Source organism: Panthera onca, chromosome F2, assembly GCF_046562875.1.
Source record: "Panthera onca isolate mPanOnc1 chromosome F2, mPanOnc1 haplotype 2, whole genome shotgun sequence".
Classification (NCBI taxonomy): Eukaryota; Metazoa; Chordata; class Mammalia; order Carnivora; family Felidae; genus Panthera; species Panthera onca.
In genome coordinates, this window is record NC_138356.1 from 11,895,291 (window position 1) to 12,033,266 (window position 137,976).

The 137,976-nt window shown below is 42.2% G+C and overlaps 1 protein-coding gene, 1 long non-coding RNA gene and 1 pseudogene across 2 annotated transcripts; 1 reads left to right on the top strand and 2 right to left on the bottom strand.

The window, feature by feature from the left end:
* Window positions 1–26,209: 26,209 nt before the first annotated feature.
* CA8 (carbonic anhydrase 8 (inactive)) lies at window positions 26,210–115,484 on the bottom strand. Its single transcript, XM_060610592.3, has 9 exons — window positions 115,077–115,484; window positions 113,805–113,996; window positions 102,096–102,220; window positions 70,654–70,749; window positions 64,979–65,041; window positions 61,824–61,872; window positions 60,345–60,457; window positions 47,670–47,839; window positions 26,210–27,373 (listed from the first exon to the last, which is right to left on the bottom strand). Exons 1-8 carry the CDS (start codon window positions 115,174–115,176, stop codon window positions 47,705–47,707), a joined length of 873 nt encoding a protein of 290 aa, XP_060466575.1. The 5' UTR covers window positions 115,177–115,484; the 3' UTR covers window positions 26,210–27,373; window positions 47,670–47,704.
* Window positions 96,209–98,954, top strand: LOC132664857 (ubiquitin-conjugating enzyme E2 variant 2 pseudogene; annotated as a pseudogene).
* Window positions 115,485–115,939: 455 nt separating the features above from the next.
* On the bottom strand, window positions 115,940–121,553 carry LOC144615130 (uncharacterized). Its single transcript, XR_013553592.2, has 4 exons — window positions 121,160–121,553; window positions 120,043–120,144; window positions 118,141–118,316; window positions 115,940–116,586 (listed from the first exon to the last, which is right to left on the bottom strand). It is a non-coding gene; the product is annotated as an uncharacterized LOC144615130 (long non-coding RNA).
* Between the last annotated feature and the right edge of the window lie 16,423 nt (window positions 121,554–137,976).

Consider the following 137,976-nt stretch of genomic DNA (forward strand, 5'->3'; position numbering starts at 1 on the left):
CTAAGTTATTTCAAAGTAACTTGTAATATTTCTTGTATCTACAGCAGTCTGTAATATCAGGCAAGTAGCTACTGGATAGAGACTTTTGGGGACCATATCACTATGATCAAACCTCTCAGATTCTGTAAGGCACATCACTACAATCAGGACAAATTACAGTGTAATATTTGTGTGGCTGTTCTTGTGAAAAAGCACCGTTACTAGTCTGTTCCTTTTACTCCCAACTATCTTCCACAGTAGTAGAAATAAACAGAGATCACATACAGAACTTTCTTTAAAAAAAAAAAAAGATTTTTTTTCACTCAGGCAATATAAATATATTTATTAATCATTTACGACTCTAAAAGTCATGTGATTCACAGTACTATATCTAGAATAATCTTATTTAATGTTTGAAATATACAAGAAGGAGGAGTGCCTGGGTGGCTCAGTCGGTTAAGCTTCTGACTTCAGCTCAGGTTATGATCTCACAGTTCATGAATCTGAGCCCCGCATTGGGCTCTGTGCTGACAGCTCAGAGCCTGGAGCCTGCTTCAGATTCTGTGTCTCTCTCTCTCTGCTCTCTCCCCACTCATACTCTGTCTCTCTCTCAAAAATAAATAAATGTTAAAAAAATTCTTTAAAAAGAAATATACAAGAAGGGTTTAAAAAACTAGAACCTAGATCATTAATCAAATAAGTCTTAATCAAATATGCAAAACAAACAAACAAACCAAAAACCAAAAAAAAAAAAAAAAAAAAAAAACCAGGAATATAAATGCCTGGTCCAAATGCCTGGTCCAAAGTTAGCTATTAGATCAAGTTAGCTTCCCCAAATTAATGGATTTAATAATATAAAGAGATAAAGGCAGATGTATACATATATTTCTCAACAACACAATGGAATCTGAATCTGTAGTACACTAAGTAATTCAGATAGATACCACAGAATTTTGTAATTTATAAAGACCTTAAAAATATTCAAGAGAAGATTTTATCATCTGAGGCCCCAAGTTATTCCCATAATTATAGTGTCCAACAGACTCAAAGATAACCAAGCCTAGAAAAAAACAAGACCCCATGAACAAGAATCAGCAAAAAGAAAACTGAGCAAGGTCCACAAGAATTCTAGATAGTGGAATTATCAGACTACAGACTGTGAAATTACTAATATTATTATAAAGCCAAGGTTAAAGTTATCAGCACCAAAATGAAAACTATTAAACAGTGCAATAGATGATCTGGAGAAAAACCAAGTAGAAAAACTGAAAAACTAACAACTCGATGGAGGGGTCTCTCAGAATACATCCAACTGAAGTAAGAGTTAGTGAACCAGAAGACAGAAGAACTTAACTGAAAAATGAAGAAACAAAAAGATAGAAAATATTTTTTAAGTGTAGGATATACAAAAGCATACAGCATATATAGTAAGAAGAAGGTCTATTATGTGCTTAGTTGGAGACTCAGGAGAGAACAGTAAAAATGAAGCAGAAGCAATATTCAAAAAAACAATGGCTAACCATTTTCCGGAACCGATGACAGATATCATCTCATATATTTATGAAGCCTAATGAATACTAAGCAAAAAAATATGAAAGAAATACACATGTATACTTATAGTGAAACTGAAAAAAAAAAACAAAACAAATATACAATTTTAAAAGAATCTAGTTGAATAAAGGATAGATTTATTTAAATGACACGTACAAAAAAACAAATAAACAAAGAAGGACTCTCAGTTTTGTTGGTCTGAAAAAGTCTTTATTTTGCCTTTATTTTTGAAGACTATTTTGCTGGGTATAGAATTCTGGCAATGGTTCTCAAGGGCAAAATGCTTCCCTCAGGAATAAATACAACAGTGATGTCACTAAAACTTCTACCTGGCCATCTGGGGCTACTTATACCACTGAGCCAATAGATAAAACAGACAGATGTTGGTCTACTCATTGAAGTGATTGCTCCCAACCAAAGGAAAACTGAATTGCTGCCATACGGTGAAGGCAAGGAAAATTATGTCAATAACCTAGGGGATCCTCAAGGATGCCTCTTGGTACTTCTATGCCCAATAGTAAAAGTTATTTAAAAACTACAACAACAAGCAGAATGGTTGAGGAGTGGAGCCATTCAGGAAAGAATGTTTGGGTCACTCCACCAGATAAAGAACCCAGGGCAGCTGAGATACTGGTTGAGAGCAAGGGAGATACAGGATAGTAGTTGAAGAAGGAAGACACAGCTAACAACCACCATCGTGGGACCAATTACAGACGTGATGACTAAAGGAGCTTTACACATTTTCTCTTCATTATGTGCATATATTTGTATTCTCTGGCCACCTACTTCTTTCTTACTATTCTTATTTTCTATATAAATTATTAGAAATTGCATTTACATTTCAGTTTTTAAGCAATAGAACAGTCTGGCAGCTAAATTTGAGGAGGAATTAATACAGCAATGGATACAATGATTATTGGGACTGGGAGGTTTTTCCTTTTGGGGAAAGGATAGAAACTTTTACTTGTCAGATGGATGGATGTATCTTATTAGGTGCAAAGATAGAGTTGTTCTGATGATGTACGGAGGCTCAAATGTGTGTAGAAGAGCACATATGGAAGCTCAGTAGTCAGTAGGTAGACTGTGCCAGTTATCAATTTATTGTCTCTCAGCTCCAATTTTATATTTCACTGCCTACTCTGTGAAAAATGGATCTGGACCCTTTATCTAGCTTTTCCTCTGCCAATGGTTGTAAGTTTTGTCAATAAAGGATGCTGGGAAAGACACTGCAGAAGGAAGGCTTTCCATCAGGTTGTGCTGTGCTCGTTTGGCAGGACTGTGCAGTGCACGCAGCCAGCAGCAGACCGTTGCCAGCAACTTCCCCTGGCACCCTACTCAGGTGGTTTTGTAGCAGAGTGCCTTCAGTGAAACACCTCCCCATGAACAGCTTTCCCCAGTGCCCTAGAGTATGGAATTTTAGCAAGTTCCAGAGGGCACATTTCCAGCGAGTTCCACAGCATGGCACCACGGCGATTTCTCTGCCGTCAGTGAACCACAGCTGTGCCTCTGCAATGAGGTCTGGATCTCAGCCCTTGGAGAGTATCTTCCTTAAGTGCTCTACCTCAGCCTTAGGTGTGGCGGCTGCTGCTTATACCGTTGCTCCTGTATTCCTTAGTATCTTAATTTATTACTAGTGAATCACTCATTATGCCAATCCCCTATTGCAATTAATAATTCTTTGTATGAAACCTTCCCTTTCAAACTCCTTTTGCTCCAAATTACCATGTGGTTTCCCTCTTCTAATGGGACACTGATTGACACATCTTTGTTTTCTCTATTTTTTGTTTTCCTGAGGTTGGCTGATTGTCCTGCACCCTAACAAATTATTCTGTATCACTCTCTCTTTTGTACTCTTACTCTGAGACTCTAACTAAATGTATGTTAGACTGCATGGTATTGTATCACATGAGGTCACAGAGAATTCGTTCATTTTCTTCAGTCCTGTTCTCTCTCTCACTTTACTCTGGATCCTTTCTGTTGTTTTGTCTTCAAGTTCATTGATCTTCTGCAGGGTCTAATCTAATGTTAGCCTCATTCAGTCTGTTTTTCTTTGTGGATATTGGATTTTTCACCTCTCGGTTTCATTTCGTTCTTTATCATATCTACCATTTCTTTATTCATCTTTTTCATATTTTCTCTTACATCCTCGAGCATATTTAAGATTTAGAAATGCTGTCTTAAGATCCTTATCCCCTAATTCCTTTAACTCTGTTGGTTTTTTTCTTTTATACTGATGGATCTTTTTCCTGGGTATCAGGCATATTTTTCTTACATATTTGCAAGAAGAGTGATCTTTTTAAATCATTTCCTGGTCAGGGGAACCTGGGTGGCTCAGTAGTTTGAGCGTCTGACTTCAGCCCAGGTCATGATCTTGTGGTTCATGAGTTCAAGCCCCAGGTCAGGCTCTGTGTTGGCAACTCAGAGCCTGGAGCCTGCTTCGTTTTCTGTGTCTCCCTCTCTCTGTGTGCCTTCCATGTTCATTCTCAATCTCTCTCTCTCTCTCTCTCTCTCTCTCTCTCTCTCTCTCTCTCAAAAATAAACATTTAAATCAATCAATCATTTCTTGGCCATTGTGAATTTTGTCATTGGTGTTGGATTTTGTCGTTTTCCTTTAGTATTTGGCTTTGTTATGGAATTTTACTTGCAAATCATTTTGACCCTTTCAAGGCTTGCTTAAGCTTTGCTAGGGTGGGCTCAGAGCCCCTACTTTAGAGCTAATTTGCCTGGAAATAATGTCACAGCCTGTCTGAGGATTCTGCCCCAAACCCCATGTCATACCAGATTTCTTCACTCAGGCTGGTAAGAATGCAAATTCCTCTCAAACCATGTGAGCTCTGGGAATCATTTTGCCCACTGGACTATGGCAGCTCTTCTGGCTCACGACAATTCATTCCTGCCCCCTGTATGTGGGGACTCAAAGAGAACCTTATGCTGATCTCCAGAGCTCTCTGTCTGTGTAGCCCTCTCTCTGGTACTCTGACTACTTGCTGCCTCTTTAAAATATAGTCTCTGTCTCCTCCAGTCAGCAAACCATTGGGCCCACTTGTGTTCTCTGTCCTGTGCTTATGGCCTGGAAACTGACCCACAGCAGGAACCTGGGGTGATTTTAGGGCTCACTCCATTGTTTTCCTTCTCTTGGGGTCACAGTCCAGTCTAGGTTTCATGGAAGGAGAGCAATTTCCAAAGCCTTTGACTCTTCATGGGCCAAAGTTTTGCATTAGCTATTATTTTATGGTTTCTTGGGAATTAATAGTGCAAATGCAACCCACACTTAAATCTATTTAAACAGCCTACACCAACAGATATTTATTTCCAGGATTATAATGACAATCACAAATCATATTTTCATTCTAGCAAAGCATCTCTAAAAGAGATATTGGAAGTACTCTGTTATTTGTGTAAATGTATTGTGTGCAATTAACACATCTGAACTTTTAAAAATTATCCTATAAAGCTTTCTTTCACTCACCCAACCACAATTTTTCTAAATCATACTAATTTTTATGTCTAAAACTTCAATGAATACATTTGCTACTTATTGGAGTTCTAAAGGGACAAAAGCCAGAAGAAAGGAAACTGATGTTTGACAACGGTGAAATCTGAGAATTTCCTGTGTGTGTAAGACTCGCTCACTTTATTGATAAGGACAGAGGGGTACTTGCCCAGGGCCACACGACTGATGAGAGGCCATTATGATTGCGACTGCGAGTTCAAACTCTTTCCAAACCATTACATTGTCCACGCCAAGTGCTCCTGTTCATTGCAATGACATTTAGCACTTACAACATGTGTAGAAAAGTGAAGTATTATCTTTGGAGACAGATGCCACAACCCGCATAGTCATGCAATGGCAAGAGCACCTGAACTCCGAGAAGTTCACGTGCATTCAAATGCCACCTTGCCTCTGGTAAGATCTGTGTGGCCTCCACTCAGGCCTCAGTTTCCTCCTCATGAGCCATGCATAAACAGAGAAGTGAAATATAAAAGCTCATCTGTAAAAATACAATTCTTTGTCTATTTATGACTAAGAGTTTTAAACCAATTAAGTTCTAGAACATGAACTATTAGCATCTAAGACTTTCTCCCTCCTCCTCACCCTGTCACTTGACCCCTTTGCTCCCTCAAATATTTCTTTAATTACCTGGCTACCGTCATAAAATAGTCACTGATGAGATGTCATATATGGAGGAATGAATATGCATTGTACAGAGTAGGCTTCCTGCTGCCCTCATCTACGGACTAACAAGGAATCTTATCTGTGATGATCTGGCTGGTCAAGGGTTAAAGATTGGTAATTTCTGTTTCAAAAATGACAATACATTCCTTGTCACTTCCTGAATCTGAGTCATTCATATCAGCCTGATAGCTGACATTTTAAAGAATAGATCTTTCTATGTGATTTTTTCCCATCAGATTTATTTTTGCTATTTCTAAGAAAAGTGTCACAGGAAAGCAATATGTATGTACATCTCTGAGCAACCACACCGGTAAAGCATTAATGGGATGGGATGTTGGCGTATGAGCAAATCTATGAGGAGGGGCAGGAGACAGGTGGAAGGACACAGATAACCGAAGGGGAAGATGGAGAATGAAATTTTGAAAACACAGCAAAACAAGGCAATGCTATCGATGCTGAAAAAGTAAGAATTTTGGCATCAGTATAACTCTACCACAAGAGGAATTCTAAGGTTTTAACACTGTGCCACAATCTCTCCCATAGTACAAAATTTACAAATGGTGTATGTTAGAAAATGTCTCATACAGATACAAAGATGGATGTTGCTGACATCTTGAGAGAGACGCAATCTAAATGGCCACCAAGTCGGGAACAAATGTACATACAGAGTACGGGCATAAAATACAACACTGTAGAACATGCAGAGACAGCAAAAACATAATCGCAGGTAAAAAAAAAAAAAAAAGAGGCAAGATAAAAGGACACTAACATAATAAATACATTAATAAAAACGTACCAAAGTAATATTATGTAGTCACATAGTTATGCATTTAGATGAACGAGAAAGCTACATACTAATTGTAGTGATTGCCTTGGAAAAATGGGTCACGTGATGGGATGGGTAATGGTGGTCAAAGGAGATGTCAGCTTCATGATATGTTTCACATCTTTAACCAACAGGAAAAGCAGAGATGACAGATTTTTTTTTATACTTAACTCTTGGTGATAAGAAAATCGTTTTTTGGTTTTTTTGTTTGTTTTTTTAGAGAGAGATTGAGAGAGAGAACACATGTGCCAGCAGGGGAGGGCAGAGGGAGAGAGAGCGAATCCCAAGCAGGCTCCACGCTCAGTGTGGAGCTCCAAGCACGGCTTGATCTCACAACCCTCAGATCACGACCTGAGCCAAAAGCAAGAGTTGGTGGGTTGCTCAACCAACTGAGCCACTCAGGTGCCCCCCAAAATCAGTATACTTAATTTTCTCATTGTTTTTAACTTTTCTGTAAATTTTAAATTGACGAATTTGTTGTCCAAAATAAAAGTAAAATAATAAGAGACTCAAAGTCTGAGAATTTAGCAGCGATTTTCAGTGGTTTGTGTGGAGTGGTGGAATCCTGAGTGGATCAGAGCTGAGTAAATGCGACTTTATACAGTCCCCTTCTTAAGCTGTGGCAGGAAGGATTTCAGTATACCCTGAAATCTCCGAAGGTGAATATATGCACACATTTATTATTTATTATATTTCTATTTACTATATATATATTATATTTTAAATATATATTGTATATATAACATATATAACAAAACTGGTATGCTGAGATGTGCACTGTGAACCCCCACAGTGCTGAGGGGGATAAAAAGCCACTTAAAAACAAACATTTCAGGGGCACCTGGGTGGCTCAGTGGGTTGAGCTTCTGACTTCGGCTCAAGTCATGATCTCACAGTTCATGAGTTTGAGCCCCAAGCTGGGCTCTGTGCTGACAGCTTAGAGCCTGAAGCCTGCTTCAGATTCTATGTCTCCCTCTCTCTCTGCCCCTCCCCTGCTCGTGCTCTGTCTCTCTTGCTCTCAGAAATAAATAAAATATATATATATAATAAAATATATAAAAATGTATATAAAATATACATAAAATAAAATATAAAAATATATAATATATATAAATAAATATGTATATATTAAATAAAATAATATATATAAAATAAAATTAAAAAATTAAATAGAATATAATAAATAAAATAAAATGAAATAAAAAATTAAATTAAAAATATATACTAAAGTAAAAATATATAATATATATATTTTTTTAATATATGTTATATATATTAAATTAAATATACACACACACACACACACACACACATACACACACACACACACACACACACACACACACACATTATATATATATTAAAAACAAACAGGGCTGCCTGAGCGGCTAAGTCAGTTGAGCATCTGACTCCTGATTTCAGCTCAGGTCATGATCTTACGATCATGAGATCAAGCCCCAAGTTGAGCCCCATTTCGGGCTCTGTACTGAGTGTGGAGCCTGCTTAAGATTCTCTCCCTCCTCTCTTTCTGCCCCTCCCCTGCTCACGCACACGTGCACTCTCTCTCACTCTCTCAAAATAAATAAACGTTAAAAAATTTTTCAGTACCGTGAGATGGATAATTTATATAATTTATGATTTATATAATTTATGTAATTGTATCATTTATATACTTCCTCAGGGCTCTTTGAAAGAAACTCCAAGGGAAGAGGCAATGGCCACCATTTGTCTGCAGGGGGACTATTTTTATAGTGTGAGCCAGTAGTGGTCTAGGAAAAATTAGAGAACCTCAGTTGGAGAGAAAAAAGGTAAAAGGAGGCAAGGAGGACAAGCTACAGGACTGGAAGCAAGCCAAAACAACCAGAACAAGATAAATAGGGAGAAACATCTTTTAAAATATTCCTAGCTTTTTAGAGATCTCCTTTTGAAATTTCAAGACTCTGATCAGTCATCCATGATATTATTTATGCACTTAAAATCCACTGACTGGAAAAAAAAATTGCAGAAACTGTTTTGAATTAGGCAGTATTTCTAAAGAAGATTGATTTAATTACTAATTCAAGATGATCTTTTAGACACTTGAATACTGATAGGCAATATCTGAAGTATCTCCGATTCTACAGACCCCTTCCAACAATTTTGTAGACCCTGACTTCTTTCCATCGGATCGTGGCAACATCAATCTCGCCATAACCTCTGGCTCTAGCTGCAAGATGATTAGAATAAATGGAAAAACAACTCGACAGAAATTTGTAGCATGAGTTCAGTGGAGTCTTCAGTAGACTTCGAAATGGATTAAGAGTTTGCCACATGCTAAGTGACAGATCCAGGTCTCAGATGAATCTGATTGATTTCGAAGCTTGTGCTCTTCTACCCAACACATAACACTACGTTTTGAACATTGCATTTCGTGCCCAACACTAGACTGAGTAAAGCACGTTGAAGCCAACCTCGACACAAGCCCTAAAGGGAAGATTTAAGCTTTAGATAAATCAGTTGATGTAATATCCTAGTAGAGGGTTACTTTCCATTATTCCAACTAAGATCCTTCCTGGTAGTGTGAGGCTTGGCAAACAGACCTGATACAGTAACGAGGCAATCTGGCGGTGTGGGCGGGATTTAGCACTGCTAAATGGGCCATATTCGTGGTCTTCCTGCCTCTGTATCTGTGGATGCTTCATTCATGGATCCTGAGACCCTCTGTAAAATTATCTTCCCATTTTTCCAATTTTAGCGCAAAGAGAATCAGGCCAGACCTGGATCAGATGTACAAATATTTAACCGAAGAAAGGAATCAGACAGCCTGGTGTTAACCTCCTGGTTGGCGTTCCTGACCAGGAACATGAGCAATGAAACTGAAATCTGTAGTCATCTTTCCAGGACCCAAATGCTGACTCCCATTTGGAGTATGTTTCTGGGTTCAGTCCTGCATCTATATTGAAATTCACACATCCCTGCTGCTCTATCACCAGCATCAGCAAGTACAACAGTGCCTGATACAAGAGGCACTCAAACATTTGTTAAATAAATGGATGCTGGTGGCTCTGGGATTTTTACTCCTTTACTGTTAGTATAAATTATAAAAATAATACACTTGGAATAATGGTGATACCTCAGAGCAGAAGGCCAAGATTCATCTTAAGAACCGATCATCTTGGGGCACCTGAGTGGTCCAGTAGGTTAAGCGTCCCACTTGGGTTCAGTTCATGATCTTGCGGTTTGGGAGTTTGAGCCCCGCCTCCGGCTCAGTACTGACAGCTCAGATCCTGGAGCCTGCTTCGCCTCCTGTATTTTATTCACTCTCTACATTTTATTTTGTTATTTTTTTAGCCTCCTGTGTTTTAGCAAAATGCAGAACTACCCCCAAATTCCCAAAGTGAATAGGGTTCGCCACGTGGATGGACATAGAAAACTGAACCATAAAAACGGTAATTCTTAGAAGAACAATGCTACATAATACCGCCCTATTGTCGAACGCTTTCTGTTAACTCTTGGTTGTAAGGATTTGCTAATTGATCTGATACTTTGAAAAGGCCTCGTTTTCTGTGCACTTAGCCAGCCAACATCACGGGTGGTTCAGCTCAATAGGAACGACAGACCGTGGTCCCTTAAGAGATGAGGAACAGACCCATCGCGTTGCCACTATTTCCATCTGTCTTTCATCTATTGTGTCTCGTCTCCTTTCCTTTGCTGATGCTACTGATAAAACGCGTGATTTGAATTAGCGAGAAAATGAGTGGCTGGTGTCTGTAAAATGTTCTTAAAACTCCCTTGTATCTTGCAAAAATCAAAACGGTTTTCCTTTTCACTTCAAGGTGGAAAAGAGGCAAATCTATAACGTATCGGGCACAGGTGGAGACACAGCATTTCTGTGCTGACACCGTGTTTGTCTAGCGTCAACAAATGGGGAGCTTTATTTTAAACGTTGCCAGATTCTGCCTAAGCTCCATTATGCCCTTCCGCTCCACGACAAAAAGGGACAGAGACTCTTTCTTTATCATCTAGGATTCCTGGGGAAAGATTGAGGCATCTCTTCCGGCTTTGAGGTAAAATGTGTGACTTCTCATTAACATTAGCAGGAGTGCTTTGGCACTGAAAGAACGGACTCCGTGTTTTTAAATGCTTGAGTGGTGATTCACGCGAAGCTGGGAAAAAGCCTTTTTGTCTTACGCAGCTCTGCCCACTGTCGCAGCACCGGGATTACGAGTCACAGCAGGCTGTCCTTTTAAGACAGTGCATCCATCCAGTCATTTCAGAATGCTCGGGCAGAGAAAGATGTCATGGCAAAGCAACGCGGCGTGCCAGGCATGGCCCCTCACCGCCACATTTAAGGGACGAGGCTTTCAGGCAACACTCTTGTTAGACCGCTGCAAAAAGACAGTCTCCGCCAGGTGAAAAACTGCTTCGTGCTCTAGCTCTACTCTGGTCGGTTTAAAGTAAAAGAAAAATAATAGTATTGCTCCTGAATTTGCAAAGGCTGAAGAAAATCCTCTGAAACAGGTGCACCCAACGAGCTAATCCGGGTCAGTGGTCTCATCCCGTATTTACCACCTAAACAGAATGCCGCTGCTTCTTTTTATGTTCGCTTCTAAATAAGAAGAAAGTATAATTTTGCCACCTTTTAAGTGAAACAATTATGGAATAGGAAGAGATATTAATGGTTTTTTAAAGATCCCATAAATCATATAAACCAGTCTTTCCAAGTAATGTTTGCAAGTTGCTAAAGATATGAAGAGAAGAAGAAATGACTGAAATTAATTCTGAAGACAAATCCCCATCAAAATGAGAAATAGTGCACTAGCCTACATTAAATGAAAAATCACTCGTGTGGCATAAGGCAGCATAGGATAAATCAGTTTTTAAAGGAATACAGATACGCAAAGGAGCGCTGCTTTAAAACAAGCCAAAAAGACACCTTCCTGGACACCGACCAGGTAAGGGATGGCCCCACGGGAGCACCACGGTGGGTTCGCTTGCCCTCTGGGCTGGCTCTCAGGCTCCCTCTCCATTACCCCTCAGCCTGGGGACCGCTCTGTTCAAGGAGCTCTCCGCGGGCCAGCAGGGGAACACCCAGCTCCCACCTCCTCTACTTTGCCTTGTAGATGCCCACCTCCAAAGTCCTTTTAGGTTCGTCTTATATGGCACGGAGAAGTCTCCTGGGTCTGGAGAAAATGGAGACCTACATACAGGGTTACAGGACGCTGAGGGGGAGCTGAGGGGGCCGGGCTTCTGCATCCTCTTAGGAAACGCTTTTAGAAAACAGAAACAAGGTCAGAAGCGGATAGAACCACCACATGTCCATTAGTTTTTATCAAGAAGACACGCCCATCCTGAGTCCATGACCCTGAACAACTGTGTCGTCAGCAAATAGAAAAGAAAAAGGGCGACGTGATATGGCTTTAGGATAACGTGTTTTCCAGATTGCAAATATTTTTACTATGAAATCATGGATTCAGCAAGGATTGCTGAGAAAGGATGGGCCACAGGGGGTGGAATATATACATGTGGGTGCGCACACACACACACACACACACACACACACACACGTTATAACGTACATTTCCAAAACGGTAAGTCAATTTGTGATTTAGTTGTTACTGATGTTTGTCTGTGCACCACAGTGAGTTCAGGATGTTTTACCTCGTTGGGAAATCTGTCAGGCCTCAAAGGCATATGGGGGGAACTTACGGAACTGTGGGAACTTATCAAAGGGATGGAAAATAGTCCTTCCTTTTTTTGAGGTGCTTAAATGCTACCTGAGAAGGGCAGACGTGGGCACAATACGAATTTTTGAGAGCCATGTACAAACAAGGCATTTAAAGCCTGTGAGGGACTTATTTTACATTTCTTGGAGCCTGAGGAGTGAGGTAACGTTTCTGCAAATGACTCGCACCACAAAGTAGGCCGAGGGGCAGCACGTCACTTACGTCTAGACACCTCTGTTTGTCTGACGGGGGGCTCGTGAGGAGAGGGGCCTGGGCAGCCTCAGACCCCGGCTCTCAAGCCAGGAGGGGCCCAGGCACCTGTCCCACCTCAGCCGCTTCTCCATCCTGCTTCTTGGCCCTGACCTGTCTGCCTGCCCACACCTCTGGGCCACAGGCCTGCCAGCCCCCGCTGCCCCCCATTCCAGGCCACCGTGAACGACGCGGAGCGCCAATCTCTAGAAAACACCAAGCCCACGTTCAAAACTCCTCTGGGCCTTGTTGCTGCCTCTGTTTGGGGAAGTGGCTGTGGATCTTTTACCCTCCGGTCTCTCCAGCGTCTAATATCGTGCGCGCTACTTATGTGCTCATAATTAACTTGCGTAATGAATTCATTACCGCCCGTAGATAGATAAAGGTCAAATTTCACAATTTGGCTCTCAAAGTACTCAGCGTGACTCCCTCACCTGCCTTTTATCGGAACATCTCTTCACTTTATATTTAGGTTCCGCTAACATGGACAATCACCCACTCTGTGCCAGGCCACCTTGTCCCGCACCCCCACACCTCTTCTCTCACTGGTCTCCATCCCTGGACGCCTTCTCCTCACCTGCCTCTCTAACCTCCTTCCGCAACTTTCAGGTCCTAGGCCCCCTTCCCAACGCAACGGTGCCTGCTCACCTCAGAATGTTCTTTTTTTCTTTTTTGAGCAGATCCTTTGCACCATCCATACGGCTCCAGAAGACGCTCTGAATCATATGTAGGTGTGTTTCGGGCAAGAGTTGAACTTCCCTTAGCACAGCACACCAATGGACACAGGATAAGAACTCAGCAGATATTCACTGAATACGTAAACGATACCTTCGTCCTCCCTGCCAAGGGGGAAACGTCGGATGATACCAGTCATGTTTCATTTACAACAGAAGAGGAGAAACCGACAGAAGGAGGAGCCTAATGACGGCCCTTGACTTTGCCACGTGTCCATGCCACCCACAGCCATCTTCCATACAGCCTTCCCACTGTGCAACTGCCCTCGCATTTGTAGATAGGGATGCCTGCTCACCAAAACGTAAAATCTGCAGAGGGCCACGCATTACACTAAAGACAACTAGAGACTATTTGACAAGCATTAGGCCAAATCACCATGATGGACTTAGCTGACCCCATCTACGTGTAAACCTTATTTTATTCTATTTTCGGCTTCAAAGTGAGTCTAGCCATCATCGCAAGAGGCATCTCGGTGAGCAGTGGCACTTACCCCAAACATTTCGGCACCCCTGTCAGTGGGACTGCACTCTAGAAATCTCTACATCTCTAAAAAATAATAATAATAAGCAATGCATCAACTAAATGCATCCACAAAAATAATTTCCTTTAGGAATAGTTTCACAGTATTACATAGGGTATCTGTTAAATATTTCTGATGGGCGGAAGCTGAGTGGCATATAATAATATATTGTTACATAAATTTCACTGGTCCGGACTAGAGAGTGGCATGAAAAATAAATGGAATGTGTGCACCGAGAAAACTTATCGATGCTGACACCATAAAATTGGGGGCTTGTGATATAAATTTATAAAGGAGCACGAGAAGATAGTGTTTCCATAGGGTGGGGTTAATTAGAAATATGGAAGAATGGAATTAAAAAGACTACTGTTAACTCACACTTAGATTCTGGCTCACCTCCCACAAACCAACATCCTGTCCAAGAAGCGACTTGTCCATTGTGTACGTGAAGGAGACTTTTAGTCCCAGGGTGACCCTCAAGTCTCCTTGTCGCTTAATTCTGTACTCAGCGTGCCACCGCAAAGAGTGCTGTCCACTTCCTATCCCTGCGAGTCAATAATTCGGGGATTGCTGATTTGTTTAGAACCTTGCCTAAAACCCAGTTAAAGCAAAGCTATTAAAATCTGAATATACTAGGGGCGCCTGGGTGGCGCAGTCGGTTAAGCGTCCGACTTCAGCCAGGTCATGATCTCGCGGTCCGTGAGTTCGAGCCCCGCGACGATCTCGCGGTCCGTGAGTTCGAGCCCCGCGTCAGGCTCTGGGCTGATGGCTCGGAGCCTGGAGCCTGTTTCCGATTCTGTGTCTCCCTCTCTCTCTGACCCTCCCCCGTTCATGCTCTGTCTCTCTCTGTCCCAAAAATAAATAAAAAACGTTGAAAAAAAAAATTAAAAAAAAAAAAAATCTGAATATACTAGAACTAGGTCAAATTCAGTCACTTACGGTTCACATGAACCACATGGCCATCTATCTGATCTGCTTCAGATTCTCTTGCTAGAGTGTTTTCAGGCAGAAATTCAGGAAAGTTCTGTTAGTGTTGTATATTTGCTTGGCGGCGGAAGGGTAACTGAAAATCTACCTCTGTGCCAAGTTACTCATTTTTCTGCCCACGCCAAGATGAAGCAAATGATCCACGAACTCCAGTGGTCTGCCTTGGGCGTGCTCTATCATTATGAAGAAGTCTGACTTATCAACGTAGGTGGGCAATTGAGGAAGTTACTTTCATTCGCCCATATGGCCCGAAGAGAGAGGCCTCACTGATGTGGGCAATGAAACAGACCACAGACGAAACAAACGCTCTCTCTCCACTGGAAGCAAAAGAAATGAATGTTGATATTCAGTGAAGACAGGAAGCTCTCCAGATAACAACTGCACTTACCTTCCACCGAGTTTTCAACTCTTTCTCATCTAAGTGGCCCTTGGAAATTAAATATTCTATTGCCATTTGAGAAAAGAAAGGCTAGAAATTCTTAACCTAATCATTACCTCACATTCACAGACCTGGGAATTCACTGGTTAAAAAATGCTGCCCCATGCTACCCAGATTTCATGTTACAGCATTGGAAGTCTGGGGTGTTGTGAGGGAATGTGGGAGATGATTCCAGTAAGATTCCAACCAAGAAAGTGACTTTTTCCAACGAGACTGATGCTCAGTATAACATCTATCGTGACATAGTGGAGAATGATACCACCAGAGAGAAAGAAGCAGCCATCTAGGACACCAAGCACCTGCATACAGGACAGGAGGGGCAGAGACCAGCGGCCTTGTGTGGCCATTTTCTTTAACAAGTCCACGTGGCAGCCATCATCTCACACAACGTAATGGTGGAAAGAGAGCCTTCAAAAGAATCTGCTGAAAAAACACTCCGGACTTAAAGGCTGCACTTTGAACAAGGACACAAGCAAAACTCTAAGAATTTTTGGCACTGAGGAAAAACTTACAATGAGAAAAAAAGGGAGTTGGCTTGGAAGAGAACAATCTGCAACAGAAGGAAAGGATCCAGAGAGGTCCGCATTTGTGCCCTTTGCCACATGAGGAGGGACTGTAGACTTGTATCTCAATCCCCTGTGTCTTCTTCCTAGTTTGTTGTGTGTCAACAAGGAGTAAGACTTCCTTCACCAGCTTGGGCATCAAAACTGATCACATAACTTCTTTTTTTCCTGTGGCACGTGTAGCTCCACATATCCTCATGCCTAGAAAGTCTAAGCACCCCCTTGGGAAAGGCTGTCCAAGCAGTCAGCGTTTTCATGCCAGTCTGGGCACTTCAGCCTGTTCCTCCCATAACCCACATGGTCACTTGTATTCTGCGTTGTTACCCAAGGCTGTGATGGGTGGGGAGATCTTGAGAAGATTCTGGCCTCAGCGCCCAAAATACTGCAACCAGCCCTAGTCCACAATCCTAAGGTTTTAGCATCCTTTAGGTGACACCGAATAGCCTGCCCTTCTCCGTGTGGCGCACTGCTTTGCTGGGCCTTGGGGTGCCCTTCCCAAGCAGTGAATTCCCACAGGTTTCCCTTTCTTTTGAGAGAGAGAGAGAGAGACAGAGAGAGAGAGAGAGAGAGAGAGAGAGAGAGAGACAGAGAGAGAGAGAGCACAAGCTGGGGAAAGGGGCAGATGGAGAGAGAGGGAGAATCCCAAGCAGGATCCACACTCAGCACAGAGCCCGACGCAAGGGATCATGACCTGAGTGGAGCTTCAGAGTCAGATGCTCAACCGACTGAGCCACCCACCCAGGCGCCCCATGGTTTCCCTACTTTTCAAACTCATTTGAGACTTTGGCCTCTTTTCTCCCAGAAGACCCTAGCTCTTTATGGAAATAGTGTCAGCTCTACCCCCAGAGCTCTCCTTGCCAAGCAGAGATCTTTCTCACACTCCTCTGCTCCAAATGGTGTGTGCCTAGTTGCCTACATTTGCATCTCTAAGGGTCCCCCCGCCACTCTGAAACACAAGAAGTTGTACCCTCGGGAGACTGTCTACTATACAAGAAGCAGGCATAGTCAACTTTTTAAATCATGTGTCTACATCAACAAACAATAACATATAAAATTACACTTGGTAAACAGATTTACTCCTCACTTCAGAGTCTGGCTTCACTCACCCTTCACAAATTATTGCTCATCATCTCCCCTCAAGTATTTTGATATTCAAACATCTATCTGAGATGGATCCTTCCTAAGGAATACAGCTACTTTTAGTGTCCCATATGTGAGAAGAAGAGAAATGATGAGAAACATCTCAGGAGGTTTTTGCCTTGGGGAGTGATACTCCTCTCTCAGTATGGGAGTTACTAATTCAGGCGTGTGCTCCACAGGCAAGTTCATCACTCTCGAAGGCCCTGGGAGAGCCAGTGGGCACAAAAAGCATGCGCAACCTTTTGCAAGAAGGCAAAAGAGGAGAGAGAAGGGGACTGTGCTGGGCAGGCCTGCTCCAACAGGCCAGGGCTCTTGGCCACTAGTGGTATGAGGTGCCCCCTTCATCCGTGGGCATGTGAATCTGCCAACCATCACTAGGAAAGCACAGAACTCTGAGGATGGTCCATTCCAACCTCAGGACAGAGTTGATGCGTGCCATAACAAGGGGTGGAAATGAAACCACTGGACAATCCTTCAGTCTTTATATTGTACTCAATGTCACAAAAGTTTTTGTTTGCTCTTTTGTCATATGGCTATTACTCAGTGTTCCGATTGAGGAATGAAAAACCAGAACTGGATGGCATCACTATCGATCATCTTGGCTAGGTAGCCTTGGTATGCTTAGAGGCGGAACACAGAGGTGTGTGCATTGCAAAGTCTCCAGAAAGAGTGCAGAATGGGTTGGCAAGCTGAGGTCACCAGGCAGCCTACCTACGTAATGCCTGTCACTCCACAAAAGCAGGGACTGCTCTGACCCAATCATCACTCTATCACTATCACTTAGCACAATGCCTGGAACTTGTAAAATTGCACCATAAACAGTTGTTGAACAAGCGAACACATCTTTCATATACTATTAAAACAACTAAATTGTAAAAGGGCTTCTCTATGGTCTTAGACGTTCCTATAAGTGATGGAACAGTAATAGCAAACACTTATTCAGATATTCCCATGAGTGCTAAAATATTAAAAAATGAACTTCAGATTTAAATCCTGAGACCCAAAGATGAAGAACGGATACCCAATGAGATTAAGTACATTGCCCAAGGTCACATATCATTGGCAGGACTCAGACTCAGAATTCAAATCAAGGCCCTGGCTTTGGTCTAGGCCTTGAACCTCGTTAAGACCTTCCCATCTGACCGCACGACATGACGGGAGCACGTAACTTGGAGTCAGCCACAAACTTTGCCCAGAGAATGGTGTGATGAATACTACTTTGAATCATCCAAGGTATTGACCTGCCATTACTTTACTGTGCGTCTGGCTGCACTGATCTTCTTTGTTCCTTTTGTGAAGTCCTCATGGGTTCTTTCACTTATATTCCTACCCCAGGTACATTCTTTTATTATATATCACTTTCTATTTGAAGGTCCTGCTTTTCCTCCATTTGGCTGTGTTGGGTCTTTCTTTGCACCTGTCAGTTGGTAGAGATGTGCCATAGCTTCCTATTCCTGAGTTTTCCACCTCCCAGGGTGGAATTGATGCTGGTGAGGCAGGTCTGTTTTGTTAAGGGTGTTGTGCAACACATCGGAAATATTCTAAAGGAAGCTGAAAGTACAAATAATTCTTCATCAAACTCATAGGTTTGACCATATGTACTTGACACATTTTTTTCCTTCTGGTCAAAAAAAAAAGAAAGTTTCCCTTGGCGAAATCAGAGGACAGACTTAAGAAATCCCAGAAATCAGTAATATCATCCTATCTGGACAATTTTTAAAAGGTGATGTGGAAACAAAGAAAGTTTCTTCTGGCTTAAACATGGTCTGCCTCCTTTGAGCTAATTTCCTATATTATAGTGAGTACAACGATAAAAAATGTATTTAGTACAAATTCATGAGAATGTAAAAATACAGACCAACTTCCAGCAACCCAGAAGAAAGGAAAGGCCTCCCGGGATACCACTGAAAATATGTATCATCTTGCCAACGATGTGTGAGTTAGCAGCAATGTATCCTACAGTCTGAGGAAGATACTGAGAGCAGAGATGCAAGGCTGGAACCCAAGGGTCCCAACTGCAGTGGGAAGTTAACGGGTAATCAAAGTCTATCCAATGTTTTCCAACATGTGGTTCCGTGAAAGGACTAGCAGTAATAATGGCCCTAACCTGTGCGCGATGCACCATTCCTTAGAGCTAAGTGCTCACCTGCCAATCGTCTTGCACGACAGAGTACCACTTAGGACGTTTTCTCACACTTCTATGAACAGAAAATCCCCTCCTTGGGGCTCAAAAATATTAATTTCTCTTCTTGGGAAGACCAGTCTACCCACAAGAACAATATTCACATCTCCTTTGTGTGGACTTAGGAAATATAAACCTGTGGACTTATAGGCTTCTCTTCTCTGGTCTCTGTTTTTCCCAGGCTGCTTCACATTTCTGGCTATGGGTGAAGGCTGAACTGGGCCACCTTGACTATTGACCCTAAGAGCAGAGGCAGTTCCTTTCTGCAAAGCCACCATGAGAGACTTCACGAGACTTGCATGTGAACTTTTTTACATGCCTCAAATGTGTTTACTGAATATTTGGAACTACTTCATATGAAAATAATTTCTGAGTAGGAGTAGAAAAAAGGGTAAAGAAATCACATACACTACAGGAGATTTTTTGTATTAAGATCATTTCATTCAAATGAGATTTGTCCCACAAAGTATTCATACGGAAATTTATTTAATATGACTGAAATTTCCAGGGATCAATTTTCATCTCAGTCTTGTGCTACAAGAATACTGCAGATCTCCTTTATGCCATAAAGAAGCATCTTTATGTTACAAAAGATAAAGTGTTTTTCATGCAACGTATGGACTTTAATCTGCATTTTTTAAAAATCCCTTTGGGCCAGATTCTAATACAATTTCACAGGAAAATTCCTATTGAGGCTGACTGAATTCCAATATAATTTGAAAGCAATTAAAGTTTATCAAAGGAACTAGGCGGCAGAGTTATTCCAGAACTGGATCAAGCCCAAAGGCGGTAAAACAAGCATATTAGGTCTTTGGAGTGGCTCTAAGACATTTCTTAAGTTCTGCGGACTCTCGAAAGCTGTACTGTTTCCGTGGAGGCAGGAAAGATAAAAGCCTCAGGAGGCAGTTTGTACAGATTCACTGGAGTTTCAGAAACTGAAAAGTTTCTTCAAACTCAACAATGTCACTTCCCAGTGGGCATTCCCGTACAACCTGAAGTACGAAACTTCTAGGACGCTTTCATGAAACATAAGCGAAGCCCGAGACAACACAGACGTTCCAATTTAAAATATCTTCTTTCCGTTTTGTCTTTATCTTTCTTGAAAACGTCTGAAGGGTCGTATTTCACCACCTCCCTCGCTCAGTGAGTCCCCCTTAAGAGTTTCACACAGAAGTGGGGCAGGAAACGACTCTAAACAAAGGAAGGGAACTTAGCAAAGAAGGAAAGAATGTTTCCGGGTGCATATCCTTACTGCTTGCATTACATCATCGCTGTACAATGCCTGCCTCATCTTTTGCACAACGTTCTGTTCTATGACCCAAGATGATATTCTGTACTAAATTGATATAGGTTGTTGTTTCTCATAGGGATTTTTGCTATAGTGATATGTTCTAAAAGAGGTGAACAGAGCCTAAGGAAAATGAGGCTTTGGGGGAGTTCCATTTATGCATTTATGCCACCTCGGGATTAAGTCTGTAGAACTAAGACTTGAAAACCATCAGCGCGTGCTGGTTAACTGACTTTAGTTACAGGGATAAGATCTCAGAGTAGTTAATGCGGCAAGTTAATGATATTGTTATGTCAAGTTCATTTTCATTTTGAGGAACTTTACCAAAAGCCACGAGTCTACCCTCAATCACAATTATGACATTTGACACAAAAACTTGAAATATATGCTCAGTCAAGTGAAAATTCCAAAAAGGAACTGATAGCCAGGCATTTTGATGAATACACTATCTTAAATGAGGGAAAATTACATCCAGAATGGCAATGTGAGAAGCTCCACAGACCTGTTCCCTGGCAAAACAACCAAAAGTGATAGAATTGAAAAAAAAAAAAAGAAAGAAAGAAAAAGAAAAGAAAAAGGAGCAGGAACAGGAGCAGGAGGAGGAGAAGGAGAAGAAGAGGGAGGGGGAGGGGGAGGAGAAGAAACTTAACAGTCTAGAAATTTTTCTAAGGACATACAGCAAAAGCAGCAGCATTTATTCAAGAAAATCTCCTAAATCTAAGTAAAAGCAGAAAGAGTATTTGGAAACTGAGCCATGAACCCACTCCCTTGTTTCTCTTACTCCAGCTTAGCATGATTAAATCTCCATTCTCGGGGTGCCTGGGTGCCTCACTCCATTGAGCGTCTGACTTCGCCTCAGGTCATGATCTCCTGGTTCGTGAGTTCCAGCCCCGCATCGGGATTGCTGCTGTCAGTGTAGAGCCCACTTGAGATCCTCTGTTGCTCCCTCCCCGCCCCTAACCCCACTCACCCTCTGTGCCTCTCACAAATAAACAAACATTAAAAAAATAATAATAAATCTCCACTTTTGGGTGGGGACGGCCAGGAAGATGGGGCTCCCCTTCCCTCAATTCCCAATCAAGGGACGATAAAAAGGTTGCAGAGGCTAAGCCCCTGAGGGCTTACAGCCAAGAGTTCACAGGCCCCCTTCTTCCATCAGCCCCCACTCACAGAGCAGAGGTTCTATACGAGGTGTAGCAAGCTCACTCACAAGCACCAAGTGCCCCAGCTCACTCGTACAGTGGTAGAGTTGCATCCTGGGAGAGGCAAGCCACAAAGATCAGAAGCTACTGCCCCTACCGAGAGCCCTGTTTCAAAGCAGGAGTGTCACTCCATAAGAAATAATCTACTGACCCCATCCACAGCTCAAGAGCTAGGACTTAAAGATCTTGCCTAGGGCAAGGGACAGTTGATGAGCGCAAAAAGCACCAAAGCTTTCTCTAAAAAAAAAAACTAACTTCATTAGTAACAAAGTGTGGGGAAGTTCAAGCCTAAGGGTACTCTGGAAACTAATGGAGATTTTGGTGGCAAGTAATTAGGAGGAGACTGTTAGCTGTATGAGGGTAGCAAGTTAAGTCACTAGCTAGTTTACCAGATAGAACCATGGAAAGAGACAGCTAAGAACCCTCCTATGATCAGAACAAATCTCACAGCTGGCCTCAAAACCACTCCTGCAAAGGGGTCTAAATTTAACTGAACCAGATATGGAGCAATTTATGCCCCAGGACATTGTCAAAAACAAGGAAGCAATCACCTAGGAGTGGACCTAACAGCTGGGTGTGTTTGCCAGGCAAACTGCTTAGCAGAGAGATCAGGAAAGAGACAGCCGAAGAGAGCCCTGTTACCATCACCGTAGTCCCATGATGACTGTGCACATGCCCAGAGTTACAGTTTTCTGAGGAACCACATCCTGGGGCTCCACAGTGCATGAAGTAACAGATGTGATACAAATAGTCCTGCCAAATCACTAAATAAATAAAGCAAGCAACAACAAAAACAAGTAAGAGATGGAGGGAGTGGAAAGGGGAGAAAATGAGTACAGGCTCAGAGAAATATGGGACACTATCAAGTGCACTAACATATGCATAATGGGCGTACCAGAAGGAGAGAAGAGAGAGAAACGGAAAAAAATACTTAAAGAAACAATGACCAAAAACAACCCAAACTGATGAAACATTAATCTACACATCTACAAAGCACAACCAACTCTACGTAGGATAAACACAAAAGATCTATACCTAGACACATCATAGTAAGAATAATGGGTGGGAAAGGGCAGGTAACAGGAGGGGCAGGGGAAAAAAAGACAATAATTTGATAGCAGCAACATAAAAATGACCTTGTCAGAAGGAAACTCCATTAAGCTTGATGGCTGACATCTCATGAGAATAACAATGAAAACAATGGAGGCCAAAGAGCCTGTCAATCAAGAATCTTATATACATCAAACTATCTTTCAAAAATAAAGGTAAAATAAAGACATTCCCACATAAACAAAAGAATTTGTTGCTAGTAGACTTGCCTTACCTGAAATTCTTCAGCCTGAAACCAAGTGACCCTAGACAGTAATTTGAATTCACACCAGAAACCAAACAGCACTGATAAAAGTAATTATGTAATCGTAAAAGGCAGTATATGTGTATATTTCTTCCTTCTCTTACTTAAAAAGCAATTGTATAAAACAGTATTATATAATTATACTATTAGGCTTAGAACGTATAGAAATGTAACACATTTGACAATAACAACATAAAGGAGGTAGGTGAGAACACAATACGAAAATGGACTAAGAAAATGATACAGATGGTAATGTGAATCCACAGGGCCAAATTCAAAGAACCAAAGAACCAGAAATGGTAAATAAGAAGGCTAATAAAAGAAATTGCATAAATAAGAAAATCTACTTGTCCTTTGTTTGCTTAGCTTCTAATAGGCAATTATATAAAATAATGAGTATAACAATATATTGTTGGGTTTGTCATTATATGTGTGTGTGTGTGTATACACATAATAGCACATAATAATAATATTAACAATAATAGCACAAAAAGAAGAGAGAATAGAGAAATATAAAGGTTGTGTTTCTGGTCTCACTGTAATCAAGTTAATATAAATCTGAAGTACATTCTAATGAATTAACATGAATATGGTAAGCTCTAGAGCAGCCATTAAGAAAATAAAGTGCAAAGAAAGTGAAAGGAAAAAATTAAAGCAATTGAAATAGTACAGTGGAAAACATTCACCTAATGCAAAAGAAAGCAATAAAGGAGGGATAGAGAACAACAACCAAAAAGACATGAGACATGTAGAAAACAAAAAGCAAAATGGCAGGCATAAATCCAACTATATCAACAATAACACTAAATGTGAATGGGTTAAACAACGCAATCAAAAGTCAGAGACGTTGTCAGGCTGGATGAAAAAATCAAATCCAACTTTAAGCTGTCTACAGGAGACACACTCTAGATTCAAAACTACAAATAGACTGAGAGTGAATGGAAAATACAAATCATGAAAACAGCAACTATAAGAAAGCTGCAATAGCTATACTAATATCTTAAAAGGTACTTTTGTAAAGCAAAAGTGTTCCTAGAGATAAAGAAGGGCATTTTATGATAATAAAAGGAGGGGCACCTGGGTGGCTCAGTCAGTTGAGCATCCAACTCTTGATTTTGGCTCAGGTCATGATCTCACGATTCATGAGATCAAGCCCCACATCTGTGCTGTCAGGACAGAGCCTGCTTGGGATTCTCTCCCTCCCTCTCTCTCTCTCTGCCCGCCCCCACTCATGCTCTATCTCTCTCTAAAATAAACTTTAAAAGTAATAATGATAATAATAAAAGGATAACTCCTCAAGAAAGACATGAAGATTGTAAGCATATATATGCACCTAACAATAGAGCCCAAAATACCTAAAGAAAAAGCTGACAGAAATGAAAAGAGAAATAGATAAGTCAATAATAAAAGAGCCATCAATTTCCTATTTTCAATAACAGAAATAGAAAGATCAACAAAATAGAATACTTAAACAACACTATAAGCCAACTAGACCTAACAGACATCTATAGAACACATCAACAAGAGCAGACTACACATTCTTCTCAAGTGCACATAGAACATGCGGGGATAAACATATGCTAGGGTATAAAACAACCCTCAACAGATTTAAAAAGACTGAAAACATGCAGAGTAAGTTCTCTGACCACAATAGAGGGGAATTAAAAATCAGTAACAGAAGTCTGGAAATTCATCAATATGTGAGAATTAACCAACACACACCTAAATCATCATTAAATCAAAGAAGAAATCACAAGGCAAATTAGAACATACTTAGAAATAGAAGAAAGCAAAAATACAGCAAAAAAAAAACCAACTTGTAAGATTCAGCAAAAAGCAATGCTTAGAAAAATTTTATAAATGTAAATGGCTTTATTTTAAAAATAACCTCTCAAACCAATAACTAATCTTCCACCATAAGATACTAGAAAAATCACAAACCAAACCCAAAGCAGGCAGAAGGAAGGAAATAATATGGAGAACTTCACAAAATATGTTATAGAAACATAGAGAAAACCAACAAAATCAAATGTTCTCTGAGAAGAGCAACAATATTGGCAAGCCTCTAGCTTGAATGACCAACAAACATAGACTCAAATTATCTTAATTGACAAACCTTCTGAGAATATTACTATACACACCATCAGGTACATTAATTACCATGAATCAGAGGCGCTTTTGAATGTGTGAGATAGGTGAACAAAAGCACCTGTTTGTTGCCTTTTTTTCCTGTTAGATAAACAAACGCACCCTAAATTACATTTCAAGATCCATGAAATGTGTCATTTATCCTGTTAACCACTCCTCCACACACACAGTTTTGCCTTGGGAAGTTCCTTCCTCAATTTCAGGGTCCACCACGTATCTTTTACTTTTCATTCCCCGGACACCATCAAACAGGATGGACTGCAGGTCAGTTGTTTGTACTTTGGTTGATGTACAAATGGCCCTTTGAAATTCAGTCCTACGTAAGCATCCCTATCACCAGCATTCATATTCTGAGTCTGAGGTACCTAAATGTGGAAAGAAGAAGGGGTTTTCCAGATCAAAGATTAGAAAGCCCCCACACAACCACACCAATGGACCCCACAAGCTGAATCAAGTAGTTCATTTCAGTCTTTTGACTCAAAAAATGTATGGTAAGTAAATGTGGTTGCTTCCATTAAAAAAAAAAAATTGCAGGGGGAAATATAATCAACTAGTTATGACCCTAAAGGACATGTGAACTATTTTTTTGTTATGTCTATTTTGTTTTTTTTTCAGGGAGAGATGGTTAGAGATTGCAAGGAGCACTGGACGTTAAGTCCAAGAACATACCCTGGATGTTCACTCACCAACTGTGTCAGGAGCAAAGAGGCTGGGTGCCTGCACCCAGTTTTGTTCCAGGGCCTGAACACAGGCTCTACCCAAAGAACACCAAGGTGCCTTCCGAATCCACAAGAAAATGAGATCTTCAGATGCCATCTCTGGATGTCAAGTACAACGAGGCTATACCTACAACCAATGTTCGGCGTGTGTGGCCTGTTTGCGTCTAGGAGACATTAAGTCTTTAAATACGGGACAGTTTTGTAACCATTTCTTCATTATTTTTGCATACAAGAAACAACAGAAAGCAAGACTCCCAGGGCTTGTCTCCACTTCTCAGAGGCTCTGCCTGCTGCTGCCCTGCTGCGGTTTCTGGTCTAAGGACAGACCCTGACCCTTTGCAAGCCCAGGCTTTTCCTCACTCTGTTGCCACACCAGTCCCTCCTCTCCCTGCCCAAGGGTCCACCACAGTCCTTCTTTGCTGCCATTTTCAGGGATACTCAGCATATTTTTATTTGTATTTAATGTTTTCACTACTACAGCCTCTATCCAACACACCTAAAATCTCACAACACACACTTATTGCACCTGTAGGATTTCCAACTTTTGGCATCACAAAATCCCTCCGAATTGGGATTATGAAGTCTTCGGTTTTACAACAGTAATTATAACAACAGATAACATTTATTAAGTACTTGCTTTGTGCCAGGCACTCTACTGCTTTACAAAATTATCTCATTCTGTCACATCTAACTGCATCTAAGCATATGCTTACATTTACCAGTAGTGCTTAAAATTAATTAAAATAAAGATATTACTGATCATCTTGGAAAGCAATGGCTCAATATACTAAAGTCCATAGAATAAAATACCTTAAGGTCTTACGAAACGTACAACACTAAATTACTATAGAATGCTATTAAATTTACGCTTCTATCGTGGAAAATAAAGCTATTCCTGGTATGTTGTACCCACTTGCGTTTTACCCTATTTTTATGCCTTTCTCAAACTCCTAGAAACGAGAGCTTCTAATATGTCAAATAAATACAATTAGATTCATACATTCAATTCGATCCTTTGAGAAATATATAAAGCAATTTTGTTCTTGCATTAACTCCCAAATTGTTTTGCATAATAACCAGCCTGACATTAATTGTGCTATGAGGGCTGAAAACAACATGAGATAGGACTTTTACTAATCCTTCACATTCCATTTTCAAGCCGTGTGCTGTTCCTGATCAAACCTCTTATTTATTATCAAGAATTGCATTATTCTCCGAATGACGGAATTTTCTCTCGGAGACAGGAAATGAAGGATTGCTAACACCGGGAATGTATTTTTCCTGTCTCGGTATTAATACATGATATATATTCATATTAATAACAACTCTGAAAACTAGTTTCATTTCTTCTACACATAAGCAATCAACAGTATGTGCAAAAATATGAATACTAGCAGCAGTGACGTGGGGATACAACACTGGGTTTCTTCGGAATGTACAGCCATTTCTAATATTTCATTAGAGCACGTGTATAGGCAACTGTCACAGATGTCCATCAAAGCTGGATTAGATGAAGACAAACAACGCAGGCTTTGAGGATAAACTGAAGGTGCGGCTCAAAAGTTTCCGTTTCTCATCCAAGGGCACTATAGGATCGTTGTCTTCCTCCCTGAGGCAAAAAGAACGAATCAGTTATGTTACTGACATCCCTCCACGGCAGACTGAGACGTCTGTTTCACAGTCCAACAAGAGACAGTGCACGCTAAGATTTCATAAGAAAACGTGGAAATGTCAATGATCTCTTCCTGCTCAAGTCTGTCGTGTCTGCGGTTTTCCCATAAAGCCTACCATCCTTTTATTTCTGTGAAAAGAACCGATGAATGCAAAATTGCACAGAAATAAAGTTTTTTGTTTTTTTTTTAATGTTTGTTACTGAGAGACAGAGAGAGACAGAGCATGAGCAGCGGAGGGGCAGAGAGAGAGGGAGACACAGAATCAGAGGCAGGTTCCAGGCTCTGAGCTGCGCACAGAGCCCGACGCGGGGCTCGAACTCACAAACCGCGAAATCACGACCTGAGCCGAAGTCGGTCACTTAACCGACGGAGACACTCAGGCGCCCCAGAGATAAATCTTTTGAATCGAAATAAATGCTTGACCTGCTAAACAACAAATTTATGTATCATAAATTAATAAGCTTAATAAGCTTATTAGCTTATTAATAAATTAATAAGCTTAATAAGAAAATTAAGCTTTAAGGTATTGTCATTAATTTCTTATATAACAATCACAGACGGTAACTGCTTGAGCATGAAGACTACTTCTTCCCAGTCTCCAAGTAACTTTGTGACTCAATTCTATTAAATGGATAAATAATAAATATAAAATAATACATGAAACAATAGTCCTTTTTGGGATAATGAATTTCCCATTTAGGAAAACATTCAGCTAAGATTTTCTTTTCAGTGACATCTGCACACATTCCCAGTGATGGGAGTGGCCAACTGTCATACACTTCCTGTGGGTTAACAGGTCCAACATTTTGGACAATAAATGCCTATTTAAAATTCAGATGCATATAGTTTTTTTTAAGTTTATTTATTATTTTTTAAAATATACTTTATTGTCAAGTTGGCTAACATACAGTATACACAGTGTGCTCACGGGTAGATTCCCATGACTCATTGCTTCCATACAACACCCAGTGCTCATCCCAGCAAGTGCCCTCCTCAATGCCCATCACCCATTTTCCCCTTTCCCCTGCCCTGCCCCCATCCACCCTCAGTTTGTTCTCCATATTTAAGAGTCTTTTATGGTTTGCCTCCCTCCGTTTGTAACTACTTTTTTCCTCTTCCCTCCCCCCATGGTCTTCTGTTAAGTTTCTCAAGTTCCACATATGAGTGAAAACATGATATCTGTCTTTCTCTGCCTGACTTATTTCACTTAGCATAATACTCTCCAGCTTCATCCACGTTGCTGCAAATGGCCGGATTTCATTCTTCCTCATTGCCAAGGAGGATTCCCTTGTACACATAAACCACATCTTCTTCATCCATTCATCAGTTGATGGACATTTAGGCTCTTCCATGATTTGGCTATTGTTGAAAGCGCTGCTATAAACATTGGGGTACATGTGCCCCTATGAATCAGCATAAGTTTATTTCTTTTTGAGAGAGAGAGCAGGGGGCGGGGCAGAGAGAGAAGGAGACAGAATCCTAGGAAGGCTCCATGCTATCAGTGCAGAGCCGGACCTGGGGCTCAAATTCATGAACCATGAGATCATGACCTGAGCTGAAACCGAGAGTCAGATGCTTAACCAACTGAGCCACCCACGTGCCCCCAGATGTATATACTTTTTGAGCTGAAATTATATTCCTAGGAGCTTATTGTACAGATACAACCACTCAATCAAAGATTTTATGTGTAAGGATATTCACTGCAGCAAAATAATGGAAACAAGTGACTTCCTTCCTTAATAAAGAATGACACAATAGAGCACTTTAAACAGGTCCACATATGAGATGTGTGCATGGATGTGTTGTACATACATACATACATAGTGTCTGTCCATGTATGCATGTAGACATATAAATACTATTTCTGGAACAATTTATTAGGAAATATTTGTAATGCTGGGGTATATTTTTCCAAACTACATTTCAAAGAAGATAGTCTAATCAAATCTTTAAGATCCCAGATAGAACTTCAAAGGTAAAATAGGACTTTGTGTATATATGTGATAATTATAACTCAGTAAATTGTAAGTCAAAGTAACACACGAAACTGATGACTGCAATTCTGAAGCCACAGCATTTCGGAGCGAAAAGGAGCCTAAAGGTCATGATGTATACATTTTCTGCCAAAGTAAAATAACCTAGAGTCTCCCATTTCCTAAAATGTGTTCCACATAACTAAAAATTACTTGGAAAAATGAATCCATGTTCCAAAAAACTGTAGAAACTCTGGTTAAATACAGTAATACATGGTTCTTCTATACAAAACCACCTCAAAGTCTCTAACACACTGATGTGCACTGTAAATCTCCAAAAGGAGGTAATTATGTCCAGGGGTCTCTAAATTTGTAGACAATCAGCTTGTGACTTAAACACCTTAGTGGGTATCTTAATGGCTGCATAGAACACGTTTGGAAAAGGCTAGTCCACAAGACAAACATATTCCAAGTTTATGAAAATAATGAAATTTCATTTTAAGAATATATGAAACAATTCTTAAAATTAAACTACCATGGTCCAAAACATCAATTAAAAAAGATAGTTAAAGTAAATATGCAGTCTCCCCAATCATACAAATTTACATCTTAACCCAAAGCATTTGAACACTTGAACATATATCCAAAGGGCAACGGAAGCACATGCTCATTGGTGTCTTATTCATTTTGAAGCTCTAAGGGTCTGACGTAAATGGTTCTCAATAGATGCCAAGTGAATTCTAGTCTACCAGAGTGTGGACCCTCCTGGTGAATTTAGGCACTCACTCTGCTAAAATCTCCCTCAAGGAGCAACTAAGGATACCCCATGTTTACGGAGCTTTCTCTCCTCTACAAGGCACATTGAGAACGATCTTTGTATTAGCTCCCCTCCGCCCCTGCCCCCCCCCCCAACCTCCAAAGATAGATGCTTGATCTTGTTCACTGCAGATACCAGGTTATCTGGGAAAATATTTCAATTGATCACAATCTGGGGTATGGATTTGGAATCAGGGAGACTGATTCAGATCCCAGCTCTGCCATCAACTTGCTGTGAGATTTCAGGCAACCCACTTGCCCTTTCTGGGCTTCAGATAACAATAGCTACCTTCATAGCGTTGTGTGAGAATCCAGCAGGACAACTGATAAAATGTGACAACAGGGAGTCCTGGGTACATAACTGAGCTACCAGTGAGGATTTCAGTTGATTTAACAGACGTCTGTCTCACTAACCGAAAATTGAACCACACTATGGCCTACTATTTTCCATCGCATGTGTTCACAGTTTACTTTTCAGAATTTCAGAGAAGTTTTCATGGAATGAAATTATACTTGATCTCATCGGCGCTGTGTTCCCAAGGTCCAGAGCAGTATCTGGCCCACAGCAAATTCTCCAAGGAAAGTGCAAGCGTGTGTGTGTACACATACACAAAAAGTGTAACAAAATGACAGTGGCAACTTTAATTTTTGAAAATTTGTATCAAAATTACACATTCACAAAAAGAGTTAAATAGTTCTAAAAGGTTTCTTATGAAAACTATCAGTCCTGTCTCTTATGACACCAACTTCCTCAACTCTTTTAGCCGATCATTATACTAACACCACACGGCTATAGTGTGATGGCATTACTCCTTTTCGATTTTTAGTATTGTCTGTTTGACTCTCCCCACCAAGAAAGAAAATGCGACCCTCCTTCCTCCTGTGAGACATCCAACCCCCACGCCCCCCCCCACCACATCACCCACGTGCATACACACCCTTCCCTCACTCCGTCCTTCTAATACGGTTATACAGTCATTTTGGCTGGATCAGTTTCTATTCTATTATTTCTATTACTGTGAGAATGTAAATCTTATTCAGAGCTGAATTATGTGCATTAGTGTATCAATTTTTTTTCCTGCACAATTTTTTTTTCCTGTGGAGTGAATAATTACATTGGTTTTTTTCCCACCTTAGTTTTCTATGTACTCAATCGAAAACCACCTCCCAACTGTCTGACTCCCCAGAAGTTAAAAGACATATCCTGCAGTCTATCCATTTCATCTTTCTGGGAAAATCTCTAGAACGTTCTCATCTGCTCACATCTGGACTCTTAACCTCTACCCTTACACCCTCACTTCACAATCATTCTGGGCATCTCCTTTGCCATAATCTGTTTTCTTGGCTTAGTCCATTTTGGTGAAGCACATCGTCTAGTGGCTTCCTAGGAAATAATTTTCAATACCTGTGATATTTAAAAATGACTACTTGAAGTTTGGGGAAAAAAATTCTAGCTGTAATTTTCTCTCAGAATTCATGCTTCACTTTTAGCTTCCTGTGTTGCTATTTAGAAGTCTGACATTCAAGAGGCTCCTGGGTGGCTCAGTCACTTAAGTATCTGACTCTTGATTTCAGCTCAGGTCATGATCTCGCAGTTCGTAGGTTCAAGCCCCACATCAGGCTCTGCACTGACAGCAATGAACCCGCTTGGGATTCTCTCTCTCTGTCTCTCTTCCCCTTCCTTGGTTTAGCTCTCTAAATAAATAAATTTTAAAAATTAATAAAAAAGAAATCTGATGTTCAAATTCCAGGTTCTTTGATTTTGAATTTTTTTCTCTCCCTCTCTCTCTCAAAATAAATAAATAAACTTAAAATAAATAAATAAACTTAAAATAAATTTTAAAAAAGAAGTCTGATGTTCAAATTCCAGGTTCTTGGATTTCAAATTTTTTTCTTCCTGTAATTCCTCCCTCAGTGTCCAGAAATGATAGTGCCTTGCTAGTGGGTGTATTTTGATCAAGTGTGCTGGAAATTCAATGGGTCCTTTCAAACTGCAAATTTATACCCAGGAGTCCGGAGAAAATGCTTAAATGGTTTTGTTACTGCTTCCTCTCCTCCATTTTCTCTGTTCTCTAACTTTGCCGATTATTTGAATGCTGGACCTCCTAGACTGGTTCTCCAATTTTCTTATTTTTAGATCTCCTTTTTTTGCTCTACTTTCTAAGAAATTTCAGTTCTGCCTTCTGACTCTACTACAAAAGTTTTCATTTCTGCTATTATGTTTTCAATTTCCAAAAGCTTTGTAGAATATTCCTTTTCTTCCTAGCATCCAATTCCAGCTCATGGTGGCAATTTCCTCCCTTACCTCTCTGAAGACATGAATGATCACTTTTTTGAACTTTTTCTTTTCCTAAGTATTTATTTCTTATACCTTACCTTCTTCGGTTTCTTCTGGGCCCTTCCGTATTACAGACTTTCTTCAAATATCCTTAGCGGCCCTATCTAAGAATGGGAACAACCATTGTAAGAAAACCTGGGTGAGGGCTCTGTGCGCACAGCAGGCACTTACTTCTCTGTCCTGCCTTCACCACAGAATGAACCGGCTGGGCCATTTAATTTAAAAAGTCCCTAGGGTTGCTCAGACTCTCCAGAAAGACCCTGCCAGCCAGCCCCCTGCCTAGAGAGCAGAGGCCTTTCTGCCAGTGTTCTGGAGGCCAAGTGGGGGAGGAGGGAAGATAAATGGGATGGTGGGATTTAACAATCCTATTTTTCAGTGAGGTGTCCTGACACCCAGTGCACCCATGTCCCCTAACAGGCTCTCTCGTCAGCTGCTAACCACTGCAGATGACTTTAGCTCCCTCTCACTCCACCTTCTAGAGATTATCTGTTGCCTCCAATTCCTGAGACTTTGAGAGATTCTGTCACGTAAACAGGCTTGTTCCTCACATCTGCTAAATCTGTTACCTCACAACCATCTGCTTCCAGCTTCTAAAATATTTTTGCTGCTGTCTCTTTTGTTTTCTCTATCCTTGCAGGTTTGGGCACTTCAAATAAAATCTTTCCTGTTATGCTAATGCAATTTGTGGTGGAACCAAAATTAATTGTCTGTGTTCCATGGATTATCGTTATTTGACACAAAAGTTCTTTTTCACACATTTGTGTATTTTCTAAAGTTTCTACCGTTAACTATACTACTTGGTAATCAGAATATAAATTTACTCAGTAAGACCATCTACAGAAATGATACTGTCAATGTATAAAGGTGGTCAGCTGGGCTTGCCCCCCTTTGGGCCCTCCTCCAAATACCCACTTATGGATATATAAATAATGAGAAAGCTTAACTCTAAAAATAGAATGTTCTATTATACGATGATCACTATTCATAGTGAGACCCTCAAGTATGGCCACAGCCTAACAAGTCTTCTAAATCACCTGCTATTTCAGTATAATTGTAACAGATGCTATCTTTCCTGTGACTATTTCTGAACTTCAAATGACCTATGAAGAGACCCTAGGGAATGAGTGCATATCGAATCACTCCTGCGAGAATTTCCTGAAAAGACCTCAAAAGTAAAAAATTAAAAAATGCAAAAAATGCAAAAATGCAAAAATGCAAAATTAAAAAATAACAACAAATAATAAAGTAATAAAAGGCACGCGCGCATACGTGTCCTGCTTTTGAGGCCACTGCAGGCCCCAGGGCTGACCTGAGTTCTAGTGAGTCTGGCTCAGCTCATTGGTAACCCATTAACGTTTCCCTCTATAAGAGAATTCGGTGTAAAATCTCCAAAATAAGAGTCTTTTAAGAAATAGGGATATGACAGACATGAGAATTCTCTCTTTCCGAGTGGTCGCTTTGGCCTGTTCACTAGAAGCACACTTTCTCAGGGCATTTTTCACATACTGCTTTAATTTGGAGTTAGCCGTGCTCCTGATTTACTCCCAACACTAGGCTGTAAGCCCTCTTGGGCAAAGTCTATGTCTGATTATGTTTACATTTTCACACAGCCCCTAGAATACCACCACACACAAAACAGAAGGCTAACATTAAATGTTCTCCCGTTACAAGCAAGGGCACATGACCAGCTTTCCACCCCGCCCCCCCCCCCCAACATACCCACTGACAACAACATCAGGTTAAGGAAGGAAAATAAAGAAAGGAGGAAGAGAAAGGAAGAGGTCAGGCATGCCCAATGCATTCGAAGATTCAAAGAAAAAACAGTGAGGAAAATGCCACTGTATGTGGAAAAAGAAATCAAAACATATCAGAAGTCAGAAAGGGGTACCAGATTATTTCATATTATTCTGAACGTACTACACGGTGCCATAAGTATTGAAATTAGAAAGGAGAAGATTATTAAATTGTCATTATTTACATATGTGATCATGGTCTATTTAGAAAATTCAAAATAATCAGCTAAAATGTTACTGGAAACTATGCAAAAGGTTAGTTAAGAAAGCCAAGGACAATTATTTGTTCAATGAAGAAATATTAACCAATAGAAAAATATAATGCCAAATGACACTGATCAAAATCGATAATGACAGCAGTAACAATAACAACAGCAATAGCTCACATGTGTGGAATGTTAATCCTCTGCAAAGCACCATGCTTGCATTTTACTTTATTTCACTTCACACTCACATCTCTATGAGGTATTACTCTTAGTACCTTTACTTCATAGAGGGGGAAACCGAGGCTGAAAGAATTTCAATAATCTGCCCAAGCTGTAGAACCAACTGGAGGTGCGGTGCTCCCCATCGAGCCACACCCAAGGTTGACTTCAGAGCCCAAACGCACATCCTGTAGTAAATCCATGAAGGACGTAAAAACTTTAAGAAGCACCGACCCATGCATCATTCCTTGATCCAGATTTGATACTGGAAAGATACCAATTCTCCTCAATGTACTCCATACATTCAACGCAACCCAAATGTAATACTCTAGCAAGATTCTTTCTTCCTTTTCTCAAACTCTCTTTTTCCTACTCTCTTTTCTTTTACTCTCTATTTCAATCCTCCCGATAAAATGATCCTATAGTTTATCTGGGAAAAACCAAGCATGCGAAAATCGCCAGGAGAATTCTGCAGAAGGGACTAGTGAGGGATCTTGTCCTACCAAACACTGAAACATACACGAGCATGTGGGAGACGCTCAGGAATAGGCAGATTGGTGCAACAGGTGAGGGCCTTCAGGAAGAGAACCAAGTAGCCACGGACTGAAAATGTTGTATCATAGTGTTGCCCTGTTCACTCAGATGGGCAAGGATGAAAAACCTGAAAACAGTTAATGTTGGTCAAGGTGAGGAGAACTGTGGTTACTGGTTAATGGAAGCATAAATGGAAGAGTAATTTGTATATACGTGTACTTAATTCCAACTCTCTGACCCTGTCATCTCATCGCCAAGAATGTTTTAAGGAAATAGATGCATAAATCAACCATTGTGATTACAGCAAAATACTACAAGTAACCTAAATGTATAATAATAGAGGATGTATAATAACGTACAATGCATAATAATAATGTCCTCAAAATCCGGGGATATACTTGCAGGTAACTTATTTAGAAGTAATCATGTAAGGGGTGCCTGGGTGGCTCAGTTGGTGAAGCGTCCGACTTAGGCTCAGGTCATGATCTCGAGGTGAGTTCAAGCCCCACATCAGGCTCTGTGCAGACAGACTGGAGCCTGAAGCCTGCTTCAGATTCTGTGTCTCCCTCTCTGCCCCTCCCCCCACTCGTGCTCTGTCTCTCTCTCTCTCAAAAATAAATTTAAAAAAGTTTTTAAAAATTTAAAAATAAAGTAATCAGTTAGGGGGCACCTGGGTAGTTAAGTCATTGAAGCGTCTGACTCTTGGTTTTGGCTCAGGTCATGATCTCACAGTTTTTGAGTTCGAGCCACGCATCGGGCTCCACGCTGACAGTGTGGAGCCTGCTTAGGATTCTCTCTCTCCCTTTCTCTCTACCCCTCCCCTGCTCGCTCACTCTCTCTCTCAAGATAAATAAATTTAAAAATATTAAAATAAAAAAATCATTTTAAAGTATGGAATGTATCTAAAGTATGGAATGTATCTATTTAAGGACATAAAAATATATATATTATCAAAAAGATAGAAAAATAGTCTGGGGCACCTGGCTGGCTCAAATGGTACAGCATGAGACTCTTGATCTCAGGGTTGTGAGTTCAAGCCCCACATTGTATGTAAAGCTCCACCGTATGTAAAAACAAAACAAAACAAAACAATAGTAAAAAAAAAAAAAAAGAAAGAAAGAAACACAGATCCTATGGGGTGTCCGGTTGGCTCAGTCAGCAGAGCATGTGACTCTGGATCACAGGGTTGTAAGTTCCCACCCCATGTTGGGTGCAGACATGACTTAAAAATAAGAAAAAATGTCGAAAATCTTTAAAGAAATAAGAAAAATAAAAATAGCCTGACTATAATCCCATAAAGAACATTATATATCTACATATCCCACTGAAGATAAATGCATAGTGAGAGATCAAATGGACACAAATAAAAATAAAGCTAAGTATTCACTGGATACTTACATCATGGACCAAAAACACGTTAAGCACTTTGTATTCAATGTCCTTGTACCTTCACCATTACACTTAAGGACATCTTTTAAGTGACGAAGAAAATAACTTAGAGAAATTAGCAACTTTTTTCAAGATCACACAAATGATTAGTGGTGAAGTCAAAATGGAACCCAAGACATCCCCACTGTGCTACGGGGCCTCCACGTTCAGCCCAGTGCTGGTGATGGCTGTCACTGACAGGAGGGTTTAGGACGTCATCGCTTCTTCATTTCCCTCTATGTTGTTTCAATTTTCTGTCATGAACATGTATCATACTTAGAGACATGGCAACAAAGAACAAACAAACAAACAAAAGAAATCAAAGGTGACTCCATAGGCAGATGGAGATGAACACATTTCAAGGAATTAAGGAGAAAAAAGATGAGGGAGAGATGGAAAGTATACTGAGTGATTTAAAAAAATGGCAGAAACACCTATAAAATAGTCAATCAATGATGCAAGCACACGTTGGTGAGACGGGGAAACTGAAGGGACCCCATGAAAAACTGCTTTTTTTGGCTCTTTTTCCTGTTTTTATTCTTGCTGGGACCTACACCCTTGCCTTCCACATGCCTCACAGAACAGATAAATGTATGTCCTCGTTGCAGAGAAGTCAATAATCTCTTTGGATTCTTCCAGCACGGTGGGTAACACCTAAGGAGTGACCAGGCAGGGTCGTCATGAATGTTTTCCAAGACCACTGAGTCACCGAGCCCCCTGGCCCCAGGGCATACCTGACTTACAGAGGACACCTAAATACTTGTCTCTGTTCCCAGATGCCTGCCAAGCCACGTGCTCTGGACCACCATCCTCGATAAAAAGCCCAGGTCCCAAGCAAGGATGAGGCTCACTCTCCCTCTCTTTTCCTTTTCGAGTCTCCCAGACACTCTATCTGCACTCTACGTCCTCAGTAAACTCGGCTCTCACTTCCTCTTGGCCGGAGTTTGATTTCCACTCTGCACGAAGCCAAGGACTATGTTGGCTGGTCCTGCAGGATCCACTCTAGGTCCGAGACCCCAGTGAGCCTGCATCATTAGCACATCCCTTAGGGAGGGTGTTTTAGCAATATGCTACCAAAAACGAAAACACGTGTGTCCCTTGCTCCCAGAAATCTCAGCCCCAGGAAATTATCCGAAAGACAGAAGGAGGCAAATATATACAAGGACTTCATAACTTTCTGCCCTTTGTTATTTGAAATGTGGCGCGGTGACGAGAGCTCGGGAGTTTCCAGTTAAGCCTACCTGGGTCTGAACTCTTGTGCTGCACTTTACTGGCTGTGACCTTGAGCAAGTTAGTCAACCCCTCTTAGCCTCAGTTTATCTCTAAAATGACAATCAGAACACATGCCTCCCAGGACTGCTGTGGGAATTAAATGAGATACAATAGAGCACCGTGTCTGAACTGTTAACAAAGCACTCCTTCTTCTTCTTCTCAGCATTCACTAGTATGTAGAACTTAGAATGAATACATAAACTTTAATAAGAACTCTAAAATAAATCATACAGCTTGGTAATTTCTACATTATTCTGCATCAGAGAATCATGAAACATTAAACTTAGCTTTTAAGACTGTTCAGCAGTAAACCTATGTTATGATACTTTGACACTTTCTCAATCTCAATTAGCAGTAAACCAATTAACAAAACTTTCCTACACTACAGTCAGTCACATTTTTCTTCCTTCTTCCCTAATCCCTGGTGTGTTGTAAGGGTGATTGAGTATCTAATTACTTCTTAATTGAATGCACATATTATACATTTTTCACTAGTTCAAGCTTAATGCCTTCAGTCCAGAAATCAGAGTCAATGAAATTAAGTTGAATTGGGATTTGGGCAACTATTATAATGAGAGAAGGTTTGTATTACGTCTAATTATAAGTAAATGTGGATTTTAGCATTATTTGGAATGGAAATATTTCAGGTACAGGAATGTGCCATAAATGACTAATTTAGATGATTAATAACATTGTTATTCTTATTTACAATCTTTTATTCCTCATTACAGTGATTTTATTGCTGGGACCCACTAAATATAATCATTCGTTAAAGAAAAGATACCATTAGAGAATCATTAGTTGTACCAAAATCAGAACGAACATTCACATCTGTGAAAAACTAGATGAGTTTCTCTGCAGCATAAAAGCTACAGGAATTCTCACATGCTGCAAACAGAAGAAAAACATAAATCTTGGAATCTAATCAGTTACGTTAATAAAAAATATTTATGGTAAACCGTAAAAATATTACTATCAAAATGGCACTCCAAATTCCGTTAATACTTTACAGAGAGACTATTTCATGAGGTTTTTTTTTTTTCATTTTTGCATTACAGAAGAGTAAAACAAAGTCTGAAATGGGTATTCTCCAACAACAAAGGTTGGTTTGCTTGTTTCTAGATACAGGGAGCAACCATCTGAAATAATTGAGTTGAAGACCTCTTCAGGTAGACGACTAGATTAAGTAACTTTTTAAGGTCCAATTCAACACCATGCTTCCAAGATGTCCTAAAAAGATTTACTGTAGACAAGCCCTAAAGACCTTTATGAGTTTCTAACCACTGAAAGTACAACGAGAATTCAAAAATTTTGAAGGGAACTAAAAAAGCACTGTAATGGAAAAGAGAAGCCATCCAAAACCAATGTGGTTTTCTTTCTTTAACAATAAATTTGAGAATGTGTTAGCTACCTAGTGGCAAATTTCTTGATTGGAGAAACCCCCACATTATCTAACAAACATATATGTATTTCTTCCCAAGATATTGGGTATTGTCTAGATCATTTTAGCTGTGTATATTATGAAAACAAGTTTTATTTGGAATGTTTACTTAATTAAAACTGAAGTATCTCCCCAAATAAGGCAAACCTATATTCATATACACACACCCCTAAGGTCTATGCCGTTAAAAAAAACAACTTTTTATGGCACATTTTTATTAAAAATATTTTAAAATATATTGTCTCTCAATATGCTCCCTTTTGAGCATCACGTCAATATCTATCTTTCTCTTACGTGGTTTCTTCTCTAACTTATCCTTTTCCCTTCTTTGGGAGATGGCTTCTGTCCCTAATATAGAGGTCTGGGGTAGGTTTCTCCATGCTATCATGCCATAATTCTTTCCTCATCCTCCTGCCATTTCATTGTCATGCTGAGATTTCAGATTCCCTAGGTTTTGCTATATGTAAGCAATTTGCTATATACAACCTTCAGGACCGTGACTATTACATAACGAAATGAAACTATTAAAAAGAGGACTTCAGTCATTCTGTCCTGTTTCCATATCCCCTTGATAACTGTCAACACCTAGCAACGTATCACTAGATCTAATTCAGATAAGTTTCCCAAGGCACATTTTCAAAAGACTCTGCACCTTAATAATAGATGCCAATAATAGAACCTTTCATTATGGATGGCGAGAACAAACTACAATACCACCCGACTCCAATGGCAGATGATGCCAATTTGTCACAGCATTCCCTCCCACTAGGCTCACAAGTGGATTCAGTCTCCTTTTCAGCCAATCACAGCGGACACAGAAGTCTGAGGGCTCCACATTACCCAGGTCTTTGATCTTTACACATCTTCCTTTAATAATCCTATGCAGAAGAGAGCGGAACGCTCTTGTGATGGTCTAGGTAAGGGATGAGGCTAACTTCACGGGGTGTGATGTTGGGAAAGGGGACACAGAGATAGATTTGGGAGCGATCAGAAGGCAAATCGGCACAACTGGATGATAAATTGGAAATGTGAGATGAGGTGAGGAAGAGAGGTGTCAGGTATAACAGGTTTCTGAGAAAACTGGAAGAGAGCCAGGTCTTCGGAGAAAGATCATAAATTCACTCTTGTGTATGGTGAGGCCAAGAGGTCTTTGACATATCCGAAAGAAAAGTCATACAGACAGCTGGGCGGTCAATTCTGGATTCAGTTCAATTCTAGAACTTAGTAGAGAGACCTGGTCTTGGACTACCAATGCATGGGTCATCCGCACCGGGTGGCCACAGAAACCGCAGGTCTAGGTAAGAGCACGCGTCACAGGCTGGACTGTGAACGCTCCCAACAGTAAGCGGCCTCCCTGAAGGTCCATTCGAGGGCTGAGCTTTCATGCTTCCCTCGTTCTGGGATGACTGCTTTCCTAAGTCTCTGTAAACTTCACCACGAAAAAGAAAAACTCAAGAGAATGGACAGCAGATAAAGGAGGAGAAAACTGAAGTGAGAGCCTCCTTAAAAATACCGTTTTCTTAAGAAGTCTCAAAGTGGGAAAATGGAGTCAAAAAATTGATTTGGGGAAATTACCAAAAACGAGCACCCATGATGTAAAAGGCATAATAGAACGTGTTTATTTTTTTTTTTTTTTTTTTTTTTTTTTTTTATTTTTGGGACCGAGAGAGACAGAGCATGAACAGGGGAGGGGCAGAGAGAGAGGGAGACACAGAGTCGGAAACAGGCTCCAGGCTCCGAGCCATCGGCCCAGAGCCCGACGCGGGGCTCGAACTCACGGACCGCGAGATCGTGACCTGGCTGAAGTCGGACGCTTTAACCGACTGCGCCACCCAGGCGCCCCAGAACGTGTCTAGATAAGGTAACCTGGTCTCAGTAATTTTTCACTGGAAAATATATTCTCTAGATGTAAAATCACGAACCCCACCATCCTTAAGGTATCAGAATATAAGAACGTTCAACATACAAGTTGGCCCACGACTGCCAAATATTCTCTTATCTTTCTCCCAAACCCAATCTTGTTTTAAGTCATGGGGGGGGGGGGGGGAGATAAAAACTAAATCATTCCCCAATTGTTATCCACAATAAATAAATAAATAAATAAATAAATAAATAAAACATCTCTAAAACGTAAAAAGAAGGAAAGGATAAATACGGAAGCAGGGATTATTTTCCTTGTTGAGTAATCTCGAAGAAATGCTGATATAGCTTTGATGTTTTTCATTGTCGGGTTAATAACAATTTTTATATCACGTGACCAAAACACAATAGATAGGTTGAGCACCCTTGATATTTTGGCCTTTGCCTGAAATTATTTTGAAATCCTTTAGGAAATCCATGGCACTTTCAGGAAATTCTATAGGATACAGTAAACAGGAAACAGCTATAACCATCGAGTGTTTCATTTCTCACCCGAATGCTGTGCATCGAGTTACATTATTAGAGTGAGGAAAAGTCCAAGTTCTACTGACTGAAAATATGGCTTTGAGCTTTCCATTTGTCCTAGAAGCATAATAGCTTTTACCTACTTGGTCATTCAGAGTTGACACTCTCCCTTCCCCACACAGCCCCTCCTTTCCTATAATGCCTTATCCTTTTCCAACCTGGAACTCCTCTTGGGTTATAAAAGAGAACTGATATGAAACTGATGCTTGTGATAGCATTATTAAAGCTAAAAAGACAACATTATTAGTTGAAAAAGCATATGTGGGGAAGAGCTCAACACAGTTCAGGATAGCTTCAAAGACCCAGAAAGAAAAATGAGGGCAAGTCTGACAAAGGGATCGTTCAAAGTCATTTGCTGAATAGCCCCTCTTTTTTCTTCTTTTTTGTTCTACTTTTTTCCCTAACTTAATTGGAAGCATACTTATATTTTTCCCCATTTCAAGGGTGGGGGGTAGGAAACTACTTAAAGAGACTTGTGGCACTGCTTTTACAGAAAATAAACATTATAATTAAGTACAGCTCCTGTAAACGTGTGCAGCTTAACAATATTTGAGTCGCTGGGAAATAGGCAAGTCTTTGAACGGCCAGAAAAGCTTTAAACAATGGGCTGATGCTTTGTGACACGAACAGGCAAATAATCATCTCATCAGAACATAAGTACCAGTATAGAGATACCGAGAACAAAAGTATACTGTCTTTTTCCTGTCTTTGCACAGCTTTTACGAACTGTGTACTATTTTGCACACGTGTGTTGTATGGACATTTTATACCAATGTTATTGTGAATGACTATAAAGCAGTGACGATTTTCTTCTCTCTTTTTTTGCAATGGCTTTTAAACTTTGTAGCTATCCAACTGCATAACTCATAAAGAAACACTTATTTTGTATTTTTACCTTGTATAGATTTTTATATATGTATCAAATGAACAAATGCCAAATAAAAAGAGAATGGAAAAAAGAAAAGAGTAAACTGGACCTAAACTTTGGTCTTGTCTTTTGTTTGTTATTACACAGATATGGTTCTCATACAGAGAATTCAATGAGTAATGGATCATTTCATGTCCACTGGCTCCCAGAAACCTGAACTAGCACTGCCAAACTAAAGAATTTCCAGCACCTGGATGAGTTAGAACCTAGTTCTTTAAACAAGTAGAAAACCATAGCTCATACTTCTTAAATGGTAATATAAAAAGTCACAGATTATTCATGGAATAATAAGTCTTGGTTATCAAAGCCCTCCAGATGTCTAGCCATGTCATGCAACAAAAAAAAAAAAAAAAAAAGTCATTCTAAGTCCAAAAACTAAAGTTATTTTAGTAAGACATAGCTAAAATAAATCTGAATTATTTTAAACATTTTTTAGAGAACTACCAGAATTTTTTTTTTCCTTTTCAGTTCCAAGAGCTTAAATGAAACATTCATGCATTAAATTCAAAGTCTGACTGTCAAATCATTCCACTTTAATAAAAATTTGAATTACCGCCCTTAGGGCATTATTAAATATCAAATAAAAAGCACACATCCATAAGTCTGATTTCCCAATATAATTTTATGTAGAACTATGACTAGATTTGTATTACACATTTCAAGATAAAAGGGTCAAAAATATATTCATAGAAGGATGAAGTCAGAACTGGAGTTGCCTTTGAAAGAATTTCTACACCAGTCTAAGGAATCTGGGGGAAAGTGACACCCTTTAAGTAATCTTGGCCACAAAGATGAGGACACAAACCCACCCTCCTTTTAAAATGCCTAGGTCATAATTGATTTAAAGCCTTGAAAACTTATTCTTTACCTTCCTATCATATAAGGAATACGAAGTATCTGAAACACACATCATCTCGTCAACAACATTGTGGTCTGCGTGCCATGTGTGGGGGAGACAGAAAAGAGCGACGGTTATTTAGATCTTTACAGAAAGGCAACCCTGGCCTAGGACTAGATATGGATCAAAAATTCAAGGTAATAATCTGATTTCATTTATAGGTACTGATATTCACAGAGTACACTAAAACCTAGACTGGAGAAATCAATAAATTCACATTCACCCAGCCTCACTGCACCTCCTGCCCACCCCTCCTACTGTGTTGCTCCTGTGAACCCACCGTCCCTCCCTTCTCTCTGCTCCAATCTCCCACCTTCCCTCCTGCTCTCACGCCTCCTGGCTGCAGCCCCATTCTTCCTTAAATAACAAAGGCAAGTCAGGGAAACTCGAAAGCTACAACCCGCCACCTCCTTCTCCCTTCCTATTAGAGCCCAGAGAGTGTCCACTCTCGTAACAAAGCAGTATCCACATTTGCCTAGGATTTCATCCCTCTCCGTTTTCAGTAGTCTCTGCACCCAACGTGGCGCTTGCGCTCAAGGCCCCCAGATCAAGAGTCGCGTGCTCTTCCAACTGAGCCAGCCAGGCACCCCAGATTTCTTCCCCTTTCAACTCCTCAGGGACCTCACAGCTAGGATCAGCCCCTCTGAGACATGCCATTTTCATCGCCTCCCATCTCCTGGCTCATCACCCCAACATACAGACAGCTGCTAGTATTGTGTGTGTGTGTGTGTGTGTGTGTGTGTGTGTGTGTGTGTGTGTTTAAGAAGGAAGTGTCCCTCAATCCCTTCCCCTACTGCTGCGGGGGGGGGGGGGGGCGGGGGGGGGGGGTTCCGCTCTACTCCCAGCCCAGCTCAACAAGAATCACAAGACACCTCCCCCTCCTCCCTTCCCACTCAACTCGGGCCTGCCTGCGCAACACACATCCCTCCCTCAGCACGCCACCCCCCACCGCCAGTGTGGGGATGCTCTCTGACCTCTGCCGTGCAAGGGGTAAGAAGAAGGGCTCTGCCGGTCAGGCTGCCCAGGTCCAATTTCCAGCTCTGCCACTCAGGACTGCATTATTTTAGCCAGTGATCTAATTTCTCTGTGCTTCAGGAACCTATTTATAAGGCCACCTGTTAAATTTTAGGAGCATTTAATGAGATGATCCCATGTAGCATCAGAATATTATACACATACACATACATATACATATACGTAATCTCCATGCCAGTGACGACCATACTCAGTTCAGACCTCCTTTCTGATCTCCACTCTCGAAACTCTAGTACCGGCATGAGGGGTCCACTACTGTGACTGACAGACCATCTCTCACTCAACGAGCTCCAACTCCACTGTCTTTCCAGCCCAGAGTCTGCTCTGGCTTTCCTGCCATCATTCGATGGCACTTCATCCACACAAGTTTCTAAAGCCCCCAATTCCCAGAAGCTATCTTTGGCTATTTCCATCTCCTTCCACCATCATCCAATTGATCAACTAAGTCTCACTTGCAATGTTTATTTAACACACTTTAACTTTTCCGCATCTCCACTGCTCCTATTCTAGTAGCCAAGACTCTGTGTCTTTCACCTCGGCTACCCGGCAGACTTCTAAAATATCTCCCTCCCCCTCCCCCTTACCCCACTATGATCTGATCTGTTCATTCCCCAGCTACTGTGATCTATTGAAAACACACATGAGGTCCAGCTACTCCCCTGAGTAAAAGTCTTCATGGGTTCTCAGCACATCAACAGCAAAATAAAGATGCCTTCATGCGGCAGCCAGAGGGTTCGGGGCCTCCGAGATAAGAGCTCTGCCCCTTTGATTCCTACACACCAGATGTACAGGGTCTCCCTTTGTACCTCAACACATCAAATTCTCACCTCCTCCACAGGGAGCAGCCCCTCAGGGCCTTTGCAAGAGATATTCCCTCTATCTGAAATCTCCTTCGCTGCATTTTCTTCTTCTTCTCATTCGTGGATTCATTATAAGCTGTAACTGTATGTTTTTGAAGTATTTGTTTTTCCTCTGTCAGGCTCCCCACATGAGATTCTAAGTTTCATGAGAACAGAGACAGGTTCTTCTGACCTTTGGATACCCAGAACCCTCACACAGTAGGTGCTCGATAATGATTTTTGAGCAAATGTATTTTAATTCTTTAGTTCCTCCATTGTAAGACTTAGCTTAAAGCACTCTTGGGTTTTTCTCCCTTGTTTCCGTATATGGATTACTCTAAGTCCCCACTCGTTCCTACGAAAGCAACTTTGCCTGGTTGGCCCTCACCATCTCCAAAATCAGAAGGGGACGAACTGTACTGGCTAAGCAATGGAGAGTCAGTGAATGACTGGAATGTGGCTGGCCGATACACGCTATGCGTAGTTCTAAAGAATTTCCAGGGGTACCTGGGTGGCCCTGTTGATTAAACATCCTATTCTTGATTTTGGCCCAGGTCATGATCTCACAGTTCAGGTCGTGAGTTCAAGCCCCGTATCGGGCTCTGTGCTAACAGCACGGGGCCTGCTTGAGATTCTCTCTCTCCCTCTTTCTCTGCCCCTACCCTACTCACGAGCGCGTGCACTCTCTCTCTCTCAAAATAAACATTTTTAGAAAATAAAGAAAGAATTTCTAATTTGCCTATAGATATTCAAGACACAAAGTATTATATGTCATGATGGATTCAAGGTACAATGGAGATGCTTCAACTCTTAAAAACCTTGAATCTAACAGACAAAAACTAAGAAATACACACATAGCTAACTGGAAGAAAGAATGTGAACTGAGAGGCACAATTTAAGGGAGAAGCAGAGAATTTGTGCTGAGAACAGTATTTGAGTTGGGCCTGCAGGGGTGGGAAAGAATGTATGAGCAAAGCACATTCACATAAGAAAAAAGACAGTCTGGACAGAACACTAGGAATATGTGGTATACAGAGAGAGGCAAGAAAAACGGATGGGGAAACACGTGGACAAAATGATCACCTTTTAAAATTCCAACGTCCACTGTCTAGCTGGTGAGACCGTGAGCTTCTCGAGGCTAGAGATTTCTACTGACCTGGGACTCCCACACACCGTTCCAGCCACACAGTATGTGAGCTCACACTCTCCACGGTCCATTGAACAAAGTCCAAGCTCTGACCCGTTTGCCTACGTTAATTCCGACAGATGCTTTCCTCTTGTGGGAAGCAGTGGTTGGCCAGCTCAGGGAACTGACCTCTGTATGCACTCTTAGGCAATTCACAAGGTAAAGAAATAATCCAGCATATATACAGCCATTTATGTATATTTGAGCTTTCCCGTGTCTGTGACGTTTTATCCTGTCAGCTCTATGGGGATTAGGTATACACATATTGAATTCGGTATGTTAAAATGCATAGATTATGTTTTAGACAATAAAGAAACGTACCATATTCACGTAACTGACAAGTGTTTCTTGATCTATCAAATGAAAGCACTTGCACAGGTCAAGGGTTTCAATGCGTGCCAGATCTGCCCTCGCCTACCCCGACAAATAAGATCGAATCTGCATTAGACAAGGGTCAACTCTGAGGCTCACACACGCCTCCAGTGGCCTCTTTTGTGTTCCTCAGTCATCAGGAGGCGACTGCTGCCGTTTCAAGGCTAAGGCATGGCGAGCGCTTAAAAAGGACTTAACCTCTACCTGGAGTAAAGAGGGGCTGCCTCTCTGCCTCGAGGCTCCTTATCCCATCAAGGTCAATATTGAAGCAAAACGAGAATTAAAGGCTGCTCTGGTGGGAAAATAGAAGGACAGCAGATTGTGTCTCAACGCTGCGTGAAATTTTTAAAGCCACCTGATTTGTAATTAACAGCGCTTGCGAACGTGTCATCCGTTTCATCAAAATGAAGTGCACTCACACTGCTAAATTATCAGCAGCACCATGAGAATAACTCTGGCATGGCAGCTTCACGTAACTGTGTGCCCTCTTTTCCTTAATCTGCACATACCCAGATGAAGGCAGTCTCGTTCCTGTTCTCGTTGGCTACTGAAATGCAGCTCTAATGACTCTGTCGCTAAGTGGCTGAGTGGGTCTAAAATTGTCTCCCAAAATCCCGTCACAGCCTTCCACAAGTTCAGCTCCCTTGACGTGTGTCCTCAGCCTTCGAAATTCTTCGATCTGAAAATAAAAACAGAGCAACACAAGCTGATTATCTGCTAGACATTTCATAAATGACTTCAAAGATGCATACATTGTAAGAGTTTTAAAAAATAAAATTAAAGTTGATCTTCAGGAAGAGCAAAACCGTCTTAAGTCTTCCAGACCTGAGGAAGGCATCAGACACAAGTGGCACCCAAGCAACGAAGGCCGGAGAAGAGGAGACACCGAAGTCTCCAGACAACCCCAACAGACACAGAAACCTGCTGGACTCATTCATGCGAGAATGATACACACCTCCCCAAGAGCTTGCATGATAAGACAAGGCGAACAAATGAATGAGTGCTCTTAAATGCTTCCCAAGTACAGCTTTCATTAATGGATTCTGGTCCTGCTGTATCCTGATTAGATAGATCCTGATTAGATGCTGGATTTATCAGATGGAGGTTTCCTTTATCACAAGACTCCCTCTGCCGCTCTTCCAGCCTTCTGGAGCACACAGGCCCAGTGAATACCTCCGGCTGTCCAAAACCGTAAGCCCAACTTCCCCCCCTTAGCAATATCGATTTTCAAGTGCATCTCCCTTTCTCAGGTGGCTTCCCCAGATCCCATGGATTCTCATTCCACAGGAAGGAAGAGATCCCCAGTGTCTCAAGGATCAGTGTATCCAACTTGCCAGGTCCCCATCTCCCAAGAACCCACTCGCTGCCGGGACCCACCAAACACTAGTGAAGCCAGAAGCAAACGTGATGAACATTCACCAGGCTCATTCGCATTCGTCGATTTAGCTACAGGACTCATCACCTGATGTTCTTCTGCTTAAATGTCGCACAGTCACAGGACACGTTCTTTGCCCCTTCCACAAAAGGAGAAACTGAACAATTAAGAAAGTTTCCACGTTAGCCAGGTCTGACAAGTCCCAGTCAGCCTGCTCTTCTCCTGGCTTCACTGCCACCTCTTCAGGATTCTCATCACTCAGGGGCGCTTGGGTGGCTCTGCTGGGTAAGCATCTGACTCCCGATTTCAGCTCAGTTCATGATCTCACAGTTTGTGAGTTTGAGCCCCGCAGCAGGCTCTGCACTGACAGTGTGGAAGCTGCTTAGGATTCTCTCTCCCTCTCTCTGCCTCTTCCCTACTCATTCTCATTGTCTCATTCTCTCTCTCTCTCTCAAAATAAATACATAAAACTTAAAAAAAAAGTTTTTAAAAAGAAATTCTAATCAACTCAGTATAACCTGTATCTCCATATTCCCGGATGTGGAACAAATGTGCTTTAAAGAGCATCGATTCACCAAAAGTTCACCAGGAAAACAGGGCTTTGTCTACAAATGTTCTTCATACAGCAGAGCCACGGGATTCTGCCATTTGTGAGCTACAATGAAATGCAGGAGATCAACTGATTCAGGGGTTCTAATAAAAGTCTAGAAACCCCAAGAGATTTTGGAGGGCCCATGAAACCCCTGGATGACATGCAAATGTTTACATGTGCCTTTCCTAAGAAGAGGTTCCTGGACTCCAAAAGAGTTAAGTCTCACAGGATTCTAATATTCCCACCACTCCTATACACGTCGGGAAATGGAGCACAGGGAAGAGTAAGTAGCTTGTTAGATTCGAACCCAAGTTAGAAATCTAAGGGCTTATTTTCTCAGCATTCCAAATGATTTCCCTAAATGGGAGAAGGCTGACCCACCTGCTATTGTCCTGTTGTCTGCTTTTTTACAACACCTGTGTGCTGTACTTGCACAGCAGTGCCAGTGAGATGAGCAAGTGGCTGTTTAGTCTACACAGTGGTTTTTCACTAGACTTCCTTGGGATCTCAGGCTGAGAATACGGGCGGCACCTATTGCTTACTGCATCTGGAAAACTTCTAGAAGCAAGGCTGCGTGCGAATCCCCTGTCATCATCCGTGGAGTGTGCTTTGACTTCGAGTTTGTCACGGAGCAGAAAGGAACCCAGTCGAGCTTCTTCAAGAAGGCGACTATGGAGGTGAAGGCAGTTGGGTTCTGCATCCAAAACCCCGTTCACCCCCGGCTCTGACCCCTAAGACCCCAATGACCCGATCAGGTCACCTCTTTAGGCTTCAGTTTCCACGTGTGTATAAGCGATGACGATGGCAGTACTTGCGAGGACGGTCCAAGGAGTGAGATAATTCACGACAATCACTCAGCACACGTCTAGCACGCAGACGTGCTCGGCAGCTACTAGCACAACTTCTTGTGAAGTCAAACCTTTAGCATCCTGAGATAAATATTTAGCTACAACTTGATAGGTAAAAAGCAGACTGGAGGTCAGAAGCCAACTGACTGAGAAAACAGAAAGGGCTCCCTTCTTGCATTCACTTTGATGTGTCAACCCCACGTAAGGGCCGCGTCTAGAATCTTCATACCATGCACCGGGTCACTGAGGAGCGACAGAGACTAGAAACCGTACTGCGTACATATATTTTAGGAAATGCTTCTTTTCGGATTGACCTTGAGGCTTATGTTAAAACTAGGTTAATTTTATATTTACATATTCGGAGCTGACAATAAATCTTTCAAGCCCCAGACCTCAGCCTGAAGCAAATTCAGTGAAAACAGCTTCTTCTCGAACAGATGAGCTGAATCCACAGCGAGCCAGCCTCAAATCACTGCATTCTTGGAGAGAACTATTTCACAAGAAACGTGTTTCTCTGATCATAGGCAACACTTTGAAGACTTCAAACGTCAACAGAGATGGAGGGAAAAACATGTCCTTCTGAAATGCCAATTTTTCTGAAGTAATCGCCCCCCCAAAACCTTTAGTCACTTCAAATGGTTTCAAGACCATACCGGGTTATCTCCCACTGAAAAGACAGACACTGAGAAATGAGCAGAATAATATTTTCAGGATAAAAGTCTGCAATGAAATTCAAATGTCAGGGCAGTACAGAGACTTTCACTGCCACATGTATCAGTAGGGATGATTTCGTTGATTTTTAATACTACTCTACTTAAACATGGTTGTTTTTAACCAATTTAAGAGAGACAGAGACAGAGACAGAGAGAGAGAGAGAGGGACAACAGAGACCCAAGCTTCAGGGAGAAATCCTCATCTCCTGAAGGTAGCAGAGTTGAACAGTGACTGGTCTCTGAACTCTACTTAGCCTAAAGCGTTTACTCCAACCTTCAGTGACTCATGAACCAGATTATTCACTCAAAGTTCAGCTTTAAAACTGCATTCTTTAGGAGTGCATTTAAAGTGCTAATTTACATGGCTTCAGGTTTGGCACTAATTGTTTTTAAAAGTTCCCAAGTTTCTATAAATATCCTCTACCAGACTTCTTTTGACTTACATCTCTGTTATCATGTTAAAAGAGAAAAATAACACATAAAAGTCAATGTTCTCATATTATTTTATCATCAGGTAATGGCAATAAACGAATTCGAGTAATGTAACTCCTTATGGCAGCCATCAAAAGCAAGTCAAAAGCAGGCTGTACTTAAATACTCCATATACACGTCTATATCCTGGGATTATACGTTATATGTCATTTATAGGATTCTCCAGCTTTCATGTACTCAGACTTGTTTTCGTTTATTTCATTTTCTTCAACCCACTATCTCACTTTTTTCTAAAGCCATTGCTCCCTCTTTTTTACTAACTTCTCATCCATAAACCAACTCATCTGTCTTTGACTCCTTAATCTGATCTAATTTTCCTAAGAGCTTAGAGAAGAGAATATCCTCTCCCCAGTAACAATGATGTCAACTTTCCCTTATTCCAATCCTCAGTCCTGGTCTCTGTCACTGTCTTCCCATCTTTGCTTGAAGACGGTTACTGATGAGCTACGCATACACAAACATCATCAAAATTACAGTCCAGACATGTACAGACATTGCTCTGAAGAAGATATACCAATGGCTAACAGACACATGAAAAAATGCCCAACATCACTCATTATCAGGGAAATACAAATCAAAACCACAGTGAGATACCACCTGTCAGATGGCTAAAAATAACAACTCCGGAAACAACAGATGTTGGCGACAATGCAGAGAAAGGGGAACCCTACAGAAAACAGTATGGAGGTTCCTCAAAAAGTTAAGAACAGAACTACCCAATGACCCAGCAATTGCACTACTAGGTATTTATCCAAAGGATACAAAAATGCTGATTCGAAGGGGCACACGCACCCCAATGTTCCAATGTTTACAGTAGCACTATCGACAATAGCCAAATCATGGAAAGAGCCCAAATGTCCATCAACTAATAAATAGATGAATGGATAAAGATGTGATATATATATATATGCAATGGAATATTACTCAGCCATCAAAAGGAATGAAATTTTGCCACCTGCAACAACATGGATGGAACTAGAGTGTATTATGCTAAGCAAAATAAGTAAGTCAGAGGAAGACGAATATCATATGATTTCACTCATATGTGGAATTTTAAGAAACAAAAGAGATGAACACAGGGAAAGGGAAGAAAATAAAATAAGATAAAAACAGAGAGGGAGGCAAACCATAAGAGACTGTTACGTATAAAGAAGAAACTGAGGGCTGCTGGAGGGTGACAGATGGGCTAAATGGGTGATGGGCATTGAGGAGGGCACTTGTTGGGATGAGCACTGGGTGTTATATGGAAGCGACCAATCACTAAATTCTACTCCTGAAACCAATACTACCCTATATGCTATATGGTAACTAACTTGAATATAAATAAACTCTTGGAAGATAATTAATTAATTAAGAAAATGCCAAGCCGATCATGTTATGCAAGGAGTTATAACTGTTTACCTCCTTGACTCTGTTCTAGGTAAGAAACCTCCAAAAGGAAGTATTGTGTTGTTCATTATTCTGTTCTCACTCTTTCTTTTGTAATGAATCTTCAAAAAATATTAGTTGGATGAATAAATGGCTGGTGACTTTAAAAAAAAAAAAGAACTATAGTCTAGAGTTCAGGACCACCACTATACTATCTGAATTAATTTCATCTATTGAGATTTTTTTTTTATTGTGACTACCAGAAGTTTTAATCTTACATATGCGGCTCATACTGTGTTTCCACTGGATACTCAATACTTACCTTCGAAACTCCGCATTCCCGTGTTAGAGTGCTGTTCTAAGTTATACACGGAGGTAAATACAAGTAGACAAGAAATAGGGGTTCTCAAAGTGTGCTTCCTGGAAGAAGTTCCTACCCCAGTCATACTGAATCAGAAACTCTGTGGGGCCCAGCAATCTGTGTTCTTTTGTTTGTTTGTTTGTTTGTTTACTCATTTGAGGGGGGGAGGGAGGGACTGAGAGAGGGGGGCAAAGGATTTGAAGTGGGCTCTGTGCTGACAGCAACAAGCCCAGTGTGGGGCTCAAACTCATGAATCGCAAGATCATGACCTGAGCTGAAGTCCAACGCTCAACTGACTGAGCCACCCAGGAGCCCCCCAGCAATCTGTGTTCTAACCAGCCCACAAGTTTGAGAATCATGGATACAGAAGAAAATTTACAACAAATATTCCAAATGATTTGGAAAAAAAAATTTTTGGGAGAGAGAGAGAGAGAGCGCACACATGCAAGCACATGAGCAGGGGAGGGGCAGAAGGAGGGAGAAAGAGGATCTTAAGTAGCCTCCACGACTACATGGGGCTCTATCTCACAACCGTGAAATCATAACCTGAGCCAAAGTCAAGAGTCAGATGTTTAACTGGCTGAGCCACTCCGGTGCCCCTGAAATGATTTTCAAACATGACCAGGCCATGGTCCCACAGCAACTTGGTTTTTAGGGTTAACGGCACCTCAAAACCCATGTGGAGCAAGCACACGGAAACAGGGGCCCTGCTCCTGCCGCTGAGCCCTGGATATAGTAACACCCCCTTGGCCACCCAGGACCAGGTGGGCTCCCAGGTCCCACTGGCTAAGCACACATCATGACCTGACCCGGGCTGCTGGGGCTAGCAAGAGTCCCGCTTTCCAACCTCTAAGAAACATGGAATGGGGAAGGATGAAGAGGAAGGAAAATGGAGAAGGAAAGAAAATTAAAAGTGGTTTTCCAAGTTCTAACAAGACAAATATCCACATAGTGAAGAACAATAAGCACATTTATATTCCTGTGCTTCACTGGGATCACGTAACGTTGAAAGAGATAAAAACAAAGACAGGCACATCTAACTGGAGAAAGCAGATAAATTAACAAATAGGAACAGATGAGTAAGAGGAAACAGAAGAGAGAAAAAAGGCAAAGGAGAGTAAAACTTTATCAGTCATCTGCGTGTGTGTGCGTGCACATACTTGTACACATGCCATTATATCAAAATAACCACATTTTATCAACCCTGAGTGTTGTTCACATTTTATTGTCTCTGGAAATCAGGATGTGTCTGAAAATTCTGTTGACAGACTTGATGAAATCTGGTTATTTTTTATTCCATTCTTGGAATCTCATCTCCAAACATAATAATTCAGCTGGAAAAAAATTTTCCTGTAGCATCCTAATGCTTAGACCACTGTTTATTGAAAAGTAATTTAACAGTTATGGATCATAGCAAAATAAAAGAAAATTACACTCATTCAAATCCATCCAATAGCATGCTTTTTCCCCCTAGCATATGCTATGCTAACCAAGAATAATATGAACAAATTCAACCAAGCAGAGGCTCCCAGATCCATACTCTAGAATTCTGAGTACTTAGAAGGGCGAAAATGCTCCAGGATAGGCTTAACTGTCAACTCTCCATCGGCAAACAGAAGATGACTCCTCCTTAAATCCAGCTGCTGTGCATTTCATTAAAAGGTAGGATGATTTAGAGCTTTTTCTTTAATGTGGCTAGTGCAGACATTATTGTCCTATGGCAGATGGTTTATTTCAAGATACCCATTATTTCTGTAATAATACCCAGCAGCTTAATTTACATGTTAACCTTGGCATCTAAAAGTAAACATTTCTTCCTCAATACAGTTTTATATTTCTCAATATAGTCAGCTATGCAAAGACTCTATCTACTATTTGCTGTTCCTTTTGTTATTTTATATACAATCCCTCCCCTTTTCTCTGTTCCTCTTTAAGGGCAATAATGATACGAGAGGTCTCAATTTTCTTGGTCTAAATTTTAGAACTACATCTCTCCCGCTAGTTCCTCTCATTTTTATTGCCCTCTCTAGACCTTTTCCATTTTTGCTCTGCTTTCTCTGAAATTCTAAGAGCAGCAACAGTGAAACATTCAAGTCAACCGACAGACTAATTTATATCTTCCCAAAATTATGATTTTTTCCAAAATCACTCTAAAATGCATTCTAATATGTGTATGTGTGCATTTTAAATATAATTTTTGTCAAATTGGTTTCCATAGAACACCCAGTACTCATCCCAACAGGTGCCCTCCACCCTGCCCATCACCCACTTTCCCCTCGCCCCCACCCCCACCCCCCCCCCCCCCCCCGTCAACCCTCTGTCTGTTCTCAGTATCCAAGAGTCTCTTACAGTTTGCCTCCCTCCCTCTCTGTAACTTTGTTTTTCCCCTTCCCCTCCCCCACGGTCTCCTGTTAAGTTTCTCAAGATCCACATATGAGTGAAAACATATGGCATCTGTCTTTCTCTGCCTGACTCATTTCACTTAGCATAATACCCTCCAGTTTCATCCATGTTGCTGCAAATGGCCAGATTTCATTCCTTCTCATTGCCAAGTAGTATTCCGTTGTATATATAAACCACATTAAAATGCATTCTAATATGTGTATGTGTGCATTTTAACACTGCTGCCCTCTGAACAGATGCTAGCATGGAGCTTTGTGCAAATAGTACCTAAATCTTTTCTTAAAAAGCTACAGCTACCTGGGAAGTCATCTGTTTTCAAGAGGAGTTGGGATCATTCCTTCCAATACACATGCCTTTGGTTTTGGCTCCCAGAGAGGAAGATACGGCTTTTCCCAACAATCGAGGAACAGGTGGGTTAGGGTTAGAGTATGTCACTGACCCTACTCAGAGGGACAACAGAAAGCAAGGTCCCCTTTGAAGCCAGCCAGACACAAAGGCCCAGTGCTCTGTCTCTGAATCTTAGCATCGCACGCTAGTCAACAGGGGAGTAAAACACTATTGCTCAGATTTACAGAACATCGGTTGACATTCACAATGTAGTTCAACATTCACATCCCCGTGCGTTAACATGCTAGCAAGGGAATCCTTAATGGAGTTCTGAGAGGGATGGAGAATGTTCTCTTTTCTGGCTCACCAAGGTTAATCCTAACTTCCAATAAATAGAAATGTACTGTGGTGTTAAAGTTTTATTTTTCACTGTAAGGTTTGATCTATCGTTAGAAAAGTACCCTAAACAAAGCGATGCTGAACAAATAGGACCGCAGACTCAGATTCTTCCACGTCATATTCACGTCTGAGACCTCTCCTCGTGGCTAAATACAACTAATACTTTGCTGAGACCTCTCCTCGTGGCTAAATACAACTAACACTTTTCAGCCGTTCATTTAATGTGTGTGCAGCATCGGATACTTCTCATCTCGCCACTCCTTCCTCCTCAAAACTCACGCCCACGCCCCACCGTGGCTTCCAGACATTACGCCACATCAACCTCTTGACTGTCCCCTCCCTTCTTGAGTCACTGCACGGGGACAACTCTTGCAACGCATGCCCTCATCAGCTGCCACTCCCAGCATCATTCCCTTTCTCTCCCTGAAGGATCTCCTCTTCTACGCGTAGGGCGTCAACCATCACCTATGTAATACGCCCCTTTCTTGGATGTCACAAAGGCATCTCGAACTCTCCGCATTTACAGCCACAAGCTCCTAATACTCTCCATAAAGCCAGCTCTTCCACTTTTGTTCCCGATCATGGTGGAGAGCAACATCACACTCACCGGTCACTCAAGCCAAAATCCAGGGAGTGGTATGTGGGTTCGAACTCCCTGAAAACCCTCCAGCGTCATCGGTCACCAATTCTACTACTTTATTATTTCTAAAGCCATTCCTCTCCTTTCATCTCACTGTCACGGTCTTACCTGAGGTTTCCATCTCCATCCTGTACCTACAGAGAGGTTTTTCAAATTCAAACCTGGCCTCGTCTCTTTCTTCCTCACAACATCCCAGAGATTCGTTGCCTTCAGGAAGCCTCCACGGCACAATATCAAGGCTCTTTGATGAAGGTCAGGCCCTTCATCTCCTCTCCAACTTCACCTCGTGCCGCTGGCCCTTTATACTAACAGCGTGCGTCTCCAAAGTCCTCCGTGCCCTGTGCCGACACTTCTTCCCCGCTTGGCAATGCCCAGTAACAATCGTGCCACACCGCATCACCTGGCCGGGGAAGGAGTACTAGATGGCTAAATCTTATCTGATGTCTGTCCTCTGTGCTACCACAAAACCATATTCACGTCACACCAAGGCACTGTTCACACCAAATTACGGTTCTTTCAGTGTGAACATATTCGCCTTCCCCCTAGAGGGTGAACTCCTTGAGGTCAGAACCATGTCTTACTGGTCCTCCACTTCAGTGCCTACTATGGTACCTGGAATATAGAAAATGCCAGATCACCCAATCGATCCATGAATGCATGAGTTAATGAATAAATTACCCATATTATTCTCAAAGGAGATCTTCCCCATGCTAACATCCGTCTTTGACAAGGGTAAAGGAAGACAGGACACGACTATGGCAAAATACTATCAGTTAACTTCTTGCATTAATAGGGTCAGGGACATGTAAAAGCCAATGAATGCATCCCCAGCATCACAAAATATACTGTATATCAAGCCTCAATGCTTTGAAACTTGGTCATCTAAGATTTTATGCTACTGGCAGCAACAACAAGGAAACGTGTATCACGGTCCTAGAAGCAAGTTACAGGAAGAGTAAATGCAGAGGGATGTCTGATCTCTGATATACGTCATTCCCAGAACAATCATAATATCAGGACCGCTGAGGTTGTAATCTCTCACAGTCTGACCCGGACGGGCTGGCCAACCACAAACACGGCCTTCACATGCCCACTTCCTGATCCCAGACCTTCTTCCCTGCTTTGGAAATGTGACGTCGGTGAGGGGACCAGACTTGGGGGTAACCAGACAGCAAAAGGAGAGTAGTACGTCCCACGGGACCCTGCCAGCTTAGAAGAGTTCTCTTCTAAAAGACAGGATGCCCTCAGGAAAAAGTCCCAAGAGAATGTTTCTACCATCTTCTCGACTCTTCTTCGCCCATACTCTTCTCTTGGTATCTCATTTGTTTGTGTCCACTGGCTTCTTCTCTTATGCCAATGATCCCTCCCTCAATCGGCCTCTGAAGATCTTGCTCTCTGTTTCCAACTGTCAAAAGAAACCAAACTCTTCCTACTTGAGGACACAAAACATAGGCCAAGCAGGCAGAAACCTTCTCTGATACCAGTGAGATTTCCTGTCAAGGTCTCACATGGAAAAAAGAGGGTCTCAAAGGAACTGTAACGTCATAAAGGGCAAGACTTGAAAGGCGACAGTGCTTAGGCACCCAGTACTGATAATCACACGGAATCGGGGTGGATCCCCACGACTACCTACTGGCATCTGGGCTCATTTCTGTAAGGTAGAGTTAACTGCCACTCCGGTGGGCAGCACTCATCGTACGGAGATTCTCTGAGGCATCTGTCACTATTAAATTCTCTCCTCTACACGCTGGCAGTGTTCTCTCCCATCCTGGATCCCAGGACATCATTCCCTCCTGACTGTCCTCAAGTCCTTCCTAGTGCCCTGCATGGTACCATCGCCTCCAGCTGCCCTGAGGTTCTCTAATCAGCCGGTGTCTTGTCTCCTCCTCAACTTGAGCACAGCTCTGCATCAAATCCACTTCTTCCTCTTCCTGGGCGTGAAGCCTGAATGCACTTCCCAGCCTCCCCCGCAGTCAGATGTGGCCATGTGGCTGAGTTCCAGCCAAGAGAAGGCAAGCGTGAGTGTTCACCGTTTCTAGGACTGGCCCTTAAAAAATCCTCCTGGAGATTCTTCACACTCTTCTCCTTTCTGCTGGCTACATGCCCACACCTAGAGCAACTCTGCGAGGGAGGCGGTGTCTTTCCATCTGGTCCCTTAGACAACTGCACAGAGAGGAGCCTTCGCCAGGAAGAAGAAACCCACTTGCTGGATTCTGAGTAAGAAATAAATTTCTTCTGTGACAAGTCATTGAAATGTTGACATTGACCGGTTACCGCAGCTACGATCTTGGTGTTAAAATCCAAACCCATAATCAGTAGTCCAAACTTCTATTCCTGACATTAGACTCCAATTTCTAACTCCTTTTCTCTCCTTTACTAGACTTACTCCTAATACCTTTCAGGAATTGTCCACTTACTTCTTTTTCTAAGAATTAATTTTAAAAGTTCCCAGTCAGGGATGGGTTTCTCTCCTACGCATTTCCAGCACACCTCGCTGCTCACAATGAACATAATTATCTGTGTGGCTGTTTGCTTCTTCAACTCTACGGCAAACTTTTTGAGGGTAAAGACTACGTTTTAATCTCTACGTTCTTTGTGTGTCTGGTTGGCACTGGGCATAGTTCCTTGTGAGACCAGAGGGATGAATGAATCAACAAGGGATCTGGTATATTAAAAATATGAAGGCCTAAAGGTGATGTGATCAAAGTCTGTAAACGGATGGCGAAGCTAAATTGGTAACCCTTAAAATTAATCCTTGGAAAAAGAAAAATAAGAAGCAACTATTAAAGGCTGAAAGGATTTTGAAGATTTAAGGACAAGCAAAAAAGAAGGGTTTGCTGAGTAGTTAGTAAACTTAAAGTTCTTATAAAATGATAGGGGATATAATAAGAATCTATAAAACGTTATTAAAGGAAACTTGGTTTGTTTGGAGTATAGCTTAAGACTTCTGAGATTGATCATGAAGAAAAAAAACATAGCCTTTTAGAACACATCCCTTAGATCCCTGGAGGACAGGAGACATTTGAAGTACCTCTCTTGTAATAATATCAAAATCATTATTTAAACACGTTATAATGATGTCGCCTCATGTTCCACCAGCCAACAGCCCAGGACATGCAAGCTGGGGCCTCCACCCCTGTGCATCAGCATTAGAGCACCTGTGCAAAGCCTAAGGTGGGAAGTTAAGTGACCAAACGTGGGGCTAGAGAACAATCCGGATCTTTCCAGAGCATTCCTTTTACCTCCCCTTCACCCTTCTGCTTACAAAACTTTCTCATGCAAGACAAGGAAGAAGTATTATAAAGCCCACGTGTCTCACAGAAGTAACCAACGTTCTCATTTCCAAGACCTTTCCCCTTTCCACTCCTGGGGAATCCTACACAAAGAAATAACTAGACTAATCAAAAGTCTGACTATTTCCGTGACTTCTATTTACTCTATAAAAACTAACTTTTACAGTACAGTTCATAAATGATAGCTTGGTTTCGTTCGTCCCTGACCTTTCAATTGCTTTCACTGGTTCGAGACATTTATTTAACTTTCATCTGCAAAGATGTGACAGATCTAAAGGAAGCTAAAACATAAAAGACATTTCTCTCTTTACAGAAACAGTATTTAACCTTTAACTCAGAACTTCTTCTGAAAGATTTAAAACGCTGTACTCACCTGTAGCTGGGATATAGTTAAAGGGTATCGGAATAATATCCAGGTGACACCTTCACTGCAAGGTGGGATGGTAAGAGAGCCTTCGTACACCCAATAATCTCGCAGCAAAGGATCTGTGCAACCACATGGACAGGTCACGAAGATTTAAGTAAACAACAGTCTTGAAGATTCCAATAATCACTTTTAAAATGACAAACTGCCCGAACGACAGTTTTCAGACTGAAGTCATTTTAAGCTAGAGCCTCACACATGTATTCTTAAACTAATGTTCACGAAGAAAATAACGAATGGGAAAATATGACAAACATTCTTTCTGTTGTTTCTAGCGATTTCTATCATCGTATCACTATATACTCCAAATATGGCTATATAAACCTGATATATATGTACACACGTGTACGTATATACCAAGTTTGGTCACTTCGGAAGAAGTGTATCTGTGGTGTTTTGTACTTTAGTGAGGGACTGACCTGACTTACTCATATGTAATTCAGTACTAATTCAATACTTTCTCCATGTGAGGCACTGTTTGTTCTAAGCACTTTACATGAACTCCTCTAACCCTTACAACAAACAAGATACGTAGTGTCATTAGCCCCATTTTTCAGACGGAAAAACTGAATCACAGAGGGTTACATAATTTGCCCAAGGTCGCTCAGCTAATAACTGGCAGAGAGCCAGGATTCAAACCCAAGCAGTCTGACTTCAAAGTCTGTGTCTTCAACCATTCTGTTGTAGCTGCGTCTTATACCGCTCCCTCAACAGTAAAATATTAAAGTCCTATTATAACAGGACAAAAGAAATCATTCCTAAGAAATCTTTAGCTCCGCATTAGAGGAATTCGCAATCGAATATGATGGGTAAGTGTTCAACACACGGCAAAAACCGCTTTGCCGTGAGGCAGTTAAATGTAGGAAGCCGAAGATAACCATGCGTCAGCCTATTTGGTTTTGTTTAAAACACTAAGAAATAGCATAAAATTTAGGCAGAGAAATGTAAAGACAAAACTTTTATACCAAACAACCTTTAACCACAAACTATGTTTTGAGCATCGTATACACGATTCTTACACGCTTAGGTATACTTAAACGATTAGAGTAACACCTAAACAATAGCATCACTGCAATTAGATACGAAGTTTATTTCACTCAGAGGGTAAAAAGAACCTCGCTGACCAATCCTAGAAGTGTATCAAGGTCATGTTATGCTCGTGCTTTTCACAGAGGTAGCCATTTTTACAGCTAAAAATCCAAAGGAAACTCTTCAAAGAATAATAGAACAAGTGACAAAATGTTTATTATTTCAAAAGGTTTACTCCCATGTTCAGAGCAACCTGAAACTGGTACCTACTACGGAGAATACAAGTTGTAAAGAAACTGTATTCACTAACAATACATAGTTATATGTATTATGAGGGAAACAGTGCGGTCGTATCCACACGGTTAAAATTCCTCTTATGCCATCAAGATGAGCACCTACCTGGTAATAAAGTGTTAGGATTAAAGCAGGGTATGGTTTTGGACTTCCCCTGAAAAAGAAAAAAAAAAAAAAAAATTACCCCATGTTAAGATAAAACTTCTAAATCGTATAATAAAAATCCATTAGCACTAAAAATCCAGGTTGAAGTCTTTTCTGAACGGCTGCCTCAACACCACAGATTTGTGGGTTCCTGATTCCGTCTCCTCACTGGAGAAACAGCGGCTCGTTCCAACAAGATACTCCTGCTTTGAGCTTATGGTTCTTTCTTTGCTACCACGGTTCAATTTTCCCTTTAATCCCCGGAGTGAAATTTAACTCTGTCTGTCCAGCGTCTGTAGGCCCCACGCTAGGTACTTTTCTGGCCCTACCACATCCACACCAGAGACGGGCTTTGGTGTAAAATGCCTGAACCCTGGTTCAGGGAATCCTTCTGAAATGACCTTCCTCCCGCTGCTCTGCCCTCAGCTCCTAGCCTTCTTGGCATTATAACCCGCCTCCGAAACTCTCATTTTGCTCCATTTGCATTTGGTAACCCAGCTCTACGATGTATTCTAGGTGCTCTCTTCCTCCAGGGAGGGAAAACTAACACCTGAGTGAAAATATTCAATTCTTACCAACTTTTATCAAAGCTGTATTTAAATTTCAATAAAAGATTTGTGGCATTATTCAACAGTTCACATTTACAATTGGTATTTTACAAAGCGCCTCTTAAAATGCTCAGGCCCTAGAGGCAAACAGACCTGTCACAGCAGTTGGATGTCTCTTATAAGATTATTTTATCAATACAGACATAACAGGGTAAGTTAATGCATAACCTCTTGGTCTCTTCCTTATTTCTAGGAACTATCTGAGACACTAAAGAATCCAGCTTACTTGGAGCACCTGGGTGGGGTCCATCAATCAAGCATCCAAAACCGAAAAACAAATACTCCAGTGAAGAAATGGGCAAAAAACATGAATAGACACTTCTCTAAAGAAGACATCCGGATGGCCAACAGGCACACGAAAAGATGGTCAACATCGCTCCTCGTCAGGGAAATACAAATCAAAACCACACTCAGATATCACCTCACGCCAATCAGAGTGGCTAAAATGAACAAATCAGGAGACTATAGATGCTGACGAGGATGTGGAGAAATGGGAACCCTCTTGCACTGTTGGTGGGAAGGCAAACTGGTGCAGCTGCTCTGGAAAACAGTGTGGAGGTTCCTCAGAAAATTAAAAATAGACCTACCCTATGACCCAGCAATAGCACTGCTAGGAATTTACCCAAGGGATCCAGGAGTGCTGATGCACAGGGGCCCTTGCACCCCCATGTTTATAGCAGCACTTTCAACAATAGCCAAATCATGGAAAGAGCCTAAATGCCCATCAACTGACGAACGGATAAAGAAATTGTGGTTTACATACACAATGGAATACTACGTGGCCACAAGGAAGAATGAAATCCTGCCATTTGCAGCAACATGGATGGAACTGGAGGGTATTATGCTAACTGAAATAAGTCAGGCAGAGAAAGACAGATATCATATGTTTTCACTCTTATGTGGATCCTGAGAAACTTAACAGAAGACCAGGAGGGAGGGGAAAGGGGGGAAAAAAAGGAGAGAGGGAAGGAGGCAAACCACGAGAGACTCTTAAATACTGAGAACAAACTGAGGGTTGATGGGGGGTGGGGGAGAGGGGAAAGTGGGTGATGGGCAATGAGGAGGGTACTTGTTGGGATGACCACTGGGTGTTGTATGGAAGCCAATTTGACAGTAAATTATATTTAAAAAAAAAAAATTAAGCATCCAAGTGTTCATTTCAGATCAGGCCATGATCTCACAGTTTGTGAGTTCAAGCCCCACATGGGTTCTGTGCTGACAGCGTGCGGGGCTGCTTGGGATTCTCTCTCTGCCCCTCCCCTGCTTGTGCCAGCGTGTGTTCTCTCACTCTCAAAAATAAACATGAAAAAAGAGAGAGAATCCCGCGTACTTACTCTCCCCCACCCCCCCGTATTCCAGAAAGATTGATGCCATCTGAGCAGAAACAATGAAAGAAAATTTCTCAATCCATTTCTAGTAGACACGTGTCAGTCAAAATGTGTCCTTCCTCCTTTTTACCAGCTTTCTGACTACTCTGCGCTTTCCCTCGGGTAGCTGGATTCACTCTGAGCCTGCTCAGGAAATCTTCAGTAGAGGCTGCTGCCTCATTCGAGAGGTCCTGGGCTTGTGCCGGCCTAGAGCTAATCAGACTTCACTCCCAGATTGATTTTTGGTTTGGCCTTGGATCGCTGAATCCTGTGCCGTATCTCCAGAAGCCACCCAGGATTACGCTGTTGCCCTCCAAGGCCACTCAGATTCAATCAATCCAATGTGAGTGCTAAAAAGTACAGTTTAAAACAGAACTTGTGTTTCCAGCAAAGCTGGGCTGAATCACCACAGAATCATATCCAACTCAATCACCTTCTCTGAGATAAAGGATCCTATAGCCTCTGCGTGCTGGTCTTTCTGAAGTGTTAAGTGCCGTAATTTTTGTTTCATTTACACAACTTTCCTGCAACCAGTAAGTGGAAAAGGTGAGCTCAGCAGGCCTGGGTTGCTCAAAAGGAGGTCTGTCTTCAGGACTGGCCTTGATTGGCTCGAAGGCTGTGGAACATTCTGGCCGATAAGAATGTTTCTGTATGCCTGAGACCTTGGGCCACGCTCTACCAGCCGGACCAGATAAGTTTACCCTGACAACGTGATTTTTGAAAACGCGTGGTTTTGCTCGGGCTGGGGTGGGAGTGATGGAGTCAGTGACACAGACACCGTGTGCTCATATAACCGACCCCCAATAAAATCCCTGTGTACAAAGGCTCAGCTAGTCTTCTCTGTGATGGGTGACACTTCACGCGTGCCGTGACGCATCACTGCTGAAAGAACCAGGCTCATCCCAAGGCGATTCCACTGGGGTAGGACAGCAGGAAGCTTGTGTTTGGTTTCTCCCGGACTCTGCCCCATGCACCTTTGCACTGCCCTCATTTTTCACCTGTGTCCTCCGTCTGTAATCAACCACAACCATGAGCGTAACAGCTATTCCATGAGTCCTTTTAGCGAATCATCAATCTGAGAATGGTCTTGGGGACCTCTGCCATAACCAGTACTTTCATTTTCTTTGAAATAATAACTTACCTTATATTGAATATCCTGGAGGATTTCAGTCACAGCCTTCAGACCTACATGTTCTTTTCCTATCTGAAATACATAAAGCATAAACCACACCACAAAATTTTTTAAACACTCAGCTTTTACTCAAAATAACTAACAGAAAGTAAAGTTCAAGTCCACCTGAATTTCCTTCTCAGGGAGTAAGTAAATGACCTTTTTATTAATAACCAGGTCAACTTCTACTAAGGGCAATTAAAGTTGTAAGAGAAGCTACTATAAGAAAGTATTAGCTATGTTCTTGGACATTTCCAACAATTCATTCTAAATTCATCTTGCTCTGTATGGATTATCACCCACTCTGCTCTATGTAATTGACCCTTGAACAATGAGGGGGTTAAGGGGCACTGACTCCTGTGCCCTTGAAAATGACGTATAATGTCTAACTCCCCAAAAACTTACCTACTAATAGCCTACTGTTGACCTGAAGCCTTACTGAAAGCAACAGTCAATTAACACGGATTCTGAATGTTATACGTGTTATATACTGTATTCTCACAATAAAGTAAGCTGGAGAAAATAAAATATTATTAAGAAAATCATAAGAAGGAGAAAACATTTACAGTACTATACCATAAAAAATCCATGTATAATGGACCCATGCAGTTAAAGTCATGTTTGTTCAAGGGCCAACTGTTTATCAAATGATTACAATTTCAAGGGTATTTCAAGGATATTTCTTATTAAAATTGCTCATCACATTCCAAACACTTTCATTTTTACCTTTGGCATTTTTAGACCATTGTCATAAAGACTTTACCAACGTTGAAAAATTGTATTAACTCAGAAAAGTAAGTATGTGATTTCATATTTAAAGTCACCAAAATCAGGACATCTCTTGATTACCACTGGACATAACTGTAAAATCACCTTTTTATTCCTAAATACATCAAAATATGCTGTTCATTGATTTTTATTTTAAAACATTACGTATCATTACATATTTTTAGGGTATGATATGCTTCAAAGAACGTGAGCCTTCAAAGAAATCTGACATTAAGTATTCTTGACTTTAACATTAGAAATTGTAAGTGCCATCTGATTTCCACTTTTCGACCAGGTTTCAATGGTCTGTGATAACGGAAGACAGCAACAGCAAGAGATAACTTAAAATCTTAGATAAACACTGTTATCATTCGCTTTTTCTCTTCCACAGAAAGGTGTGGAGAATGACCTACAGGAGCTAGAAAAGCTGTCAACGTGTCGCCATTTTCCAGGTCTCTCCACGAGCAGCAACTGCGAAGCATGCCGGGTGAAGGGGCGAGAGAGAGAAAAGAGACAAGAAACTCACATAACCCAAGACAGCCCAATCAGTTCCAAACAGCCAAGACTTCCACTATTTTCCAAGTGTTTGCAGTTCCTCAGACAGGCTTTAAAGACAGAAAATGAACCCTCTAAAGCTAAAGAATAATACCGAAGGCAAATGCAGTCGTGAGTGCAGAAGCCTGGATCTGTTAGCAGAAGGCTTTGCCCAGTCTTCTGGGGAAACGGACCTCTCTCTTTGTTGTACTTGGTTAACCGTGACGTAGCATCTGGAGGATTCCCGATGGGGTCCGTTTTCCTTTAACGCATCTGCTGTCAGACTGTAACTTGTTGAAAGAGTCCTCAGTGTCGTGGTTCAGGAGCAAGGTCACCTATGCTGGGTGTCCGGGTTCTGAGCGGGACTCACTTTTCAGCCTTAAGCAAGTTTACTTAACCTCTATGTCCTTCAGATTCCTCATCTGGGGGGGGGGGGGGGGGGGCGGGGGTGGCGCTGATAGGGTGGAAGATAAGACTACAAAAGGACATGGAACATGGCAATTCAATTAATACCACCCATTATCATCCTCGCTCAGAATGTCACACAGCATCAAACAGTTGTGACATCTGGTAGCACTCAACTATCATTGGCTCCTTCGATCTACAAAGATTCTTTACTTTCTGCGAGAGTTTTATATCTGCAACAAACCCCGGCGAATGCTCCCTCTCTTCCTTTCCTCCTTTGCCAAATTTCTGTACGAAGAGGTTATCACCACCACAAGCAAGCCCAGACGATACTGTGTACGCCCCGGCCCCCAAGATCCCACGGCAATGCAGGTGACAGCACGGCCTGGTGCCAAGGACCGGGAGGGAGGCCAGGTCACTTCTTACCTCTCACCTTCGCCATCTTTCGCTGTCATCCAAAAGGCAAACCGTGGGCCCTGCACGGCCCTGTGCTCTTCTACCTTCTCACTCCGCCTCATCTCCACCGAGCCCTCTGCGACAGGGCGCCGGCGCATCTCCGACAAGCTCGGCCACCACCCCCCGGTCTACCGATCCCCCTCAGGTCTGCTCGAGGCGCAGCTCTCCCGGACCTGTCCAGCGGGCGCTGCGCGGTCTCCCTCAATGACAGTCAGAGACAGGGCTGAAAGCTGTGGTCAGAGCCCTGCTGTTCCCCGCCCCGATGGATACTCTGACCCACGTGCACGGGGCCGTCGTCCTCTGAGTGCACCACCCACTGTCAAGATCCACTTGGGGCAACGTTTTTACAAAATGACTCACTGGTCACTCCCTCGTACGCATCACCTCCTGCTGTCACTACGGGGGGCTTCACCGCCGGTCTGTGTCTTTACCCCCCCCCCCCCCCGCCGTCCGTGGTTTCTAGCACCATTCCGCCTCGGCACCCATCCCGAGAACACTCCCTGAATTTGTTTTCACTCTGAACACGTCAGCTCCGAAGACCATTCCCTCTCACCACAGTTTCCCAGCCATCTAGCTCTCTCGCTCTTTTTTCTCTCTCCACATTCACTCCTCTAAGGAGCCAAGACTCTCAGGGGCCTCTTGGCTTTGTCTCTTTCCCTTCCTGCCTACCCTGAAGGAGACCACTCTTCAACCGCCCCCAATTCTCTAATTTTCTGTGTCCTCCTAAATCATCTGCACTGCAACAGATCAATGAAACAATTTGCTAGAATGTTCTACCCTTCTACCTGGATAGAGAACCATCCACGATATGTCGTGCTGTACAATCTAGGATGTCCGCTCCCCAGTGGGTCTCCCAGACCGACGGTCAAGGCTATTATCATCTCCTCCTGGGCTATTTCTAAACCCAACCCCACACCAATGCTTCCCTTGCTTTATAAATAATGTTGCTTTGTATGTCTCAGAGATTATGACCATCAGGCATGAGTTCCTCTAATTTCCAGCCATCCTCCACCTTCAAATTCGTGCCATTTCTACCCAGTCTTTCTTCTGACCCCCTGTCGTGAAGAAAGGGTGGCCCCTCCTTCTTTCCAAGGTTAGTCTCCCACAAAAGTTCGTCATCCTACAGCCTCCTGTCTCCCCCAGAACTTGTCTGTATCAAGTATCCCTTTTCTTTCCAGTATTTTTAAATTCTGCATCTGCACCAGTGCTTTTTGCACAAAATTAAAATGCAGGCAGACCGCAGATCTCAAAATGAAACAAAGGGAACATCCCTGTGCAGCAGCACGAGTTATTACCCCATCTGCCTTTCTCTTCCTGAGCCAAGCCTCCTGAACGGGAAGCCCATGCTCACGGTCTCTGGCGGCCTCCTCGCTCATTTTCCACTCCTCTCGCCTAAGTGTGAGACCCCCAGATGGACTTCAGTCCTTCTCCTTTCTGCTTCAGTGGGCACTCCTGCTCAGTGCTTCTTTCCTTCATGAAATCTGGCTCTCAAAGTGTCTGTACCTTTACTGTCTCCTAGATAATCTGATTTTTTCCTCACAGCAAACTTTGGAAAGTTAGAACAAGGGTGCGTTCTCTTAGGCTTCCCCTTGCTTACAACAAGGAGCTTCTTCCTAGAATATCGAAGCTCGGTCCCCAGAGTCCTGGCTTTCCGCCTAGTGTTCTCTTACTGCGTGTCACATGTAATATGCTGAGAATCAGTAAGTGAAAATACTATCACGTCTAATTCCACTCACAAATATTTATTGGGTACCAACTGCAGAGATGAATCTAATGCGGTCACTTCCCTTCTCTGTGAGTGCTCAGTTATCTGTATTATTTTATTTTATTATTTTATTCTTAGTTTTTACTAATAAGATATTGCCTTCTACTTCTCTTGCCTCAACATCTCAAATTTGGATGCTTAATAACTTTTTCAGGTTTCAAAAAATAGACTTCAATAGCTAGCACACTTAGGAACACTAAAGATTATCAAAATGTGTATTTATAATTAAAAACATTTTTACTGATATCCTGATGCCCTGATTTCCTTCCATTTACAAAATGCAGTCATAAAACAGAAGTAATATAGGGCCCTGCCTGTAAAAGACCCATGAAGTAAACAGTAAGAAGGTTCATTTAAAACTGTAAGAATTTGTTTTTCAATTCTAGGACACGTGTCATACTTTCAAGATATTGATTTTAAAATATTAACAGGCTAAAACCAGATGGCTGCTTTCAAACATCAATAGGAAAATATGTGAGAAAGAAATTTATAATGGAAAATTATTGTACATAATAATACTATTGAAATATATACCACCCAGGGGCAGCTGGGTGGCTCGGCTGGTTAAAACATCCACCTCTGGATTTCGGCTTGGGTCATGATCTCATGGTTTGTGGACTAAACCCCACGTGGGGCTCTGTGCTGACAGTGTGGAGCATGCTTGGGTTTCTCTCTCTCTTTCTCCCTCTCTCTCGCTCTCTGCCCCTCCTCCATTTTCTCTCTCAAAATAAATAAACTTAAAAAAAAATGAAGAAGAGAAGAAAAGAGATCTATACCACACACAAGAAAAGCAGGTTTGCAAAGGCCCAACTCTCTTTCGAAGATTAAGTTACTAAAGATCACTATGCTAATATTACTGCTCTGGTCCCACATTCTCCAAGAGGCAGCTCGGAACCACGTATATTTGAAATAATGGTTCCTGGTCTTGTCAGTGACACTAAGTCTCTGTGACTATAAACAATGCCTAACCTCTCTGGCCCTTGGTCTCTCTTCTGTAGGATGGGGAAGGGGAAAGTCGGATCTCTTTCACCTCTTAACCTTTTAGGACATCCAACGGGTGATAAGACAAAGTTAAAAAGATTCGCGGGAGGAACTAGATTAAAATTTTTACCTTTGAAAGTATGTGGTCTGTTTTTTTGTAGGTTTCACAAAATTTATGTAATAAATTGTGTTCATTTATTATTTTGCCCACCACAGAGCTCAAATCTAAACTTACTTATTTATTGACTATATCCACCAAGATCTCTGCTACCAACATCTTACTTTATCACTGTTTTCTATCACACACTTCAAATCTGCTTGGAGTGAAAATTATTCACAATAAAGTGCTAAAACAATCTACTATGTGATTATGTTATTGACTTTTCTTCAATTTCACAGAAAGCCAGGGTCCAAAAACATTTTCTAAAAACATTTTTTTTTTCATTAATAAAGTGAACTCTGCCTTCGGGAGACACTTTCTCCATCGTTTCGCCCAAGACGCTGAAGGCCAGTTTGAAGAACAGTTCTACTAACTAAATGAACCACGTTCTACCAGTGAATATGGTTGCTCTCCCATGAGCCAGAAAAATCAAGTTTTCCAACTTTAAATTATCTGTGTTTTCTGTACAGGAGTTTAATAAGTAACGAAATTGAGGAAGAACAAAAAACATTCTGCAAATGAATTAGAAATAAGCATCTCTGAACAATCCAACAGTCACAGCAAAAGACCATTTACCTGAACGAACAAAGCAATGATGGCAATTCCATGTGGCTTTCCCACGGCCTCATCAATACTGCCAAACAGGGTGGCATTCCAGTGGATCAGATGAAGCTGGGTAAACAACAGACAGGTCACCTCATCATTAACGTATTTCCAGTGAGAACAAAGAGACATCCATTTCTCCTAAATTATATCTATTACATCTCTATGGTATCATATGAAACAAAAGTATACCCAACAGACCCAAACAGACCACTGCTTTAATTCAGGCGCTCTGTAGGAATTCTTTCCTTCTTACCTCTTTTTTTCTTTTAATGTTTATTTTCGAGAGACAGAGAGAGAGGAGCAGCAGAGAGAGAGGGAGACACAGAATCCAAAGCAGGCTCCAGGCTCTGAGCTGTCAGCACAGAGCCCGACGGGGGGCTCGAACTCACGAACCGCGAGATCATGACCTGAGTCGAAGTCGGATGCTTAACTGACTGAGCCACTCAGGCGCCCCCCCTTCTTATTTCTGAACAGAAGCAAGGCTCAGTGGATCATTGCCTCTTGAGTTATGTTTTGATCATAATCAGGACTGCATCTAAGGGGAGTGGCCGATTTCACACTGAGTTAGTTGCCTTTCCTTAAATGGCATCCCCCTCTAGTTCTCAACAGAACAAAACTTCGGGTTTGGGCACAAACACCAGAACTCATTCCAAGGATTAGTACCTGCAAAATCAAATACTGTGTCACCCACGATTTCCATCAAGAATAAGACAAAGCCAGCCTCAAGTTCTGGTAAATTATTTCAACTCTCTTAAGGATAAACAGAGATAGCACCCTATAATGCTGCGTCTTCTTAAAAGTCACGGTAACATAATGAATGTTGATGTAGAGCTCTAAAAGAAGGCCATTTCCTGCAGCAGAGATAAAATGTTATCTGTGAAGGAATGACAAACAGTGCTCTAGAGGACTCCCTCACTCCTAGCTTCATGAAGCTTTGTAGCTTTCAAGTTTATCTAGAATATGCACTTGCTCCTACAGCAGTGATAAAACACTTGCAAGAAGCCAGATTCCATTCCCTGGTTAAATTCAAATGCCCACTGAGGTTCTTAGTAAAGCAGCAGCTAGGTAAATCGTCCACCTGGAATGCTATCTTTCATCACTATAGCTTTTAATCAAGTTAGAATTCCTTACCACTTTAAAACACTGTCCCATTTAAATATTAGTTCTAATCCAAAAATACGTAGCTAAAATTCATCACCATGTCATTTTAGCATCCGTATTAAAACGTGAGGGGAAAATTACCATGAGAATAGTCAGTAATTTGATTTTTCTACCTCTGAATTTGTCCAGCTAGAATTCGAGATGATAAAGCTGACCACTAGAGGGCGAAAATGAAATCCTCTGCCTACAATAGAAACAGTAACCTAGAAAAAGACCACATTCAAGGCCAAGCTAGGACAGGCTCTGAAAAACCAACATGGACTGTGACCGCCCAATAAATGTAACTATCAAGGCACTGCCTCTGAGAAAACAATGTTCTATAACATTTCAATTAATAATGAAAGACAGACCAATTTTAATCTTTCCTTTTCTGGCTGTAACAATAGCCTGGGAGTCCCCGTGGTACAGATAAGTATACAGCATACAGATAAGAACTGACCGCCTTAATTAGATAAACAAAGAAGGCCCAAGGTTGAAATCTATTTTTATTCAACAAATTGCAAAGTTCCAATCAACATTTTTCTTACTTCACATAGCAACATTACAAAGTATTTTTTTTTTTCTGAAACAAAAGGAGCAAAAAAGAAAAAAAAAAAAAAAAAAAAAAAGCATGGTTTTGTTTTGCTTTGCCACTCCTTGTAATTCAGCAACATCGTTACTCACACCCTGCGTTCAAAAACTGCTCCAGGGTATTTTGTGTTTAAGAAATCGAGGGTCCCCAGTCCTTAGGCATATGCTTCACACGGTGACTTGGTTTCCGAGAGGAACTTTACTGTGAAGACACGGGACAGACACTACCTGGGCCAGGTGAGCAAGGTCAGAATCGACAGTCATCAGTCATGTTGACAGCGTGCACCCTCGACAGGATGCGGTGAAAACAACATTTTACCCCTATGGTCTTCCTCCCAACAACCTGAAACCCCAGTCTAATCGTGAAGAAAACATCAGACGAATCCCAGTAGAGGGACATTCTATAAAACGCCTGACCAGTATTCCTCAAGACCGTCAAGGTCAACAAAAGCCAAGGAAGCTTGAGAAAAGGTCGCAGACAAAAGGAGCCCAAGACGACACAATTATATGTAACACAGTATCACTGGTGAGCTCCTGAGACACAGAAAAGAAATAGCTTAAAACTAAGGAAACTGAATAAAATTAAAACTTAATGTATAGGGGTGTCTGGGTGGCTCAGTCAGTTGAGCATCTGACTCTTGATTACGGCTCAGGTCATGATCCCAGGGTCGTGGGTTCGAGCCCCGCGTCAGGCTCCGCACTCAGTGTGGATAATGGAAAATTGCCAGGACTCTTGTGTGACTAGCACAGAAGGTTCTCTCTCCCTCTCTCCCACTCGCTCACTCTCTCTATCTCTAAAATAAAATTAAAAAATAAAAATAAAAATAAAAAAATCTTACGTGTGTATACATTTTGCTCCACTAATTATAAGAAATGTAAAATGCTAAGGTAATATGTTAATAACAGGGGACTGGGTATGGGTTATATGGGAACTTTCTGTATGTCTCCACAGTCTCCCTATAAATCTAAAAGTGCTCTAAAAAGACGAAGTCTTTTTTTTTTTTAAGGGAAATGCTGTCACCTCAGCCGACCCAAGCTAAAAAAGGATAATAACGAAAGCTCACTATGACTCTTGTGTGACTAGCACGTAACACAAAATGAAACAGCCAGAGAATCTCTACCACCTGTTGCTCATTCTACCATCTGGGTCTTAAATAATCACCTGCGACTTGGCAGTTGAGAGGCAGAAGAGATTCATCCCTCACAATCAACAAGGGACCCAAGATTCGGAAAACAAAGCTCTGTTCTGGTACTAACTGGGCACCCTCTTCTCCTGGAGGCTCTTGCTCTCGCTGTAAGACACCATTAAAGAAAGACCCCTGTTCCCCACCATTTGAACACGGTTAATTCAAGGACCAGGCTGAGGTCCAACACGTTGTGGAAATCGGCTGTAACCTAGTAGTAGTAACTCAGATGCATGATCCACTAAGGTAACACTCCACGTTTCTGCCGCCTCTCCGCTTCAGCCCTCTCCGCGCTCCCTGAGCCCCTCCTCACTCCACCTGAAGGAGTTTGCTCGGGCCCCGTAACAAAGCACCAGAGACTGGGCGATGGGAACGACAGAAATTTGTCTTCTCACAGTTCTGGAGGCTGACAGTCCAAGACCACTGTCAGCAGGTTCGGTTTCTTCTGAGGCCTCTTTCTTCGGCTTGTAGATGGCCACCTTCTCCCTGCGTCCTCACATCATCTTTCCCCTGTGTGTGTCTGTATCCAAATTCCCTCTTCTTATATAAGGACACCAGTCATACTGGGTTAAGGGCCCACTCCAACAACCTCATCTTAGCCTAATTACTTCTATAAAGATTGTGTCTCCAAATATGGTCACATCCTGAAGACCTCAACATATGAATGGAGGAGGGGGGAACAATTCGGCCCATAACACCATCTATCTCACCGTTTCCTCTCTCCCCACCTTAATGAAGTGTTTTCAGAGCTCAAAAGCTTGAATTATTCACATTGACTTCTGTTCTCTCTCAGCCCCCTCCTGATTCCTACCATCTTATATTTTGCTTTATACTAGTCTTGCTTCTGTATCATAAAGCAAAGCCATAGAGACAGGAAATTATCAGTGCACAGGAAGAAGTAAAAGTACCTCTGAGAGTAGCTAGAGCATACGTAAGTCTGTCCAAGACAGGAAAGACAAGGCTGGAAGGTATAGGGGTTCCGGTGGCACAGAACTTTCGAATTTATCCTAACTGTATCTTGGGGAACACTAAGAAGGTATTAGCACAGTGAGGATTATTATTACTTACGCTGCTTAGAACGAAATGTTCCCATGCCGATGTCTGTCCTTCTCAGGTCTCCTGACAGAAGGAGGGTGGAAAAGAAGTGGAAGATGGCCATAGGAGACTGGAAGATAAGCTAGGAGGGTACCACAAAAGCTCCTTAATTTCATGTGTCAATATGGCGTGGCTATGGTGCTCGGTTTTTTGGACAAATGCCAGTCTAGCCGTTTTGCTGTGAAGGTCCTTTTTCTTTAATACCTATGTATTTATTTTGAGAGAGAGAGAGAATATGTGGGGTAGAGGCAGAGAGAAAAGAGAATGAGAGCGAGAGCGAGAGAGAATTCCAAGCGGGCTCCACGCTGTCAGCACAGAGCCCTACGCGTAGCTCCATCTCACGAACCATGAGATCATGACCTGAAATCAAGAGTCAGACGCTTAACTGACGGAGCCACCCAGGCGCCCCTGTGAAAGTACTTTCTACAGATGATGTGGTGGGCCTCACCCTATTAGTTGAAAGCCTGTCAAGCAAAGACTGAGGTCCCCTGAAGAAGAAGCAACAGTACTTCCAGATTATAACATAACAATTCTACCTGAGTTTCCAATCTTCGGTCTGCCTGCAGATTCCAGACCGGCCATGTGATTATAATCAAATAAGCCAGTTACTTAAAACAAATCTCAGTGTCTCTTTCTGTGTCAGGTACATATGCTCAGTATATATTTTGTTTCTCTCGAGAACCCTAACCAATACGGGCTGCACAAACGACCAAACAAAAAGTGTGGAAACAACTGGACGTTTAGATGTGGACAATTCTAGCAGCAATATGAATAAAGACAAAGGACTCTAACAATTAAAGTGAGAGCATTTGCAATTTACTCTCCTAAGCCTAAGTGTAGTTCCTGTAGGGAAGAGGAGTGGAGGGACAAAACAACCCACATACGAACAGAAAATACAGACTAGAACTTCTACCCATTTATTTTCATCCTTTTTAAAATTTCATTTCCCTGTGCTTCCCAACATAATTGTACGAACAGAAGAAGACAGATCCAGGCAAAACCCATATTGGTGCCCGTGTATAACTTACTACTAGACATGCACGATGTTAAGGATATGTGCTCCAAAATTTGCGTAGGGACAAATGAGTCTGAATGGAGAGGCAGATGATATTAAGAACATGGCTCAGAAAACGATGAAGCGGCCAATCGAGCCCAAGGGGGGCTTAGCAGAGGTCCATGCAGACAGCCCTTAGCAGTCAAGGGAACTTGGAAGCTAACTTCAAAGCCTGACGGTACAGCCGTGCTCTGGGGTGTGAATGGTGTGCAGGGCAGTGCAGACTGCAGAGGCGGGAACAATGGGCACTGCCTCTGCAACTCCACTCCTGAATTCTTAGAGGCAACAGGCTCTCCTGAAAGATCTCTGAGCTAGCAATCCAGAATCTTAGACTCTTAGACTCAGAATCACAGCTCTTCAGCTCTGTGAACTTCACAAGTCACTGACTTGTCCGAGTCTCAGGATCTGCAACACAAGGAGAGCTGTGTCTTCCCAGCTCGGCTTCTTCACACCTCTCTCTGCCCGCTCACCATACTCTCTTGATTCTGAGATTTCTAGCACGTTTTGCACTCATCAGCATCAATTTTCTGCAGGCAGCAAAGGCAAAGAGGCAGGATGAAGCATCTTGGGAATGGAGAGCGGCCGACCAAGTGATGGTGACACCCAAGTATTTACATGCCCCTGACCGTCTCTACGGAGTCTAAGGGTTAGGAGTGTTATCACTACATCTGCTGCCTACACTCTCACTCCGTCAGGGTCTCCGGGGCTCAAGGTGACAGCAAGCAGGACTCTGCCTTAGCAGCTGAAAAAGGGAGAAGTCTTCAATCAAAACAATGGGCAGTTCTCCACTCTCCCTTCACTCTCCCTCCAAGGACAAAAGGTGTTGGTCTCCTCCCACCTTGGCTGTGTCTGAGTAGAAGAAAGTGGTTTTCTCTAGCAAAGCCAACTCTTTCCTCACTTCTACTGCTCTCCCCCAACCCCTACTACCGCCAACCCCGAGGCCTCAATGCATGTGGCCTCATATGAATTACAAGGTAGGTATCACAGAGAACTGGAAAAGCAAAGATCCATAATTTCTCTATCGGCATCGTGACCATCATCCCTGCCTATTAAAAAAAAAAAGAAAAAAGCTGACCATCCGATAACAATTGTAAAGCATCCTTTCACAGTTTAAGAGAAAATCTTTGAGCTTCTGCTACATGGCTCACAAATTCAAATTTCCTGCAATTGATTGTGCTGCTGAGCCATTAGTACCCGTGAAACGTTAATCTTAATGTACTTAACTCACAGCAATAGATAAATTTGTCCAAAGTTATGAAACTGTGACAAGCCGCAGCCTTATAATCACTTATTTGTCACCGAGAAAAAGAAGTTTGAAGATTTCATGGCGGCCTAACAGAAAGCTATCTTCAAGATAAATGATGTTTATTATTAACATAAATAACACGACAGCACTAAAGTACAAAAGAATGAATCATGAGGAATGGAAAAAGCAGTAAATTACGGCTGAAGAGGCAATGATAACTCACAAACTTCTCTCCCCAGCCCTGTGCACTCGCTCATACACGTTCTGTGAAAACTCTCCTCCGGTGTTTCGTGGACAATTCCTTCCGAATGGCTTCACGTCAGCTCAAGCTGAGTATCTCTAGAACGGACATCAACTCCCTTACTCTTACTCTCCCACCATGGAGCCCCAACCTCCAGGACCTGGGACCTTGGACCCTGCCCCCCCATCTCCAACTCTGCCTTTCCCCAGCTCCTAATCATTTCCATTATAAAACCCAACCGATTTCTCTTTAATGCAGCTTTCACCACATTCCCTCTGTTCAAAAATGTCTAATTTGCTTTATTTCCTGCCCACATGGGATCAAATTTCTTTAACCCTATCCCTCCCCATCCTAACTATCTCCAGAACACTCAAATCATGTGTGACTCCTGACCGTTCACAACAGCCTTCCTGTTCTGTTTAATGTTCCACTCGCTTGGAACGGAGACTGTCAGGAGACTCATCCAAACTCTCCCTATCTTCCTGGACCTTGACAGGCATTTAATAGACAGATACACTGATGATGCAGATAACAGAGATGAAAAGAGATACAACCTGACCCAACAGACACGAAGGAGAAGGGATCACTGAGGTTTCTAACCTGTATCGCTGACCAAAAATAAGAGTTCGACTGTAGAGAAGAGTTGAAAGCTACGTCTCAACAGTCCAGCTGGTCTCCCAGGGGTAAGACGTGCAGAACGAAGAACTAACTGCCTTAAGAAGAAGGGCTGACAGTGTAGACTGCAGACATCCTCAGATATCTAGACAGACAGCCTTACGGAGTCAGGTCACCCATGGGTCCAGTCATAAAAGAGACTGACAGAAGGGCAAAGACTGAGATTTTGGAAATGGTGAGATGAGGAAAAGGGGAATTTCAGACCCCAAATCTGGAGGAGGAAACCAAGAAAATTCCAAAGACCTATTAGGACAAATGAATCATTTTAGGAGAAGCGTTAAGGCTGTGCTACCAACAAAGCTACAAAGAAACAGAAGAAAATAAGGAAAGGAAAAGATGTGGGACCCATCTCCTTTTAGAGGTTATTGAGAGGGCAGTGGCAATACAATGAAAGCAGCAGAGTATAAAGGCTTAGTAAGCGTCGGGGCGCCTGGCTGGCTCAGTTGGAGGAGCATGTGACTCTTGATCTTGGGGTCATGAGTTCAAGCCTCATGAAGGGTGTAGAGATTACTTAAATAAATAAAACTTTAAGGAAATAAAATAAAGGCCTTAGGAAAAAACCAGCAGGGCAAGGCCACTCACCCAAGAAGGTGAGCAGCGAGTATCAGAAAACAAATCAAAAGGTGGCTGAAGTGACTGCTAAGTGCTCTTTCTTCAAGTAAGGAGAAACAGTATGCTTGAGTTCAAGGAGAAGTCCTCTTTCACTTTCAGTGTCCTTTTTATCTATTCTTTCAACGGGTACAAGTAAAACTGGGGAGAATCACAAGCTGCTATACATTTTGATAAATCAGAAGTATTCAGGGGCGCCTGGGTGGCTCAGTCGGTTAGGCGTCCGACTCCGGCTCAGGTCATGATCTCACGGTTCGTGGATTCGAGCCCCATGTCGCGCTCTGTGCTGAATGCTTGCTGGGAGCCTGGGGCCTGTTTCGGATTCTGTATCTCCTTCTCTCTCTGCCCTCCTCCACTCACCCTCTGTCTCACCCTGTCTCTCAAAGATAAATAAATGTAAGAAAAAAGAAAAAAAGGGAAGCGTTCAATGCACCTAAGAACTCAGATGCAACTGTGCCCGAAAAGCATTCTTCTGCCAAACTATAGTCATTGAGAACTTTCCTGTGAGCTGGGCCACTACCTATTACAGATTCGTCAAGAAGAGACCCTGGTTTCTGGGTCCTGATTTGGGCGAACTGCTTTCCTTAGTCCCAAAGAAATGCAACGTGGGGAGAGGTACAGCCGGTCTCCCACCAGATTCTGAGTGTCAGAAGCCAAGAGTGCCACCGCACCTGTGCTCTGGCCCACTCCAAACACCCACTCTCAGAGTACTCCGGAAGAGCTATGGAATTAGAAAAAGGGAAAGAAAAGATAAGGTCTCAGCTACACCTCTGATAAGGAGAGGGCTGAAACAGAGAAGACATTAAGCATTCCAACTTAAAAAAGAACAGGAAACTGGAAATGTTTTGAGTAACAAGATGAGAGCAATAATTAACTGAAAAAGAGCAGAGAAAGCACCCTCTCTCTCCAGATCCACTCCTAATTACCTCTGCAGATAAACGGAGATTTAGTGTGTATTATTTCCAGGTGCTGCTGCACTTTAAGATGTCATTGTCAATCTATCATACAGCCATTATTCAGAGAAGGACATCCAAGGTGTAGACAAATAGTGACAAAGGGATGTAAAGCATGAAATGGAAAATAAATTATTTGAAATTCTATCTGTCACTTACTTGTTATGTTTGCCTAAAAATTACGTAGCCTCTCACATGAGGTAGAAGAAAAATAGAGGAGGATGTGTTAAAACATTTCAGAGCAACTTCATCTACTGATTTATTAGTATCAAAAGCTATTTACAGTGCTCTTGGGGCTTAGAATTCTCAGTCCAAAAGGCACTAGAGTTCTATGTAATCTACAAAAGATTTTTCTCAAAGTAGAATGACCTCCTCTTGGAATGCTAATTTCTTTTGTTTACCTTGACATCGCTGCCCTCTTAGGAAGAGGGCATCTGAGTACTGTTAGGACTCTTCTCTCGAAAACTGGAGATTCCTTCAGGAAGTTCATTAACAAGCATTGGAAAAAAGGCTTGTTGGAGCAGTCTTCAGAATCAAAACAAACATCATTTCGACCTAATTCATATTTAATGTAAGATCAGAAGCAATTAAAACTGATTCTTTTGACACTGGTTTCCTTGTTTTCCGAGAAATATCCAATCTTGTTTTTTTTTTTTTTTTTTAATCACCCATCTTATTTTCTAAAGAAAAGAAAATCTGAATTGCGGGCTGTGGCTGCAGTTAAATCGCTCTAACTAAACGTCTCCCTATTTCATTTGTTATTCTATGAAATAAAGAAAGCAAAGAGATGTCAAAGGGTCTTGGGGTTATAGAGTGGAAGTCATTTACAGACTGCATCTGTCTGCTCCGTCTGGTCCGTCAGCAAATAACGTCCGTATTCTTTCCCCACTGCTCCCAAATAAAACCACATTTGACAAAACAGTTCTGAAATTTACTAAGCACCAATGATACCTGGGTTTTAGCGCTCACTGCCTTCAACACTGGAAATACAAAGACCTCAAATCTTTTTATTGGGGAGTACAGGGTGTGAATAAATACAAACGCAAAACTTCTACTTCAACAGAAGGAAAAGATAAGTGAAAAGCATCAGGGTGCAGCATACATTCTAGAGGATGCTCTGGGTATTTGTATTTACTTAATGTGTACTGACGTCACGTTCTCCACCAGGCGCGGTCCGTCACGAACATTCGCAAACATCTCCCTCGGTCCTCGCGATCACCTTTCTAACGACAGATGCTATTGGACTGTCACCAACACCCATCTTAACAAGAAGGGAATGGAGGCAGAGAAGACAAAGTAGACAGCTCACAAGTGGCAGAGCGAGGACGTGGCTACGGCACCTGGACGGCAGCTCTGTGCTCCAAAGAGGCAAGGTGGAAGACGATGAGCGTAGCTTTCACAGCGTGAACGGTCACACGGTGCCTAGAGGAACGACACACAGCGCTCTCTCTAGAGACCAGAAAAACCAGGGACAAGAGAATGAATAAAGAGCGTGCAAACCAGGAAACGGCTAGTAATCCAGGCAGGCTGTGTGATACTAACAAGCACACAGGGCCGAGGTGTGAGTGCACAGCTCCGGGAGAAATTACCTGAGCTCTAAGACTCTCCACTGTCAAAGAGAGCTGATACTATCTAACGTTTCAGGCCGTTACAAGGGCAAGAGATACTATCTGGAAAGCTCCTGGAAAATATCACCTAAGTGCCGGGGAGGGTGAGGAGAAGCAGAAGTGCCAGCAGAACAGTATCGTATCAAAACTGTACTAAAAGTCTCTGAAAACAAACGTATGCTCCTCTCCCTTCAGTCTGGTTCTTTGCTCATTATGCTGCCCGACCTCACCTATTTTATTTTGCTAAAGGTCCAAGATCACTAATAAGGCTTTTCATTACAGAAAGCTGGATCCCTTCCATCAGAGTCACAAATTCAAGTGCCTCTAAGAACCAGGCTAACCAATAAGGGAAAATATGGGGTGAACAGGGACGGGAGAACTGAGGAACATACCCTCTTGCCTCTTCTCTTCCCACCGAGCAAATTCTCATTGGGTCATCTTAAATCCTCCCAGGTCTTCCCTTGCCATCTAGATGCCCATGATTCCAAAACCACCATCTTTCACCGAAATCTGTCTTGAGTCTAGATCCCTTTACTAAACTGCCCACTGAAATATTTTAAAATCGGCATTTCACAATTGAAGCCCGTCCACCAACTCCTCAGAGCTGTGTCCCCCACTCTGTGCACCTTGTTCTGTCAATGGCCCCAAGCCAGAAACCTCTTTCATCCTCTTCTTCCTTTACAAAACAACCAAGAGCTATGTTCTGCCATCTTCTACCTCCTTAAAATCTCCCAGATCCGTCCACTTGACTTATTCCCACGAGCAATTCCTGAGTTTAGATCTGCATCAGCTATTGCCAGAATTACTGCCCAGGTCTCTCAACTTATCTCCATGTCTCCAAAGCAGGCATTTCAAATGCAACTCCCACCGTGCAGTCACCCGGTGCAAATCTGATCACGTCACTCTCCTCAGGAAGGCCCAACTAAGTCTTCTTACTGTCCCCGGGATACAATCCAAATTCCTCAATACGCAGCACAGCACAGCACAAGAATATGTCCTTGTATCAAAACACCTCTGTCAGTTTTCATCCTCCAACTTTATACACCTAATACATTGCCTATTAACCTAGTTTTCAGGAAATATATTTTAAAGCCAATTACGATATTCAAAATATTACAATTGCACGATAAAATGCATTTATCTGAAAATGTTAAAGTCCATTTTACTCCTCACTGTACCTGAAAAGCTACTTGTCTGTTAACACAGCATGCATACTCAGAGGCTTTTACTTTCTGAACTGCAATTATCTACAGCAGAAATCAGAACCATTTTATTAGAAATATGAGAAGGCATATATCGTAGAGGGAAAAGAATGGTACTTGGTCTGAGTCTCAGCCATTACTGATGTACCTGGGGCAACTTATTTAACGCCCCAGGACTTGATTATTCGACTGAAAAATACACATGACATCTAGCTCTAAGGGACATTTTAACGATTAAATAAGATATGGCATGTGTCTGGCACATGGATGGTCTTCATGAGCGTGAACACTGTCTCCACAATTCCCTGAGGATTGCAGTAAAAGGAGTCTTTGCATTAACTCCATGGATATGAGATCATGCGAGGACATGAGAACAACGCAAAACTTTCCAACAATAAAAACATCCAGCATCTCTGAAATACTGAGAGAAGAGTGAACTCTGACAGGCTCAAGAAATAAGCGTACACTCAGAAATTCATGTAACAGATTTTCGCCCAAACATTCCCGCACAAGTACAAGGACATCCCCGCCTCTACAACTAGACGAACACTCAAGACTGCCCTCATCCTCAAGACAAAAAGCTCCGCAAAGATCCACACCTATGCTCCTCCCGCAAATTATTTCCTTATTGATAGAAGTTTTGTAATTTACTGGAAACCCATAACAAACTAATCCAGCTCACTTGTTGCTCAAGAGAGTTGCACAAAGAACCTTTCTTCAGCAAACTCACAGTAAACTACATACATCACTTCTAGTGCTAATTAAAGGGGACCACGTTTCCCTGAAGTCTGTCTCAGACTCTCAGGCTAACACGGGAGCAATGCTACTGGGAACCAAATGCAAATCAAATTATTTTAAAAGGCATTCTAGAAAACTGGGTTTTAACCTACCCCTGACCTAGAACATGGAGTCCAGGTTTGCTTTCAATGCTATGACAAGGTGAAGTATCACTCTGCTTGACTGAGATGGAACTTGTACCAAAACAACTCGGGTAAAAAAAAGGTCAACCAGGAACAGGAAAGGCATGAATGGGTGTGAACGAGAAAAAGCACAACAATTCTGATAGGAAATTTAACCTACGTTTACATGGCAGTGCGCTTGGATTTTGCACAGCTCCTATGACTTAGGGGGAAAACATTTCTAAAACAAGAGGATTACATTTTACACATAATCCAAAATGAATAATCACCAGTGACCACCGTGCTTTCCGCAAATGTTCAGAGGGCAGATATGGAAACACCAATTAGGAAATGAGAACGTCACCTATGCCTGAATCTGCCTACCAACGGGACCGATCTCTCCAGAACTGACTAGGCTCTCTGCTTGACTAGACTCTGCTTTACAACACTTATTCCCCTGGTCTGCACAGCCATGGCTGTGGAAACAGTGCTTTCACTGTGCTACTCGATGCTTTATCATCTTGGCCATCCACAACCATTCTCAAAAAAGAACCTATGTAAATTCAGATAGAAACACAATTATTGTTTTCCAAAAGTCTTTATTACAGGTAGCACATTTGTTTTAGACAAATGAAATGTATCAGTGAGTGAAACTATATTTCTGAGTGTATGTGAAGTCATAGAGACATGCCCCTCCGAGAAGCAAGGACCTTCCTTGCTCGACAGTAATGTAACTCAGAAGATAATTCTGCTAAAATCACTGTGGACGTGTACAGTTATTGTATTACCTTTGCTTTTACATAACACGGTGTTTGATATTTTTAATTAATGTGCTGTTAAGGCTTAAGCCGGAACCAAAGCTTAAGGAAACACTGTTTCCGTGGGAAAATGGTAACCACTTTCTGGAGAGCGCTCCCCGCCGCACATTTTCAATGAGGCACCACGATGAAGACAAAAGCAACGACGGGCGACACTGTCCAAAGGTCGATTTATTACAGCAGGCTTAGTGAAAATGTAATCTTGTAAAAATACAAATTAAAATGCAAAAAAGCACAATCACTATTAAAAATACTTACGGAGGACTCCCGCTAAATTTTGAAAATAAGTCCAGAAGAGAGATCTTGGGGAGCAAAAAGCCACTCCTCTGGTAGTGTCTAATTGGTGGGACTGGATGTTCCCACTTTCTGCAGACACAGCTGTCTCCCCTCCCCCTTCCTCCAGGCAGACAGAACCTCAGCTGCAGTTCTTTTTTTTAATTTATTTTTTTTTTAACGTTTGTTTATTTTTGAGACAGAGAGAGACACAGCATGAACAGGGGAGGGGCAGAGAGAGAGGGAGACACAGAATCTGAAATAGGCTCCAGGCTCTGAGCTGTCAGCACAGAGCCTGACACGGGGCTCGAACTCACGGATCGTGAGATCATGACCTGAGCTGAAGTCGGACGCTTAACAGACCAAGCCACCCAGGCGCCCCCGGCTGCATTTCTATATATCAGACCAAGTGTTTATGACAAGCCTAGAGCCCTCCTCAGCCCTACAGAGTGAGCCTGACTAAGCCAAGAGTGACAGCTTTGTCTTCTCCCTTGAAATGACCATCCCAGGAACCCGCGTGTACAGAAATTCTGGCGAATGACACCTGAGGGGAGCTCTGCTGGATGGCAGGGGCGAGGAAGACCTCTGGGAAAACATCCGGTTGCTAAAAAGAGATTCCTAAGGCTGGTAACAGCATGGAGCAGGACAAACACTGTGGCCAATTAACTGGCAACAACTGCTAGAGCTGAACTACGCCTTTCCTACACAGGCTACCCTTCTAAGTGTATGCTCGCCAAACAGAATACTCACAGAAGCTCTAGTCTAACAGACCACACCTGAATGTAATCCGAATGCCGGTCAACAGTGGAAAAAATACACCCTCAAAAACTCACGCAGTGATATGCTACTACACAAGAAAGTAAACAAGGAAACATACACGCTACAGTGTAGCAGACTCCAACCTAGAATTTTTAAAAACGAAGACACAGGATAACAACTACTATGTGATTCAATTTATACAAAGCCCCTAAATAGGCAAAACTTACCTATGATGTTGGAAGTCAAGATCACGGTTAACTAACCTTGGAGGAACCGTGATGGGAGCTTCTGGGATACTGGTCGTGCTCTGTTAATCTGCATGCTGGTTTTTCATAGGTATGTTTACCTTCTGAAAATGCAGTGAACTATCGAACTGTCTGTTTGTGGTTTGGGCACCTTTCTGTACGTACGTTACTTACCTACAAGATGTTTTATTGTAAAAAACAGAGATGGCACCAAAATCAGAACCAGTAAGAGAAAAATTTGATCTATCAGATTTCATCCAAATCAAAAAGTTTTGGACATCAAGCAGCACCATCAGCAAAACGAAAACACAATGCATACGGATAGCCAACAGACCCACGAAAAGACGCTCCATATATCATTAGGGAAATACAAACCAAAACCACAAGGAGAAACTCCTTCAAACCCACTAGAATGGCTCTCATCAAAACGAAAGACAACAGCCAGTGTTGTCCAGGATGTGGAAAAATTGAAGCCCTCAGACAGTGCTGACAGGATTGGGAAAATGATGCAGTCCCTTTGGAAAACAAATTAGCAATTCCTAAAATGTTAAACACAGAGCTACCATATCGCCCAGTTATTCCACGCCTAGGAAATTAGGTGTGGACTGCCATAGTACCCCGAATTCCACACCCAAGAGAAATGAAAAACTTACGTCCACGCAAAACCTTGTATGCAAATGTTCATAGCTGCATTACTCACAACAGCCAAAAAGTGGAAACAAACTGAGTGTCCGTCAACTGACAGATAAACAAAAGGAGGTATATCCACACAATGGAACGCTCTCTGGCAATCAAAGTCATCAAATACTGACACAGGTTACAACATGGATAAACGAACCTTGAAAACAGCCATCGTTTGGTTACTATGAAATGTCTAGAATAGGAAAGTCTACAGGGCCAGAAAGCAGATTCCTAGTTGCCTAGGGATAGGGGTAGGGGATGAAGAGTAACTTTTTCTTTATGGGGTGATGAAACGGTTCTAAAACTAGACCATGGTAATGGCTGCACAACACCGTAAATATACTGAAGCCACTGACCTGTACAGTTTAAATGGGTGAATTTCATGGTATGTAAGTTTTGCGTCAATAAAACATTTTTGTAATGCAAGAAAACAGGGGCGCCTGGGTGGCTCAGTCGGGTAAGCTTCCGACTTTGGCTCAGGTCATGGTCTCACAGTTCGGTTCACGAGTTCAAGCCCCACACTGGGGCTCTGTGCTGACCACTCAGAGCCTGGGACCTGCTTTGGATTCTGTGCCTCCCTCTCTCTGCTCCTCCGCCACTTGTAATTTTTTGTTACCAAAAAATTAATGTAAGAAAATGGAGTCCTCTTACAACCTTTCATCATTAGTCTGTGAGGATGTGCCACTAAGATGTGATATGGCCATCCTGCAACCCTGAATGAACATTTCCAGGAAAGGGCCAAAGTCCTGAAATGACTTAGCAGGAAAACAAAGCAGCTGGCCCTTCAAAACACGGCTTAGCAGCTGAATTAACCAACCCAGGAGCTGCCCTTTAGAACTTTTCACAACGTGGAAGGAAAAATGTCCGACGCTTTCTGAGTTGCAAGGTGCTCCTCTAAAAGGGATTTGGGTGCTGAACAAAAGCACTCCCTTGGTTTCTGACATCAAATCTTTTAGATGTACACACAGCCAAATAACTTAATACATAAAAGAAAAATTTTACTTCAATTCAAATTTGGGGTTCTGGTAGACAAAATGTGGCATTTCTTGAAAAGTAAAATTATGTCTAAGAACAGACAAAAGTATATTGAGCTTTGTGCTCTGATCTAGGGCTTTTCAGAAAATATTCTAAGACGCGTTTTCTATATCATCATTTTTAATACCCTGAAATATAAAGACATGAGGCACGGAAACCGGTTATCAGCAAGCAGAAAATGTATCATCAGCTAAAGCAATTTTAGGAGTGTAAATCTAGTCCTAAATCTTACACTCACATTAATATTTCTTAATAAGCAGTGGATTTTATTATTAGTTTATTGTTGAAGTAAGTAGCTTAGTTAAGTTTCAAGGATGGATTAATTATTGGTGTGGATAAAGAGAACATATGCTATCACAATCACTACAATCACAGTATGTAAACCGGTGGCCATTACCTAGGATTAAGAATATAATTTCCCCTTGGTAAAGTACTGCATGATTAAGCTTACTCAGGAACATTACATATTCCTATGATACCAATAAGCAGTAGTGACAGGATACCAAATGAAAGTTGTAACTGTTTTCTCATGACATTGCATGAACTCTTTTATATGAACTCGTTTACCTGGAGTCAGATTCAAATAGATACATAAGTAAACAGTATCAGCTGCTGTAGCACATGCTGAACGTGGCCTCTCTTCTGAGTTACCGATCTGCATTTCTAGCCTCTTCCTGGGCATTTCCACTTGGATGAAAGGCAGCCGTCCAACTCAAAACATATCAAAGTATACACCAGGATTTTCCACCAAAACCGTCCCCCTTTCTGGCATTCCTCTAAGAGGCCCACCATTTTTCCAGCTATGGAGGCTCAAATCTTAGAGGAATCACGGACTGCTCCTTTCACCTGATCTCCAAACAAGCTAGTAAAACTCTTGGTAAGCTCTCTCCCCACATCATTTCCCACACTCCCTTCTTTTTTTGTCAAAGCCGACGACATCCTAGGTGACGTCATGGCTTCCCCAAAGCATCACATGACTGATCGATGAAAATGATTACATTTCACTAGAAGTACCATTTTGAGAAGGAAAGTGATTTCTGCGTAGTTTGTCACCGGTGTGTTGTCCCTAGTACCTCAGACTGCCCGCAACTCATATGGTAGGTGCTCAACAAATATTTGGTGAATGCATGAAAAAACGTGTAACTGTGAAATGCGGAACAGTGATCCCCACCGCCCTTAGTGAAATGCCACATATACATCACCTTTCTGACCAAAGAAAAGGATACCAGTATCAACCTGACATTTAAGGGTTTCCATTCTTTGTTCCACCCTGCCACTCAAGATTTATCTCCAGCTATTTAATTTCTAGATCCCCTAAACTCCAGCTACAATACATTACTATAAAATAGCCATATGTACGGTACACATATACAGAATTTATGCTTAAATAACCATATATATGTATTACTAAATTACCGTGAAATGCAGTGGAGAAAACCAAGTAGGTTAAGGAAAGCTAAAGTCAGCCTCTCTGCTTATGTGACATCTGAATAGAGACCCAAAGGCGCTGAAGGAGCAAGTTAATGGCTACCTGGTGGAAGAATATTCCAGACAGGGGAATTGCAAGGACAAAATCCCCCAGGTGGGAGAAGGTCCCAACTGTCCTATTTACGTCCTCAGAACCTGGGTACGATGCCTAGAACTTTACCGTCTACTCTTTCACTCACTTATTTATATTTATTTAGAGCCCTCTCTATGCCAGGAACCGAGAGTCTATCAGAAATCAAACTTCCCAATGTGAAAATTCCTCCAATTCATCTTTTGAGTTCAACTGTGTAACAATCTCAACCAGTCTCAAATTCAGCATGACTTCGGCTGGCCTTGACATCTTTGCTTCAATCCCCTTTCCCTCCTGGCATCCCCGTGCCATTTCACAATACACAGTGCTCCCCGGCCTCCCGCTCAAAGTCTCCATTCTTTTCTTTTTGTTAGTGTTTATTTTGAGAGAGAGAGAGAGAGAGAGAGAGAGAGAGGAGGCACACACCGGGGAGGGGCAGAGAGAGAGAAGGAGAACAGGAATCCCAAGCAGGCTTCGTGCTGTCAGCACAGAGCCCCACACAAGCCTTGAACCCATAAACAGGGAGATCATGACCTGAGCTTAACAGACTGAGCCACCCAGGTGCCTCTCCATTCCTTTTCTGACAAGTGTGACGTGAGGTACACGCTTACTATTATGCACCCCCAAATTATAGTATTTGGTCAGTCCAATTTTATGTCTACTATCTTCCCCAATGCCCCCCACTCCCCGCCCCCCCCCCCCCGAAAAAGGCTGGGAAAGAGAGGCAAAACAATCTGCCATTATCTCAAATCTTTGTCCCCACAGGATTCAATATTTATTCAGTAAGGGATGCAACCGAGATGTTTCTGATATTAGACTCAAATAACAAAGGATAATTCTTCCTATAAAGACGGTGCAAACTTGACTGGAACCTAGTTCTCCAGAGCCTTTTGGCTCAGCAGAGCAGTAACCCCCGTAACACAAATCCTAATAACCTAAAACAAAATGCTGTGTTGTCTGCACAAATACGGTTTTCACGACAAATTCACAATAAAATCTCTAATAAAATTTAGATATATGGAAATGTAAATATCCGTGTAATTTGATGCATCTTCACTTATGGTGTTCCTTGTCAATATCCTATTTCTGCCACGTTCTTTAGTTTTTAAAATCCAGCGAGTTCTAAGGGCCATCAGGTGCACTGACAGCGCACAGACATCCATGTTAAAAAATAACCTAGCCAGAGGAAAGGAGGAGAGACTCCAGGAACAGCCACTGCCAAGAGCAAGCCTAGTGATTCCAAGGAGCACAGATATCAAGAGAAACGTCTCTTCCAAAACAACACCAAGAAGGAGAGGCTCTCCTGGATGCTGCCTAGGAAACCCGGGCAGAAATACATGTGACCCTGTGAGGATCAATACAGCCAGACCATCAAGCTAAAAGGAGGGGATGAAAATTCCAAAGCTGAAAATTCTTTCCCTGCAAAAACAAATCAACTCCAACTAACAGGAAACACAAACTAAACTCTGGTAATCCTCAGTTTTAATTCACTTTTCTGTTGTGTGGAGAAAGATCAGCCCTGCTTTCATTAAGACTCACATTGTGTGAGGCTTAGTAGGACTTCAAGTGTTTTTCTCTCTTCACCTTCTCTACAGCTGAGAGCATCTTTACAACCTTTCAAGGAACTGCTACCCCAACTCCTATTGTTTTTTTTTACCTAATTTGCGAGTATTCTGGGATTAAAAACAATATGGATTGAAATGAGTAAAGTGACACTTGTATTAATTCAAATGTATCAGCCTCTCTCCACCATGGTACCTCGCTTTCTGACCCCCTGATTTTCCGATTCGTTGTCCCATGACTATCTCAGCTACAGAAGGTCCACTTCTCAGCATCACACTGGCCTTTTCTCATCACTCGCCAAGCCCCAGTGCACCTGTCCTTTACGACATTCCTGCATCCACCTCTCCTTTTTTCGTATCGTTTTTATCCTGCAAACTCCTACCCAATCGTCAGGGCCCAGCTGCAGTAACCGTTCTTTTCCACAGCCCTCCCTGAGTCCAGCAGAAAGCCACTATTCCGTGGTGTCGGTTCCCTTTTAGATGTCATCATTTTTTTTTAATTTTTTTTTTAATGTTTATTTATTTTTGAGACAGAGAGAGACAGAGCATGAACAGGGGAGGGTCAGAGAGAGAGGGAGACACAGAATCCGAAACAGGCTCCGGGCTCCGAGCTGTCAGCACAGAGCCCGACGCGGGGCTCGAACTCACGGAACGTGAGATCATGACCTGGGCTGAAGTCGGGACGCTCAACCGACTGAGCCACCCAGGCGCCCCATAGATGTCATCATTTTTCATAGGCCTGTCACTCTGCTGGGAACATGAACCTCTTCTAGACCTGGATTATTTTTCATTTATTGTGAAAGGTCGGCACCACACCCAGCAGCAAACACACAGCAGCTGCTCCCTAAATGCGTTTCGAACCACTTTTCATTTAACCTTTCTGCTGTTATCTCTTCACGTGTTTTTATCTTAATCCAACCTCTTCCCACCAGGCTACAGAATCACCGCACACAAGTACTGTTGTCTTACATGCTGTGTATCTCACAGGGTTTGGTCCTTGACAGGTGTTTGTGAACCGAATGGTAAGCACCACTCCGCCATCGTGTCTTCCTACGAGACTCAAAACCCAGTAGTATCTTCCTTCTCACTTGCCCATGGGGAAAACAGTGCCTCAGAGAGAAAGCCTCAAAGGAGGCAACCCACTGGAGCTCAGCTGAGGAAACAGTAACAGACAGACATTACTAATGGCACAGCCTTTATTCCACTAGACCCAAGTCCTTGACCGATACAGGCAAGCTCGAGGTTGGCCAGAAAACAGCAAGATTGGGAGCAGAGTTAAAGCACGTCATGGCTGATAAGCTAATTAGAAACAATGCCCACTGATAAAAATCTGTGATTATTTGTTCTCCATGACAAGGTGGATAAGTGACATTTGTTCTTAAAAATTACTGCAGAATAGCTCCAGCACTGCGCAACCCAAATTCGGAATAGGATTAATGATTTAAGCCTTGGACTTAGGTCGCAATTTGGGGGAAGTAAAACAGTTCTTTTTATAAATACATTTATATCTTTGGTTTAAACAACCGGCCCAAGCTGAGATGCTACATTGGGCAGAAACCCCCCCACGTAGGTTAGAAAGAAAAAAAATAAATCCTGCACATGCATCAAAATCCTCGCTCACTCCATCTCCCAGCTCCTTCTAGAAAGGAGGAGACTGTGCGACTATCTTAGGTACAAAGGGGCAGCTAGCAAAAAGGGATTTGGTCCCAGATGATTAAAATGAGCAAACCGGAATAAAAGGAAACCACACTCTCGCCGCTGATTCCCAAACGGAGTTGGTCTCTTGCTCCAGTGCCATCAAATGTTAAAGGATAAGTGGGAGAATTTTTAAGAGTCTGTCTTAGGGGCGCCTGGGTGGCTCGGTCGGTTGAGCGTCCGACTTCGACTCAGGCCATGATCTCACGGTCCGTGGGTTCGAGCCCCGCGTCGGGCTCTGGGCTGACAGCTCAGAGCCTGGAGCCTGTTTCAGATTCTGTGTCTCCCCGTCTCTCTGACCCTCCCCTGTTCATGCTCTGTCTCTCTCTGTCTCCCAAATAAATAAACGTTAAAAAAAAAAAAAAATTAAAACAAAAAAAAGAGTCTGTCTTATCAACAGGAAATGCCTCTTCCCTGTTGCCCGTCCCTATAAAGAGGGATTTTGCCTCAACAAGGCTGGCCTTCCTCTCCACTCTTTCAACTAACCCCTTCCTCTTTTCTCTTTTCCTCTTTTGAAACGAGAGCTACCTTAGAGAGCAGGCTAATACACCCTGCCACCCGCCCCTTGCCTGTAACTAGGTGGGCAGAGCCTTTTCCTTCTACGCTATGTCTCCAGTATAGTTCTATTCACAACAGAGGTAACGTTTTGTTCTCCATTTGATGACTCTAATAATGCCCTATTTCTTACTTGTTCAAAACCCAGGCTGGAGAAAGGGATCCCTTTATAGATCTCCTCAGAGAACTCATCAATTTAGAGAACTCATCAAGGAACGTTCACGAGAAATACATTAACTCCGAAGCCAAATAAATTGGTTCCACTGAATAAGCTCTATCAACCAGAGCTCTAAGTGACTCGTTAACTGGGTTTAGAGAACATGCTTGCCTCAGGGCCCCAAGTGAACACATTAATTGATGAAAAAAGGTCCATCTTTCATCTGTCGGGTCCTACAAGCATAAATGTCTTCCTTCTATACTTAATGTGTATATTTAACAGTTTAAAATCTGGATTTCTTTTTTTCTACTCAAGGCTTCTAAAAAACAAAAAACCCGAGACAACTATACTATCATAAATTACATTTACATACACTGCAGCTAATTATGCCCTTCAAATGCTTTTACAAAGTACTTTAAGCGAACACCAGATTGTGTTTAAACCACCATATGAGATACTCAGTGCGTGGTGCCGCCTCCGATATTACACCATTAATTTTTACAGCCTCTCCCTAAGTTCCATAAGGGTTAAGTACAACTGTATTATCTTTATGTCCCAGCAAAGGAATTGAACTGGAATGGCTACAAAGAAGTCCTATAGCAAATACCATGGTGAGCTGGAATCCGAGTGGGGCTTTCTCTGATGGAGAGTACCGATCACCAGAGCAGGCTTCCGTCTGGGAAACCACAGCACCAAAAGTTCCCATTTCCCACAGGGTCCATGGCCCAACGTTCTAGGATGCCATAGTGAGTTCCTGTTGTGCGTAACACGAAGAAGCTAAAAGGAGACATGTTTTCAAGCACAGCAAAGCTGTGGCCAGGGCGCAAGCACAATTATCTTACCAATACCACTGGGCCATTTTAAGCTGTCATTCTTAAATACCAAAAACAAACAAACAAGCAAAAAACCCCACACCTTATGTAGTTTCTATACTAATTAAGATCTTCTGGAATTAAAAATCTTTCAATAGTCTCCCATTCGATTGGAAGTTTTATCACGCCAATACTCACCTCACACAGGAAATATTTATTTGATTTTCACTACAAAATAGGCTGGTGATATAAATTCTATTGCATGTGTATGCTCCATAATCATAAAAACATGTCTCAGGGAACATATTGACTAGACTTGTAGAGGACGATATATTCAAGTAAAGGGTGGAACCGGGGTTTCAAAGAAAACAAAAGACGTTTTTTCTCCATTCATATTCCATGTAATAACAACAAAAAAGCCTTTTGTTTTCTCCCTTAGGAACTTTTCACTAGATTTTTTAAAATAATTTTTTAAAGTTTATTTATTTATTTTGAGATAAAGAAAAAAAAGAGAGAGTGGGTGAGGAGCAGAGAGAGGGGTGGGGAGAGAGAATCCCAGGCAGGCTCTGTGCTGTCAGCACAGACAGAGTCCTGTCTGGGGCTCAAACTCACAAACCATGAGGTTATGACCCGAGCCGAATTCAAGAGTCCAACGCCTGACCAAATGAACCACCCAGGTGTCCCTTAACTAGATTTTTACCATCACAATCACAATTGCCCCTTGATGTCCTCCCATCTCTTCCTCATGGTAGGAATAATAATAATAATAATAATAATAATAATAATAATGGAATAATGACACCTTCCTAATATACTAAAAGGTTTACTCCTTGCCAACTTTGGAGCTACTTTTGAACCCTCTTCGTAGACAGGAACATCTGAAGAGGTTTACTACCTTGCCCAAGGTCACAGAGGTTGGATCTGAATCTTGGATTTTCTGATGTACCGGCCTAAACTCTCACCAACCCCAGCACACTGACCCCTCCCCACCCCATCCCACCGGTAATCTATAGGTAGGTAATGGGGCAGCAGCACTGGCCGGGGGGCTCCAGCAGCTTTTCAGAATCTAGACCTTTCCTAACTTGCCCCCCCCCCCACCATCAAAACTTTCCTATCCTGTGTCTTGCTGATTCTAATTTTGTTAGGTTATCGCAGTTAAATTAACCCTGTGGCAGAGTTACACCTGACACAGTGCCTTTCACATACTAGTCAATAAATGTTTTGTTTGGTTGACAATCATTTACCTTTCAAATAATGTATTTGCTTTCTAGTAAGTATCTTCAAAACCTTCCTGTAATTAGCTTCTAATAGCCTGAGTGTGCATACTGCATAGACAGGGTAGAGGGGATAAGGCCCTTTAACACTGATTTGAAAGCTCATCAATTTAGGGGGAAAGGGGGGAGGAGATAAATTGCATACAAATGCATCTGCACTCCCCCCAGTGCAATAAACTCCACTGGCTGTCTTTGACACTCATCGTTGTATCCCTAACACTTAGCCCAGAGCCTGAGCAGTAGATTCCCAAGAAACACTTGATTGGATGCACGGATGCATGGATGCATGGAAGGATGGAAAAACAACAGATGAATAAACTGATGAATAGATGGAAAGGAGTTAAAGGTGGCCACTTGGTTATGGACTCTATATTTAAATCAGAGTCTATTTCTTACCTGAAGACGCATTAAGAGATCTATTTTACTGTAGAATTTATATCTGTTAGAACCCAATTTAAAATATTCTCTTCTTGCAAGTCTATAAATTATTTATACCTATTACACCTGTAAATTAATTATACACCATATACATTTACAGAAACAATTTTTCACTTTGCACAAATTTGCCTTACTTGTAAAAATATACATATAAATGATTCTTCCAAATTTAGTTTGCCGAAAACATTTTATACATCTTCAAACAACAACAAAGAATAATCTACTAAAAGAAATAGTTGCAAATATAAAATGAAAGGTAGCTTCAAAGACGACTCAAAGGTCAAACTGGCCTCATGCACTTCTATTTCTAAGTGGGAATGGAAGATTGCCACATCATGTGGTACAGCGAAAAGAACATTTCTGTTTGCTCAACACTGTAATTTATTTTCTATTCAGTAAACTGTGAAGTTTCTACTCTAAATACATTTTCATAAATGAGAAAATAAACACGCTAAATCAAAGCAGGAACTGTGATTTTTATGTAGTAAAAATGCAAGTGTTCATCAGAATTCAGGAAACATAAAATTTGTTTTTATTTATCTTTTTTTTTTAACCCAGATATGAGAGGGAGTTTCCGCAATTATGACCACAGAGAGGCCACAGCACAAGGTTCTAATTCCTTCATCTGTTTATCTGTGAGGCTCAATCTGCTAGCCCTGTGGAATATTCCAGGATGCCAAATTATAATCATAACAATCATATGTACAATTTGTTCCTTTTTTCTGATCAAAAGAATACAATTTCCCAAAGAAGCTGAACATTCAAACTTTGAGTCATTCCTTTAGTATCAGTCTTACCTCCTCTTTCGCTTTTTTCTTCTAAAGCAACCTCAATCCAAAGTATTAACTACCATTACAAATACAATCTCAAACTAGAGTTGATTTTTCTAGGAATAATGGGCTTTGGAAAGTGGGGGACTGGGGCGGGGGAGCACTCCTTGGAGAAGGCAGATAATAGGTCTTGTGACCCCTGCCATTGCCTGAGCTAGTCCCCTTCTTCTCCAGACCTTGGTGAGCACCCCAGCAAAGCGGAGGGACTACCTCATCCATTACATCCACGCCGGTTCTCGGGGGGCAGCAAGGGTCCCAACCTTCATGACCCCACACTGCTATACCTTCACAAAGCCACTCTGAATTTTGTCTTCACAGCCAGTAAGGCCAGGGGACCATGCCACAGCTTCAGTACAGTCCTATGCAAGGCGACAACACTCCCATCTCTGAATGGGGGTGCATGCACACATACAAGACCCTCTCAGGCATGTTGGGGGTGGGGGGAGGCAGGGAGACAAAGACTGTTGTGTTGTCTCTTGTCGATCTAACCCATTAGAGAAAAGACCAGTAGCAGAGGATGACTCTTTGTTAAGTGGAATATTTAATTAACTAAAATACCCCCTCTTCCACCTGGGCCATACATTATGGCTTCCACCAAGTTGCCCTGTGACCCTTAATCTTTAGCAGCTTCAGATTTCTCCTATGTTAAACAGGAGTTTGTGCTGGGTGATCTCTGAAGTTCCTTTTAAAAATAAATTATTTAACTATATATCTTATAGATCTAATCTCATCATATTTTTCTCACTGAAGTCAAGGGAAGTCTATTTCGGAAGCGAGTCACAAACACGAAGCTCTATTTGAGACATCCGTGGGAATAAAGTAACTTGAACAGATCCCCCCGCCTTTCGCTGTTGACCATGAAAACTCTTCCTGGTGCTCCCCAGAGCCCGGAAAACTGACAAAGGCCTTTCAGTCAGGCAAATATACAAGTATGCAAATAGCTTAGGAAAAGCAAAAGGCCTGATCATTTTTACTAAAAGAAAACTTAAATGGTAGACACTAGTATTTGCCTGAAAAGAAAAGTACAGGATACACAGAAGACCCGGGACTTGGAGAGTGGAGAGTGGAATATTCAGAACTGGTACGGTATCAGGAGACACACTGTTCAAAATGTTCTGTTGGCCTGGGGCGCCTGGATGGCTCAGTTGGTTAAGCATCCAACTTCAGCTCAGGTCATGATCTCACAGTTCGTGAGTTCGAGCCCCGCGGTGGCCTGTGTGCTGACAGCTCAGAGCCTGGAGCCTGCTTCCGATTCTGTGTCTCCCTCTCTCTCTGCCCCTCCCCCGCTCACGCTCGGTCTCTCTCAAGAATAAAAAATTTAAAAAAATTTTAAAAAATTTTTAACAAATGTTCTGTTGGCCTATTTCACAACCAAGGCCTAGACTCTTCACAACTAAAGAGTCCTGCTCTGCACAAACTTACTTTTTTTTTTTTAATATTTACCTAATGCACCCAACTTCCCATAAATAGCTGGTATGTGGCTCAATTACCGCTGAGTCCTTTCGGAGAATACAGAGCAATAGCTTCTCTTTAAATATACAAGATAAAAATAAGAATCTGTCCTACAACATGCTCTTCCTTGGTAATTCACTCTCAAATTACAAACTTTTAGGCCCAGAGGGCAAGAAAGACCTGCCCGCCATGCATGACCTCCTGCTGGTCTGTGGGCAGGACCAGTGCCCTTCCTGACAAGACTATCATTCATCTATAGTGAAATGAGAAAACAGAACTAAGGTTACGAGTTTTTTAAAAGCTAAGTCTGTTCAACTTACAGGTCCGTGTTCATTCTCAGACTGTATCCTTCCTACACTCATCTAGTAAAGATGTTCTCTCTATCAAATGATGAGGACGGTATAGTTAATAATGTTCGTATTTAAAAAAAAAAAAACAAAACTTGGCCACACTATCTGTTTCCCCATCCTCTGATTTTTTTTTATTTCATTGCTCCTAAAATCTAAATGCCTGGGAAGCACTCTTCCATGAAGTATTAAAGTAGCAACTCATGGGTGAAGATAATCATAATTTACCAAGAGTTCTACGGACCACGTTAGGCTACTTGAAGTAGAAAAGCAGCTGAGAGTCTTCTTAGGCAAGTGGCGGAAACAGAACATACAGCCTGAAAGTTGAACGTGACCCTAAATACCTAGCAGTTCCTCCAGTGGTTAGATCTGTAACAAAAATTAATGTGAATGGAATAAATTATCCTTATGGTATGGTGAGTGAATGCGATATACTGCTATGGCAAAATGACAACATTCTTACAGGATTCAAGTTGGACTTCAAGAGCTATGGTATCTAATGATGTCTAAAGAGAATATGAAGGTTTTGCAGCCACCAGAAGGACAAAGACACAGGAATTCATTTGACTGGATCTCAGACTTCTCTGCAATCAACAACCTCCCCCTCCTGTTGCCATCTTGATTCAATACCACAATGCAAAACCTCCACACGTTAAGTAAGAGAATTCCAGCTGGTAGACATGACTCAGACTTTTCTAAGAATGTAGTTAACATGTACAAACTCATTAGGTGTTCAGCTAACAGGAAGAAAAGTGCAGCACAATTTATTTTTCTCTTGCTAAGGCACCGTCCTCTAAGCACAAACCTGGAGTATGAACCACAGAATTCAGGTGTACGGGACAAAAACAGCAAGAATGTCAGACGCTGTGGAAGCTCATCTGTGCCTCAAAAGTAAGAAGTTCAAGAAGCAAAAGCAGAAATGGTGTGCCTTATCCATCCCACTTAGCAAAAGAGCTGCAGTTTAAACTGTCTGAAGTCACCAACTGTGTTAATATTTGAAGGGATGTGGGTGCTGGCTACTAGTACCATCAAAAACCTTCAGAATTGTTTTTACTGTGTATGTTCATAACTTTAAAAAGTTAGTGGGGAGACTGATGAATGACTGTTAGAAGCCATTCTTATGTTTCACGTAAGACACGTGGTCAATATTTGTTTGTAGTGTTTAGTAAGCCATTCATTTCAGGTTAAGTGAAATCAATAAAAGGAAAGTATGTATAGATAGGTGATCTGGAGATTAAAGTTAGTCTTCAAGTAGAAGTAAAATATGGAAAGTATCTTTAAGAAACATTTTTTTAATAACACGCCCAAAAGGGTACTGGATGCCCTCCCTCTCCACTGTCCTATTTGCCATGCCCTTGTGCTCCAGGTGGCCTGTGAGGGCAGTTCAGGACCAGGGGACCAGTGGCAAGTCACCTACCTATCTCCACATCAGCCATCTCATTCCCTCTTGGACAATTCTACAGGGAGCGTCTCTCTTCTCTCTTTCAGCACACCGTGTGTGAGCCCCCTCCCCCGGAACACCCAGCTCGGTATTCACAACCACCATTAAAACAAAGCAAAACAAAACACACAAACAGAAATCACGTGGCTTATAGATCTCTCCCTCTGCTTCTGCCCACTCACGCTCCTGCATTTATGCGCTCCATGGGATACAACACTACACAAACATCGGATGGTGATACGAGTATTTTCTCTAGGACTGGATCAGGGATAATCTGGGGTAACAAAGAGTATAAATATTACTCATCACCTATTTTGGAAAAATTACAGCAAGTAATTCCATTACCCTAAATATAAATATTTCTGCAGAAACAAAGCCTATCAGAATTGAATCTTCACTCAAAACAAACCATTACCTGTGCTTAATGGACCGGAGCAGTTAAAGTGGCACCAAGTAACAGAACCAGTCTGAACCTGTGGTCTGGAAATGCTAATCCACCGAAGAGCAAAGCACACACACCACCGACTCCCTTAATCTAATCAAGCTTTCTCAAGGCTGTAAATTCCGTGCGTTGCAAGCAAAGCCGCTAAGTTCTCACCTACAAGTTGCTGCCTACCCAATTACTCCCATCTGTCACTAAATTTTTTTATATCACACTACGTCTTGGAAGATGGGTTGAGAGGAAGTGATGAAACGGTCTTTCAATCTCGAAGAAGAGGGCAGAGCTGAGGCACTGGCCGTCCACTGTTCAACCTGCCCCTCACTCTGCCCTCCACTACCCTGCAGGTTTAACTGTTTTGGACTGTTTTGGGCCCTCTCTCCTCCCTGATGCATCCTGGCGTGTACTTTTCCTTGTCACATCGGGTGAGGACAGCACAGTAGCCAGAGGTGACACAAAGACACGGCAGAACTGTTTTCAGGTGGTGGAAGTCAGACGATGTCTGTAGGCACTGAGAAACACAGCGTTTAGAATGGTAACGTCTGAAGACCCAACCTTCCCCATCAAGGCCTTAAAGGAGCTGCCCTCCTTTACGGTCCTCCCGATCACAAACTCAGGTGCTGCTCAACATACTGTTTTCCCTCCATCCTTAAAACACTTAATATTTCACTTTTAAGACTTGAGTCTTTTTTAATGAAATGGTTATCCTCAGATTCCAAAGGGATTTTTTTTGAAGTTTACTTATTTATTTTGAGAGAGAGAGAGAAAGCGAGGAGGGGACGGGCAAAGAGAGAGGCAGGGAGAGAATCCCAGGCAGGCTCCGCACTGTCAGTGCAGAGCCCAACACGCGGCTCCAACTCAAGAAACGGGAGATCGTGACCTGAACCAACATCAACAGTCGGACACTTAACCCAGGAGCCCCCGAAGAGACTTTTTAAAAATGATAATTAGGGGCGCCTGGGTGGCTCTGTTGGTTAAGCGGCCGACTTCGGCTCAGGTCACGATCTCACCGTCCGTGAGTTCGAGCCCCGCGTTGGGCTCTGTGCTTACTGCTCAGAACCTGGAGCCTGTTTCAGATTCTGTGTCTCCCTCTCTCTCTGACCCTCCCCCGTTCATGCTCTGTCTCTCCCTGTCTCAAAAATAAATAAAACGTTAAAAAAAATTTTTAAAAAAATAAAAATGATAATTAAAGTAATATCAAGAAGGCCTTCCTCTACCTTCATTCTTTGAAATACAAATATCACTTCCATAAATTATACAGTAGTGATTTCTAGTCACTAGGCTGGACTAGACACAGTGTCTAGCCATGTTCAATTCCATACTTAATTAAGGATGCGTGCAGTTGCGAGCAAGGAGAGAACTATGGGTCCTTATAGAAAGAAATATAAACAAGGCCTGGACCAACAGGGACATCACCTGCATTTCACAGAGACATACCTAGCAGTGGATTAAATGATGGGTGTGAGGAAAAGAATGAGAGGGAGACTTTTTCCTCAGGAGCTGTCTTAGCCACCTTGGGCCCAAGTCACCACAGGTGGCGTGACTTTCAACAAACACTTATTTCTCACAGTTCTGGAGATTGGGCAATCCAACGTCAAGAGGCCAACAGATCTGACGTCTGGTGAGGACCCACTTCCTGGCTTATCGCCAGCCATCTTCTTGTTGCGTCCTCACATGGCAAGGAGCAGAGAAAGCAAGCTCTCTCTGGACTCCTATAAGGGCACTAATCCCGTTCATTAGGACTCTACCCTCCTGACCTCATCGAACCCTAATTACATCCAAAGCCCCCACTTCCTAATACCATCATATTGGGGGGTAGAGTTACAATATATGAACGGGGGCCGCGAATACTTCAGTCCATAAAGGAACCCATAGGATCAGTGAGAAAGACACCGTAGGCACTAAAGGTTATGACCCATGAGTGCCATGGCAGCAATCGGTCAAGTACACTTGGAACACCAAAGAGGGAGAACTCATTCTGCTTAGGGAAGGAACTCAGAAAAACTCCCATGGAAGAAATGATACGTCCACTAGGTATTGAAGAAGCAGCAGGAACCGACTAGGACAGTAAGTAAGGAGGGAATTCTTCAGACAAAATGTCTAAAAATCTCTAAATGCCTAGGGTGAATAAAACCAATTTACCAATTTTAATCAGAGCTCAAGTAGACTTTTGGCTAGTGCTGAGGTGCCCCCAAAAGTTACTGGTTTTCAGTTTATCATGTATTTATAGCATCTACAAAACTGACCTAGTGAATCTGCAGAGGCAGCAGAATTTTTAGAACAGTACCAATGCTGAAAGGAAACTTGTTAGTGTAGATTACCTTTACAGCCAGTTGCCCATGTGCATCCTTCAAGCTCACCAAAGTTCTTGGGAAGCGTCATCTGCTGCCCTGAGCTTACGTTTCCGTAAATACTTTATCATTTTAATATCAATTGATAAAATCCAATTGATGTGCAACTACTTCTAAACTAAACCATTCTCAGTAAATCATTGAACACTTTACATGAACAGTAAGAGTTTTACAAGAGGATTTGTTATTCTTACCTCCATGGGAAAAGCTTTGAAATTAACTGTGTGCTCAGAACCGCGCTGGTTTTCTCTCCCCCAATGAAATCTAACTTCATACAGTTCAAATTCATGCCCTTGAGGCAATGGACCTCCTGATAGAACTGAAAAAAGAAAATTAAGTTCTGTTTAATTACATCTCAAACATACTCATCAGTATAGCATTCTAAACATGGGGAACATTTTTTGCCAGAAAGCTCTCATGAGCTCTACAGATTGAATTCATACAGCCAAAATGAGAAATATATTCTAACTGTGGGATGCGCTTACACTATCATATCGATACTAGATTTGAGTCTAGTGTTGAGGTTTCCCCAAAAGTTACCGATTTTCAGTTTATCATCTATCCACAGCATCTACAAAACTGACCTAGTGAATCTGCAGAGGCAGCAGAATTCTTACAACAGTAAGTTCAAAACTGAAGTTCAAACACTGAAATACTTCGAAATGTTGCAGAACATCAACTTCTTGTGTCTTTCAGGTAAAGGAGTAGACACAGAAAACACACACAGTACCTACTCTCCCTGAGACTTACATTTAGCACACTGCTCAGGAGACAAGAATAGAATCTGTGCCTCAGACTGACCAATAATTTGTTATAAACCTGTCAATAAATTAAATCCATTAAAGATCATCCATTTGCACCAGACTGTCAATTTAAAAAGTGTAAGCTAACAAAATTTTCCATGAAAAGAATGATTATGGCCATATGATTTCTCAACAACAAAGTAACACCTGAAAAGCTATTTACCATTTTAGAACCACAGACATGCAAGTGAAATAAAATTATGATAGAATATTAACAATATTTAAAATGTCAACGTTTGGAAAAACGACATCAACGTTTGTTCTACGGGGGCCGTGTCTCTATGTCTTATTTCCAGATATAACCCAGAACTTTGTCCCAAACAAGAGCACTCTAAGGATGATGAAAAGTACATTTGTGTAAGAACCTGTCTCGAAGCAATAACATACTTTCCTTAAACATTCCGTGACAGCATACGAAAAAACTTAGTTTATTACAGATGACCAATTTTGACATCAATGAAGGTTGTTTGCATTCTTCCTAAAAATAAATGTTAACTCTAGATGGTATTTGGCTAAGAATTGTAAGTTATTTTTACTCTTTCAGTTAGGAAGCTGAAAAAATTTACCTCTTCCCCCAAGAAGCAGTCTCTTTGAAAGAAATTAGCATTCACACTCGGGCCACCATTGTGAAGGAAGCAATGGTGCCCAAGGATGAGTGCCACACAGAGGGACAGTTCTGCTGTCCATCCTTACTCTAAACCTCAAAGGAGAAGTAAGGGAGTTGGTGCAGCATTATTCGTTTGGCTGGTTGTTCATCTAATAACTTGGTTCTAAAAACATGTTAGGGCTTCTGACATCCAGTACGTGTAATACAGCCAGAAGGCATAAATTAGAAGGAAGAGCAAAGGGAAAACAAAAGACAGAGACAGGTACAGACGGGGAAATGCGGCTGCCACGCAAACGAGTGCCGTGAAATCCTTACCAAAAGTACCCTATAAACTTGGTTTTAAGCTTTCTACCAGCTCAAAGAAGAAAAAGAGCTATCAGCAGCAAAACACCATGATAATTTTCCAAGGATGTACACCTCACAACCAGCGGGGAAGGGAAGTGAGACACATGGTCTTTAGGAGAACACTACCTGGCGCGATTTTAACGTTTTCCTCACGCTTGGTCTTATTTTAAATCGTACAACAAATCAGAAGGGTCAGTCGGTGTTAATCATCCCCATCGACAGGGGAGAAAACGTGGCCAAGAGGAGCAAAGTGTGACCAGCCCTGGGCACCCAGCTAGCTAGCAAACTCCACTCTTCTGATCCACATTGCCCACTGATACAGGACAGGGGGACCCAAATCTCTGCATCTGTTTGCAGGAACTAAAAAAAAAAAACAATGAGTTCTTTAAGCTTGGATTTCTAAGCTGCAGTCCTTCTTTTGAGAACTACTACACCTCATCCTATTTTCCAGAACCATCAAAAAAGAAAATGTAAATACATAGATCACAAAGGTTTACAGATGTCCCAAACTGCAGAGCAAGTGCATGGCATCGTGTCCAATAACCCATCCATGCTGTGGATGAAATGCTTCTATTTCAACCACCATGCCACAGTTTGTGAATAAAAATCATTCCTTTCCCTTGGCTGTCCAATGCTGGTCTTGAGAAAAACCAGGAAGGAAGTCTGGGCTGTACCCACTCCCAAAGGTGGAATGTACCCCACCTCCTAAACCAAAAAGAATAAATGGGAAAAAGTTTCTGGTACGTCCCGTGCCACACCCCAGCCTGCATCATCAGAACTAGAAAACATACCCCTCACCATGCACAGCTACAGCCCGACCTGAGGCCTGGTGGGGGGAGACGGGTGTTCTCTCACTCTCTACTCTTTCAATAGAAGGCAAAAATGGTCTTAGAGGAGGCTTAGCTCCACGTTGCTAAAGAAAAAGAAAGGGTAGCATCGTGAAATGAAGCACATGTGAAATGGGAAAGAGGATTTTAAAAAATCTTTCCCCAAAACCTCTTTTCAGGGCGCACTCACACACACACACACACACACACACACACACACACACACACGCAGCGTTTCTGAACTGTTACAGGGCAGTCCACTAATACTCTCCTATAGAAAAAGAGGAAACGGACCTTGAGTGATTTCAGGAGACCAAAATACAACCTCCATCTGATCGATGCCTGGTATTTCTTCAACAGGAATGAAAGCCTTTAGTTTGAAACTTGAGGACAGAGCTGATATTTTGATCTGTGTCTTCATAGGGAGAAATTCCAGGCCCCCGGGGGTTTATTTACTCATCCTTTCAACTAGTATTCTTATACCAGGTACCATATTAAATACTTAAGATACCCTATGATAAAACCGACAAAATTCACTAGTCCCCTGGGTCTTACATTCTATTGGATAAAATGCAAATTCATGCATTAATGCTGAGTATGTGGTATTTAGTCCCTACCTGGCAGGTTTGTTAGCTGTGAAGTCATTATGTTCAATAAAATTATAATGAAACAAGAGCCTCATGGGTCTTACATTCTATTGGGTTGAAAATAAACACAAAGGAGGGAAGCATTTTGCCCAGACCTGGTCCCCAGGGAGGGGTGACAAAGACGCAGCTTTCGGCCAGCACTCGGGCCCTGGGTACCTTTCGCTTTTGCTGCAGATGAATAATCCAAAGTTAAACCACACTAAAATCACAGGGCTGTGCAAAGCCATAAAAAATGACAAAATACTGACTTCAGAATTTTATGAGGTGCCAAGTAAAAGCATTACCTGTTCATCCCCCAAGAATGATTGCATCTATAGACTAAAAATAAGTAATAGCTCTGTTTTACCCATTTGGCAACATCCTCTTATTCTCCCTTTTCCCAGCCTATTTTTTCATAAGGAAACTAGTCATAGCAAAAGCGGTATACTCTCCTTACATTTATGTGTATCAAATTTTGCTGAGTGATATTCTGTCACTACGTGGCAGGTTTATTAGTTGTGATGTCATTATGTTCAATAAAATTACACCGAAACAACATGAAACTCACACTGATGACACATTGCATTTCCTTAGAATAGCACACTCGTGGAAAGAATATAAAATAAACCATGCAATTGCCACCGTCTGCATTTTCTCTAATAGGCATGGCTATTATGCTTATCCACATAAAAAGCGCTCCTTTCAGAAGCCTCTGCAGAATTTGAGAATCCCATAAAGACATGATATAGAAGCATTTACCCAAGTCCAACTAAGCTTCCACAATCCTCTGCCGAAAACAAATTTTCCAGACAGTTCAAAGGCTATTGATCAAGGCTTATTCCCCGTCATTTCATTTGAGTTTAACACACGTTTTGAGATACACTCCACGCCCAGACCCGTGCTGACCACCAAGAATCTCAAAAGAAGGACATAGGCTCAGGGCTAGCAAGACATTCTCAGTGCTTCGTGAACTTAATACTGTAGTTTAAACAGATTACATCAAAAGCAGTAAGAGAAAGCGCCAAGGAACCGGGAGGATACCAAGCGAGAGCCACGCCAAAACCAACGGGGCGTCAGAAAGTCATGGAACGCTTTCCAGAGGAGATAACTAAGCAGAGTCTGGAAGATCAAGCCGAGAGAAGTGAGCGAGTACATTCCAAGCGGCCAGAAGAGGCTGAGAAACCCTGAGTGTGTTTCAAGAGAAAAAAGGTAGGCTTCAAGATGTGAGCCCCGGGAGGGGACTTGTAGGCTATACCTAAGAGCTGGAGTTTATCACAGAGGGAATCACTGATAGCTTTTAAGCAGAGAACTAATATTTTTTTGCCCTTTAAAATATTACTCCCATACCTTCCTGCACAGTGGACCATCAAAGGACAAGCCTAAGTGGCTGGCTGTCCCAGCTCAGGCAGACACGGTGAGGCCAGGAGACAGAGCCTGCCAGAGCCTTATCTCCAACACGGAGGGAAACCCATGTTAATGGTCCCTGATGTGTCCCCCAAAGGATCTCAAGACCCAAAGAGCTCATTCTCGACAGGTCTACCTGGACGGGGACCATCAGAGGGCAAGCCTAACCGGCTAGCTGTCCCAAGAGAAGAGCCTGCCAGAGTCATATCTCCAACATGGAGGGAAAGCAATGTTAATGGTCCCTGATGTGTCCCCCAAAGAATCTCAAGACCCAAAGAGCTCATTCTCGACAGGTCTACCTGGATGGTGGACCATCAGAGGGCAAGCCTAACCACCTGGCTGTCCCAAAAAAAGAGCCTGCCAGAGTCATAGCTCCAACACGGAGGGAAACCAATATTAATGGCCCCTGATGTGTCCCCCAAAGGATCTCAAGACCCAAAGAGCCCATTCTCAACAGGTCTACCTGTTTGTACCCAAACAAACAGCTCATTCTCGACAGGTCTGAAGGTTTCATAACCTCAGTTTAAATTTTAAGGAATCCAAAAGGTAGTCATAAAACATTCCAAAAATAGTATAAATTAGTTCTTTTTTAGCATTTGAAGGCATAAATGCAAAAATCAATTATTTTATGGTCTTTAGCTTTTAACCTACACTTTCATTTCATATTAAAGAACAAATATCATCAGCTTTTAAGAGTGGATGTAACATTGACAGTAGGGGGAGGAGGCCAGTTAGGTTGCTCTGTATAAGCAAAGTGAGAAAGATTAAGGCAATTTTCCAGGTGATGCAAGACCCCCAAAGTTAGCTAATAATAAGTATAATCAGAAAGAAATTCAACCCTGACATCCCTATAAATAAACGATACAGAGCCACTTCCTAAGTGAAAATAACTTAAAGATATTTTTTTTTTTTTTTTTTTTTTTTATTTTTTTTTTTTTTTTTTTAATTTTTTTTTTTTCAACTTTTTTATTTATTTTTGGGACAGAGAGAGACAGAGCATGAACGGGGGAGGGGCAGAGAGAGAGGGAGACACAGAATCGGAAACAGGCTCCAGGCTCCGAGCCATCAGCCCAGAGCCTGACGCGGGGCTCGAACTCACGGACCGCGAGATCGTGACCTGGCTGAAGTCGGACGCTTAACCGACTGCGCCACCCAGGCGCCCCAACTTAAAGATATTTTTGACAACTTCATCTTTAAATCAGCAAGGCTGTTAAGAAGCACTATAAAAAGTTGTCATGTTTTTGGTGGGGGGGGGGGAAGCATGATTGACAATAAAAGTAATCTAGTCTAAATTTAATATTGAGAATTATAAAAGACCCAGAAGTAAAATTTTCTTTATTAAGGTTTCTATAATAAGTTACTGCGAAGGGTACAAATGACCTGTCCTGATTAGCAATCTCTCCCATACTGACGGCCGTTAAAAATGTCATTACCCTTAACACACTGTTTGTCGTCAGAAGGAAAGACATTCTATTCCAGAAGCTTGGCCAGTCTCATGCTTTTTCGTGACTTAAGTATTAAACCACTCAGGCTATAGAAATCTACAGTGCTATTTTTATACTTAAGCTACTTTTCATACCGCTGTAAGATGTCTGATTTTAATTTGTGCACACTAAACGTTACGATTCCTGCAGTACAGGGATTCCCGTGTCCTACAGGGAAACGGAGCCGTCTATGTGGCAGCCTCAGTAAAATGCCCCATAGTCAAGAGACAACAGGACCTGGAATGTGGTGCTCGGCTCAACCCAAGTTAGAAGGCACTCTGTCACCTTGAAATATGCACAAAGGGTGAAGCACAGTGACAGGATCCAAAGTGTGGTCCAGTCACAGGGGCTCCACCCCAGCGCACGTCTCTGACGATTCCCATCTTTGCCATTTCACGGAATCAGTCACCGAAGCCCTGTGGACGGCATCTCAGAACCACCCCCCCGCCCCCGCCCCTTGTCACCCCTGCCTTTCCAATGGCACTCCCAACACAGAAGCTGCTTTGGTTAACTTAATCTCTTGTGATAACTTTCAAACTGGCTCCCGACCTCTCCCAGATCCCATCTTACTTGGTATGGCCGGGTTAATTTTCCTAAAACATATTCTACAGAGGAAAAAAAAAAAAAAAGGTTATACTCTTTACACCTGGCTCCAGATCCCTCATGAGTTTGCTCCAACACAGCCACTCCATTTATAGATTAATCTCATTTAACACGAACGAATCTTTTCTTTCAGTTATACTTCAGGATTCACTTCTCCTCATCCAACGTCTACACCTTCCCATATATCCTATGTCCTTTCTGCTTACTGCCCTCTCTCCCCATACACATTCCAATAATCCCAATCCAAAGGCTCTTCAGTCTTTGTGTTTTCTGCAAATGCTACTTCCTGAGCCAATCCTCCCTTAATAATGTCAGCCAAAAATAATCTCTTCCTTACACCTATCTTTCACGATCCGCCACTGCAAACTTCTTTTTTAAACGTTTACTTTTGAGAGAGAGGGGAGAGAGAGCATGAGCAGGGGAGGCGCAGAGAGAGAAGGAGATAAGAGTATTTGATGCGGGCTCTGCACTGAGAGTGGAGAACCCGATACGGAGCCTGAACCCATGAACCGCGAGATCACGAGTGACCTGAGCCAAAATCAAGAGTCAGGTGCTTGACCAACTGACCCACCCAGGCACCCCCACCACTGTATGCTTCTTGAAGGCAGGGTGCAGGCCTCATTTATATTTACCCAATCCAAGAAGGGTAATACCTTACAAAAAAGGTAAAACAAAGATTGCCACCTGCACCTTGGCAGGCCAGATAAAACCAGCATGAGAAGCCAATGCATACTGCTGAGTGAAAGAACGAAAGAAGCCAATGTAGGATCCCAACTAGATGACATCCTCAAAAATGCAGAACTACAGTGAAGGTAAAAAGATACTAACACAATTCTTAGGCCCATTCCTAAATATGAATAAAGAGCCAGAGATAACTAGACATTTGCGAAGAACACTCATCTTAAAAACAGAGACCAAACAAATAGAAGAAAGAACCCAGAATAAGCGGAGACATAGAACAGAAAAAAAGCAATAGAGGAAAGAATGGAGAAAGAGCCTGCATTTATGAAATAATTTTCAGAAGGTATACTTGGTCAACTAAAAAAAAAAAAATCATAGAATAAGCATTTTCTTATTAAAAATGTAAGAGCAGGGGCACTTGGGTGGCTCAGTTGGTTGAGCGTCCGACTCTTGATTTCGGCTCAGGTACTGATCCCATGGTGTGTGGGTTCGAGCCCCGCATTGGGCTCTGATGCTGACAGCATGGAGCCTGCTTGGGATTCTCTCTCTTACTCTCTCTCTCTCTGCCCCTCTCTCACACAAACATTCTCTCTCTCCGTCTCTCAAAAATAAACTTTAAAAAAATATAAGAGCAGAAATGAAAATTTTAATAGACCGAAAGACATAAGCTGAGGAAATCTACCAGAGAGCAGAACAAAAAAAAACAAGAATAAGAGTTACAAAAGAAGAAAATAAAGAAAAAACAGAAAACTTATTAATAATGTAAGAAAAGAAGGTATACTTAGACAACTAAAAAAAAGTCATAGAATAAGCACCTTTTTTTTTTTTATAATGTTCATTTTTGAGAAAGAGAGAGAGACAAAGAGCACAAGCAGGAAAGGTAGAGAGAGAGGGAGACACAGACCCAAACCAGGTTGCAGGCTCTGAGCTGTCAGCACAGAACCCAACACGGGGCTCAAATTCATGAGCCTCAAGACTATGACCTGAGCTGAAGTTAGATGCTTAACCAACTGAGCCACCCAGGCGCCCCAGGCACAATTTTCTTAGAAGTTAAAAATGTTAGAGCAGAAATGAAAAGTTTGATAGAAAGACTGAAAGATATAAATTGAGGAAATCTACCAGAAAGTAGGACAAAAAAAAAAAAAAAATAGGACTTACAAAAGAAGAAAATAAAAAAAAAGCAGAAAACTTATTAAATAATGTAAGAAAATTTCTAAAAAATGACAGACACAATTCTTCTGAGCAAAAGGCACACCAAGTACCCAGGACAGACACACACACGGTGTCCAAACATTTAGCCCTCACATGCCCTTCTTCCCAGGAAGTTACTGGAAGATAGACCACAGGAGGGAATAAACCTAGAAACTCCCTGAAATGAGGGATCAACCTCAAAAGTGGATGCCCAGCATCCAGGAAACATGGGCTTGGACACAAGAGACCAGCAAAGGAACTCTCTAGGCATAAGGTGCAGGCAGCTCCAAGTGATGGCTACAGGGCAGGCCTCGAGAGCATGCGCCCAAGTGGGGCAGAAGAAGGGAGGAGAGGCCTCCAAGGGAGGGTGGAAGGACCTCTTGATGATCTGCCATCTGTCAAGAGTCTGGAAATGAAATCATGAGAGATAAAGATGCAATTAAATAAATAAAAATGCATGAACTCCAGGGGAGAAAAACTCCATATTGTTCAATAAAGGAAACGGAATCTAGTCTCAGCTGGAAACAACAGCCACACACTCGTAATGATAAAAAAAAATAACGCAGGGGCGCTGGGGTGGCTCAGTGGGTTAAGCATCTGACTCCGACTCAAGTCATGACCTCGTGGTCTGTGAGCTTGAGCCCTGCATGGGGCTCTGTGCTGACAGCTTAGAGCCTGGAGCCTGCTTCGGATTCTGTTTCTCTGTCTCTGTCTGCTCCTCCCCTGCTTGTGCTGTGTCTCTCTCTCTTTCTCAAAAATAAATAGACATTACAAAAAAAAAAATTTTTTATTAATGCATATTGTTTAAATAAAAATTGCAATTTAAGTATACAGGGACAACAGAGGGGCAAAACCACAATGGGGGAGGAGAATAAGAGAACCAGCCTCATTCTCCATAGCAAGGAGTCCATGGAGATCTTAAATGTCAAAGCATGACAGTATATACGTGTCCGTAAAGGATGAAGGAGAGAGCAGGAGAAATGGCTAAGAGCTAAAAGTGGCCGTCACCAGGGCAAAAAGTATTTTTTTGCGGGGGGAAGGGTATAACCAGGGAGAGAGAGAAACATGTAGTACTAGTCAGCTATTTAAATTACAGCTATGTTCTATTTTGATACAGATAACACTTGAATTAAATAAATAAATGACAGGGTGTTCGGGGCTTACAGACTACTCCTTTGAGAAGCTCAAATATCCTAGGAGGGAAAAAATGGTCCAGACATGGTATTTTTTTTTTTTTTGGTTGTTACTTGTTTTTTAAGTTTGAGAAATACTAAAAAGGAGGAAACAAGGAAGAAGAAATTGTTATGGCAGCAAGGAGACAGGGCATCTAAAGGAGAAAGCTCCCTAAGGAGGCAGGAGGAAAGGGTGTGGAACATGTGTCTCCAAATTAGGCTAGGACAGCCATACAGAGAGCTCTGCCCGGCTGGTCAGGGGTCAGGGGTGGAAGGTGGAGGGACCCTGAAAGGGAAAATCTTGCAGGTAGAGAGTTGAGACACTGCTTGATAGTGTCTGTTCTGGGCTAAGAGAGGGGGCCGAGGAAAATCGTGAAGGGACCAGAAGGAAATGTTAAATTCAATTCCATCACGTTAAATTGGCTCTAACAGCAGAGTATTTGTACTCAGCCATCCCTCTATGCTCCCATATTTCATAACACTTCCACTAGCATTTACACTAATGCTTTAAAGAATTGTGTTTTGGGGTGCCTGCATGGCTCAGTCGGTTGAGCATCTGACTTCAGCTCAGGTCATGACCTCACGGTTTGTGAGTTCAAGCCCCGCATCGGGCTCTGTGCTGACAGTTCGGAGCCTAGAGCCTGCTTCAGATTCTGTGTCTCCCTCTCTCTTTGCCTCTCCCCCCTTGTGCTGTCTCTGTCTCTCTCAAAAATAAACATTAAAAAAAGAAAATTTAAAGGATCGTGTTTTTCACTAAACTATGAATCCTGGAGAACAGTCTTATCTATTTGTATACAACCTATACTCACCACAGTGCTGATGTGCAATGCATTTTTGTTGTATAGATTTATAAATGTTTATTTCCAGAAATACCAAGGCATGTCAACATACCAATACACATTTATTATTACCTTCAAATGTTTTTCATAAACCAGAACAGTCAGCATTTAATAACTGTACTGTGTTCTTAAAAAGTACCACATAATGTCTCTCCTGGATACCCTCCCCCACAAAATCTTACTTAAATCCAAATTTATATCTGAAGCGGTTTCTCTTTGACTACATATAGTAACACCTACAATCTGTTTGATGATGTCCATACCTTCATGAAACTCAGAACAGCAGGGAAAACTACATCCATCTGTGACTAGCTCATGGACTCTAAATTAAAGTTCAGGAACATTCACAATGAGTTAAAAAAAAAAAAAAAGGGAGAGGGGGCACCTGGGTGGCTCAGTCGGTTGAGCGTCCGACTTTGACTCAGGTCATGATCTCGCAGTTGACGAGTTCAAGCCCCGCATCGGGCTCTGTACTGACAGCTCAGAGCCTGGAGCCTGCTTCCAATTCTGCGTCTCCCTCTCTCTCTGCCTCTCCCCTGCTCATGCTCTGTCTCTATCTCAAAAATAAAGATAAACATAAAAAAAAAAAAAATCCACCATTGGAAATCAGTACCTGCCCTGCCAAATAATAAACCCAAAGATTTTATGGGTTGAAATATAAAATTTATTAATTCGGAATTAATTTGGGCACAGAGGATCTCTGCTCATTAGTATTTCCTAGCATTTCAACATACTCTAATTTTATATTCTTACCGAGAAATACAACTATTATTCACTAAGAAAAACATTAATATGCATGCTAATTTTTCAAAATTCTTCTTTCCTCTCTCCTACATTTAAGCCAACTTTCTTGACAATTTCCAACACCTTTTCCACAAAACATTTCAGATCCATCTCAGATGAGTTCAAAGGGGAGGGGAAGAATTAAAAAAACAGGAGTTTTGTTGGCCATTTAAGTCTTTTACTAAGTTTAGAGATGTTTTTGATTGCTATTAGTTGAAGTTCTTCTTGTCACATTCATATAGTAGAGAAAATTAATTTGAAAAGTTTATCCTGAATGCCAGATTAGGTAAAAAAAAATCCTAATCTTTAGTTTCACCAAGCAGTGAAAGAAGAGAATAATTATCTGAACGAGTTAAGCCAAACAACAATTTAGGACAAAATGCAAATTAGTACACCTGCATATACTTTTCCTCAAATCCCACCAAGTTTAAGTCGACCGACTAAGGGTGTTCCAGCAAGATCATACAACACAGAACAACCAAACTGCCATCTTCATTATTTCATCCTTTTATCCTTTCAAAAATGTTTTCTAATATACCTGATTTTGACTTCAGGATAACCTGAATGGTATGTCCATCATTGGTCACTTCGCAGTCTCGGCAGACCACATAATTTGGGGAGAGGCGGACATCCAGAAGTGAGGGGTCATATCTAGCTTCTCTTGAGTTTAGGTTAATGGGAGACTGGTATTCCCCATTAGCATCGGGAAACACCAAGCCCCACTCCACACCTAAGGACAAAATGAAGCAAATTTAGAACAGGTTTTAAAAAGTTCCGGTAAAATTTAACATGCAAAGGCTAGTTTAAACACTGTTTATGATCCTTGACGGATGAAATACGATAAATGTGGAAGAACTTCTGCATTCATATTCCGAATGATCTAAAGCTATCAAATACATACATAAAATCCCGGACTAACAAAATAGCCTATTTGTATTTGTCCACATAGATGTAATCCTTTATGACTCTAGGAAGTCTAGCTCATCTTTAAGTGATTAAAAAAACAGTAATTCCACAAAATTTTTTTCTGCTCATGAGTTCAATTACATGCACTACTGGGGAAATACCTGTAACTCAACTTGCTCGAGGAGAGCCAAAAACCACTAAATCTGATGCTAGTGAATGAACACCTCTTTAACAGACTGCAAAGATGGTCATTTCGAAGTGGATATACGTACGTATACCCACACCTATATCTTCACGCAATACAGACTCATATTCTCTTTCCCTATTTTATAATTAAAGTCAAAAATTCCACATCTGTTTCAACACCAGCCCCCGTGGTCACATGTATGAGGACTCCTACATCTTCCGGGATAAATGTAGCAAGCAAAACTTTTTAAAAAGTCAGCCCCCTTCGGACCAAACCCGCTGACCGAGCTTGAAATCCAGGCCTTCTTTAGAAAGAGCTGAACACTGTTAGTTTCCTTCACGAACGGAGGGGCGGCAAGGACACTTTCTGCCCGTAGGGTGGTCGCGGCAGCACCGTGCACCCGAAGGTGCTGAGCGACACGTAACGCCGCTCTTCGCGGGCCCTCGGCGCGCGCACAGAAGTGTTCCGGGGCGGCCGAAGGCTGGCCCTCCAAACCGCCGCAGGTGCCAGCCGCCGCGGGGCAGGAAGCCGGGCTCCCCGACGCGAACGCGGACGGCGGGCACGCCCTCTCTCCTGGAGCCACTTCCACCAGTGGAGCGGGTGCGCGCGACAGACACGCACGTGGGAGAGCGGGGCGCAGCGGGGACCCCGCGCTCGGCGGGACGCACGCGCGGCGCCCGGGACCCCGGACACCCCGCCCGACGCGCGGCCGGTTACCTTCTTCGTAGCCCCACTCCACCCCCTCCTCCTCTTCCTCTTCATCCTCCTCCTTCTCCGGGAAGGCGACGGAATCTTCGATGAAGCTCAGGTCAGCCATGGGAAGGCCGTGGGTCCCCTCGGCGCTCTCGCGCCGCCGCAGGGAAGCGGGCAGGAGTGGGACCGTGAGCGCGTGTGAGTGCGCGCGTGCGAGGGTGCGGGTGAGCCAGTGGGGGTGTGGGCGCGCTCGTGGGGGCGTGAGCGCGCGAGGCGGGCGCGGGCCGAGCCGGACTTTTCGGGCGGCGGGCGCTGCGAGAGCGTGCCGGGTCCCCGCGGAGCGCGAGTGGAGCCGCGGCTCCGGGAGCGGCAGCCGGTGAATTATAAACCGGACGGGGGCGTGTCTGGTACGGGAGGATCCGCCCCGCTCGCTCCGTGGCCCCCGCGCAGGGGGGCGGACGGCGGGGAAAGGCCTCGGGGCTGCCGGGCCCCACCAGGGAAACTGCAGAAGCCCCGCCCCCTACCTGCGGCGTCGCCTCCCCGCGGCCGGCTCTCCCACGCTTTACCTTCCAGGAGCCCGCGAGTCACCCAGGGCCTGCCCTCGGGCTCCCCCGCGTGCGGGGCCTTGACCCGGGGCTTTCGACCTCCGTCTAGTTCATTTAGGCTTTACTGCAGGAAATGCCCAAAAGAAAAAAGGTGGGGGAGGAGGTCGGGGAGAGGCGAGATGAATTGCCTTGAGTAGGAGAAAGAGAGGACTGGGAGACCTCAAGAAAAAAGTTTCCCACTCCCGATCTTTATTATTGGCGGTTTACTATATAATTCGCCCTTGAAGGATGACGGAAACGGGAATGGAAAAATTCCCGAGAAACTTGTAGTTCCTACAACCATTTCGGACAAAATTGTTTTAATCTAGAGAAGTAAATATAATCCGGGGAATTTTTTCCATTAAAAAAAAATTATCTCAAAAGCAAGAGTAGTGAAAAGCAATAAAGAAAGGGCGTGTGGTTTTACTTTCAGAGTCTGGGGTGCCGCTGCAGGCGCAGCTTGCTGTGCACACCGCTCCCAAAATGCCTCGTGAAATCATGTAAATAATGAAATGCACACATTGCGTAACAGGAACTTGCCTGCTCCGTAGAGGTCCCATTGTTACCTTACACGTGCTTCCCAATGAGTTCATGCCTTCGGCCCCCTGTTTCAATGCATTTTAAAAGCCCAAGCTAATAACCCCTGAGCAGGTTAACTCCATATTTTTAGAAAGTGTACATACATAAGTTCAGAATTGATCCGTAAGCAAAATGTGTTTTTATATGCTCTGTGCGCGCACCAAAATGTCTGTTAGCAGTTTGAGTAGCTGGTTCCTAAATCATAGCATCCACGACGCAAAGTATTAACCATTTTCACCGAAGTGCTTCTAAAAGGAACATTCCGTTTCTCTTTCCATTGTTGAATACCTTTTCACAATGCCGACATTTTCCTTCACGTTTCTTGCTAGAAGTATGTTCACATGTTAATCAAATGCCGCAGCTAGTGGAACCTGTGGAAGATAATAAAATCATTTTGCCACCCTGAGCTCATGAGCAACGTGCATTCCCCTGCACCCCACACATGCACAGATGCCAAACTGTAGCCCTGTGTGACCACCAATTTCATTTAAAGCATCACATGAATTATGGAGATGTTTACCAAACCAGAGAACAGCAAATCACCATGGCAAAAAGGTCAGGGTTCCATGAGCAAACGGTGTGCCATGTTTACAGCAGATAGGCTGAAAGATTGGATTACCAATATTGAATTTTGCAGCTAATAGACCATTTTGTATATAGCCAACAATATATCACTATTTGTAAATGCAGTTAACTACTAGACAAACATACGTTTACCCATATTTATTCTTTCTGAATTATTCAGCATCATGTGTATAACGCAGCTCCTCACCGCAAGCCTAGGATACCCTACCCAGCGACATACGAGCCATTACACTGTGCATCCAAATATTCAATTAACAGCCTTAATTGCTTTGAGACTGTGTGCTTCAGATTTCTGCTAATTAACAGCACCTTAAGACCTCTTCTCAGGTCCCTGTACTATATTATCACTAAAGATGGAATTTCTATTTCTAGCTATTATAAGGTATTTGTCACCATAAAACCTAAACACACAGACCGAAGATATAGGCCAATTCTTTGATTTATAAACTAGAGCAAGCACACCTAAATCTAATATCAGAGAATCTAAAAATATCCCTGCTCTATATTATGAACATAAGTACTCCACATATCCCTGCATGTAATTTTAAAATATTTCAACCTAATAGCATATTTGATTCCTTAAATGAACTTTCTATGGCTTGCTCTATAGTGTTTGCATAACTGAGGTCAAACCACATCAGTAGAACAATTTATTAAAACTAAGACCTGTATAACTATTACTATTTGATACTAAGAAAACAGAAATAGAAATAACTAAAAGGGACAAACTGATCTAGATGTCACAGGAACAAAGACGCACTAAGATGGCTTCACGGCATCCCTGACTTACACACCCCTCTCTTCCCAATCTCCCCCCATCCTTTGCCTACCTTACCCAGACTTCCTCCTTGTGTTGTTGAGTTTGGGCTCTAGACGAGTCATGAACAATTATTACATTCTTCTTGGGTACCTCTTATGCTCTGGGAGCACCTCAAGGACAGCGCTAACCTATGGATATCAAATGGCTTCTAACCAGATTGTAAATTTCTAAACTTCAGCAACCATGACTTTTGTTCCTTCCTGTGTACCGCTCTGCATTGTGCACTGTGGGAGAGCCCAAAATGAATAGCACTCTTTCTGCCCACAGAAATTCACAATCAGTCCCAAGAAATCTTGGGATGGGGGGGCGGGGGATCAGTCAATAATTAACTATAATAAAGGCGATATATTTAATAGAAATGCAAACACCATTACATGCAAGGAAGATGCAATTCATACAGATGGGAATGATCAAGGAGAGTTTCTTGGGAAAGATGGCTTTTAAGGCAAATGAAAAAGGCTGAGTAGGATGTAGAAGGCAGTGAGTGAGCCAACAGCATTTTAAGCACAAGTAATGATACCAAATCACGAAGTGCTCTTTGTGGACCCACTTTTCCATTAAGTGTCTTCCTTGACCTGCCAAGACCAATCTAGATTACTCAGAAAAAGCATGCTTCAGTGGGATTGTGACTGGAGTAAGACCCTTCTTGGGTTTAGTTTGTCTGATTTTCGTTTTGTCAGTGAAGACATTGTTAACCTGAAAAACAAAACAGTCAGCCATTTTACCAGCAAAAATAGATTTATTCAGGAATATCAGAGAATTGCGATTCAGAAAAGGTAAGCTGTGGCAAAACCACACACAAGTCCAACAAACAAAGGAGAGGAACACTACTTTATGGAGAAAGAGGAGGTGGGAAGGGGTTGTTTTGAATGAAAGTCCATTGGAGAAAAGCGAAAGTTCAAGATGATAATGGTTTCTCATTGGCTGAGTTGCAAGGTGGTTCATTTCTTGTAGGAGATACAACGAACCATCAGTCCCTATCGGGGCCCATAATTTATGATTCTTTCCTGTGAACAGTTCTTCCGTTCGAGTCTGTAATTGACAATTCTTCCTATGATAGACATTTGAGTGATGTCTCCCCCCGCTGTGCTCCCCCCTGGCTTCCCAACTCCATTTTAGTGAATTTTCCCTGGATTAATTTTCACAACATCAAAATTTTCCTCATTACGTATTTTGATGTCTGAAACTTTCAAGTTTTGCTTTGAGGCGAGAAGTTCTGATTCGTTCACATTTTTTACCTTACCAGATTAATCGCATATTTTGCCTACTTAAAGTTGTGTTAATCACCCTACCTTTGTTTGATCTCTCCTTGATCTTTTGTCTTCAGAACCATCAGCTTTCAGTGTTCAGGTTCTGGGTAGCCATGGTAGGTTTTATTATGGTTCCTTTCATTCTCTGCCCCTCTCTGTGAGATGGCACTTCACTGACCATAGGACCTGCTTTGACCAATTAAATACGCGTAAATGTGCACATGCCACTTCTAATAGAAGCCTTAGGAGTTGTCATGTGGTTCTACCATCCTGTCTGTCCCTCTGTCCCAAAAGTACCCAGTCTAAGAAAGCCACTACTTCTTCAGTCACTCTGGATCCTGGCACAAAAAAGACTCATAGATCAGAGCCACAGCCAACCAGAAGTCGACATGTAATGTCAGTGAGAAGTAAACGTTTGTTTCATAAGCCACTAAAATTTGAGGATAATCTTTTACAGCAGCCTAGCATAACCTAGCTGCTACAGCAGCCCATCAGGTAACGGTGAGTTCAAGGGCAAGTTTCATCTCCTGAAATGCTTTCTGTCATCTTTTTCTTTAGCGTGGAAGAACCTCTCTGGCCTGCAAGGAAACTAAACACTGCAAAGCAGGGCCCGTATCCCACCTCGCAAAGTTCGTAGGAGCCCCGGCCCTATCTAGGATCTTCACAATCTTACCACACGGTGCGCAAGCCCTTTTCCATGAGAAATGTGCCTCCTCTCTGAGTAAACATGGGTAGAACCCTCTTCCCTTGTCTGAGATCACAGCAGTTACTCATGGGCCCCTCCACCTAGAACCAAAATGGCTGCCGTTGGGCCGTGTGATCATTATATTGATGCTTCTCAAATCTACCTTTATTAGGAGGCAAAACCTTCTCTAGGGAACCTTGCAAGTATTCTGCCAAATGAAACTCCCACTCAAGTGGTTGAGCGCTTCCATATACCGTGTACAGATCTCGAGCCCTGAAATTAAGACTAAGTTGGAAGTACGTATCTTATAGCCATCTCCTCCAATGGACAATGAGCCCTCACGAGCAAAGAGTCCATCTGAATTCCTCTTTGTATCCCCCACGTAGCACATGGTAGGCACTTAGGAATTAGTTTCCTTGTGCCAGCAGCCATATGGTGACCCGATCAGCCTTTATAAATATATTAGTGCAATAAAAATTGTGATTACTGTGGTAGAAGCTTTCAGGGAGCAGCGGGGCCACAAAAACAGGGAGTGATCAAGTTTACTTGGTGGCAGGTGTGTCAATAGGGGCTTCATGAAGGAAATGCCCTATAAATGGAAAGATAAATAAGTGTTCTTTTGCCCGCAGAAGGGAAAAGGAAGGGAGGCAAAATAGACATGCCGGTCAAGTGGAAAAATAAAGAACAAAACTTCAAATACAGAAGCCAGCACGGCTTGGACCTTTTGGTCAAGTTTGTTTTCTTTCTCTATGGTGTTAATAGAAGGTTTTCTGCGGTGCTAATAAAAAAGCAAAAATGACATGTTCTGATAAGGTATCTTTATGTTTGCTCTAAATTTCCTTTTCTAAAAGTCTCAAAATAACCTCGCGACATGAAATAAAATACCCAGTAGATCACATGCTTGAATGAGTATGACGTGGTATTGACAGAACAACAGTGTTGAAAACACGTGGAGACACAACAGCATCCGTCAGATGTTCGAACAGCCCCGTGGCCACATCCCTACTTTAGTTCCCACAGCAGCTCTGACGCCTCACTCTGCCTTGTAACAGGCCATGAAGCTCCGGGACCTAAAGGGATGCCTGTTACACAAGATGACAAACCAATTCACAGGAAAGTAATCATTTGAGCACTGTGGTTGTCTCCAAAGATGGCTGCCACAGTTCTTGCCGTCCCCTTAAATCGGAGCTGGCTCTGTGACCTGCTTTGTACAACAGACGGTGAGAGAGTGACCCCGTACAGTTGTGGGCTTAGCCTTAAAGTGGGCTGACCAATTCTTTTGCTCTCAGAAACCAGTCATCATGGAAGAAACCCTCCCACCCTGAGCCCGCCATGCTGTGAGGAAGAGCAAGCTAGGTAGGCGATGACAGGTGGAGGAGGGGCTCAGAGGCACAGGTGCACGCGTAAAGCCCTCGGGGACCTTCCAGCCCAGCCTAGCTACCACCTGAAAGCTGGTAGTGACCCCAGCTGGCAGCATGTGTGACAGAAAAACCCTGCCTGAATTCCTGGCCCACAGAACTCTGAGAAATCATAATCAGTGTTTCAAGCCACTAAGCTCTAGAGTGGTTTAGTAAGCAGCACGGAGAACTGAAGCAAGCACTTACCTATGTAACAGATACTATGCAAAGCATTTCCCAGTGTTTCCTTTCATTCTCGGACGAGCTCCAATAATATCGCTTCATTTGCAGGTGAGAAAACCAAAGGCTCAGACTTGTCTACGGCCACAGACAGAGGTGGTGGGTGACCTGAGGTCTGTCTCTCGAACCCGTGCTCTGAGCTGCCAAATTTACTGCCTTTAGAGTTGGTGAAGTCGGCTAATGTGCTCCATCACCACCACCAGGAGAATGTGGGCTGTAGGAACAGTTAGGAATCAGACACCAAGGCACCTGGGTGGCTCAGTGCGTTAAGGGTCCAACTCTTGATTTCGGCTCAGGTCACAACCTCACAGTTGTGAGATCGATCCGCGTTGGGCTCCGTGCCAGGGTGGAGCCTGCTCGGGATTCTCTTTCTCCCTCTCCCTCTCCCCCTGCTCTCTAAAAAAAAAAGAAAGGAAAAAGGAAAGAATCAAACACCAACTGAGATGCACACTCCAGCCCTATTGCATCCTGCCTCTGAGCAAACTCAGACTCACAGCCCCAGGATTGATGTCTCTTGGTGGATGGCAGAGTCCTCTCTACTTAGCTGGCGATTTACTAATCATCTATTACGTATTAAGTGTGCCATGTGCTTTAGCTCATTAATTCATAATATGACAAAAGGTGTTTTTTTTATAGATGAAGAAACAGAAACTCAGAATTTAAGTGCTTTATCCATGATCACACAGCTAACAAATGGAAGAATTAAAATCTGAATCAAGTCCAACCAGCTCTACAGCCCAAGCTTATACCGTAACCCTCTCCCACCTCTCACTCAGGCAAGTTTTAGCCACTATTGTAGCAAAAAGCCCATTCAGAGTGTCATTAGTCATTCACCCTTTCGTGTTTACAACCAGCTCCCGATGGGATATGAATTAAGTGCCTACTTAGCAACCTAAAATACTACTCTTCGAAAACAGAAGGCATTCAAGATGTTCTATATTAAATATTTCTATTTCATAAAGAGTTTGTGTAATGAGGAGGAACCAGGGACACTGATGAAATACACAAAACAATAAACATTTCTAATGCTAATGGAGCACAGCATGTTTACATTATAATTGGAACCCCATCGATTAGCCTTCACTGACTATTACTTTTAGCAGAATTACCAGTGATGGAAGAGAAAATGTAGCTTGGTGCTGAGTACATGCTAAGCACTAAACAAGATTGACTGTGCTTTTAACTGGGCGTTAATTACCTAAGGGGCAGTAACATACAACATTCTAACTTGACAGTCTCCACCTTGACAAAGGAGATAACAGAAAAATAGACTAAAATTACAACATGAGAGATTTAGGTGAGACACAGTGATTACCAGATAGTCAGAATTATTTAAAGTGGTCCTCTCCAACAGTCTGATGGAAACACTTCTCTCATTAAATGCATTATTATTTAATGTTGAGAGACAGTATAGTATAGTATAGTATAGTATAATGGCTTTGTCGCTTAGTAAGTTTGATCGTGATCAAATTATCTAACCTCTCTTTGCCTCAGTTTCCTCATCAATAAAATGGGAACAATAATAGTACCAAGCCAAAAGGGTGATGGGATGATTACATAAGTTCATACAGATAATGCGCTTCGACTAGAACGGTCACTTCTACGAGAATGCTTGTTTTGAAAATGCAAATTTGCTCTCATGCAATTGGTATGTAAGGAACAATTGGAGCACAGCAAGACTTCCCTGCTGCTTATGCCACTTTTGTCTGTGAGAAACACCAGACTAACACAGAAAACTGCACCCGATTGGACTGAGTGGTGCAGGGACTACACTAAGTGCACACAGGCGCACACCTCAGACACCTACAGCTACCTCAGTTTACGGTGTGTTCGCGGCCAGACCATCCTCATCTGATGTGACGACTGTCCATCAGATTCCAAGGAACCTATCTTCCACCCCTTCACAGTAACTCCCAAGCTGCAGCCTTTCTAATACCTGCTTCCACAAGCAAATATCAGTCTTTTCCAAGTTAAAATGCCACACTTATTTTAGCATTTATGCATTTTTTTTTAATTTATGGAGTTTTTTAATTTTTTTAATGTTTATTCATTGTTGAGAGAGAGAGAGAGAGACAGAGATAGAATGTGAGCAGGGGAGGGGCAGAGAAAGAGAGGGAGACACAGAATCTGAAGCAGGCTCCAGGCTCTGAGCTATCCGCACGGAGCCCGACGCGGGGCTCGAACTCACAAATTGCGAGATCATGACCTGAGCAAAAGTCAGATGCTTAACGGACTAAGCCACCCAGGCACCCCCAAATTTATTTTTGAGAGAGAGAGCATGCAAGCAGGGGGGTGGGGTGGGTTCAGAGAAAAAGAGATTCCTAAGCAGGCTCCACACTCCGTGCAGAGCCCAAAGCAGGGCTCAATCCCACGATCCTGGGATCGTGACCTGAGCCAAAGTCAGACACTCAACCGACTGAGCCACTCAGGCACCCCTAGAATTTATGCATTTCTTAATCTTTGAAATGTGTAAAAAACTATTATTCTTTTTTTTTTTTCCAAGAGAAAGAGAGTGCGAGCAGGGAAGAGGGCAGAGAAAGAGAGAAAGAGAATCTTAGGCAGGCTCACGCACAGCATGGAGCTGGATGAGGGGCTCAATCCCACACCCTGGGACCAGACGTGAGCTGAAATTAAGAGGCGGACGCTTAGCTGACTGAGCCACCCAGGTGCCCTAGCACATTGGGTTTTAAGAGCATGCGTGTCACATTGGAGCAAAACTGACTCTACCTTGCATGTACTAAACACTCAAATAATGTAATTATTATGGTTGTAATGATAAGAAACTGACATTTAGTGTGTTTGACCTGGATATTTTCTTAGGTCATTTTATGTTTGGGTTAATTTGATTATTACCATTATTAGTTTGATTATTATTATTATTATTATTATTATATTCATAGAAGTGGTCTTTATGTTTTTGTACATTTGTGAGATTGCCCAAAGTGTGTAAAACAATACAAGAATAGCGCATCACTTCAGGACTTCAAATGTATTGGAAACCTTAGGAAGTTGACCATATCCCTTTGAGACCACAGATGAAAATACAACCCGCTGGGGGCGCCTGGGTGGCTCAGTTGGTTGAGCATCCGACTTCAGCTCAGGTCATGATCTCACGGTTCCTGGGTTTGAGCCCCGTGTTGGGCTCTGTGCTGATAGCTCAGAGCCTGGAGCCTGCTTCGGATTCTGTGTCTCCCTCTCTCTCTGCCCCTCCCCTGCTTGTGTTCTGTCTCTCTCTCTCTCTCTCAAAAATGAGTACACATTAAAAAAATTTTTTTCTAAAAGAAAGAAAGAAAGAAAGAAAGAAAATACAACCTGCTGGTAATCAGTAGATAATTCTAGGTATTTGCCTTCAGGATAGTTTGGTTTTAGACAACTTATTCTAGATTAGTTTTCCTTAAGCCTCTTTAACCAATGATCACATAGATGGGGAAAGGAGGGATATTTACATTTCAGATATGAGAGAAATTATCAGTAAGTCTACCAAGGGGCTGAAGTCATGGGAAGAAGACAAGAAGATCGTTTGAGATGTGAATTTTTGCACATTTTCTGTCCTACTTCTTACGCACTTTCAAAAGCCCAAGTCACGCGTGAACAACGCTCAAGGACACGACGAGTCCTAACTTCCAGGCAGTCCATCAGTACTGCAACTGTACTGCTCTGCCTAAGCTTTGACGGCTTGAACGTGCCCTTTCAATCATCCATCCTTTCATTCAGGCAGCACTTATCGATTAAGTCCTCTGTGGTAGATCCTGTCTCAAGGCTTGGGATACCGTGATGAAATGCGTACCCACACTCAGAATGCCTCAAGCAATGACCTTGAGAAACAGGCCTTACAAATGGTGGTGTGACCATTGGGAAAGATCCCAGAGGTGAGGAGCTGTTAGGTTTTCCACAGAGCCATCAACAGGGAAAGCCCAGTTTGCAGAAGCTCCAACTGCAAACCAAAGAACGACTATGTGTGCCTTCACTGTGCAAAGAACTGCGCGCACACACACATTGTTTAATCCACATTCATACATTCGTGATGTTCAGTAAGAGTGGCACGCCCCTCTATGAAAGATGAAAATATGATACTGTAAAAATATCAACTCACAATTCTTAAGAAATACATATGAAAATTATTAAAAATTATCAATGATTATACAAATATAAATTAGTTTCGTAATTATTAAGTTGCTTCTCCTATCATGTCTGCAGCTAAACGCATTCCCCAACTCACCCCACCTAGTTTAGCAACCTCACTTTTTTTTTAATGTTTATTTACTTTTGAGAGAGAGAGAGAGAGAGAGAGACAGAGTGCAAGCAGGGGAGAGGCAGAGAGAGAGGGAGACACAGAATCTGAAACAGGTTCCGGGCTCCGAGCTGTCAGCACAGAACCAGATGTGGGGCTCAAACCCATGAACCGTGAGATCATGACCGGAGCCAAAGTCGGACGCTCAACCGACTGAGCCACCCAGGCGCCCCAGCAACCTCACTTTTCTAACGTTGTTTGCTGCCAATATGGAAGCTACCGTTGGCGCAATGTAGAAAGTTCATGATCAACCTGCACTACCTTCCTTCTCACCAATGCAGTGTTTTCTCTAATAATCCTGTTAATTCCATTTCAAAGCATGACTCTCAACCCCTGTCTTCCTTTTTGTTCCCCCAGCTACTGTCATGGTCCAAAACTGTCAGCTCTCACCTGGGTGGTCCTGCCCTCACTCTCTCCTCATGTGCTCATCTTCCGTATCAATGGTGAAGGTAACATCCTGTCTCTTCCCTGCTTAGAAATCCCTACTGGCTCCCTGCCGCATACGGTATTTAAGATCCACGTCCTTTAGTGTGGAACACAAGACCCTTAAAAAGCTGGCCAAATCTTACCATCTAGCTTCATTAAATTCACTCGGTAATTAATCCAAAACTCTGACCACACAAAACTTATCATTATAAAATATTCACAGTTGTTTTCATGCCCACCATACTGTTCTGCATAACGTTTCTTCTTTGACCTAGTCCCCATTCCTGGGTGGATTTGAGGATGGGGACGTTGGTAGGGGCACAGGTAAAGGATGACTTAGTATCAGTGGGTGTGTGATGTGACTCGTTTTCTAGGCTAGGAACTGACTAGAAATCTATCTCATTTTTCTCTATTTGCCTTGCTAGAATCTAGTAGTTTCCCAGCAGCTCAATACATTTATAAACTAATGACTTTAAGGCACCGTTTCTATTGCTACGGAGTTACAAAATAGAGCAAAGACATAGACTTACGGCCCCAGAGAATGGGACTCTCCTGGGAAGGCCCCTCCCACAATACCCAGATTTCCACTACAAGGACATCCAGAAATCTCTTTTGCCCATTTCAAACGTCTGTCACAACTTTTGCTGACAGAAGAGCCCTTGCAGATCCCTGGGCACCTGGGTGACTCAGTCAGTTGAGCATCCAGCTTGATTTTGGCTCAGATCATAATCCCAGGGTCGTGGGATCGAGCCCTGCATCAAGATCTATGCTAAGCATGGAGCCTGCTTAAGATTCTCTCTCTGTCCCCCTCTGTTCCTCTCCCCTACTCTCTCTCTCTCTCTCTCTCTCTCTCTCTCTCTCTCATACAAAAAAATAAAAAAGGCAGAGTTCAGAAAGGTCATGTGATTCCCCCCAAGTCTATCCCTTTAGTGGACACTTCAGGTCTCTTTTTTAGTGCCTGACATTCTTTCCACTGTCTGTAGTAAAGTGTTTCACCATTTCTCTGCTGCAAGAAATTCCCAGCCTAGAACTCTAGCCAGCTTCTCTTCTTTCTTCCAACTGGTGCTCTCTGGGTTTCCAAGTTCCTCCAACAACCGTCTTGGAATTTCTTCACAGGGGCTCTGAAAGAGTTCCCTCGTAATTGGTAGAGTTACCCCAGATACTCACAACACAATGAAAAATCCAAATGGCTCTAGTAGCTTCAACATTGATTTTTTGAATATACTCATGTGTTACTAACATCTACAGAGCTGAGTCTTGTCCTACTATAAAGAAGAGTCTTCTAACCTAGAGTACTTCTTAAAGTCATCCCAAGTGAACAAAATTAAATAATCTTAGTATGTTATTTCTTCCAGGGGAAAAAAAAAATCCTAGCTCATTTTGTGACCCCTAAAAAGAATCTCTCATGATAAAATGAACTTTAGAAAAAGGTACTGGGGAACAGCCATATGCCTACTTAAATGCTATTCTAAATTATTGACATGATTCCACAGATTGAATATGCATTATGAAAGAACATCCTTTTGAACCTCATTCAAAATACCCAAAGCAGTGACTATAGTCTGCATGAAAAACTAAAATAATGGCCCCCACTCAGTTGGATCTTCAGAAGAATTCTTTTAAATGAACAGCAGGGGTTCGAAACTATGGGAGAGGAGAAGAGCCAAGAATCATAATTTTTAAAAGCTCCACAAATTAATATTAATATACAGCAGGGCTAAAAATCACTAGGCTAGAGCAGACCTGAACTAAACCATCCCACAAGTGTCTCCAGTTTCTCCAGAGATGCTACAAAATTCTGAAAGTTTTCTTTTTTTAATTTTTAAAAAATATATATATTTGAGAGAGCACATCAGGGGAGGGACAGAGAAAGGGGACAGAGGACCCAAAGCGGGCTCTGTGCTGACAACAGCAAGCCCGATGTGGGGCTCAGACTCAGGAACCGCAAAATCATGACCCGAGCCAAAGTCAGGTGCTCAACCGACTGAGCCACCCAGGAGCCCCTACAAGTGATTTAAATAAATTAAGTGTTAAGCTTCTGAACAGACATAAGAAAACCACATTTCACCCCACAGTAGAGGAAGGACTTAGGGCAAGAGCAGCAATGAGCACATTCTGACCACCAAGGGTGAATCAAATACTATTAGACTTACTTGCTCATTTAATCCTCATGACAACTCTGTAAAGTATTATTATCTCTGTTATACAGATGAGGAAGCTGGGGCCCAGAGAGTTAATGTAACTTGCCCAACATGACAGCCTCAATAGGCAGTGAGATTAGAATACACACACACAATCTACTAGCTTCAAAGATGGTGTGGCTTTCATTACTCCGGTAATAGAACGTTAAAACTCCAGAAATATGAGGATCATTAATAAATGGCTGCTGACTGATGACGAGCTAAAATCTGGTTTTCAAAAATGCATTCGACATTCAAAATGTATTAGATATTTACTGATAGACACAGTTGCGTATCACAATGCTAAATTAGACCTCCTATTATGTGTATTGCATATGGGGCTCCCTCTACCCAAAGGGAGGACACCTCTTGCTCCTTCTTCCATTCCCCACCCTCCCCCAGCCCTCCTTACCCCCTCGCTGCTGGCAAAACTAATTTTTTTCCACTTGAAGCCTTTCCCAACTCCCACATTTTGCAAAAACGGGCTATTCCCAAAGCATTTGCTCTATAATTATCGCTTACCTGCTTTTCTTTAGCACTTGAGTATAAGCTCTCAAAAAGTCAGTAGTAACATTTTATTCATCTTTGAATCTCCAACACCTAGTAAGCCTCAGGCTTAGAGTAGGTGCTCAAAATAAATACTCGTTGACTAATTCACATGATAAGATTTTAGTCTTTTTTTTTTTTTAATAACCTATCACATGTTTTGGAAGCCCAATAGTTTAAAAGGAGAGTTCTGGGTCTACTGGGAATAATTTAAACACTTCTAAGCAAAACTAACAAACTTATTGGTTAATATGATAGACACTCTGAAGGTCAAAGTCCTATTTTCACGTGGCATTTCTCAGCCACAATACACCTAAATGGATTCTGTTTCATGCAAAGCTTCATCAATTTTTAATTTATGTTTTGAACGTGTCTATATTTTGTACTTTTAAACCATTGATTTTTGTCCCCGCTGGTCATCTCCCCAGCTTGAATAAACCCCCTCTCTAACAACAACCTGACCGGGAAGCTGGTGTTCCTGACCAGCATGCATATCCAAGCCCATCTGTATTTGGATCTGATGGAAGCCTTGTACCTTTGTGAAGACCGTGAGCAAATGGCCCTTGGTGTATTCCCAAACTTCCTAAGAAGGAGAAGAAACTCTTGTTTCTTGGTTACATGAAAAAAATAAAAGTCTGTGTTTCTTGTATCTGCTGAGAAGAAACATTTGTCTTCTTGGCTACCAAGAACATCCAGGCCCGTCTCCTTTCCCAAAACATTGAAATGCAATTCCCTCTCCCCCCACCACCTTTTTCTTTCTTTTCATAACTGCTTTGGTGCTAACTGGTTGTTTTACAGGCCAAACCAAAAAACCTATGCAAGAAGTGTGGCTTTCAATAGCAGAAGTTGAAAATGGAATTTCTTGTGGATATAGGTGGATATAGCTAATGGATAAGCATCATTGAGTAAGACCCTAACTAAAGTTTCCAAGGAGATATCTAGACATGTGCCAGCAGGGAAATAATGGGGGATCAGTAAATTAGATATGGAGGTGTTTGTCAAATTCTGGGATAATCAAATTAACAAAGCTCCTCTTGGAAATTAAAAGGCATAATTTTAGGAAAAGTCTTTTCAAAGGTCTACTTTATATATTTAATAAGCTTCAAAAGTATGATATGAAATTATGATGTAGTTTAATAAATTTATAGTTTCAAGAAATATTTAGATAAATTCAGTAGCCTATAGATATGGTACAAAAGAAAAACAGAGACTTATGTCTCTGGGGTCTAATGCATCGAGAAATCATGCCCCACTGCTGAATGTCCTTTATAAGAATACAAACACCTTAAACTCCCCTTTTTGACTTTTATGTAAATGTGTATACAGCCTCAGTGAAATTTGTAAAAGTACCTCTGTTCAAAAACAAACATGAGTGAAACATGAGGAGCTCTAGAATGAGAGGATGGTATAAGAGGAAACTTTCAATGAAGACTGAAAAAGTCAGAATCATTTTGGAGTCAACCCAGAAAATCTCAATTTTATTACACAAAGACCATCATTTAACAAAAATAAGCAACAGATGTCCAAAACGTATACCCATTTTCAAGAGAAGCATTTCTCGGGATGCCTGAGTGGCTCAGTCAGTTAAGCGTCCAACTTCGGCTCAGGTCACCACCTCATGGTTCATGAGTTCCAGCCCCGCATCCGGCTTTGTGCTGTCTGTGCAGAACCCGCTTGGGATCATCTGTCTGTCTGTCTCTCTCTCTCTCTCTCTGCCCCTCCCCTGCACTTTTTCTCTCTTTCCCTCAAAAACAAATAAACATTAAAAAAAAAAAAAAGATTTTCTAAAAGAGAACCATTTCTCACCTCATGTGTAAAGATCTTAGGTTTGTCTGGAACAAAGGTGGTCCCAGAAACACAAAGCATGGTTCCAGAACAGCAGAATCCGCTTCCCCTGAGAAATTGTTAGACATGAAATTGTTAGACATGCAAGTTAGTGGGCTCCCTTCCAGACCTGGGAAATGGGGTGGAGCCCAGCAATAATATTTTAACAAGTCTTCCAGGCTAGAGTTTGGGAACCAGTGGCCCAGACCTGTGCTGGCCAATAAGATAAATAAAAGCTCCATGTTGCTATTGGACATTTGAAATACGGCTCATCCCAACTGAGACGTGCTGCCACATGAAAAACACAAACTGAATGTCAGAAACAGTACAAAAAAAATAAAAGATATAATTCATGCTTTCTGTATCGATTATATATTTAAATAGTAATGATTTGGATAGATCAGGTTAAACAGAGTCTATTATTAAAATCAATTTAATCAGTTTTTTTCATCTGGCTAGAAGAACATTTAAAATTACACAAGTTGCATTATATCTCTAAGAGGCAGCACTGCTCTAGACCAATTTCTTAAAAATGTAACAACTGACCTCACAAAACTCATATGGAAAATTAAATAACCTCTGCCTCAATACTTTCAATGACAAGGAACCTGCAAATGACCACTTTCATTTCTGAACAGGACTTTCATATATTGAATTAAGATCTGCTGTGCTTTAACATCCTGGGGTTGTTTGTTTTCTCTTTATCCTGATTCTGACCTCCTAAACCACAGAGAATAAGGATAACCCTTTGCCTCATGACAATTCTTTGATACTGGGTAACTTACATCTTTTGTTTGCCAGGCAGAAAATGCCCCCAGTACAATATACCTTGCCTTTCCTGGGCTGAAAATATCCCACACAGCCCCCCCCCCCCCCCATCATTTGTCCACAGAATGCATGATTTCTGCTTTCACGGTTATTCTACGTGAAACATCCTTCTCCTTGGTGATATCCCTCATGTAGGAAAAATGGTCCAAATCTTTGGAAATGGCCAAACTGATTTCTAGTGCCCTTTCAGTGGAGCTCACAGCATTGTTAGCACACCCTCGAGGGTTATCTAATTCTAGAGGGTGTGCACTTCTGATGGCCTTTAATTGGCTTGGCTATTTTACAAGGCCGTAGGAATAGACTTGAAGTTACAGAAAATGGGTAACAGAGGCAAGTGCATGCCCATGGTAATGCAGATGATTCGTGTTCATGGCAGCGTAAATGGATTTTGTCTGGCGGACAACATAAATCTCTGTAAGTCAAAATACCATCTAAGTAGATTTTAATTAGCGACTTAAATAAAATACTTGACACCTGTTCATTTTATTTCTGTGACTTTACCTTCTAGAAAAGTATGCTTTACCACTTCTGAGACAGGCTTCCCAGAACACGGAAGGATAAATTAGATGTGCTCTGCACACCGTGGACTCCTCTATGCTTGCCCGGTTGCCATACATCCCATAACTCTAGATATTTCTAGTAACCTCATTAGCACCTACTGACACACTGAGTTCGTGGTGAAACAAAACACTTAGCTCCTTCTTCACGGATGACAGTCCAGCCGTTTCCTCAGTCCTGTACCTTTTCTTTTATAACTCAAATGCTAGATTTTTTTTTTACACTTACGTCTTTCAAATTTAACGTTCAGGATTTGAGCACATTATTCCAGCCTGCGGATACCACTGTCATTTCATGGATCTCTTTATGGAAGTGCAAAACAGGGGCCAGAAGCACTCCGAACTCAGGGAGGCTTTTGGTAATCAAGCTTGAATTCCGCAGTTAGGATGGGAGAGGAGGAGGGAAAGGACTTCTCTCCAGAAGCAAGTTCAAGCGCAGGCTGAGGCAGGTTTTGTGGGGCCTGAGACGTACACAGTTTGGGACTAGGGGATCCTCCTCAGGAGAAATAATGCAAAATTGTCTTCTTTATGTGATGTCAGACTTCAATAACATTACGGTCTTCAAAAATGTAGAAAATCAAGAATATAAAACTGCTAGAGCCTCTCCAAGTGTAGCAGGATTCGGGCACAGAGTTGTGACACCAAGCCTTTTCTTTCAGGAAGCAACTTTATTCCTGCCAGTGCCGCTCAGTTGGGTTCGCACCCGAAGAACTGAGCCCCGAACGCCACGTGGCGTAGTTTTGTTTTGTGCTGATATTTATTTATTTACTTACTCATTTATTTATACCCAGGTTAGCATACAATGGAACAATGATTTCAGGAGTAGATTTCTTAATGCCCTTACCCATTTAGCCCATCCCCCCCCACAACCCCTCCAGCAACCCTCTGTTTGTTCTCCATATTTAAGAGTCTCTTATGTTTTGTCCCCCTCCCTGTTTTTATATTATTTTTGCTTCCCTTCCCTTATGTTCATCTGTTTTGCTTATGTTCACTCATATGAGTGAAGCCTTATGGTATTTGTCTTTCTCTGACTAATTTCGCTTAACATAATACCTCTAGGGGCGCCTGGGTGGCGCAGTCGGTTAAGCGTCCGACTTCAGCCAGGTCACGATCTCGCGGTCCGTGAGTTCGAGCCCCGCGTCAGGCTCTGGGCTGATGGCTCGGAGCCTGGAGCCTGTTTCCGATTCTGTGTCTCCCTCTCTCTCTGACCCTCCCCCGTTCATGCTCTGTCTCTCTCTGTCCCAAAAATAAATAAAAAAAAAAATGTTGAAAAAAAAAAAAAAAAATTAAAAAAAAAAAAAAAAAAAAAAAAAAAACATAATACCTCTAGTTCCATCCAGGTAGTTGCAAATGGCAAGATTTCATTCTTTTTGATTGCCGAGTAATACTCCATGATATATATATATATATACATATACACACACATATATATGTGTGTATATATATATATATACACACACACACATATACGTATATGTGTGTGTATATATATATACGTATGTATATATATATACACACACATATACGTATATGTGTGTGTATATATATATATACATACATATATACACACACATATACATATGTATATATGTATGTATACACATCACATCTTTATCCATTCATCCATTGATGGACATTTGGGCTCTTTCCATACTTTGGCTATTGTCTTGGCTATTTGGCCATACTTGGGTATTTATAGTGCTGCTATGAACATTGGGGTGCATGTGCCCCTTCAAAACAGCACACCTGTATCCCTTGGATAAATACCTAGTAGTGTAATTGCTGGGTCATAGGGTAGTTCTATTTTTAACTTTTTGAGGAACCTCCATACTGTTTTCCAGAGTGGCTACACCAGTTTGCATTCCCACCAACAGTGTAAAAGAACATCCTCTTTCTCCACATCCTCACCAACATCTGTTGTTGCCAGTGTTGTTAATGTTAGCCATTCTGACAAGTGTAAGGTGATATCTCATTGTGGTTTTGGTTTGTATTTCCCTGATGATGAGTGATGTTGAGCATTTTTTCACATCAGTTGGCCATCTGGATGTCTTCTTTGGAGAAACATCTATTCATGTCTTTTGCCCATTTCTTCACTGGATTATTTGTTTTTTGGGTGCTGATTTTGATAAGTTCTTTATAGATTTTGGACACTAACTTTTTATCTGATATGTCATTTGCAGATATCTTCTCCCATTCGTCGGTTGCCTTTTAGTTTTGCTGATTGTTTCTTTCGCTGTGCAGAAGCTTTTTATTTTGATGAGGTCCCAATAGTTCGTTTTTTCTTTTGTTTCCCTTGCCTCTGGAGACATGTTGAGTAAGAAGTTGCTACATGATGAGTAAGTAGGTTTTGCCTGCTTTCTCCTCGAGGATTTTTTCCTGCCTTACATTTAGGTCTTTCATCCATTTTGAGTTTATTTTTGTGTATGGTGTAAGAAAGTGGTCCAGGTTCATTCTTCTGCATGTCTCTGTCCAGTTTTCCCAGCACCATTTGCTGAAGAGACTGTCTTTATTCCATTGGATATTCTTTCCTGTTTTGTCAAAGATTAGTTGGCCATACATTTGTGGGTCCATTTCTGGCTTCTGTATTCTGTTCCATTGATCTGAGTGTCTCTTTTTGTGCCAGTGGCGTAGTTTTTTGTATATTTTTTACATCTTTGTCTCCCATATATGGTAACACACACAAACATGCAGTCTGATTAAGTGGTCTCATGTTACAAGATCATGAGGGATGTTATCGTGGACGCGCATAGCCAGATTACCTTGAGGTTTTGTTGGTTTTTTTTCCTTTCCTTAGGCAGGGAACCCTACCACATTCCCCCCCTTTGATACTCACACCCTCTATTTTGGGTCAAACAGCATCATCTTGGTTTAGACGTTTGTATTTCTGTAACATCATTACATGAGTGACCATCCTTTTTTTTTTTAATTATGGTCTCAATGAGACTGGAGACAGACCATGCAACCAAGGGAGCTAAGCAAGGTATGATTAAGCAACCTCCCAGAATTAGGAGGATAATTTTTATGAGAGTTTTGAATCCTCCGAAAGTTGAAAAACATCCTCTAGATAACTCCTTGGGGTTTTAACTGTTCCAGGTCTGGACGGGGACATGAGAAATCCTTTTCATTTGATTTGTGATCTCCTCTATGTCTTTTTTCTCATTATCTATCTGTAGGCAGCAGTTGCTTATGTTAAACTTTTTACAAACTTTTTTTTTTTTTTTTGGGAAGCAAGCAGGTAATCTAAGTCCAAGCAATTTTGATAGGTAGCATTGTGTATTTTGGTTTGCGCTTGGCTAGTAAGTCAAGCACTCTGGCAGTTTTGTTGGTTGTAATTTTTATAATTGCCTATAGTCTGATTGTGCGGCTTAGCATGTAAATCGGAGTGCAGTAGCCTGAGGACCCGTCCTCTGTCCAGGCGGCAGGGCCATAATATTGGATTATATGCTCGGGAGGCCCTTTATCGCCTTTTTAATTGCCAATTTGTAAGGCATGCTGCTTTCTTTGCGTCTCCCTCTCCCCATACACTTGGACTCCCGAATGTTTCCCTCTGGCAAGTGGGAGCAGGAAGAAAGATGGACGCAGAGTTCCCAGCACATGTGACCGTGACCAGACCAAGGGAAGTACTGTAGAGCTGTCCTTCCACATATCTAGTACAGTCCACCTGGGACCCGCCATTTGATGGCTGTGTTGACACTGTCCTAGGCCTCTCAGAGATGAGAAAAGTTAGAAAATGGATGGGGATCTGGCTCAAGGTGATCTAGGGTCCCCCACCATTGGGTTTTCCTGGCAGTTCAGTTGGCCTAGGAATGTTAAGTTTTTTAACAGAGACGACGATGAACTTTTCCCCCACTAGGTAAGAAAGTTCTTCCCAATTATTTGAGCTTTTGAGAAGCCAAACCCCCGTAGTAGGACTGGGGTATTTTGTTTTACTCTGAAGTTTGTGGGGATCTAATTTTCTAGTCTCTTATGGCCATTGTTTTCCCACGTTGGTAGCAGCGAAGTATCCTACCCACAAGAGGAAGGGGAGTGTTCACAAAAACCTCTCCCCACATTTGCAGCCAACCGGGGCGGCCTAGGCCAATTCTGTGACAAAGAGTAGAGCAAACATCACAGTAATAGTGAGAAACAAGGGTGACAGTGCATCGCAAGTAAGGAAACATATAGAAAATAAGACGGTCATCTGTCTCACCAGACTGTCAGTCCCTCAGCCTTCTGCTGTGCATAGATCAGGCAGCTTCCGGAGTGACTAAAGCAGGGCTGCAGTCTCCCGGAGCCTCTGGAGTTGCAGAATCTTCCATATGGTCAGCTTGCACAGCATTGATGGGTCAGGAATGCATGCCCAGTTTCAAGATGCCGGCTTCACTCTGCTGTGGTGAATCCAGGGACACACTCTGGGCACCTTTACTGCAAGAGGGGTGGACAGAGTGATAGTGAACGGGCCCCTCCAGAGGGGTTTTAGGGGTTGGACATTTCACTCCTTTATCCATATTGCATCTCCTGGTTTAAAGGGGTGAGCGTCTGTGGTCAGACTCACAGGCAATCGCTCCCTGACCCAGGGGTGTAAGGTGGTTAGGGCAGAGCCCAGGGCCCGCATCTGTTGTCTTAGGGTTAGGTTGTCCATCGCATTTAGATCCTCCCCCTTATGCCCTTGACAATGGGGGGGAGGGTGCCCGTCAAAGATCCTATACGGGGAGAAGCCCGTCTGCTTCTTCAGCCTCCCACCTGCAGCTGCGGTCCCTTATCTCTCCCTGCCTCATGTTAACCCTTTCCCTGTTTATTCTGTTATGCCCAGAATTCGTGATCCCCAAAGACCACCAGGGAGCCGAGTCCGATGCAAAAGCAAAAGAACCTTTATTCGAGCTAGCTCGAGCTCAATCCCCTACCTGCACCGACGCAGCGGTGAGATACCAGGGAGAGAGAGCGAAAGTTTCAAAAGCACAAAGGTTTTACAGGGGTCTAGGGGCAGTTGGTGAGGTAATGGCTGTGGCCTCAGCCGATTGGCTGGGGAAGGGTCGGAGTCCTGTTACGCAGGTCGCTGGGCGAGTTTTGATCAGGAAGTTTGAACGGGTGAGCGGGAGGTTACTCAAGGGGAAGAGGCGAGGTCTGAGGTTTCTGTGATTTTCCCGGAAAAGGGGTCATGTCGGGGACATAGTCACTCAAGGTGGAGAACACAGAACAAGATGGAGTCGGCCGCCGTAGGCCCGCCCTTTCAATTCCACCCCTGGAATAGGGCCTATAACTGCTGTCAGGGAACAGAGACGATGACCGTTGGGGCTTCTTCAAGCTGACAGGGGGCGATGTAGGGAGGGGTACAGCAGTTAGAGTCCACCCACGGGTCGGTCGAGTGGCCCACGGCATGTTTCTACAGGAAGGCTGGCAGGCAGGAGGTGGTATAAACATCAGCAGACACACAGAGAAAAACGCAAAGTAACGATTATATGACCAACAAGATGGCGTCTTAAGATAATGTCCTTAGTTCCCAAACCCGTCAAACAACCCAGGAGAGACCCTGACTTTGTCAGGGGATCTCTCATCACTCAGGTGATGGAGGAACAGGAGCAGTGCGTAACCAATGGTGGCTCTATTTCCAAGAGTTCGGCCCTAGATTAATTTAAAAAACATGTTTTTAAAACATCTAATGCTTGTGAGGTGTGATTTAGAGTTTTGCTGAGCATCAGCAGACGGTTTGCTTTATTTTGAGGTGTAAAACTCTTCTAAGAGCCAGGAGTCCTACTAGAGGAAGAGTCAAAGCAGCCATTTACCATCATTAATTTGCAAATTTTTAGGTGAGCCAAACCTGGGTATCATTTTATAAAGCAGAACTTTTATTACTTCTTGTGCCTTTTCTGTCTTGTAGAAGAAGGCCTTTACTCAATTAGTGAAAGTATCAATCCGTACCAACAGATGTTGGCATTCCTTCGACCTTGGCATATGAGTGAAACCTAATTGTCAGTCTTCAGGGGATTAGCCTCCAGTTCTTTGACTGCCTGGGAGAGAGAGTTTGTTGAGAGGACTGTTTCCAAGACATACTTCACAGGCTGACACTACTTGCAGAACTGTCCTTGACAAATTTTTTCCAGTGAACATCCTTTGGGCCACTCGATAAATCTTGTCCTTCCCTGAATGAAAGGC

Excerpts from the sequence above, each read along its gene's own strand:
- CA8 (XM_060610592.3), bottom strand. The coding sequence starts at position 115,176 with ATGGCTGACCTGAGCTTCATCGAAGATTCCGTCGCCTTCCCGGAGAAG. Across the intron at positions 102,221-113,804 it reads TATCCTGAAGTCAAAATCAG|TTCTATCAGGAGGTCCATTG; the intron begins GTATATTAGAAA and ends TTCTTTTTTCAG. Across the intron at positions 60,458-61,823 it reads TCCTAACACTTTATTACCAG|ATCCTTTGCTGCGAGATTAT; the intron begins GTAGGTGCTCAT and ends GTGGTTGCACAG.